This window comes from Onychomys torridus, chromosome 19, assembly GCF_903995425.1.
Source record: "Onychomys torridus chromosome 19, mOncTor1.1, whole genome shotgun sequence".
NCBI classification, from domain to species: domain Eukaryota; kingdom Metazoa; phylum Chordata; class Mammalia; order Rodentia; family Cricetidae; genus Onychomys; species Onychomys torridus.
Genome location: NC_050461.1, coordinates 33278884 through 33423062, shown reverse-complemented (window position 1 = coordinate 33423062; position 144179 = coordinate 33278884). Strand labels below are relative to the sequence as shown.

Below are 144179 nucleotides of genomic sequence, written 5' to 3'. Positions count from 1 at the left end.
TTCTGGGGCTGGGGCTTTCATCTCTAGAAGGTTCACTACACTACAAATATAGCCCTTTGTGGTCTCCATGGTGCCCAGGGTTGATCATACATATGAGTTCCCTGCCCTGTCACCTACCAGCTCCGTTCCCCACTCCATCCTGTCTGATGAGCAGACATACACAATGCTAGGTGCACAAACAGGATGGCATAGTCTGAACTGTGACAAGGGCAGGGCATCACACCTTTGCATTCTGCCTTTGACTAGAATAAGAAGTCAATACCCATTTTCCCATCGAGCGGATACATGACTGACCTTTGGGGCTGGTTTGCAGCCTCTTACTTATTGCATTTGAGAAAGCAAGGAACTGAATACAGCAAGGTTGTGAATGGGGACTTTTGAATGAGCGAATAACCATAACGTGTTCCCAAATACTTTACAATACATATAAAATATGTTCACATGGCTTATCTCATTTGCACCTCGCAGTGGCCTTGTTTAAGAGGTAGGCACTATTATGAGCGGCCAATAAAGGTCAGAGATGAGATGATAGCACTTTCCTTCAATATCTCAGCAACAGAGCCCCAGCCTGTAGGCGTGTCTGTCAAATGGATAGCATATCATTAGCTGTGGTCATTGTGGTGAGCAGCAAGCCAGTCCAAAGATTAGAATGACACCAGTTCAAGGAAGAAATAATTAATGCAACAAGCAGCCTTTATGTCCATGTGGACAGAGTGGCGGGGGCTGGATGGGATCGAAGCTTATAAATGACTATTATGTAAATAATAAACATTTAATGAGAACTTACTTCTTGCCAGGCCCTTTAGCCATCATCCCCTTCTCATACATTTTTTTTTCTACATTTTTACAAATGAGGAAATGGAAGTTCTCGGTTACTGAACGGCTTCTTCAAGGCCCCACAGCAACATAGGCAGAGAACTCCAATGCTCAAAACCTGGGTTGAAAAGTCTTATCTCAATGAACTTGAAATGTGAAGACGAAAAACCATGAATTATATAGGTCAAGTAGACTGAGGTAAAGCCCAGGAGAAGCTGTTCAGATTGTAAATTAGAGCAGTATATGCAGCATGGGGGAGAGTTCTTGGGAGAGTAGAGAGTTTGCACTGACCTTGAGAGGCCAGAAGTCCAAGGGTGAGTATGACGTCATCATAGAATAATATGAGCCAGGGAAGATTTTCACAGCCACTAAGAATGGCTGGCTGCTGTAGTTTAGGGAATCAAGCCATCTATAGATGTGAGAACATTTGGAGAGACATTACCATGGGCACAGTGGGCTAGAGATGCCCATCAAGGACTGGATTTGCTGATATATGAAAAGCCTAAAGCTTACACAGTCACTTCTAATGGACGATTGGAATTTAGGTATGTGTAGAGGAAGAAAGGTCAGCCAGGTAAAAACATTATGAGTTAACGGTGCGCTTTAGCAGTCAACGGCATGGACATGGAGCATGGATGTGGAGCATGCAGACCAAGCTAAAAGATTTTCAAATTTTAGTAAAATGTGCTAATGATTAAAAGGTTAGGGAAATGGGCCGATGAGATTGCTCAGTGGTAAAGGCATCTGGCATCAAGACTTAAAACCAGAGTTTGATACCCAGGACCCACGAGTGGAAGGGAAGATTTCTTTGAATACTTGGGAAGTAGTGGTTCAATAGAAAGAATGCAGAGACTTTATAAGAGTGAACCAGCTGGGTGGCGGTGGCGCACACCTTTAATCCCAGCACTCGGGAGGCAGAGGCAGGTGAATCTCTGTGAACTGGAGGCCGGCCTGGGCTACAAAGTGAGTTCCAGGACAGGCTCCAAAAGCTACATAGAGAAACCCTGTCTCCAAAAACCAAACAAAAACAAAACAGACAAAAAGAAAAAGAGTGAACCAGCTGAGCGGTGGTAGCACTTGCATTTAATCCCAGCACTTGGGAAGCAGAGGCAGGTGGATCTCTGTGAGTTCAAGGTCAGCCTGGTCTACAGTGTGAGTTCCAGGACAGCCAGGACAACACAGAGAAACTCTGTCTCTAAAAACAAAAACAAACAAAACAAAACAAAAAAGCCAAATGCATGCTGTTTACAGGACCAAGGGAAGAAGAAAAACAACAGCCAGGGTTGGAATAAACAGACAATTAAAATAAAAGGTTTAAAATGTAAATTTGGCACAGGAAGCAAACTGGGTCCCTGGAGAGCTTCAGAACCTACTGAACACAGGTAGAAGGAGAGACCAAAGACTTAGGAGGTGCCAAGACACCAATGATGAAGCTGTGGGATGATGTTCTTTTGTCTACAAAAGAAGAAGCCCACTGGTTAAGTCAGGGGACCTAAAGTAAAGCCATTGAGCACAGGAAGTAGAAGGGAGTGCCTCATGGAAGTGGACATGGAGAACCTAATGTCTATCTTCCACTTGCCATAGAGTCTGTTTGTTCATATCTTAAGATTTCTAAAACTGGAGTGCATCTTATAATCCAAAATGAAGTAGCAATCATAACACACTTGTCACTACTTGAGTAAACGTTAACTGGTCATAGCTGCTTAGATTGTGGCCGATTACATTTCTTTTCTATGGCTTGCATAACAGATTTATACAATTTTATGGATTAAGCTGACATATGTTTATTATCATACATTTTTTTAGGCTTCACCAGGCTAAAACTTAAGATATTGATAAGGCAGTGTACAACTTCTCAAAGCCCTGAGAAGAGTCTGTTTCTTTGTCTTTTGCTGCTTCTAGGGTCTGTCCACATTCTTTGGTCACGATCCCTTCCTCCTTCTTTAAACCCCACAGTAGCAGACTGAATCCTTAAGTCACATCTTCCTAACCCTTATGATGTCTACTGTTTACACATCTTCTTCTGATTCTGACATTAGCTTGGGAAGGTTCTCTGCTTTTAAGAACCCATGTGATTGTAGCCCATGTGATTAGATTAAGAACCCATGACATGATCTAACAAAAACCAAAGAACAAAGCCAAAACCAACCAATCAACTAACCAACCAACCAACTAACCAACCAACCAACCGCCCAACCAACTAACCAACCAACCAACCGCCCAACCAACTAACCAACCAACCAACCAACTAACCAACCAACCAATAAACCAACCAACTAACCAACCAATCAACCAACCAACAAAAACCAGGACAATCTCTGTATCTTCAAGTTTTTAATCTTAACCACATGGGCAAAGTTCCCTTCTCCAAATAAACAAATGTCTTCTATTCAGAAGTCAGGAACTAGACACCCAGGGAAGCTGTTACTTTGTTCAGTGTGTTGTAAATCAAAGTTCTTCTGAGGATGAGCAGTCCTATGTTTTCTTTCAAAGCAATGACCAACACTTTATGGGACCTCAGAAATAGTTTATCACAAAGTCCATGCACATGAATTACATTTTATTAGAGATGTATACAGGAGATTTTATTGCAAACCAAGCAGTACAATAAGGCGAAGCAGGAATGGCATCATCATCCTTGAGAAAGAAGATGAGCTGGTGAAAATTCAGGAGGCTCTTCTCTTAGGCCACAGCCTATCATACGGCTGACAGCTTTCGGAGCTGTATATCTTGTCAACTGGGGTCTGAATTTGTCCATTGTGGCCACCTCAATGTTAATATTTCGCTTTCATAAAACTCTTTGCCTCCTGACCTCTTTCTATTATAAGAGTCAAACAACAAGACAAACTTTACAAGTCTGGGTATGTGTTATTCCTGGGCCAGAGAACGTTAGTGACAATTTCCAGTGTGGGTGGATCTGAGGTTCTGAAGGATGAATGAATCTTTCCAGTTTGCCTTTCTATCAACATCAAAGACTCTCTTGTCACATCTGCCCCACTTGCTTTAGTCTCATGCCTGTTATATAAGAAGTTTTCAACCCTAAGATCTTTTACAGAGGTCTTCTTTTATACATTTATGTCTGCAGTTAATTAAAGGAAGGCTTTTCTACTAACTACCCATGTCAGATCTGCACAAGAGGCTTCAATGTGTGTTGACACACTGCATTTAATCCTCAGAGTACATCCTGGGGCCTCAGATCCCAGTCCTAGGAGCTGAGCCTCATTTGTACCAGCCATACCCTCCAGGGAATCACTCACCCATGCTACAGATGAGACTTGCTTTCCAAATTGAGAGCTATTGAGAGTGTAATACTGGCCATACTTAGCAATATCAAACCCTCCTCAATTGTGAAAGATATGTCCAGATGAAGTTGCCTAGGCTGAGGTAGTAGTAAGCAATATTACAATGCTTGCAGAGCGTCCCCTAAATGATAGTCATTTATACAATTGGTTTCTTACTTTTGCTAGTTAAAAAAAAAGTTACTTTTTAATTATATTCCATAAAAATCACAGCTAAAGCTAACAATTCTTTCTATCTAATTCTCTAGCCCCTTTTCATTTTCTCAATAAATCCAAGTGCTCTGTAAAGGTTAATATAAGCATATGACTAAAAATAAAGTATTAGGCATTAGAAAAATATGAATTAGCTTAAATTGGACATAGATAAATAAAATATTGTAAAACAGATAACTTGTTTATACACATTTCCAATTCTTCTCTCAGAATATCTGCTCCCATCTCCTGTTTTCCTGTTTGAACTAGCCCTTTCATTACATACAGGGGAGGCATTGGCTGATAATCAATTAAAAGACATGGTGTTGGGATGCCAATCTTTATGGAGGCTCTAAAGTTCGACTAAGGTTTCAAAACAAATCAAAGAATTGAACTTCTACCAACAGGTAGATTATCAGGACTAGAGACCCGAGCGGACATTTCCTGCTCAAGGGCTAGGGGTGTGTGGTTGGGCACTTAACAGGCATGTGTGATGCCCTGGGTTCCCAGGAACACAACAACCAACCAATAGAAAAGAAAAACAATTCCTAATTGAAGTCCTCTAAGTCTTCATTTTGATACTACTCCTCAAACCAATTGTTAGCTATTTATTATGCTAGACAATAGGAGAAAACTTCATACTTTAAAATTTATTTTTATTTTATATGCATGGGTTCTCTCTCTCTCTCTCTCTCTCTCTCTCTCTCTCTCTCTGTGTGTGTGTGTGTGTGTGTGTGTGTGTGTTTCTCATGCTTTTTCTTTTTTCTCTCTGTTTTGTTTTAGTCTGGTTGTTTGATTTTTTTATTAACCTGTTTGTTTTCTAAAGAGAGAGAGAAAGAAGGCATGGAGTTAGGTAGATGGAGTTGGATAGACAGGGAGGCAAGGAGGATCTGGGAAAAGGCAAGGGAGGGGAGACAGCCACCAGAATATACTGCATAAAAATTATTTTGCTGGCCGGTGGTGGCCCACACCTTTAATCCCAGCACTCGGGAGGCAGAGACAACCAGATCTCTGTGAGTTCAAGATCAGTGTGGTCTACAGATCAAGTTCCAGGACAGGCTCCAAACCTAAATAGAGATACTTAATCTCAAAAAACCAAAACAAAACAAAAAATATTTCAATAAAAAAACCTAACATTCCATTACTAGTGATGTCAGCTTCTCCTGGAGAACCATTTGTGTAAGACTTTATTCCATGGGGGTCTCTGATGACATGCAACCTTGGGCTAAGAAGTGCTCCTCTGTGCCTACTGGAATGATAGGCAGAAGTGATGACGAATTATTTAAGGGAATGTGTGGGTGTGAAGCCCTGGTATGCTACTACCTACCAGTCCAGACTAGTCTCTGAGATCTGATGGGAACCCTTCTTCCCAGTTCAGAATCAGGGACTTGATGTTGGTAGCTCAAGCTGGATATGGTGATATGTTTACTCCATGAAATTTGGAAAACAAGAGCAATCAGGATGGATTATGTACTAAATTTTTATCTCCCAAAGGAATAAATACATACTTTATTAACGTTAAGTTGTTATCTCAGTAGGCTCTAAGCTAGATTGGCTGTGCTAAAATCTCTAGAACACGTTAAGGATTAGGCACAAAATAAAGATCTGAATAAATATCTGAGTGCATTACAGGAAGGAAGGAAATGCCTTTCTAAGAAAGTGATCATTGTCTGAGGTTTAAAGGGACAGCAAGATTTTAAAGAGAGAAGGGTGTGAGGGGTTCACTGGCATGGCACATAGTAGGTGTTCAGGAAAAACAAATGGGGGGTGGGTGGGTAAATTGTGTCCTGCTTCTATGCTGGGGTCCCCATCAAGCTTTGATAGCAACATCCTGGATAACCCGGGGTTCTTAGGTTTCAAAAGCACGTTCATCTGGGATGACAGCTTGAGGTGTCTGTTTGCCTCCTCTAAGTTCTCTTTTAAAAGCTGGTTTCAGGGACCGTTAGTACCTGCTCACTGAAAGCGCTCCAGCTCTATGTGAAATCACGTGGCAGTAGAGCCGAGGCCCGTAGCTACACACCAACCACACAAGTCACTGTGGTTTGCCTAGGTGAGGGGGGGGGGGGGGGGGGGGTGGGGGTGATTCTACTTTAACAGCCCAGAAATTGGCAGGCTGTGGAGCTGTGACACTGTCTACACTTTCAGGTCTGGAGGTTGTGCCCATGTGTACTTGTGACTCATGTTCCTCCAATCTGTCCCTTTGCTATACAGTTTTCAAAGGTAAATTTTTATCAGTGAATAAAGAACACAGGCATATGATCATATTTAAAGAAGTAGGACTTGGGGATGGCTCAGTGGTTACCAGCGCTGGCTGCTCTTCTGGGGGACCTGAATTCTATTCCCACCATCCACATGTTCATAATCATGTTTAACTTCAGTTCCAAGGGATCTAATTCCCTCTTCTGGCTTCCTTGGGCACCAGGCATGCAAATGATGCACAAACATATATGTAGGCAAAACACCCATACCCATAAATTAAAATAATAAAGATATAGAAATAATAATTTTAAAAAATCTAAAGTAGTAGAACTTGGTCTTTGAATGCAACATCAGCACATTTTGCTTTGAGCAATACAGACTAACTCATATTACGTATTAAAGGTGCTTCTTAGAGTTGCTGATGTGGAAGAGGCAAGGCAGAGGAGGCAGGACACAAATGTACTTCTGTGAGGTCTGTTGTGGAAACACCAGCTGGGACCTGTTGTTGGAAATCCTAGTGGTCTCAAGCAAAAGGCACAAAGTCCACACTAGGGGGCACATGGGAGCAGGATCTCTCAGTTGGAAAAGGATGGAGGAAAGTTGTCCTCACCCATCTGGTACCCTGTGACCCAGCTGTGCTAATCTAGCCATCTTGGTCCTCTTAGCTCTCAGCTTCTATAGCTCTTCCTTTTTAATTGAGTTTCACAAAGGGATACAAATTTCCCACGTTAGCACGGTGTAGTGTCACATGCCTTTAATCCCAGTAGAGACAGGCAGCTCTCAGGAAGTTTGAGGCCAGTCTGGTCTACATAGTGAGTCCCAGGACAGCCAGAGTTTCATAGTGAGACCCTATCTCAAAAGAAATAAAAAGTGTTGCTGAAATAGAAACTTCTTCTTCTTCTTCTTCTTCTCCTTCTCCTCCTCCTCCTCCTCCTCCTCCTCCTCCTCCTTTTTAAGAAATTGGTATTTGTTTTCTATCAGTCTTCTCTTCATTTTACCGAATGGCTTAACACTGGAAGGAAGCAACAGACCGTCTTTGGTGGCAAACTGGGCACTGCAGTCTTCATTAAGAACCTACTGCACAGGCAAACAGAGTTCCTATCCACCTTCAGATCAGTCTGTGAGCTCAGGTAAAAGGTAGCTGGGCATAGAGGAGTCCACTCGCCTTGACACTCCTCCTTGGTATAGCCTACTCTTCCTTTCCAATCTCTCTAGAATCTTTATAACAGAGATCAGGCATGACCTCTCTGGGTGCCCACAGGAGATGATGCCATGAATGTGCAGAACTTCCCAGGCTTCATCCACCATGTCAGACCTGAGGAGGGCGCTTCCTGGCTATTATCTGGGATGGTGATGTGCACGTAGTGTGGGGGGAGACTCTGTGTTGCATAGAACAATGGTAAATATGTTGCCTTAGGACCCCATAGTGAAAGATCACGAGGGATTGGTCATCACCAGGGCTATGGTTCCAGGAACATTACCCAGATCTCATCAGTGGGGACTCCAAGATGAAGAAGGCAGCAGTAAGGGTGGTTCTGCTGACAGCAGTCAAGTTGGGCACAGCGGCCTGCCAGGATGCCTGTGTGATGACACACTGATGGCAGAGCTTCTCCAGGTCTTCTTCGGGCTTATGGCATAGATGTTACCGCCTGTTCTCTCATAGATGTACAGTTGCAACTGAAATTCAAAGCTGTTCTGCCCAAGTAGATTTCTGATGTAAGCACAGTCTTCATTTACAGGACACTAAGGACTCTGATCATTGTGGAAGTTTCTTTTTAAGTTATAAGAAGAATCCAGAATTCCCGCATGGGCCCCTTTTTAAATTGCCTGGCATAGTCAAGTCTAAGTTATCCTTGTTGAGTTCTTCTTTATGAGATATTTAAGCAGAGTCTCCTATAACTGATTCTGACTACTTTGGGGACTTTATAATGTGGAATGTTTAGTCACAACAGTAGTAACTGTTGTATGGTGTGTAATGTAGAACCATGAAGTTCAGAGACTTTATTAAATTTGTGGTTAATTTAGAACCAAGTCCATCTGGGGAAACTTACTACATCAAGAAAAATAGGAAGTGTGGAAGAGAACTCTGTGTGAAATCGAAGGAAAGCTTTTGAATGTCTTTCTATAGTATGCCTGGAACACAGGGACTACTCAAAGCAATGCTTAAGCTGACTGATGTTGATTGGTTCATTCCTAGAGTCAGTCTGCAGTATTAGTTCATCTGCCCATCCACAATCATGGATAATTCAGTAGGGAGTTTGCTGGGCACATGGCATTGTCTACTCTAGCACCAAGGAGGGGTAAAGTAGATCTGAAATTGGCCAGAGACCCTTTGGCCAAAACAAAGAGTTTAGTTTTGAAAGTATTCAAGAGGTCAACAATAAACATAATCTATCATTATTGCTATTTTTAATATTTAAGAATTTGAACAAATATGCTGATTTTTATAGAGACTGGTTTTGATATGTGCAGATTCCCTACCAAGAAAATTCCTCTAGGGGCTAACATTGAAAAGCAATCTAAGGGGCTGGAGAGATGGCTTAGTAGTTTTAAGAGGACTTGCTGCAAGAGGATATGTATGAGTTCGAGGCCAGCCTACATGGTCTACACAGCAAATTCCAGACCAGCCAGGGCTACATAGTGAGACCCCATTTCATTAGGGCCAAGAGGTGTAGCTCATTGTCAGAGTGTAGACAAGTGGTCTCAACCTTGAGTCATCCCTCCAGCTTCCTGAGCTACATCTTTTACTATTTTTCCCAAGGATTGTAAATAATATAATTTATTTATATTAGTTTAAAACAATCTCTTAGTACTAGTGACTTAATTTAAATAATATACAAATAACTTGCTCCAATGTGACTCTATTTCTACTCTGTACTAGTGTAGTACTTTGTATAGATGTGACCAAATATCTGAGAGAAATACCCTAAGGGGGTGAGGACTTCTTTATTTTATTTTGTTATTTATTTATTTTGGCTCACATTTTCAGAAGTTTCAGTCCTGAGTCCTTGGCTCTGTTGACTTGTGGTCCACAATGAGATAAAATAACATGGTGGCTGGAACTCGTGAAGAAAGCTGTTCACGACACTGCAGGTAGGAAGCAGAGTGAGAGGTAAAAAGGCCTATGACAAAATAATTTCCAAGAAGATACCACCTGTGTCCTATTTCTTCCAACTAGGACCCAACTCTTTAAGTTTCCAGAACCTTCCAAACTAGTTGAAGACCAAGTCAACATAGGAGCTTGTTGGAGGCATTTCATATTCCATACACCTATATTCTTCCATTGTGACATTATTGCTGTGCATCCTTATAGATTAGAAGCCCATCAACACAGTATATATTGGTACAATTGGTACAGGTTAGTTAGACCCTCCTTCCCTCCCTCCCTCCCTCCCTCCCTCCCTCCCTCCCTCCCTCTCTCCTTCCCTTCTTTCCTTCCTTCTTATCTTCCTTCTTCCCTCCCACATGCCTCCATCCTTCCTCTCTTTCATCTGGACAGGGAGTATGTGAGTATGTGAGACAGGTCTCACTCGGTAGCCCTGGTTGGCCAGGAACTCACTATGTAGATCATGCTCTCCTTGTATTTACTATGATACTCATGCCTCTGCCTCATGAATGATGGACTGCTCTTTTAATTTCTGTTCATCATCTAGATTGTCTCAAGTTAGTAAATTCTCTCTTCTGCCAGTTCAAATTTGCTCTTGAGCACCTACTGTGAAAATGACATGATTGTCCTCCTCATCTTTAGAGTTTAGAGCTTCTAGTTAGGGTTTCATGGCACTTGTTTGTTTCGCTGCCCGTTTGTTTCTTTTTAGCTGGAGACACATGATGCTGTCCAATCTGGCCTTAAACTCATGGACTCAGGAGGACCTTCTAGCTCACTCTTTGAGCAACTGGGACTATGGGTATCTGCCACTGTGATGTCTATTTAGATCTTTGTGAATCCATTTTAACCTGGATGTGGTGGTACATGCCCATAATCCTAGAACTCGGGAGACTGGGGCAGGGGGATCATGATTTTGAGGATAGTCTGGGCTAGCTGGAAATTGGTGGCATATTATTCTTGTATTTTCCCATTTTATGTTATATTATTTCTTTATTTTTAGAGAAATCACTTGTCTCTGTACTGCTCAGGGTGAAATTTTCTCAAGCATTCTTCCTGACGTACCTCCTAGGTTGCTGGGACTTCAGACATACACCATCAAACCTTGCTTTTTTTCCTCTTTACCCGTGGTTTAGTTCTTTGAATGTACTTTTAATATAGCTGATTTCAAGTTTTTTAAAAACTTATTTTATATGTAAATGTATTTTTGCCTGCATGCACATCTATGTATTGCATGTGAACCTGGTGTCTTTGGAGGTTGGAAGAGGGCATCAGAACTTCTGAAACTGGAGTTACTGATGGTTGTGGGCTGCCATGTGGATACTGGGAACCAAACTCAGATCTTCTGGAAGAACAGCCAGTGCTCTTAACTGCTGAGCCATCTCTCCAGCCGTGAATATTGCTTTTGTTTTTAAACAAAGTTCAAAGTCTGTTGTTTTTTTTCAGGGACAATTTTAATTGACAACTGCCTTCCTGTAATATTCATATGTCCTTATTTCTTTGTGTCCATAGTACTTTTTGTTTTGTTATTGAAAATTGGTTATTATTAACTACTAGCTCTACAATTTGATGGGAACAAAGAGATATTACCCATCACAGGACCTTTGGCCTGTCTGCTTTCTGCTATTTACTGTTGGCTTTTATATCATTGATACAATAACTAAATGATAATTCCTATTGGGTATTATTATACAATAACTAAATGATAATTCCTATCTGGGTATTATTATACAATAACTAAATGATAATTCCTATCTGGGTATTATTATACAATAACTAAATGATAATTCCTATCTGGGTATTATTATACAATAACTAAATGATAATTCCTATCTGGGTATTATTATACTGATGGTTATTAGATCCAAATATAAACCAGTAACCATCATAGAGTTAAGGATTTAACCCAGGACACAACTTCATGGGGGGGAATGTTAGACCCTAAGTTAACCTTTAAGTCCCCCACCTGCCCAAGGGCCAGATAACTTCCTGGGGTTCTGGGAGCTGTAGTTCTCGAAAATAACAATAAAGCCTCATAAGAAAGTTTGGTGGCCTGTGGGTTTTGTTCATGTAAGTCTGACAATGGTGCCTTGGGGCCACTCTCCTGGAAAGTTTCCCGGTGATAGTCCTGACCAAATTCCATCTTGTTCACTATTTAACATTTTAATAAAAGTTTGCTTTAATTTGCACCCCCCGCAAAAAATAAAATAAAATAAAATTGGTTTTTGTAAATATTAGAAGAACTCTGGGGATCAAATTCTTCTTGTTGGCCAGAGTTTTTTGTTATGGCTGCCTTTAGCATGCTTAGTAACTTTTCCAGATCACTCTGTAAAGTCTACAGGTTCTTGCTACATGCAACTCAGCTTGTTTAGCCTAGTGGTCAGCTAATTAATGGCCAGTGATTTCCTTAATGCCTTGAACAGCATGCATTCTACCCTTTGCTGAATGGATGTGTGTGTGTGTGTATGTGTGTGTGTGTGTGTGTGTGTGTGTGTGTGTCCCTGAGCCTCAGTTTCAACTCCCTGTCTTTTTTTCCTTCATGTGAATTTCATGCCATAAATCTTCCATGTCTCAAATTAATAACATTTTTTTAAAATCCTCAAAACAATTTTAAACAACGAAACTCAGTAATTTTTTTCTCTAGATTTTGCAGACTTTGCTTTCCAATTAAAAAACAACAACCACCTTCTTACTGTGTACAGACATCATGAGGATCATGTAGCAATGTTTATAAATACCTTTCCACAGAAACACATTGCTGTTTATGGCAGATGTATCAGGCTAACATTAGACTTAAAGTGTAAATAATTGAACAGATGGGTCACTTAAATATTGTTCTTGATATAAAACATGTTGCTGTGAGCCATACTTGCAAGAATATATTACAGTATTACAGGGTGCCCTCCAACATATGGAGTGGCAGTTTTTCAAAGCATTTAAAAATACTCTGCTGTGTTTGACGTCATTTTTGTGTATACCTGGAGGCATGATTAGAGAATTAATGTTCTTTAATATCAATAAAACTTCTAAAGACTCTAACTATGAGGTGTATCCATAAAGGGGTATTTAATCTAATTTAAGATAAAAGGTTTTAAATTAAATTTATGGCTAGAATTTGATGACCCAACTTTTGTACTTATTTTAGACATTTCACTTTTTTTTTAGGTGGGGGAGGGGGGTTGGTTTTGTTTTGTTTTGTTTTGAGACAAAGTTCCTCTGTGTAGCCCTGCCCATCTTGTAGCTCACTTTGTAGATCAGGCTGGCCTCGAACTCAGAGATCCATCTACCTCTGCCTACCAAGTGCTAGGATTAAAGGTGTGCTCCACCACTGCCTGGCAACATTTTTTTAAAGTAGCAAAACACAAGCTGAATTGCTGATTTTCGTAGTCCCCTACTCAAGAAGTTGAGAGAGAATGATCTTTTAAAAAAGGTGATTCTGTGATTATATGTGTCATATTAAATTCGTTTCCATATTTGTGTCTTGTGCTTCCCATATGTCACACAACTAGCAATACCTAGTAAAATAAGCACATAGTTTAACAGAACTGAATTTTTCTCTCAGGGATATGTATTATTAGTGAATCCCTACAGAATTTTCTGAATCACACTAAGAGTTTGTATTATAATCTGGAAAAATCAATAGCTAGTTAGTTAATGAACAGCCGCATGAAAACAAAATGTAACCTCTATGGCTAGGAGTACAACTCAATGTTAAAGTGCTTGCCTTGTATGTACAAAGGCCTGAGGTTCAAACCCTAGTCCAACAACAGTAACAACAGCAACAACGTGTCGCGCGTGCGCACACACAGACACACACACACACACACACACACACACACACACACACACACAGAGTAACTTTAGACCATTTGTCTCGTAAAGAACAGTGAGGGAAGGCTTAGTATTTGTGGAATAATATGTCTTCTAAGCTTTGTCTTTAATCCTGACACACTGGCTTTATCTCACTGAGTATGAACCACCAGCATTTGCCACAACTTTTCATCATAATGTCTCAGTGATAGCAGGGCATAATCTAGTCTACAGTTTGTGAGCCACCTTGACTTATGGGATCTAAAAAATACCCACAGAGCAGCCCTCTCCCCACACCCCCCACCTCGCACTCTACAACCACCTCATGGAGATGATGCCTTAACCCTGTTTCTAGCTTCTGTCCTTTCTTAGGCTCAGAATGAACTATCACGGGTGGCTTTTCTTCTCTTCAGTCTTTATGAATTGGTACTTGCTCACCTGTTTCCTCTGTTTTGATCAGAGAGGGAGACAGACAGACACAGGCAGAGACTGAGGAAGAGGGGGAGAAGAGTGGAAAGAAGGGGGAGGGGAAAAGAGGAGAGGGGAGAGGGAGGAAGGAGAGAGAAAGGAGGAGAGGGAGGAAGGAATCCAATAAATAGACCAGAAAGGGAAGCATTGAGACAATGACTGTATCCACCTATAAACACCAGTTATCTCTGGTCATCTCACAGGCTCAGGAAACATACTTTCTACTTATTTCTGAGCCCCAGCAATAAGCATGGTCCAAGATGAAATTCTTCGTGTACATGCCTACTGGCCAGGTAGTACTTCTGCCTTAAGGTCTGAGTCCCAGTTTCATGAGCCCTTGAGCTCTCAGGATCTGTACTAGCCAGGCAGGACCTCTTTGCTGAGACCTGAGTTCCAGCCATGCTAGGCTTCAAGGTTCTGACAAGTCAGGTATCTTACTGGCTTTTAGGGGGAGCTTCTGGGGGATAATCTTCTCTGTGTGGCTTCTGTGCTCTATTTTGATTTTTTAAAAAACACATCTTTCATATCTGATCAGTTTCTTATCCATTTTATTAATGGTCTTCATTGACTGACACCCTGGTTTTCTTGACTGAACACTCATGGTGCCAATGTAGAGCCACCAAGGAACTGACTCCAGGAGGGCTTGAAAAGGCAGGAAAAATCACCCTGCTAGGGTGAGGACTTGGTGGATACAGAAAATAATCAAGAAGTAGTGTGCTCTTTAATTGTAAGCCTTTAAACCCAGCACTCAGGAGGCAGAGATGGACAGATCTCTGTGAGTTTACATAGAAAGTATCAAGCCAACCAGAGATACATAGTGTGACTCTGTCAAAGAAAGAGAAAGAAAAGGAAGGAAGGAAGGAAGGAAGGAAGGAAGGAAGGAAGGAAGGAAGGAAGGAAGGAAGGAAGAGAGGTCCTTTTTTCAACCCTAGTTTTCTGTGTCCTTCTAGCATCTTCTATTAGTTGAGCCTTACCAGGGAGTCAGATGGCAAAGGTGTAATAATATGCTTCAGAGTTTCCATCACAGCATCCCAAAGGGCCATTTTGGAGCTGAACCCTGATAGTGTCTATGGACTTTAAATGGGGGGCAGCCAAGTTCCATCACCACAGTCAAGGTGCTACCATATCCCAAGCTTTGTTTCAATATATTCAGCTAAAAAGTACTTGTGGGGTACCTGCTAAAGCCTTGGCTTTATATGGAAGCAATTAAAAATCAAGATGTTTCCTGCTTTAAAATCCCCTAGGATAAGAAGCAAGCAAGTACTACAAAAAGACCCTTGGGTGTTTTTATACAGATACATAGCCGGGTCATAGTTAATGTATTAATACAAGCAACTGGGGTTAGAAAAGGTATTCCTGGGCTAGCCCACCACAGCTCCAAAGTGACCAATCCAATAGAGATTAGTTTAGTCTCCATCCAACTCTTGACATAACACCTGCAAGGAACTATTAGACAGGACAACACAATGACATTCCTCCATTGGAGTCTCTCCTACTACCGAGTGTTTGGTTCTCTGTTTTCCTTAGCAAACCTACATTTGCTTTGCCTGCTCCTTGTACCCATTCTCTGGTTCTTGGTAGTGAGACAATGACTTTGAAAGCCATTGATTTAAAGTGGCCTTGATGACCATCATTGTCCACATTCTAGCCCACCAAGTTAAGCCCACCAAGAGCTGAGAAAGAGCCTGTTATACGCAAAGAACACAAATCACTAGAGGCCAAAATAAAGCCAAGTTTAATCTTTAAACCAAGTTGTTATGATTTTTGCCTTCTACACTAAAGGAAGGGAGGGAAAGTAATTCTGTTTCAGTAGCTTAATCAAATACAAGTGTGAAAAGTAAGATAAAGAGAAATTGGTGGACAATTTATATGAAGAATAAAGATGTTCAATGAGCTTCTTCTCTTCTACGATGTGGGCCCCATTGAGATTATCACTATCCTGATCCTCTTTGTTTCCTGAGGTGCCATTCTCAAGATGCATTCTGTGGAAGGGAGGAGCAAAGGGTTCTCTACACGTGGAGCTCACCTGACTGGGGTGGGTTCATCTATCACGGAGCCATCATCTTCATGTATGAGAGTCCCAGTTCCAGCTGTGCCTTGGAGCGTGACCTGATGGGCTCACATTTTACACTGCTGCTGTTCCCATGCTCAAGCTCATCACCTATAGTCTGAGGGACAAAGACATAAAAGGTGCAATGAAAAGTTCTCTGAGAGAAATTGGTTTATGAAAAAATTACATTTTTAATATTGAGTAACACTAAAAATAAGGCTTATTGTAAGTCAATATGTTTATGGTCAGAAATTAGAGGAGAGCACTCCTCATTTTAGTTAATAATACCTTTTCAAAAAACGTATTTCAACAAGGCATAAGTAGATTCTCTGGTAATGAATGTTGAAATTGTCAGTATACAATGTCATTATTATAACTATAAATATGTCCAAACAGGTTCTAAAGTAATTGTATACATATTGAGTATTTGAATATATATTGTTTTATTGCTTGGTTTTCAGTTGTGATCATATACACAATATCACATGCCTTGGAATATCATATTCAATCAATGTAATAAAGATTTTTCATTCACTATAAAAAAAGAATATAGATGTTAACTTAGTCTATATAATTTAAGACAGATTCAGGTTCCAGGAAAAATAAAAACCCATGAGCAATCTGTCAGATAATTGAATACTACTTTGACTCTCTGTGCTTTCTAATGTAAGCAGCAGCACTTGGTAGATTTAGCCATGTGGTTCTGGTTTTAGAGTCAAGGATATAATAAAGGGGTTGTGGAATCTCCCTCTATGGCTAAAAAAAGGTTTAGAAGCCATGCATGTGTCAGGGGTGTCCCTGCATGGAGGCCCACATAGGCCATTGCCTGAAACTGTAAAGGTGAATACTGGATTGCCTTGGAGAACCCAAGACATTGGAAATGCTAGAGTCATGGGATACCTGACAAAGACATCTGCTAACAAAGCATGGAACTAGATCAAGGAAGAGAAGTGTGTTGTTGTCAGCAGAGCTGAAAGGAGTTGGAGATCTGAAAAGTCCTTTATGTTAGACATGGAGATCTAAAATTCAGAGTTCGCCCTGCTGGTTTTAAGTCTCTATTTGGTCCAGTATTTCCTCACTATGCTCCCTTTCCTCCTGTTTGTAATGGAAATGTGTATTCTTTGCCATTGTATGTTGGAAGTATGTGATCTGTTTTTTTTTTTTTTTTATTTTTTTTATTTTCATGGGATTACAATGAAGAGATTGCCTTAAATCTCAAAAGAGACTTTGGACTTGTAAACAGTGTTGAGATTTTGACAGACTATGGGACTTTTGAAGTTGACTGAATGAAAATTTGCATTATGATATGGCTACAAGCCTATGGGTGTCAGGGAATTTGGTGGTTTAAATGGAAATGGCCCTGATAGTCTTATATTTTTGAATGCTTGATTACCAGGGAGTGGAACCGTTTGAAAGAATTACAAAGATTAGGAGGTGTGGCCTTGTGGGAGTAGATATGTCCTTGTTGGAGGAAGAGTGTCACTGGGGGTGGACTTTGATGTTTCAAAAGCCCATGGCAGATGTAGTCTCCCTCTCTCTCTCTCTCTTTCTGTCTGTCTGTCTCTCTCTGTCTGTCTCTCTCTGTCTGTCTCTGTCTCTCTCTCTCTGTCTCTGTCTTCTCTCTCTCTCCTTACAGACCTGAAAACAGCTATGGCACCAGTGCTTTCCCTCATGCTCCCATGCTCCCCACCATAAAGATAATAAACTGAACCTCTGAAAGTGTAAGCAAGCTTCCAACCAAATGCTTTCTTCTTTAAGAGTTGCCTTGGTCACAGTGTCTGTTCCCAGCAGTAGAACACTGACTAAGACAGAGGTATTAGTTAAATTGTTTAAATGAAATTTCATTTTTAAGATGTGCTTAAAACTCACTACATAGACCAGGTTGGCCAAGACCTTGAGTTCATCTGCTTCAGCTTCCTAAGTGCTAGGACTACAGATCTGTGTATCACTCTGCCCAGCTGAGGGACTAGATAAATCAAGAGAATATAGTTTCCTAAGGGAAGGACTTAGTAAATCTTTCCAAATATTCCTATCTCAGCATTATTTGATTAGATTTCAAAGGAAGCTTCTCAAATGGAAATCCAAATCATCTTAACAAATTATTAAAGAATGTAGAAATAGTAGCCTTCACCTTCAGTTAGAGTCTACTATACTTGGACAGTAATTTATAGAAGTGAAATAATATCACCTACAAATTGTACTCACAAATAATGAAAGTGTCTGGGACAAGAAAATAAGAAGAATCTTGGGAAAGTGAGGAGGCAAACTAGAATTTCTGAAGGTACATTTAAGAACTAGCCATCAGCTGACTGTAGGCGCCATGTCAGACCATGATGGTGGCAAAAAGAAGCCCCTGAAACAGCCCAAGAAGCAGACCAAGGAGATGGACAAGGAAGATGAGACTTTCAAGCAGAAACAGAAAGAGGAGCAGAAGAAACTCGAGGAGCTAAAACCAAGGCCGCGGACAAGGGACCCCTGGCCACAGGTGGAATTAAGACATCTGGCAAAAAGTAAGCTGTTCCTCGTATCTGAGATGACGGTGACCCTCTTCCATTCCTATTTAAACATCTGGATTCCTTGCCATAACATCTTTGCCACCTACAGCTAGAATGAGGTGTTACTCTGGAGCCTGTTAAACATCTGGATTCCCTACTATAACATCTTTGCCACCTATAGTTAGAATGAAGTGTTATCCTGGAGACTGTTGTACATTGTAATAAACTTTTGTAGAAAAAATTATAATAATCAATAATACATGGTCTCTAGTGTTCAGCAGTTCCTACCTCAGCTGTGAATTTAAAGTAAACTCAGTCCGAAATCCTACCAGAGCTGTTACATCTTTGTTGTACTCTGAATTCTGTATCACTTTGAATTAATTAAACCAACTCATTAAAAGGCAAAAAAAAAAAAAAAAAGAACCCTCACTCCCTAGCATTATATAAATGAAATACAATGCTTGAGGCGTGGGAGAGGTATAGTCCCAGTTTAAAAAATAATTCTTCCAGCTGCAATTTTGGAATGCAGCAGAACAAACTGTGTAGCCTCAATTTAAAAATCATGATCACAGCAAGAGCAAGAGAAAGATTTCTTAAGATTAAATTTATCTAATTTTTCAGGCCAGCTAATAGCTCATCTTCCCGTGCACATGCCACAAAAACTAAAAAACTCACAAAACAACGTTTTGTGTGGACTTTTAGAAAAGTTCCCTTTTTTCATTTTTTTTGCTGATGTTTTCTTATTATCAAGACTGTGCATGCTTTTAACACCCATCTGCCCCATCACATTTATTTTCTTGGTTGAGGTCTGAGTGACAAGTCCATTGATACAACTGAATCATCCCTCCACAGGCATGGCTTTGTTATCAGGTTGGTTCTCAAGTAGATTTGGGGCATTTTAAAGGAGCATCCGTTGAACATGATTAGCCTTTGTTTGATATGACATCCATCCTAGCCATGGCTGGTAGGATTTTACATTTTCGACATGTGAAGCCAGCTAGATAGCGAGCTGACACGCCGCTAAGCAGTTCCTTTCTTTCTGGTTATCAGGTTAAGCCGCCAGAACGGAGCTGAAAGAGTATGACCATGAAAGTTTGTTGAACCAGGGCCAAAGTCCTACCTTCTCATGATGCCAGGATTTTCTAACAAGGGGGCTGAGTTAGGTCTTGTCTCAATAGAAAGAGAAGTCAGAAAAAAAACTGACACCCGAAAGGTGAAGTGAAGGAACATGACAGGGCGGACATTTCTTCTCGTTTTTCCACCCTCTCTTCCTCCCTCCCTTCTCCCCTCTCTTTCCTTCTTTCCTCCTTTGACTTTTCTTCCTTTGTTTGTTCATCTGTATTTATTTATCTAATCTCTTGGTGCTGACAGATTTTGAACTCAGGGCTTCACACATGTTAGACAAATGCTCTGCTACTGAGTTGTATATCCTAGCCCTCTTTTGATTTTTGAGATGAAGTTTCATTACATTGCCCAGTCTGACCTTGAACTCAGCCTCTCAAGTCCTAGGATTGTAAGCACGTGTCACTAACTCCACAATGCTGCTACTGTGAACCTAAATAATATTCCACAGAAAACCACGTGAAATATGAGGAAATTTGAAAAGATGTTTCACCAATCTAACTTTAGAAAACACAATGCTATATAAAAATAATGAAGATACTTACCTGGCAGGGGAGATGCCATGATCACGAAGGTGGTTTTCCCAGGGCGAGGCTTATCCATTGCACTCCAGATGTGCTGACACCTCCGATTTCCCCAAGTGTGGGAAACTCGACTGCATAATTTGTGGTAGTGGGGGACTGCGTTCGCGCTCTCCCCTAAAATAAAAAAAAAAGTAATTAGGACATATTATACCCCAAGTCATGATAGTTCATGAATACGTAACAGTAACAAAATAGATATCCAAAATATTATTGCTGTGGAAAAGGCAAGCAGACACAATTTAAAGAGACTTTATTTCAGAGATGCATGGAGTTTTGTAGCCATATTTTAAAAATTTAAGAATCATACTCTACTCTATAGTGTCATTACATAAACAACTCTAGACATGTTTTATTAGCTTTTAAGGAAGTGAAATAAGACAGTAGAGGACTTAGGAAGGTAGAATGTAGTTGTTTGAGTTGGAATTTAACTAAGATGTGAGGGTATTATTAGCACACTGTCTTCTTGAAATAGATAGCAATTGTTAACATGTGTATGATGTGTATGTGCGTGCCAGTTTTACACACTTTGCAGAAAGGGATTCCTTTGGGTTGGTGACTAGGAATACTGTGTGAAAACCTCAAGTGTAAATGCTACAGGCTGTTTGGAGAGTTAGCATCCTCATCTCCCGATAACCCACACATCACCTTTCCTGCTCGCATCTCCAACTTCTCAGCTGCTTCTTCCTTCTCTACCACACCTCCCATTGGCATAAATCACAGAATACATAGAAGACAAATGGCTGGCGATTTAACCCATATCCTAGTCTTCCTGCATCTAAATTCCTATAACTTTGAAGTCACTAAAAGGCTTTCTTCACTCCTTCCCTCCAGTGCTGAGGATCGAGCACATGGAGTCTCCTGTGTACTGGCCATTAGCTCTGCCTCTGAGCTACATCCCCAACCCTGACATGTTTGAAGGACCAATAGTCACACTCCCCTGCCAGGATAGCTTCCCGATTTATCTGCTTTCTATTCTAGTTAAACTGCTCATTTCTAGTCGTGCTTTGGATTAAGACACTGATTCTCAAAGTAAAGGTCAAAGAGCACCTTTTTTTTCTGGCTAAATGACCTTACTGATCCTATCTTTTCCTATGATGTGTTTTCTGCTTATTCTCCGGGACGCTCTATTTAATTTCTTTCACTCTTGTTTTATACTTTAAATGTCTTCCTGTCTTCGATTATTATTTTTAAAGATTTAATTTAGTTATTTATTTACTGTGGGTGTGTGTCTGAAGACCAGAGAAGAGCTGTGGATTCCCTGGAGCTGGAGTTGTAGGTGGTTGTGAGCCACCTAGTGCGAGCGCTGAGCACTGAACTAGGATCCTCTGGGAGAGCAGGAAGTAGTGACTGATGCCCTCTCTCCAGCCCCTAGCTTGCCGTCTGGAGATAGAACTAAAAATAGCTACTCTCGAAAGGACAGCTAGTTCAACCATGACCCTAAATCCCAAATGCTTACATTTTCAATGGGAAGTTTTTCATAATAGGAAATTCACTGTTTCCTAAGACTATTTCATTTTTGGAAAACCTTGTTTACATCGTTGGCATGTTCAAATGAGACTATGCCCCAACAAAGCTTACTCTTCTGCAATAACACAAAATAAAGTGATCCATTAACTACAGGGCAGTCCTTAAAGTACTGGATCACTGTGTTCTTACCTGCTTTTGGCTTTCTCCTCTCTTGGTGAATTAGTTTCAAGGTGTTCATTTTTTTTTTCTTTCTACAGCATGATGCTCATTATCTCATACTTAGTTCCCTACTCAGCCTTAGCGAGTCTGTGTATAATTACACAATTCCCATGGCTTCTTGCTTTGGTTTATTTGGGCTATAACAGCAAACAATGATTCAGTGTCTAGTGAGAAACTATCTCCTAGTTTGTAGATTCCATCTTTTTTCCTGAGTCCTCATAGGGATAAATGAGAGCTCCAGAGATCCTGGGTCTCTTTTATATGGGCCCTTTCATTATTAATTATCTTTTGAAGTCTTTACCTCCTAATACCATCATGCCTGAGACTAGACTTAAGGCACACCAATTTGAAGGACACTTAAGCATTCCATGGAACGTTTTCTTTCATGGTCTTCTAGTAATTGAGGGTTAACATTTATCTGGTTATTTAACTTTTAAATGTTTTAAAGTGTCCAAATTTGTATACACATTGCTTATGAACAATTTTGGAGCTGAGATTCCATTGTCCCATATGTTTCTCTCTTGTATGTGTATACGTGTGTATGTGTTCATGTATGTTTCTTTTCATGTATGTTGCATGTGTTCTGGCTACTTTGGTGTCAACTTGACACAAGCTAGAGTCATCTGAGAAAGGAGCCCCATTTAAGGAAATACCTTCATAAGATCAGGCTGCAATCAAATGTGTAGGGCATATCCTTAGTGATTGGTGTGGGAGGGCCCAACCCTTTGTGGGTGGTTCCATCCCTAGGCTGATGGTCCTGGGTTCTATAAGAAGGCAAGCTGAGCAAGCCAAGGGGAGCAAACCAGTAAGCAGCACCCCTCCACGGCCCCCGTATCAGCTCCTGCCTCCAGGTTCCTGGCCTGTTTGAGTTCCTGTCCTGGCTTCCTTCAATAGTGAACAGCAATATGTAAGTGTAAGCCAAATAAACCCTTTCCTCCTCAACTTGCTTTTTGGTCATGATGTTTCACTGCAGCAGTAGATACCCCAACTAAGACAGAGGCCAGAGTTCAACCTCAAGGGTCATTTCTTAGGCACGATCCCTGTTGTTTTTTGAGACAGGGTCCACAGTCTTACTGATTTGCTTGGCTGAATAGCCCCTGAGCCTCAGGATCTGCCTGGATTCCCCTCCTCAGTACTGCAGTTACAAGCAGACACTGTTGGGCCAGCTTTTTATGTGAGTGCTGGCACTCACACTCAGGTCCACATTCTCAGTCAAGGAACATTTTACCTACTGGGCCATTTTCCCAGGGCCCCAGCCCCTATAGTTCACAAATTAACATATTAAAAGATGGAGAAAATTGCAAAAGTATTTACTTCTAAAATGATAATCAAGATAGATATCGAGATGAGACATTTTAAACAACTTTCTACATGGTAAATTAACATCTGTAATTGTCTATATTTTATCATTTGTTGTAATCTATAATGATTTTTGTATAGATGCTATGAGATCCTTTTAAACAGGGAAACTAGAAATGTATTTGTATTTTCAGAGCTAGTGAAGAACTCTATGTATGCCTGTGCTATTTCGGCTCCACTAGTGTGGCAAAGTTAGAAGAGGAGACCAGTGGTGGTCTTGGCGCTTGCCTTTAACCTTTACCTTAACCCCAGCACTCTGTGAGTTTGAGGTCAGCCTGGTCTACAGATCAAGGCTACACAAAGAAACCCTGTCTCAAAAAACAAACGGACAAATAAACAAGAGGAATCAACTTAAAGAGGAGAGGTTAGGTTTGGATCGTGGCTCTATCGCCAGCTGCCTTTGGGACTGAGTCAAGGCACAGGTGGTAGGAAAGATGATGATGCCGAGGGGCTCACCTCATGGCGGAGGTTGGGAGGGGCATGATACCCATTTCAGGGCCATGCACAAGGGATCTACTTCCTTTAAAAAAGGTCAAACCTCCTCATTGTTAATTCAGCTATGAATTTATGGATGGATTCATCAATTGGTGAAATCAAAGCCCTCATGATTCTGTCCCTGAACACTTTTGAAGGACCACATTTGCTTGGGGGGGGGCACTTTATGTTTTTTTGTTTTTTGTTTTTTTGAGACAGGGTTTCTCTGTGTAGCTTTGCACCTTTCCTGGAACTCACTTGGTAGCCCAGGCTGGCCTCGAACTCACAGAGATCTGCCTGGCTCTGCCTCCCCAGTGCTGGGATTAAAGGCGTGTACCACCACTGCCCGGCCCAAGGGGACACTTTATATACAGATTACAATGGTCTACTTTCTGCTTTTACATTTGAAGATAGTAGATGCTAGTATCGCTGCGATTCCAGCATCACATACATGTTAAACTTAGAAGAAACTTAGAGACTGTGGAATAAAATTGTTTGACCACAAAGAACCAAGCAAAGGTAAGCAAGAGAGAGTCACTATGGATTAGCAACCAGAGAAAGACCAGAGTCCCCAAATTATAGTTAGGTATACCCATATTTACATTAAATTGATCTTAAAAGGAGGCAAAAATGAAGAATTCTTTCTGATTTTTTTATCCTTATAAAGAAATCTCCAGCCACTGTTTCTACTGGTAAGTGATACATAAGCTTTAGGTTCTCTAAAACACACATTAGGGACACACATTAAGTACCACACACTTGTCATGACTTTGAAGGATTCCATAGGTTCACAACAATGGATTCTTTCTAAATCTCTTGTCGACTTATCACCACAGACTGCCTCCAATGGCATCCAAGGGACATGCCCAGGTTTCCTCTTCTGGGTCACTTCCTTTCTAAACATTAGCACACCCCTCAAAGTTTCTTTTGCCAGAGAGGAATGAGCCAGTCAGAGGGTACATATTTTTGATATAAACCATTCAGATTTTATGAATCCAACACTCCTGAATTCAGGGTTCAGAATAATGGAGACCAAAATAAAGGCCATCAATGGTAGGCTCTTTCTGTAGGTCTTGTCAGTCATGTTGCCCACTATCATTATGCCTAATATCATTTTCCTGATAATCACTTTGCTGATTTTTCATTGAATGGCAATAGGCTATGGTTAGTGGATAAGGAAATTCTTACCTGTACATTTAAGCACATCTGTGTATACTAGTATGTTCTGAGCATGGAAACAAAATCACCTCAGTCTTTGCTTGTTCTAAAATACCTGGAAGGGAATAATTAATTCTTTGGAATTTTCCAGAACATTTGAAAACATTCTCATGGAGACTTGCTGTGTTTATTAAATTTGATCAGAGCTGCCCTTGTGACATGATGAGTCACCTGTTATTTAATTTCCTGCTCTTTCTCAATCACTAATCAAAAGGTAGCCTAAGGAACAGGCAGCCCTTGAGGCAGATTGGAATCAATTATCATCAGCACAATCGAAATGAAGAAACCCTATAGTAATTTAGAAAATCATAAACAACCCCCTTCCCCATCACTTGGGAATGAGACACTTTATCAACAGTTTCATTGTTGAACTGTGGCTTTTTTTTTTTTTTTCAAGCATAAAGCCATTTCTTGAAACTTTCAGGTAGCTGACGTGTTGGGTAACGTGAAAGAGCAGTGACTACTGAACTTCATAATGTAAGTTTTCTGGTCAGAAAACCAAGTCCTTTTGCATATCCACCTTCCTGGGTCATGTTAGTATTGCATTTCAACAGGCTGGAATAAAAAGTTCTTTTGTGAGTTTCCACAGCATACCCAGGAGGCAGCTTTGAAAACTGTGGCTTGTGACTGAAGCCAAGCTCATGGAAAGCACACTTCCTACACTTTCAATCTTGCCCCACAAATGGTTACAGTCTGTTGTGTTGATTAACCATTTAATCAACTGACATCTTTATAAATTATGACTATGCAGGCATGAATCTTTTCATTAACACGTATAGGTGCTCATCATCTATGAATTTTTTGTATTAACAATTATTCAAGATATATATTACTACATAACAAATCACCATAGAAGCCAGTGTTTTAAAATAAAGAGCACAATTGTACTTGTTCCTAAGGCTTTGGGATGGGTGAGGACTGGCTGTCTCTCTTGAGCTGAGCATCAGCTGGAAGGCTGGGAGCTGTGACATCTAAGGCCTTGCCATGGGTGCATCTGGTTGTAGATGTTGATTGTCATCTAGACCCTCAGCTGAGACACTGCTGAAACACTACACATAATCTTTCCAGGAAGTTGCTTGGTTTCCTCCTAATATGGTGACCAGTTTTCTAGAATAAGTTTTCCCACAATGCGCAGGTGGAAAATATATCATCTTTTGTAGCTTAGCCTTAGTGTGTGCATGATATTGCTGCCACTGCAGTCACAGGTTGACCCAGCTTTCACAGAAGGAGGAGTGTAGTTGGAGAGCTTCTCTCCAGGTTCCACCAAGCCCCCGCGGTCCCACAACCCACATATAAAATAATCATACAGACATTTATATTATTCAAACTGCTTGGCCATTAGCTCAGGCCTACCATTGTCTAGCTCTTACTCTTATATTTAGCCCATTTCTCTTAGTCTATACTTTGCCACATGGCTTGTGGCTTACCGGTGTCTTTACATGTTGCTTCTCATGGCAGCGGCTGGCAGTGTCTCCTTCCAGCCTTCCTGTTCCCAGCCTTCTCCTCTTCCTTGTCCCACCTACCCTATCCTTCCTGCCTGGCTACTAGCCAATCAGCACTTTATTTATACAGAGTGATATCCACAACAGAGGAGTCTCTCAGTAGAGGAGTGGTCCCATCTTTCAATGCAGGAGCATTTGCTTCGCATGGTAGGAACATTCAGGATGGGATATACTGAATGGTCATCTCAGAAAAAGATAATCTACCACAAGGGTGCCAGGAAATCAGAAGACTAATTAGTACCCAGTGTTCTGCCACAGAACGACTAGTGCCTTTCCTATTTATTTATATTCCAGTGTAGCATCTTAAAAGGTTTTATTAATAAAAACAAACATGGGAGCCAGGTATTGGGGTGAATGCTGGAAAATCAGAGAGACAGAACAAGCCACTCACCTTATCAGCTCCTCAGCTGATTTTGTTTGCTCAGACTGAAAGCCTCTGAGTCCTCACCCGAATGGATCTCAGCTGAACTGCTGCTAAAAGCTAAAAGCTTAATTAGGCCTGGTTTCTGGTCCTCACGCCTTATATACCTTTTTGCTTCCTGCCATCACTTCCTGGGATTAAAGCATGTGTCACCATGCCTGGCTGTTTCCAGTGTGGCCTTGAACTCACAGAGATCCATCTGGAATGATAGGATTAAAGGCATCAATGCCACCATTTTCTGGCCTCTCTATCTAGTGGCTGTTCTGTTCTCTGACCCCAGATAAGTTTATTAGGGTGCACAATAATTTGGGGAACACAGTACCACCACATTTCAGCATGGATATACACCTTTTGGTTACATCAGTTTAGTGACATATCTCCTAACGAGGGTCAGAAATAGTCCTTCCCTGGTTAACTGCAGAATCAAAAGTTGTAAAATCAGAAGAATCTTTTTTTTATAAAAAGGAATTGAAAAACTTTATGTAATCACATCGAAAACTTTCTTGAGAGAAATAGAAATTAGAAGCAAATGAGCCCTGTCTCATACATCAGTATCACACACATCAGTGTCCAGGAGCCTCTTTTCACTGTGACTGTTTGGGGGGAGTTTGCAAAATCTATGGCTAGTACACAGGCTACATTGCTGTGTGAATGACCTATGTCCTGTTTTCAAGATGAGCAATGCCTTCAACTCGACACACATTTTCCATTTTGCTCCTCTTAAGAAAATCTAGAAAGAGCCACCTCCAGAGGCTGAGGTGATTTTGACTGATACAGTCCTTTTCTCACCTCTTCGGAGTTTCTCTAGATTTGAGCTCCCAAACAATGCAGTGACATTATATGTCATCTGCTTTTCAAAGACACAGAGCAAGACAGGGCAAGGACGGGAAATTCCTCCAACAGCTCACTATTCGAAGTGACTTCTAACGAGAGTGGAGACTCTTTTACCCTATCTTGTTTTGCTTTAAATTTGATTCACAATTTTCATTTGCTTTGTATTTTTCCCTTGGGATTTAAAAATGCTTTTCCCTTTGATCCTGTTGATGCCTTGAAACATTTTGCCCTGTGGATATAACTCTTTCTCATTGTTAAAGGACCATGTGGGCCCCTCAGTGATGCACACACAGAAAGTATTCACAACAACACCCACAAATGGACAGATTAGACACCCTAGAAGTTGTGTATACACTACCAAGAGGTGTGTAACAAATGTGAGCAAGATAGCCACCAGGTTTATGTATTTACATTTCAGCTTTCACTGAAGTATTCTTTTTTTGAAAGAATATTACATTCATAAAGAACAGTTCTTTCTAACCCAAGTAGTAGTTGTTAAGATTTCCAGGTGCAACAGGCCACTGTGGTGGATATCCGTAGATCTGTAGTGTAGTCCCAACTACACACAAGGTTGTATCAAGAGATGACTTGTGCCTAGAAGTTTGAGACTAGCCAAGGCCACACAGCAAGATCTCAGAGAGGAGAGAGAGAGAGAAAGAGAGAGAGAGAGAGAGAGAGAGAGAGAGAAATTGAGTTTGGGATTTCCAATGCTTTGGATACATCCTAGAGTATTTAAAAAGTGTTCTTGATTGCCTAACCTCCTTTGTACAGCCTGAAGGTTCCCCACCAAAGCCCCCACTTACCATAGTGCAGAGGGAATGTTGAGAGTTAGAAAGGAGAATGTATGATCACTGGCTGGGGAGTCTTATCAGTGAGGAATGACAGATTCACTAAGTGTCACATGCTGCCTCAGAGAGCTGAGAAAGCAATGGAGAACCATCATTAGTCCTACGAAGGTAGTATATAGTTCAAGGGCTCAGAGATGACTCCAGCACCAAGCAGCATCCCAGAACTAACAGGGTCTGTCTTACTGATCTGAAAATCAGGGGGCTAGGAATAGGGAACATGCACATGGCTGGGATACTCATGATTGGAGCTCCTCCACATGTTTCCATGACTCAAGCCTTCTAAATCCTCATTACCAATAAAGGCATCTCAATTTCTACACTTTCATCAGGGTGAGGGGTGGTGATAATAAAGGCAACTGATTGGGAAGCAATCGGCTCAAGGCTATCTGGCTGGCAAATGTCAGAATGGAGTGTGTGACTTAGATGGCCTATAAGCACTTCAGTCAATGGCCATTGTGCGGGACATGTCCCCTCTGCCTCCATGTTACAGAAGATAATTCATTTCACTCGTGCAGGTAGCAGAGACTCTACCTTCCAGCAGCCTGAGCATTCATTCAGCTTTGTTGAGAAGGAATTTTTTATTTTATTTTATTTTTATAAAAGATAACAACACTATTGCTAAATAACCAGTACACCCAAGTTACCCAGTTAGTAAATAGTTTTAGAAGTAGTTCTTGTGTGGTTAGTGCGGTGTGACCCCCACCACAACTGCGTTCAGAATGTTTGGGTCAGCCCCAAAGCGAGTTCCACTCACGAGCTGTCATTCTCTGCTCTCTTCGGTACCCAAGAGCTCCACCCTTTCATAACCTCTTCAGCCCTGCACAGTGCCAGGGTACTTTCTGTCTCCACAGTTTTGCTCATGTTGGATATTCCTTCTCAATGGAATCATGCCATATGTAGTCTTTGTTAACTGGCTTCCTTCTCTTAATGTATTGTTTTTGAGGTTTATCCATATTATAATTTATCATCATAACATCACCACTTTTCACTGCCAAATGCTATATTCTGTTGTATGAATATCCAACCTTTTACTGATTTAGTTATCAGTTAGTAGAGGTTTCAAACCTACTTTTTGACTATTGTGAGTAAATGATTCTATGAAAATCCACATACAACTTTTACATTGACTTACATCTTCATTTTTCGAGGATATGCACATTAAACTCTTTAAGCATTTGTAGTCAGCTTTTATTCACCCTCCCCAAGTCCAGCCGGACATATTGAAAACTTCCGCAAGTCACAAATCTATATGAAAACATCCATTTGGAATGTCTTTGTTAGTGCCAACCTGGAATTCAGGAGTGTCACTGTGAGATACCAACAGTGGAATGGCCTCTATCCCTGTGTTATTCACTTTCTTATTCTTTGTAAATAGTTTCCTTTTCCAGACCTATCAATATTAATGTTTATAGGTTGTAATTTTTTAGACCTTACAAAGCACACTTGTTTATGCATTCAAGAGTCACTCGGCACATTTTAGTTTATTTAGTCCGGTTTTGTACCAGTCACTGTAGTGGCTGCCAGAGTGACCATGAGCTAATGGCCATCCCTGCCTTTGAGGAATCACATCCAGCTAGGAGGCTGACTGGGGCAGAAGCAGAGTTAGAATAATTCTCATACATGCTCTAGCAGAGACAAACAGAGGTCACAGAAGAGATGTTCTTATTCTCAAGGAATGTGTCACAGTACAGTATGTGTTACACTGATGGCTAGCTTGAGCGATAAAGAGGACATGGAAGGTGTAGGCTGAAGAACCATGTCCTCATGCCCTGGGACAGAACACATAGCCAGACTTGAAACCTTAAAGGTCGGATCTGTGACCTGGAGTGCCACTTGCTGGGTAATAGAGGTGAGGTGGGAAACCAGGCTGTGATGGAGTCATCATGGAAATCCTATCTTTCTAGAGGTTTGGACTTGAAATGTTCCTATCCAAAGATTTTAATCTGGAGGATTAATCTTACTAGGGCATTTAGGACAACATGAACTTTTGAAAAGTCAGTCTTATAGAGAACTTGTGAAGTAGCTTTACTAGTACAGTGCAAGATATCATGATTGGCAGCTAGATAGCATGGTGTTGGGACTTGAAAGAGCAGCCTGCAGAAGGTGGTACGCAGGTGTTACCGCTCTTCGGGCATTCCCCCTGTAAATTCGTGTCTCTCTATGGAACTCGGAGTTCTGTTTTGTTCTTGCGGGGATCACTCTGCTTGATACGTTCATGACTCACTGGTCCCTTTCCCCCACTCTCAATAACATTCCACATTCACTCCATAAAACCACACAGCAATGAAAAAGTACCACGGAGCCTTCTTTGAAGATCTCGTTCAGCTTCCTTGAGCCCCCCCCCCCAGCCCCCCGTGTTTGTTTAGGTATGCTGTCAACACTTCTGTCAAATACAAATCCTTCGGGTAGTCCTTTGGAAGAAGAACTTTGCCTTGCCATAAGGATCTAGTTCCCAACGAGTGCCCCTTTTTACTCAGCTATGTTTCTGCCTTTCAGAGAATGAAAGGCAAAGAGAGAAACGTTAGAAAAAGAAAAATGAGTATATAAGGAAAGTTAGAAAAAAAATTCCACGGGAGATAAGAATATCATTAGCTCTTACAGAAGGTTGAGGGAATAATTCAGAAGCTCAGTAAGAAAAGTTACTTGTTTAATAGATTTTACAGATATTTGCCAACAATAGTAAAGATGAATGGATTTTAGTTGTTGTATAATTACAAGTCCTAAAATAATCTACAAAGAACTATAAAAGACTCCGAAGACTTAGGACATTATGTGTGTGTGTGTGTGTGTGTGTGTGTGTGTGTGTGTGTGTCTGTGGTGTATGTGTATGTACGTGTTTGAGTATGTTTGGGTGTAGGTATGTGTATGTGCCTGTTCACACTGGGAGGTCAGAGGCTGAATTTGATGTCTTTCTTAATCGCTCTCCACCTTGTTTTTAAGACAGGACTCCCATGGAACCGGGACCTCACCTATTTAGTTAGATTAGCTGGCCAGGCCACTCCAAGGGTTCTTGTCCTCACCTCCCCAGTGTTGTGGTCGCAGACACCTGTTGCACCAGACTTTTAATGTAGGTGCTGGGGATCCGAACTCAGGTTCTCATGCCTGCACAGCAAATTCTTTACCGACTATGTTATCTCCCTAGGCTTAAGACTCAGGACATTTCATAGTTTGTAATGTGGGCTAAACATCCCCACATGTTTAATTATAAAACTCTAGGACTTTTGGGACCTGTCATGTCTAATGTCATAATTATTAACTATCATCCCACTCACTTCCTTTCTAATGATAAAGATCATTTCCTTCACTTCATTTTAATAATTATAGAGTACAGAAATCACTATAATTTATGAAAAAGCATGTGGGTATTTAGGTACCTACCTGCCAAGAGTTTCAGCCATACTAAAGTTGTTTTAATTCAAATCCCATGGATCAATACTGTTCACAGTAGAAAACAGAAACAGAGAATAGGCTGCAATGAGAATAGACGGTTAAGTGATTTAAAGTTTATTGGTGTATCTAAAATAGTATGCTGGGAGTCATAAGCAAAACATTAAAACAGATACATGACTGAAATAGGTAAGACAGCTGGGAATGATGGCACACGCCTTTAATCCCAGCACTCAAGAGGTGGATCTCTGTGAGTTTTAGGCTAGCCTGGTCTACAAATCAAGTTCCAGGACAGCCAAGGCTGTTACACAGAGAACCCCTGTTTGGAAAAACCATGCGCACACACAAGAAATAGATAAAACATATATATGATAGGACAATTTTACTTATTTTTTTTACATTTTTCTTTAGTTTTTATACTTTACACTGGGGCATAACTTACATACTACAAGCTTTATAAACCTTCAGTGTATGGTGTAATACAATTTACATGCCTGTAAGACCATTTAACTCACTCATATCAATGTATAGAGCATGTCCAGCATCCCATCTAACTGTATGTTTATGTATTGATTGTTGAGAGCATGGTTGTTATGTAGCTCAGGTTGGCTTCCAACTCGTGACTCTGGTGCCTTGTGAGTGCTGGGGTTACAGGGGTGCATGGCCACACTTGACCTCATGGAGCTCTGTTTAGTGCTTTCTCATCAACCTTATTAACACTTATCTAAAAAAGATCTCCAAAATTATGTTTTCTGTCTCTATAGAATAGTTTAGCTTGTTCTACAAGCATCTACAAGAATCCAGTGCTCAGATCCTTGCTTATGATATGTCTCTGAGATGTGTTTCATGCTGCCTCATTTGTAGATCTGTAGTATCTAGCTGGACAATGTAATTCATCCAGCTCTGTTCTTTGTTCTGAATATCTTGGTTATTTCAGAACTTTACATCTAAATTATATTTTTGAGGTGTGTGCGTGTGTGCGTGTGTGTGTGTGTGTGTGTGTGTGTGTGTGTGTGTGTGTGTGTGTATAGGCCAGAGATCAAAGTTGAATGTATTCTTCAGTTACTCTCCATTCTTTTTTTTTGTTTTTTGTTTTATCGAGACAGGGTTTCTCTGTGTAGTTTTGGCACCTTTCCTGGAACTCACTCTGGAGCCCAGGTGGGCCTCAAACTCAGAGATACCGCTGCCTCTGCCTCCTGAGTGCTGGAGTGCTGGGATTAAAGGCATGAGCCACCACCGCCCGACTTCCATTCTATTTTTTTTGAGACAGGGTCTCTCACTGACCCTGGGGCTTACCCATTGGGCTGGCTGGCCAGTGAGCATCAGGGATCCTCTGGCCTTGCCTTCTCAGCATTGAGATTACAGATGCCCATTGTAGTTCTTGTCTGGATTTTTATGTGTGTTCTGGGGATCCAAATACTGGCCTGGCAAGTACTTTACTTATTGGATCAGCTTCCAAGCCCCCTAAATTACATTTAAATTATAAAATGAAGTCACAGATCTGATCGTTAACTTGGGAATGTAGCTTAATGGTAGAGTACTTAGCTAAAGAGAACAAGGCCCTGAGTTCAATCCCCAATACTGACACAAACAGGTGCAGAATCTGATTAGTAATTTCCACCAAAAACTTGATTTTATTTTGGATAACATTGAATAGGGATCAATTTGGGGGGGAACTAAGATTTTTCTCATTTAACAAAATAATACTTTCAAGTCATCAACATGGTTTATTTCTTTATTTGTTTCATTATTATCTATTACTTTATTATTATTACTATTATTATTATTTACTTTATGTGTATGTGTGGTGGGGAGTGTTTGCAGAGGCCGGATGAAGGGATGGGATCACATGAACTGGAGTTCCAGGAGGGTGGGAGCCACACAACATGGGTGCTGGGAAGCCTACTGGTCCTCCGAATAACAGCAAGTGCTCTATGATAGAACCACCTTTCCAGTCCCCCTCTCTTCATTTAACGTGATTTTCATCTTTCTTGGTGATGCTTTCTAGTTTTAGTTTAAATCTTCTACATCTTTTCTTATATTTATCTTGCTAATGTGGCATATTTGGAAATGATAAAGGTCTAACTTAGCTAAGAGAACTTTGAAAAAGTAGAACAAAGTTGGAATATTTCAGTTGCATGTGACGGTTCACACCTTAACCCCAGCACCCAGAGAGGCAGAGGCAAGCAGATCTCTGTGAGTTCAAGGCCAGCCTGGTCTACATAGCAAATTCTAGGCCAGCCAGTGCTACACAGTGAGATGCTGTCTAAAAACAAGAGAAAGAGAAAGAGATGATTTTGTTTCAAGATGTATTAGGCTGCAGTATTTCTGCTAAGCTTGGGCAACACTGGTGCATCAACAGAATACAATGGAGGGTGGAGAATGACATCCTCCCACAGAACTACCGCTATGATGACAAGGCAGATGTGAGTCAGTGGCGAATTCATTCGATAAATGGTGCCAGAATAAGAAAGAGCCATTTTTCCAGAAACGGACCATGATCTAAGCCTATGCCATTCACAACACTCAATTTTAAATGTATCCTAAACCTAAACAGAAAGCCTCAAACTGTCAACCATAAAAAATAGGAGAAAATTTATGTGACCTTTGTACTGGTGAAGATTTCTTAGAAGGAAAATCAATAGTATAATCCATGAAAGCCAAAAAATAAATAAACTGGAACCTCCCACATCAATCATCAAGCAAGGCAATGCCTCACTGGACAATCTGATGAAGCAATTTCCAGGCGAGTGAGTCTCAGTTATGTCAAATTGACAATGAAACTAACAAGCACAAGTAGTTTGCTATTTTCATTTATACTTTTCACAAATCAATGCAAAACGAACTGGTCCACAGAACCAGATTATGTATCATCTCTTTGGCAGAAGGACTGTTTACCTTGTTCACTGCCCTGTACTATTGATGTGGTCAGTTCATAACTCATTTACTCCAAGAGTTGCCTCAGGGAGTTGTAGTTAGCAGCGTTGATGATTACAGTGGGACAGAAGTTGTCACTTGTGTTTAGTTTTACATATGTGTATTTGAGAGAGAGGGTCTCAAAGAGTGCTGGTTGGCCTGGAAGCCCCTGCGTAGCCGAGGATGACCTTGAACTCCTGATCCTCTTGCTTCCACCTACCAAGTACTGAGATTAAAGGAATGAACTACCATGTCTAGCACATTTAATATTTTTCAGCACTTTAATGTTCTGTGCTAAGTTCTCTTATATGAGCAAATATCTTTTTACAACTTTATGAGTTAGATAATGTATGAGTAAGATATTATCTTCACTTACAAAGAGATAGGTTGCAATGTAGAAATTATTTAAAGGTGTAAAATAAAACACTTAAAAACCATATAAAATTAGCATCTGCTTTTTTTTTTCCGTAAAACTTTGCCTTGGAGCCATATTAAACAATGATAGTTAAGAATAATCATTCGGTAGTGAGACCCAAACCTGAGCCATTTACAAATATGAATTTAATTTGCTTTTTCTCATTATTGTGGATAAGAAAAGCTGAGTAAGGCAGAAGCTGACATTTGCCTTTGATACAAGGTCTTGGCTTTGCAAAAACAAGCTACAACAAAGCGGCCTGTTCTGTACCATAATGAGGTTGATGTTTTTACACAGCACTATTAGCCTTATGTTTTACGAAATGAGGATGTTTAATAACAGGTTATAGATTTATGCATTATGTATTACATCATAAGCATCCAAGGCTACCGCTGTGTCTGAAAAGCTGTACTAGGCGCTCTCAGCAAGTTCACATGTTTGTGTATTCAATCAACACCTAAGGCATCTTTCTTAATTAATCCGTGTTAATGAAAATAGTTTACTTAGCTAAGGCCAGACAGTTGTTTAGTAGAGTTGTTAATGGAAGATGGAGCCCATATCTGAAACCATGAGTTACCCACAAAGCATAGTCACCCAGTGTTGTTATATTTTAATTACTCGTTCAAAGTCTTGCTCCCTCCACAGCTTGGACTAATTATTATGCCATATTTACACAAGTTTGTTGTCTGCCAGTTGAGTTTACCTAAAATCTAAAAGCTGAAACAGAGTCCTTGCTCCTTTTCTTTTCTTTTTTTTTCGAGACAGGGTTTCTCTGTGTAGCCTTGCCCCTTTCCTGGATCTCGCTCTGTAGCCCAGGCTGGCCTCGAACTCACAAACATCCGCCTGCCTCTGTCTCCCGAGTACTGGGATTAAAGGCGTGCGCCACCACCTTCCGGCTGAGTCCTTGCTCTTATTGAGAAAATGAGGCAGCCTTCCAGATAATCAAAAACCACATCTGGAAAATAATCCTGAACGCTGGTGGAGGTCGGAGACCCCCGCTTACACAGTTCACTGCAAATCCAGAGCGGGGAGGTAGCTGAAAGAATTTCCGGTGTGGCCAATCCACGTCAGTCGACTTGCTGGTGGGCGGGGCCTCGCACCACCCCGCCGGCTCGCGAGTGCGCATGCGTTCTCGGGAGGCCCGCTGTGACCCTGAGAGCTTGCCGTCGCGTCGTGCGCGGGTATGACGTCGCGTCTGCGCAGACGCTCGGCGCAGAGGCCTGGCGGAAGCCAAGATGGCGCGGAAGAGGGCTCCAGCCCGCCGTTGGCGCCTTCTCCGTGTCTGAGCCGAGTTCTTTGGAAGGGACTGTGGCTGACGCCCTGTGTGCCGCGATGGCCCGGCATCGGAACGTCCGAGGCTACAACTACGATGAAGGTGGGTGGCAGGGCCGCGCCGGGCCGTCATCTTAGCCGTTCCAGCTGGGACCCTGGCCTCTTGACATCCGCCTGGATTGGCGTGCGGACCCCCGGAGCCGTACTAGAACTGGTGTTTGTGGTGAGGAGGGCAGAAGGAGCGGGAAAGGGTAGGCCGTCAGAGCCCCCGGGAAGGAAGATAGCGTGATTTCTGCCCCCTGGCTTGACCTTATTTACGGACGGGGGACAGTGTAGCATCTCTCCAGGGCCTACAGATGTTTGGCGACGTTGGCGTCCGAGGCTGTGTGGTATCTAAGCGTTACCTCTTATTGTTTCATTTGGGGACTCACGTGCCAGTTGTCTCACAAGCCCTCCTTCAGACGTGCGCCCCCCCCCCCCAAAACTGTTAGATTTATATAATGTTTTTGCCTGTGTTCGTGCGCCTTGACTGCAGAACCTCGCTTGACCCGAATGTCCCACGAACTTCAAAATTGGGGACGTAAGAAACAGAAAGGATTCAGGTTTAAAAGGCTCAAGGGATTAAGTCGATTTGCTGATCTTCTAGTGTATACTCAATTGTTGACTGATAACACTTAATATAAATATATTTCAAAATGGAAATGAAAATCAACACTAGGGAGGTCGTGGAAAAGGACTCACTGATTTTTTTTCTATGAAAAAACATATGTATATTAATGGTCTCAAGGAGTTAAGCTAAAAGTGGTTTTAGGAAGGCTACCTCAAGCCATGAGTGTATAATAATAGCTATTACCAAGCATCATAGAAGCTAAAAACAAAACAAATTGAACTAATGCAGCCGGAGTAAAGACCTACTGCTTTGTAAAATGGAAAACATATTATGTGGAAGAAGTCGGTTGTCATTGGCACCCCTGGGAGATTGTGAGCATCAGTGTACTCAGACAGGGTTGGACAACTACTGCTGCATTTGGAGACTGCGGCCCAGTCTGGAGTGTCTTACTTTGCAGATATTCACTGTCAGAATATTGTAGTAAATGTATAAAATGCCTTGCAGTCCACCACCACTGAGAAATGACATTAGACTGGGAGGGATTTTGTAGATATGAAATAAAGGACACCCATTTTTTAGTAATTTATTTTCCCACTCAGTGATAACTGAGTGCTTAGAGTACTGCTTAAGCTGTTCAGGAGTGTCTAAAAGGAGCAGCTGCTTAAAACGAGAGATTCCACACCGTGTAATGACAGTGCTGTGGGAGCATTGTAGAAGAGAACCTTTAGATCAGAAAGGATCAGGATTTCTGGGTGAAGTATTTGAGTAGAGTCCTGTGTCCTCTGAGAGTCAGTGCTAAATACCTTCTTAGCTTGGCTCCCTGAGATCAGGTTCTATTTCTTTGTAACAGTTGGTGACATCATAACCAAGCCTGTCCTGTCCTGTCATGGGTGTTTCTCCCTTCCTGCTTACGAAAGTGTAATTTATTTTCAATGTCTGGTCTTCTTCCCAGTTAGGCTTCCATTTGGACTTTCAGTAATTAAGAATTCATAAAAGTATTTCAATTTTATTAGGTATATTCAATTTTGAGGTCTAAAACCTGTTGGTTCCTCTTTGTAACACCTATTTTGTTTTTCTGTGTGATTTGGAGTATTTTTCTTAACTGCTAGTTTTTGTTATTTTTTTTTTCTTGTTTTTGTTTTGAGACAGAGTTTCATGTAGCCTGTGTTGCACTCAAGTTCACTATATAGCCAAGGATGATGAATTCCTAATGCTCCTGCTGCTGATTCTGGCTCCCAAGACATAGATGATAGTCATGGACTGGCAGGCTTGGTTTATGTAGTACCAGCAATTGCAACCTAGGGCTTTGTGCATAATGGGCAAGCAAACATTTTACATTTGCAGCCTGTCTCAGCGAGTTTAAAAGCCCTACTTTAATTTTGTGTCTAGTCCAGTAGCTGGTGTGATACCTTAGGTGTCTCACGCCAATATTTTGAAGAAATGGACCACGTTAGGAAGATTTCAGAGAATTTTCTTCATATGTTTAATACTGTAGCACTTTAGGTCATCTGAACTAGTAAAAGTGATTTGTTAAAAGTGATTGATCACTTTTTTAGGGGGAGGGGGTTGTGAATGACATCTTTAAATTTGGGATTACAGTTTGGTTTTATTTAGTTTATTTACATAGTTTTATCTGGCAGTAGCAGTCATACAAATTTCCATTGCCATGACATTTGGTCTTAACCTTTAATTTATGCTGTTCCTGCTGTATAAATGCCCTAGAAAGATGGCTAACTCTCTTCTTTGGAATTGGTTTGAATGTTCTATTCTTGGGGGAAATTCTAGTTTTCACATATGTGTTCCCAGATTGCTCTGTATTTCTCGTGTTGAACATTCATCATACAGTTTTGTAATCATCCTCTTCTGGGCTGTTAGACTTTGGGCGTTGACAGAGCTGGAAATGTGCACACTTTGTACTGCAAATGTCTCTCTAATGGTCTCTAGTATAAGTTCATGTTCCTTCAGGTCATCAACTTGGGAACACATCAATTTATTGCCTCATGTATGCCAGGCACTTAGCTAAACTAAGTTTTTCCTGGAAGGAGCTGTAACTTCTCATGCATTGAAACATGGGTTATACTTTGAAGATAAGAAATTAGAGGAGGCTGCTGAAGGTAAAGGTGGCAGGGAAGCCTTCTGGAGCCCTACCCAGAGAGAGAAGCAACCTTGGAAAATCTCAACCAAGAATATACTCCGTTAAGAATGACTTACTCCACTTGCATACTCCACTTGAAGACTTAATGGTCATGGGAATTGGGCTTCCTGTTCTCCATGAGGAGTGACTTTATGGTTGGAGTGTATACCCTACACCCCCCCAGTTTTGTAAAGATGTTTGCCTAGAGAGAAGAGGGTGGCTTACCTCAGGTTCTGTGAACTATTAGACAATTCACATATTTTATCTATAGGATTATTACTGGTTTTTGATCACATGAAATGTGTGAGAAAATCAAATAAAGCCCAATTAGCTTAAAACAGAAGGCCTATGTATGTGTGTGGTTTTTTTTTTTAAAGTATAGATTGTCAGTAATTTAGATTGTTCGTAAATATCTACTTTGTGGGTAGAATTCTTGGAATTTGTGGGAAAATAGACATTCAGGTTCCTTGAAAGTTGATATTTTAATATATTTTGTAGATAATTCAGGTGTTTGCTCAAAAATATAGAAGACTGACTGAACTTGTAAATGAATCTTTTTTTGTTTTAGATTTTGAAGAAGATGATTTGTATGGCCAGTCTGTGGAAGATGACTATTGTATTTCACCATCAACAGGTAAATTGTAAAAAAAGAAAAAAGATTTCTTTGATTTGGTTGTTTAAAAGGTCAAGTAAGTATGATTGTCATCCTGGACTAGAGTCATAAGACTATATAATATGTAATTTTTAAAAAGATATGTAGCTGGGCAGTGGTGGAGCATGCCTTTAATCCCAGCACTCAGGAGGCAGAGGCAGGGGGAATCTCTGAGTTTGAGACCAGCCAGGGCAACACAGAGAAACCCTATCTTGAAACAAAACAAAACAACAACAACAAAAAGGTATGTGCATGTGTATATGTACTTACATACTCACATTCAAAATTTAAAGTTTTTATAATGGTTTATTTGGAAACAAAAAATAGACTTTATATAGTCCAGGGTGGCCTTGAATTCCTGGTGGTCTTCCAGCTTTGGCCATGCTTAGGTGAGTTTGTAAGTATGCCCCACCAAGTTCACCTATAAGAATTTCTTTACCCATTGATAAATTTTTTTGTGCATTTGTGTGTGTGTTTGTGTGTTGTATATGTTTGTGTAGGTGCATACATACATGTGGAGCGTGGAGGAAACCTCAGGTATCACCCTTCACTTTAGTCCTTTGAGACAAGATCTTGTAGGCTGACGGCCAGCAGGCCTCAGAGATCCTGCTGTTCCTGCCACCCAAAGCAGTGGGTTGACAGACATGTACCTGGTTTTTCATGGGTACTAGGGATTTGAACTCAGACCCTCATCCTTGTGTAGTAAGAGCTCTTGCTCACTGATCCATTTTAAACAAAAATTAAGCAGTTTAAGGAAACCTTTGAAGACTTCTTTTCTAATAGTCTCTGTATCATGCAGTTAATATAAATCCATTGAAATGTTAATTGATCATTAGTGAAATTTTAAGACCTCTGAAGGCATATAGTAGTAATTATATCGGGAATATTAGACTGGCCTTTGGGAACTATTTATTGAGGGTAAGAATAGTAATACTTAGGTGAGGATTTGAGAGGCTTATAAGAGTCGAAGTCTGCTAGGTGTGGTGGCACATGTCTTTAATCCTAGCACTCAGGAGTCAGAGATAGGCTGAACTCTGAGTTTGAAGCCAGCCTGGTGTATATAGCAAGTTCTAGGCCAGCCAGGGCTACAAAGAGAGATCATGTCTCAAAAACACGTTAAGATCTACAGGGTTTATTGAGTTTGTTTTGTTTGAAAATGGATTCTTCATACAGTAGTGATTGCTCACATTTAGTCTACTGACATCACTGAATAGTAGATAAATAGTTTTGCTTCTTTGATAAACTCACTTTTAACAGAAGCATGTGAATATGAATTTTCCAGAACATTTACAGGTTGGGAATGTAGATTAGTAGGCATGCATGTAGTTTAGTAGGCATGTGTGAAATCCTGGGTGTGACCCCCAATACCACCCCTGTAGGAAGACAGCAGTAACAAAACCACCACCACCACCACCACCACCACCACCACCACCACCACCACCGCCACCACCACCACCACCAAAAACAGTTAAGAAAAGGAAAATGTGTGGCATGACAGTAGTGTTAGACTAGAACACATCTAGCCTGTACTTCTTGGAACATAGCCTGTGTCACAGGCTACCGTGCAGTCTGGGAGTCCCTGTTTCAGAGCCCCAGAAGTTGGGATCACAGGCCTAAGCACCATGTACTGGGCCTCAGTCATCTTTCAGTGTGTGTTTTCAGGTGATTTCCGAAGAGAAATGAACAGTTTTTTAGAATCATTCCTGTTATTTAGAGCAGCCGCCTGCCGTGGCAGAGCCATAGGCTTTGCCGTCATGTTCTTTGCTGGCTGCTCTGTGAAGCAGACTCCCTCTTCATCACTGCTGTCATTGTTGGTGTCTGTCTGAGTTTGCTCCTTTGTGGCTGGACTAACAGGGTTTATACAACGAAAATGCCCCCAAAGACATGCTTACAGGCCGTCCTGATGGTGGCAATTCCTTAACTGAGGCTCCTTCTTCCACAACCAAGATCAGCCATCACCATAACTGAATACCCTTTAGAAGAGCACTTCTCATAGGGGATTAAGGAACAAATGAACGAATTCCTGAGTAGCTCAGAGAATAAAAATCTACCGTTTGCTCCTTCAAGAGGTGAACACCCTGTACTCATGGTCTACTGAAGCTGTAATTGAGTTGCTTTGCCAATTCATAGAGACTTCTAAACTTTAGTCACAAATGGATGTATTTTTGATTTCTAAGCATACTTGATAAAGGGTGTTTTTTAAATGTTTTAAATGTAGCTTTTTATAATTTCTTTTAGAAAGATTTTTCATACTGATTATTGAATGAATGTCAGGGCAGTAATAACAAAAGAACCAGGAAAAGCAATTTGAATAGTGTATTTTGTTTCAATTAATGTAAGTTGGAAGTAGCCCCTTGCTGTATTTTAGTTCAGAACCGTTACTCAGTATCAGTCTGTGTGAGAAGAACCCGCACACACCTGTTTTGGTCTTTGTACAGCAGAGTGTTCACTCAGGGCACTGCTGCGGTCTGATGGGTGGAGAGTGAGTTGGTGAAGTGGGGAGGGTGTGGGTAGAGTGCTGGCTACTGAGTGGTGGTGTTTGGAGAGCACAGATTGGGAAGGGGCTTCTTCCTTCTGTGAGTGTGTCACCTTTGATAGGAGGCATTTGGACAGGGAGGGAGTTAGCAGGTGACTTTGGTGATGTACAAAGCAGACGAGTGGACTGCACATGGGCAGACTGGCGGTGTGGCGTCTAGGACAGTTTCTTTCCTTTTCCTGCTTTGTGTGTGTGTGTTTGTTACTTTGGCCTTTTCAAAACGTGGTCTCACTGTGTTGCTCTGGCTGTCCTGGAACTCACTGTGCAGACCAGGCTGGCCTTGAACTCAGAGACCCGCCTGCCTCTGCCTCCCAGGTGCTGGGATTGAAGACATTTGCAGGGCAGTGCTTCTTAAGCTTCTGGGCTCGTATGAAAGAGCAGAGAGTAATTGTTAGATGCCGTTTTCCTGCTTCTTTCCAGCACCACTATATCAGATGCTCCAGGAAGGATGTGAGAACTGTGTCTTTACTGTGCACACAAATGTTTAGGAAATGCTTGTAGGCAGTTCCAGGACTTAGAATTGGAATTCCTTGAACTTTCATGTATGCCAAAATAGCTTAAATTTTAAAATTACTATGACTAACTTTCAGAAAATGCAGTGAACTTAAGATTTAAAATTTTAAAGAAAAACATTTTACATTTATTATTTTCTCACCCTTGCCTTAATTTTTATTTGTACTAGTTGCCTTTTGGGCTTTGATTTCAACTTCAAGGTTTAGACTGACCCCTGCCCCTTCCCCTCCCCCGTGTCCGTGCTCCCTGCCCCTTCCCCTCCCCCGTGTCCGTGCTCCCTGCCCCTTCCCCTCCCCCGTGTCCGTGCTCCCTGCCCCTTCCCCCCCCCCCGTGTCTGTGCTCCCCGCCACCTTCACCTCCCCTGTGTCTGTGCTCCCTGCCCCTTCCCCTTCCCCCGTGTCTGTGCTCCCTGCCCCTTCCCCTCCCCTGTGTCTGTGCTCCCTGCCCCTTCCCCCGTGTCCGTGCTCCCTGCCCCTTCCCCTCCCCCGTGTCCGTGCTCCCTGCCCCTTCCCCTCCCCTGTGTCTGTGCTCCCCGCCTCCTTCCCCTCCCCTGTGTCTGTGCTCCTTGCCCCCTTCCCCCCCCCCGTGTCTGTGCTCCCCGCCACCTTCCCCTCCCCTGTGTCTGTGCTCCCTGCCCCTTGTCCCCTGCTTCCTCTGTCTCCTTCCTTCCTGGCCTCAGCCTCTATGGTTCCTTATTCTGTTGGCCTCTGTGGCAGTCCCGACCACTAGCGAGGACTTCTAGAATAATGGCTGTAGAACGAGTTTGGAAGTTGGGATTTTTGTTTGGGAAAGTGTGACAGTAAGGAGTACCCCAGAAACAGAAGCTTCTAGCGGGTGGCGAAGTTCTTCTTGTAAGTAAGAACTTCCGCTTTGCTATGGAAATCTCTAGAATGAAACTTGCTGAGGGATATATTTGGTTTCTCATCTCAGTCAGCATTGGACCTGTCTTAGGGTTCTGGGGTCACAGTGGTATGAGACATAGTTGCATTGTTAATGTTGGACTAAGCAAAAAAAAAAAAAAGTCTAGAAAAGCCTGGGAAACAACTGGTAAGTCTCTAGGCAGAAAGTGATACCATTTACCTTTTTAGTATAGTTGCTAGAGTAAGTCTAAAGTGCCACGGATTTTAAGGATTTACTTTAGAGCGGTAGAAATAAAAGACTCACTCTAAGATTACATGATGTTAAGGTGCCTTCTGGTTATAAGACTCATCTCTAATCTGAGACTTGAACAATGGAAAAGGTATTACAGAATCTGAAACAGAATGTTTCTCCAGTCTTTCATCTGTAATACTAATTTATCTCCTTGAATAAGATGGAGAAGGACACACATATATGTAAATCATATAATGTGTGTCTTTGTGGAATACTTGGGGTGTTCACAAGTGAGACTAAAAATAGTTACAGGGGAATAAGATTGGGACAGGCCATTCAACCAAGAAAACTGACACAAACCAGTAGCCGTCTTAGTGAACATGCACGCACGTCTGGAGAGAGGCATTAGCTTCCTCATGACCACAGATGCAGGACTCTGTAGTTGACAAGGCAAAAGCTTGAAGAGTGAGGTGTAAAGACCCTAACTAGTGAGTAATGTTGCAAATATTAAGCAGTCCTGGAACAAGGGCGGCTGGGAGGGAGTGTGGGGGTTGGTCACAGCGGAGTTACAGTTGCAGTAGAAACCAGACTTTCCAAAGAACCCTGACATGACCTGACATGTTGGAGTGGTGTGTTTTAGACTGAAGCCTCTTTCATGGGCCACCCTCTTCATGTCTTTATTTATCCATTTCGATGACCTAATCTGAGAAAAGGAAACATGCATTTTAGTCCTCAGTTTCTCTGTATGTGTGGAATTCTCCTTTTGTTCAGTCTTCAGTTTTTCTGTTCTTAACCTCCTTTATTGGAACTGCTCCAGTCTCCAGTGATTAATTTGTTTCTCCATTTCTTGTCAACTGTCTTAATCATTTGGATCTTAAACTGTGACATTGCAATTTTCTTTTTCTTCCCTGCTAACCTATACGGTCATTGGCTTGTGGACTTCTGATTTCTAATTATAAATATTACATATGGGCTGTAATTTTATTTATATTTTCTGCATTATCTATAAATTTTGGAGGTAGTTTCTTTTTCAGCATTAATACCTCACTGGAACCATGCTCTAAAGTCCAATGTAGGAATTTTGTGCAGTGGGCTTATTATGTTCTTATGGGAAGGAAAATTATGTCAAGGCTCCCATAATGTCTTGCTTTATAGAACTACTTTTGTTAGTAGACTGTTAAGTTCAGTGGGTGTCCAGTTGAAGTGGATGCGTCCATACGTTGGGCTTGCATTTTTCCCTTTTTGTTTATGCCACTGAGGCATATATTGGCATTTTTACAGATTCTTTCTTTCTTTTAATGAAATACTTAGTACCCTGTTACATTCCATATTGAATGATGACACAGCCAGTATGCTAGAGAGACACAGACCAGTATCTGCAAGTCAGAGTTTTATATATATGTCACCGGTTAACGGTGTTACTGTATGATTGAAAATGAGTTCTTCAAAACTTAGACCTCTTGAGGGCTGGAGAGCAGTTAAGCACACACTTGTTTTTCTTGCAGAGGACCATTCATATCCTCAGTTCCAGAGGATCTAATGCCCTCTCTGATCTTCAAGGGTACATAGCATGCATGTGGTATACAGACATACACTGGGGCAAAATATTTACACATTACATAAGTAGAGAAACCTGGAGCCTGGAAGACAACACATAAGCAGGCTGGGGCAGCAAGTGCCACTACGTTGAATACATACATAATGGAGAGGTGGGAAAGAAGCGGAGGGGTTTATGCACTCTGGAGTGACGTGGAACTGGAGATGCAATGGTGGTGAGGAACAGGCCTGTATGAGGAGCCTGCGCTGCCACCTGAAGCCATGTTGATGTCCTATGGCCGTGCTGCCACTGGGGGCCAAACTCATTTGAGTGTCCTGTGCTGCCACTGAGGGCCATACCTGGGTCTGAGGCCCTGCTGCAGCCAGGGTCTGTGTTGGTGGCCATGGCCATGTTACCATCAAAGGCCAAGTGGATGTTGGTGGTCTGGGCTGCTGCCTGAATTATGGCTGAGCATCATACTTAGTGGCCCTGCCCCTCGCTGTTGGCAGGAGTGCTCACCCCAGAGAACTGTCTCCACCCCTTGCTGGCTGCACAGGAGAGCAGGTCTGCACCTCTCCTGGGCAGCATAGTAGAGCTGGTGGTGTGGGTGTGGGAGAGCCTTTAGGGTGGAGCGCAGGAGAGCTGGCCACACCTCTTACTGGCCTTGTAGTGGGACCAGCACAGGGTAGCTGGCCTTGTCTCTTGCTGGCTGCAGCACTCTGGTGAGTTGGCCCCACATCTTGTCAGGGCAGTGCTGGAGAGCTGGCCCCGGTAGCATGAGTGCAAGAGATCCGGTCCTGCCCTTGCCAGCTGCCACAGCCTCGAGAGCCAGGCCCCCCACCCCAGCAAAGTGGGAGAGCAAGTGAGTGGGGTGACCAGCTCAACTTCCACTCAGGCCCAGATCCAGGCGAGCGAGTGGGGTGACCAACTCAGCCTCCACTCAGGCCCAGATCCACGGGAACAAGTGGGGTGACCAGCTCAGCCTCCACTCAGGCCCAGATCCAGGGCTTTTGAGTTGGCTCACCCCAACATCGACCCCACCCATGAGCTGCTGGAGCTTGTGAAGGGGCCAGTCCTGTATAACCAAAGCTGCAGGATCTCCATGACAGGGTACTGTAGAGGATCCAGTGTCGCTAGTGTAGCAGAAGCCTGAGGCCTGGAACTACACCAGTGTTTCATTGCAATAAACGTTTGCAAGTAAAACTTGTTGGGCAAAGGGCAAAAGAGTAGACTGTGTGATGCACTGTGACACATGGTAGCACACTGCAGCTTCCTCAGCGAGATTTTTGTTTTTGTTTTCTTTTCGGTGGTGGGGGAGTTTTCAACGCAGAAGGCTGATATGGAGATGAGTGGGATTGAGCTGTGTGATGTGAAGTTCACAAAGGATCAATTTAAAAAGTTAAAATCTAAAAAGTATATTTTTAAACTTAGAGCTTATGCTTTTGGTAACCTTTTGTATTCTGGCAAAATTAGTGTTTCTTGAATAGCAAAATTTAATGTAATGTTGGCTTCACTCTGCAAATACATCTTGAGTGCTTTCTTAAGCAAATCAGTAAGTTTGCTCTGTGCTTTAAAATTTCAGTACCAAGAGGAATAAGGGAGCATAATAGTGGGCAAGGATGAAATGAGTGGTGTGGTCTTGGAGATTGGGGGAAGCAGGAAGATGACATTGGAAAGGTGTTCGTCTCGGGACTTAGCTAGAACTTGGGTAGGATTGATACAGTCATGGAGTAGTTCCAATTTCATCACTTGTCAGACTGGCTGTAAGTGATGATCAAATGTTTGTGTGTAATCATGCCTGTGAATTGGCATGCCCAGCCCTGTGTGTGTGTGTTTAAAATGCATGCATATGAATATGCAGATGCCTGCCCTCTGTGAATGAGCATACAGAGGCCAGAGCAGGACATCCTGACATTTTCCGCTCTTTCTTTCTGCTTTAGTGCCTTCAGATACGATTGCTCAATTTCAGTGTTGAGAATCAAACTCAGGACCGTATGCGTATTAGGGCAGCACTTCACCAGTGAACTATAGCCCCATCTCCTTTATTTTAACTTGTGTTAAAGAAGAAGAAAAATTTGAGAACTGGCTCTGTTACAGCATTCTTCATTTTGTATTCTAGCTGCTCAGTTTATTTACTCACGACGTGACAACCCTGAAGAAGAATATGGTTATGAAGATCTGAAAGAGTCTTCTAATTCTCTTTTGAATCACCAGTTAAGTGAAATTGATCAAGGTATGGCTTTTTAAAAATAGCATATCTTCATTAGCTGAAAATGATTAATCACCAAGTAAGAACTTGTGAATTTTATTGAGATTATTCATAATAATGATTATGAACAATAATGGTACAAACATATCTTATACTTTGAAGGAAAATTTACATCTTATTTTAGTGTGTTTATTGAGAAGTCTGTTCAGTTGTGTGATTGAGAAATTGATTCCATTAAGCATATCAGCTATTTAGTAACTGGGGGTCTTTGATTGTGAGTTTTCTCATCCTCTCATTGTTTACATGGAAGAAAATTCCAGGGATTTGTTAGAAGAACTTTGAAAGACTGGTGGTTCATGAGCTCTTGTGGAGCTGATGATTAAATGGCAGGGGCTGCTTTATTGACAAGAATGATAGCTGCCAGGAAGTTTAAAGAAGAAAGCATTGAAGACCAGAGGAACACCTCACAGCTGTTCTGGGTGTCATGTCTGTGTGAGTCAAGTTTCAAGATGGGAGTAACAGCATTAGTTGTTTGCTTATTTTTAACCCTTTTAAACATTGGGAAAGGATAACTATTTTTTGGCTTCCTTTTACAAATCAATTTCATTTGCCCCTTTTCTCAAACCATAGACTGATGGAGAGCTGAGCTGGCCAGGTTCATGAGTAATGCTGTCTGTGGAGAATGAGTGAGGCCGAGGTGCCTGCTCTTCCTCTGCACTTCGACCTTTGTCTATATATGTTTTTAATTGAAAGTTTAGAATTCATTTGGAAACAGAAAGAAATGGAGGGTCTGGTCTGTAAGCTGATCTTTGAATATGTTAGTAAAACATCAACTCCTAGGGCTGGAGAGAAGGCACAGGGGTTAAGAGTACTTGCTGCTCTTCTGGAAGACCTGGGTTCAGTTCGCAGCCACTACATGGTAGTTCACAAGCAACCATTACTCCAGTTCCATGAGATCAGATCTCTCTTCTGACCTCTGGGACCCCAGGCTTGGAATGATGCACATACATACATGAAGGCAAAACACTCATACATAAAATAAATATTTTTTTAAATGCCAGGGACTAACAAAATCAGAATAAATGGAAAGAAGGCATAAATATACAAAATTAGAAAGTAGGGGAAACTGAATTTTGTCAACTCTGTAGATTCACTTGAATATCTGGTGGATTACAGAGATAGTGCATATGCCCTGTAGTGTTTCTTTGTGTTAACACAGTCTCCAGGATGAGAAAGTGGGGCAGAGTAGGAGTCCTTGTGTTAGCACAGTCTCCAGGATAAGAAGGTGGACAGAAGAGAAGTCATTTTTCTGCTATGTGATGTAGCATGAATTGTTAGAAGGTCTTATTAATAAAATCAAACCTGAGGCCAGTTATTGGGGTCAGTGCTGGAAGATCAGAGACACAGAACAAGCCACAGTTTCCTCACCTCGCCAGTTCCTCAGCTGATGCTGTTTCCTCAGACTGGCAGCATCTCAGTCCTCACCCGAATGAATCTCAGCTGAACTGTTTCTCAAAGCCTAAAATCTTAACCAGCCAAATGCTTCTAGTTTCTGGTCTTCATGCCTTATGTATCTTTCTTCTTTCTACTATCACTCCCTGGGATTAAAGGCTCACTTTCTGGAATTAAAGGTGTGTGTCACCATGCCTGGCTATATCCTTGAACAGATGGATTTCTGCCTCTGGAATGCTAGGATTAAAGGCGTATGCTACCACTGCCTATCTTCTATGTTTAATATTGTGGCTGTTCTGTTCTCTGACCCCAGATAAGTTTATTAGGGTCCACAATATGTTGGAGAACCTGATACCACCACAATGTGTGCTTCTGTGGTCAGTGATTAGGACCTACAAAAGTCAAGTTATTTGTGGAAAAAGAGACTAACTTTCTGTCCTGACAAGCAACTACTTACATGACAGTAATACTTGTGACCCACGTTAACTATGTGCTTGCAGGCATTCTTTTAACATACTGGATCTGACCGGCTTTATTGGTACGTGTTATTTTATAGGCACACGAATAGGCTGTAAATAGGCACACATCGCCTGACTGTGCAGTCTCCACTTTTCACCTCCTAGTACTTTTCCTCTTTACAAATATGTAGGCAATAGATCCTATGATTATTAGATGTTCTGATGCTAGCTCTGCTAAGTGTTGCCTTCCCATTTCAGTGATTGATGTATTAATTCAATACATAATACTTTCCTAGTAACAGGGAAATCCTGTTAAATCTTACATAGAGGCAAAGCAGAATTGTCCTGGTATTTAAGGAATTTATTTTTGCAATTAAGCAGTTAAGCATGCAGTATAGCTTTTACTAAGAAAGTCTTGATAATAGATGCCTCATAATAGATGGCCAGCCCAGAAGCTTATGAGGTACACTTCAGTTACTTTCTGTGACATGTCTGGCATCCAGAGTTTCTGTGAGGATTAGACATAGTCAGAATGAAAATTGCCAAGTGCTGTAATATGCAAATGAGTATTTGTTTTTATTCTTTAGCCTCTAGGTACCTGGTCCTGTTTTAGCTCTTAAGGATATGAAGACTCTGATGAGTGTTATAGGGACTTTTTATAATAGCTTAGTTATAAGAAAAATGAAAATCTTTAAGCAATACAATCCCAGAGTTAAATATTGTTTTTAAAATGAATGTTCATTTCCTTCTTTGCACTTGATTATTTTTATGCTAAATTGTTTTGATAACCATAAAGGATGATATTTGTTGGCTATGGAGAGCTTGTCAGTTTGAAAAAAAAAAACTTGAAGTAGCTATTTATGACATGTCAGAAATACTATGTTTTTAAACTGATAATTTTGAAATAGTCTCACACAGTCCCTTTCCCTTTCTATGCATGCTACAAGTGGTTGGTAGAAATTTCACCATCACTGTCTAAAAATATTAGAATGTGCCATTTGTATTTTTTGAAAGATGTATTTTTATTAATTTTAACTATGTGTATATGTGTATGTCTGTGTGTTGGCTTATGCACATGAGTGAAGATGCCTGTAGACCTTCAAAAGAGGGTATTGGATCATCTGGAGCTGGAGTTACAGGCTGATCTGACCCGCCCAATGTGGGTGCTTGGGAACCAAATTTGGGTCCTCTGTCAGAATAGTGCCGGCTCTTGCCCTCTGAGCCATCTCTCCAGCTCCATCCATTTGTATTTTTTAAGCAATTGGAAAGTTGTAACCTCATCTTATACTGAGAATGTGTATTACTGTATACAGTTTATATGTAGTCTTTTCAAGTGTAATTCAGAAACATCCATTGCATTGATTGTTTCATTAATGAGATGTGAGAAGACAGGTACATAATAGATAAAATATAACCATTATAAGTAATTTCTACCAAAGAGAAGGAAAGTTTGAGTGTTCCAGTATAATTTAAAATTCTCTGGTCAAATGTAAAGATCGTAACCTCTTTCGAGACGTTGTGTAGTACAGCTTTTCATCTCCATCTTGTGTTCTAGCTCGTCTCTATTCATGCCTTGATCACATGAGGGAGGTACTGGGAGATGCTGTGCCCGATGACATACTGATGGAAGCAATTCTGAAGAACAACTTTGATGTCCAGAAGGCTTTGTCAGTGGTTCTGGAACAAGATCATGTGCAGGATTTGAAGGGGAAGAGCGAAAGAGCAGTACCTGCAGGAAAGATGTCCAAAGGTATGCTTTCACACCTCCTGTAGCTCTTTCGGGCTGCTTAAAGACTAATGTTCATCTCAGTTATCGTCAGGCGGCTCTCTAGTTTGCAGTTTTGTTAAGATATTTTTATTTTATGTATATGAGTGTTTTGCCTGCATTTATATCTGTGCACCACATGTATGCAGTGTCTTAGGAGGTCAGAAGAAGGTGTTGGGTCCCCTGAACTGGAGTTAAGGATGGCTGTGAGCCATTGTGTGTGCGCTGGGAACCAAACCTTGGTCCTCAGCAGGGGAAGAACGACAGTGCTCTTAACCATTGAACCAACTCTAGCCCCCTAGTTTGGGGGTTTTTAATTTGAGTATTGTGTTCACTTCCTGTTACATCATACATGTGTATTTGCATATCAGCACAAAGGAAATAAAATCAGATAAAAGAAGACATTTGCCTTCTTGTTAGTTTCTTATTGGACTTTTAAAATCCTAATGAGATGACAGAAATGAGTATCCAACCATTACTATTAAAAAATTCCTCTACTTATATCATGGATAATTATAACTTCATGTTATTGAAGTACCATTAAATAATATAACATTAAAATTATATTCCTCATGTTTCGTTTTTAGCTAATGTATAAGAAAACAAGAATAGATTTTTAAATTTGGTTTGGGGTTTAGAAGTTTGTGGACATGAAAACTGAGGTACAGTTGTATTAATTGGCATGATTCTGTTAGTGTATGGTCATTTGTTAACTGGATTGATATGTCCTTTAATCTTTGGGTTAGACCTCTGCAAAATTGCACACAGGCTACCACTGTGAAATCAGTGTGTTTCTGTGTGTGTCGGGGGTGGGGGGGAGCTCATATATGTACTTTTAATTGATCATGATGATAATGTCTTCTGTATTGATAATGTGTCCCTAGAACACAGGAAATCACAGGAGCTGTGTGCTTCTTGTTCTTAATGTATTAAAATACAGAAAAAAAGAACTCAGTTTTTCATTTTTTAAAAGAAATTTTTAAAGTTGTGATAATCATGACAACCTCACTGTAATGGAGCTTGACATTCATGAAATCCACGATTCAGTAAATTCATGGAAATTAGAACATTTACTTATCATTACATACATCAGTGAACACAGTGTGAAGGTCATCTTAGGTTGTTAGAGGTGATATTCCTCGTTTCCTCATGGTCCCTATTGCTAAACAGTGAACAGAGTCGCTTTAGTTACGTCAGGATCAGGGGAGCACTTAGTAATTAAATGCCTCATCTCATGTCTCTTTTTGGTTGCTGTGACTGCCTTCTGCAAATGTCAACTTGCTCATCTGAACATCGATGGCTTTTGTAAGGTAAGGAGTCTTAATTTCTTCTTCTGAAGTTTCAGCCGAAAATGTTCAGAATTCTTATCCTCAATCAGAAAATCATTTGGATAGCAGTAGCAAATCTTTTGATTGTTCTAGCTCAATAGCAAAATATGGATCACATAATTCTCCACTTGTGCCAAGTCACTATTTACTTCATAGAAAAAAGAAACTTGACAGACCCCAAAGTGAAAAGGAACTAGAATCATGTAAGTTAACAAAGGAGCTGTCCCTAGCTCACCTCATTGATGATATGCCAAGAGATTCTTGTGCAAGTCAGCCATCAGTCAGACTGTCCCCCACAGACACTCTGCAGGGTCTGCTTGCTAAGACTCCAGATGCTGATGTGGTAAGGCCTCCTACAGGCGAGTGTGCTTCCGAAGAAGATGGTGCTTTCAAAGGAATACCAGACTTAAAGTCCTTAATGGGAGGGAACACAGCAGCTAGTGGTTCTTTGGGTGTTCAAAGCAGTTTGCTACCTGATTTTCAAAGCATTCCATTGCAGAACATCTTGGGAAGCTTATATAGCCCGTTGCACTTACCTGTCTCATTGGAAAATAATTTTAATCCCAGTATAAACACTGAAGTTGGACAAAGTGCCAAGAATGATATTGTAAAGAATAACAGTTTACCGTTTTCCCAGTGTGGAAGTCCATCCCTAGCTGAGCTGTTGGAGGAACACAGAGAGAACAGTCGCAGGCAGTGCTTCACGTTGTCCGACCTGTGTGAGCAGTCAGCTGCCAGCTTGGGGTCCCTCCCCCTGTCGCAGCTGGCAACCCGCTCTCAGGCTTCTACTGGAGTGTCGGAGCTCACAGGATCTCTGTCATCTTTGGCCTTGTCTCAAACTTCTCCCACGAGAGACCTGGAGAATTTGTCCCTTTCTGATTTGATTGCCAAAACGATCGACCTAGACAACTCTCAGATTAAGAGAGATTCCTTTGAGCTCAGTTTATCTGAATTGAGAAGCCCTGGAATTGATTCAAATATTGATCTTAGTGTCCTGATAAAAACTCCAGAGTTTGTTTCAAAGCCTGTAGTTGACCCATCAGTTGCTCCAACCCCAGACACTAAAGTTCTAACTCTAAAGGTAGAGGAAAATTCCAGTTCTACTAAGGATGGTAAGAAAAACAAAAAAGGCCCCCTTGCTAGGAAAGCACCTTTGTCTGTGTCCTGGACCAAGGCTCTTGCTGCTAGGCCTTCAGCCTTTGCTTCAACGCTGTGTCTTCGTTACCCGCTGAAGAGCTGCAAGAGGCGCTCTCTTGACCTCTACAAGACTTTCCTTTATAGCAGACAAGTTCAAGATGTCTCGGACAAAGAAATGAGCCCACTTGTAGCAATAACGCCATTTGACTTCAAATCAGCATCCCCGGATGACATTGTAAAAGCTAATCAGAAGAAAGCATTTACTAGAGAATAGTCACAGAGGAAAACTCGGTTACTCTTGCAACCTTTTTAATCGTAATGTAAAGTCTTTGTAGGATCATTTATATTATGGGATTCAAATTGTGATTTTTTATTAAAATTGTCTTAAGTCCATTATAACAACTTTAGTTGGTAAGGATTTTTGCACTGAGAATTTTTTTTTATGATGTCTTCTTGGAGTAATGACTGGTTTCATTTGAGTTGCTAGCTCATTAGTAGAGTGTATGTTTACAATGTGCATATGGAAACGTGATATTGTCAATTGAGCCTCAGATATTTCATTTGACATCCAACTTTCTTAAGTTTTATGAGGAGATATTTTCTTCAATGAAATATTTTTGTGCTTTTTTTCTTAAATGAATGTGCAACTGCTTGGGCTTATCATAGTGTGAAAATTATTCTTAGGCTACATGACATACCTGAGATATGCTTATATTTTCAAGTATTATTGGCATCATTCCTAGTTTTATTATTTTACTTAGATGACTACTAAAACTTTCCTAGTAGAAACTTTTGAAATTCTGGATTTTTGAAAGTACTATGAAATATACGGTTGAGGTGCATTTTTAATGACAAAATGAAAATCTTTTAAGGGACCATGTATATATTGGAGTTGAAATAATACATAAATTATTTTTCTATGTTATATATTTTATAGATTTCTAAGGCATCCTCTTCAAAATAAACATATAGAAACTGTCTGGAAGTATGCTTGCATGTTATTTAAATGGTCTTACCCGATTTCTTTAGCAGTTTCCTTACAGTAAATGATGAGATCTGGAGCCCTCCTTTTTGCTCCTGATGGCTGTGCCCGGCAGTGACAAAGTTCTGCAGTGGCAGATCCCATGAGAGTGTAGTCAGTAGGATAAAGATATGTCTTCTACAGTGCTGGTCCTCAGCTACAATTTGGAATCACCCGGAAAACTTTCTGAACACAGCCACTACTGCTGCTTTTCAGATGGCTGAGTTGGTTTCTGAGGGAGGCCCTTGGGAATGTGTTCATTGATGGTCTCTAGGTGATAACTTATGTCTGCTTTCCCTGGAGAATTGTGGAGTAAAACTTTAATGCCAAATATAGCCGACCAACTTAATTTCTAATAATCAGGGATATCAAGGAAAAAGTACTTATCAGGGATAATAGTCTTTTGCCTAGAATGATAAAACGTAGAGTTAGTGTTTCTTGCATAATGTTATTTCTTAGTGAAAATTGAATAGCCCTTTAAGTAGGAATTGTTTTTATGGCAGCTACTTCACTATTCCTTGGTTTTGTGTAAGTGTGTGTGTGTGTTTTTGTGTGTGTGTATATTCAGATTTTTTCCAGTAGGTTTATGATACTGCCATATCCAGTATTTTACTGAGCTACAGCACAAGTTCCAAATTGTATTTGTAGCTGAGTTTTCATTGTTTATAATATCTAGGAGATTATAAAGACCAGAGCATGCATTTCAGGATTAGCATTGAAATCTGGGTTCCCCCCGCTACTCTGGTTATCTAGTGGTCTTTTACCTCTATCACTTTAGTGACTGACCTATGCATATGACTTACCAACTAGAGCTCTGTGGAGGCATTGTCCGCTTTAGAGTTGGATTGTATTCTGACAGTTTGTAACTCGTTATTACTCCCATAGATTAAGTTCCATGCAAGTGCTTCTCTTTGCACGAAAGCCACAAATTCTTTCTTAATCCACGCTGAAGAGTGTGGTAGTATTATGTTATTTTTTTTATGATAGTAATTTTAAGAAGAAAAACAATACTTTGTGAGCTATACTTTGTTAGTTGAACTGTGTGTCCTTTTGTTGGCTGATTAGGATTGAAACCACCACTTAAGAGATTTCTCTTGTGCAGAAAGTTTATTATATATTATGTATATATTATTTCTTTTTAAAGATAACTTGCTAGTGTTCCCATTTTCCTTGTCTTGGCTACTGGCCTGTTGGCATGTGCTTGACAAGGTCTTGCCCCTTTTGATATGGGAATGTCACAGTTTCTGAGACTCAGAAGGTGAAACCGAGAAGCCTCTTTGCTCCTTCCACCCATGGCTGTGGTCCGTGGCAAAGAGAGGTGTGTGCTGATTGGTGGATAGACTGTTTGTAAAGATGTTTACACCAAAAGTCACCAGCTGCTGCTCATTGACCAATTGCTGACTTGGTAGCTCAGGGATGTTGAGTGTGGTAGGTTTTACTTTATTTTCTCTTTCAAATATCTGTGTTGACACACTTTCTGTTTGTGTTATGATCATATACCCTCAGTTTACATAGGAATACAATAAAATTAGTTCTAAAGGATGTAAAAGGTGTTCAAAATGATTTTTGAGTTTTGCTCTCTTTGTTCTTTAAAGGCTCTGTTGTGTCCATGGGTGTTTTGTCATTTTCATTGTAAGAGATGCAGTTCTTAAAATTGAGTGTCCAGAACCAGGAACTCATTCTGTACAGAAGACTTAAGTTTGTGTTTGAACATTGCTTCTTTCTACTTGCCTTCTCAGCTGTTTGCTCCCTTTGCTTCCAGCCTTTCTTTCCTACAATTTCCCCTTTCTTTCTCATGGAAATAGTAGTAGCTATTCTGTTGAATTTTGGTATGTAGGCTCTCCTGCATCTGCTTGTCACCCTGGTGATAAAGTCAGGAAGGGGCTTTGACCGGAAAGGAAGCACTAATGATAATAGTGCAGAGAAAAGGAGCGTGTTTGTAATGGCTGCTGTCTTTTACGTTGGCCTTGAGCCTCTATCTGGATCATTAAATACTGAAAAGATTATTTATCGTCAACTTTCTCTTTTGTGTTCACAAATATATATATATTTGTTTATAAAACGAGTTCTATAGTAGCGTAGAAATTGTTCTCTGTTATTTTAGTAATGGACTGTGTATAAACAAAGATGATGTTGGCCAGAAAGGGAAGAATCAGTAGGAATTTCTATGATAGTTTTTGCATTTGTACTTCTGATTATATAAAACTTTGTAATTGTGTAAGTGATTCCCAGGCTGTAGAAATCTGTCACATTTTGAGTGTATAATACATTTTTATAAAAGCTATATTTACCCTGGAAAAGTTTCTGTAGAAATTTGGTACTTCAGAATGGTATTTTATAATTAATGCAGAGAGTACTACTGCTTCATGTCTCTATAAATGAACTAAAAACAATCCATCATTGTGTGAAGAATTTTTTCTAATATAGTCATCATTTATAGTTCTTGTTTTCCATGGTGTGTGTGTGTGTGTGTGTGTGTGTGTATTATTTGATATTTTGTGACTCATAAAAACATAACGTACAAGTTATGGGGGTAGGGTGAATTGCTTTCTGGGGTTATGGTGGAAGGAGAAAGAATTGAGTGCATATTTCCTGTCTTGTCAGGCTTGAGTTATATTGTACTATTTAAAGCAGAACATTGGAGATGCAAGTGACATGCCAAGGTGAATGATGTGAGGATTCTCACTTCAAAGAGGAGGGTAGATGGAGACATGTATTTAGCATCTTGTAGCATATGTAACCCGAAAGTGATGTCTTTCTTTTTTCCTATCTTGGTCAGTACCATCCTCAGTTGCTCAGATCAGAAACCTAGCATCATCTTTGATTCCTCTCTCCCTCATCTGCTACTTGCAATTGATTACCACACTTGTGTCTAACGTGTGAGTAAGCATTTATGTGTACATACGTGCATGCAGATAGTGTCAGTTCTTCTTATTTGGGGTAGTCAATTCTCCAAGTGACTGCAAATACTGAATTAGGATATACTGAGACATTCTTTCTTTACGACATATATGACTACTATGTCCTGTAACTGATAAGCCACTGGTTGCATGCCCATCAACCACTCAGCATATAACTTTGTTTTACATGTGCCTCTACTAAAGAGACATTATTTAGTATGTATTATTAATCTCATTAATACATTGACATTGAGCACATAGATGATGGTTCATAGCATCTCATAGTTTTCTTATGCTTAGAGATTTTAGACATGTCAGTGTTCTGCTTCCAAGAAGGTAAAAATAGAAAACTATGACACCAGACCCACCCTGAAAATCACATGTTTACAGTATGAGAGCTGAAACAAGAAAGTAGTGTCGCTGGGTTTGCCCTCACTTGGGAACTTATCTGTTGATGACTCAAATTGTTCTGTGCTCCACAAAGGTCTGAAAGTGATGTCTACAGTGCCCTGAGCATTGATTTGGGGGTTTCATTTGAATACCCAAATTTGGGGTCCATGAATCTAAGGGGTCTACATACATTCTCTGATTCACTCTTCCCCATCTTTAGTGCTTTCTTCAGAGACCTTTAGTTTAGAAGAACTGCAGACCATCAAAGTAGTTTATTGATTCTCAAGATAGTTCAGACACTAGACCTAGCGTAAGTTTTCTGAAATGGTCATGTATCTTTCTTTTTCTGCTTTTATTTCTTAAGCCCCTCTACTAACTGCTCTGTTTAGTTTACCCTCTCATGGGCATACTATTGGTGAAATTATTAAGGCCACTCCACGCAGTTAAAAGGGAGGTTTATTTTGTGGGGTAACTTATGAATTAAGGGATAGGTTACAGGGTCTGGGAAAGGTGTAGCTCAGTCTGGCAGTGTTCTCTGGAGAACTCTGCTCAGTCTACCTCCAGCGTCCAGGATCCAGCAACCAAGAGAGCCGGTGCATCCACATCTCGGGTCTTCAGGGTCCTCTCTCAGCCCCACCTTGTAGGCGTGATCGATACCGAAGCCTCACTGGGGGTTGGAACTTCCAGACCCACTACAGCATACCTCCTTGACCTTCCTCTTCTCCCTTCCCCTCTCCTCTTGTGCCTGGCTACGTTCTCTTCAGGCTGGAGTTCAGAGAGAGTTTCAGAATGTCCTGGCTCATGGTATCTTCATGTGCACTGTGTCTCACTGTGCTCTTCTTCCTACCCTGGAGGGAATTGTTACCTCACCTGCAGACATAGACTTCTTCCATTGCTTTCCCACGTTTTTAAGTTATCTGTATTCTTTTTAAAACTGTTAGTTCTTATTTCTGTCTACCTTTCCCCTGCTTCCACTTCAGTAAGTTTTAGGGATGTGTGTGTGTGTGTGTGTGTGTGTGTGTGTGTGTGTGTGTGTGTGTGTATGTCTGTAAACACAATTATATATGTTCATAGGCTACATAAAATGTTACTTCTGATTCCGATTTTGCCATGTCTTAACTTTTGGCTTTGTTTAGACAGTTTTTATTCTGTCGTCCATGTTGGCCTAGAGTTCACTGTGGAGCCCATGCTGCCTCTAGTTCATAACATTCCTGCCTCATTCTCCCAGGTGCTGGGATGGCGAGGCATGTACCACTATGCTCAGCTCTTAGGTTATGGTTTAGAAGATAAATTCTTTTCAGTTTTTAAATCAAATGTGTCACTCTTTTTTCTTAGACATTTTGTTTGAAAGTTCTGATTCGTTATTTAATCAGTATGAAACAAACAATTCATTATTCTAATACCTTTGACATATTCTTTTATTTTTAACTTTTGTGTCTTTGATTCAGTGACATTAGGGGCTAACATAAGAAATTTGGTTTCCTTACAAACGTTTTTCCTCTTTACAGAAAGGTAGGTTTAATATTACACCTGTTGTGACCTATACTAAAGTTTTCTCTAGCTTGGGGCTCTACTAATACATTTTAAGGTACTGTAGCTTTGAGTTTCTGTTAGGTTTTAATATTTTTGTAGACTTTTATTTTTCTGAGTTATTTTCAAATAGCTTCCTTCTCCTGTTTTAAGTTTTAGAACAAGGGTGTTTAATGGTTATAAAATGTCCTTGGAGACAGAAAACACTCTCTCCGTGGATGCAGAAGGCTTTCAGTAGTATTAAGTATTACATTGTTAGTGTTCTAACAGATTGTCTAGTACCACTGTAGGCTGATAGTGCAGCACCTTGATAATCTCGACTGCACTAGATCATAAAATTAGTTTACAGTTGTTGGTTTAGAACTTGCTGTGTAGCTGGGCATGGCTCGCTCATACTCATAACTCCCCTGCCTCATAGCCTTCTCAGTGGTGGAATTACAGGTCTCCATACCCAGCTATCCGTTTTGTTTTGTTTTAAATGGATTGACCTCTCAGGATCAGACCCTCTTTGTCTTTTTTACTTTGAATCTTTTTTTTTTTTTATTCTTCCTTTGAGAATATCACAAAATATTTTTTGAGTCACTAGTATATGAACATGATTTTTGTGGCTTATATTTCCATGACAAATAGTCGCTGGAGCCCTCGTTTGCCCGGGGGCCTCTCGGATGTTCTGTTATTGTGTGTTACTAGTGTATTAGTTACTGTTTTTGTTGTTGTGATGAACCTACTAAAGCAACTGAAGGGAGTATTTAGGTTCATGGTTTGGGGGTAAAATCCATGAGGCTAGACGCACAGGGCCAGATTATAAAACGCTGTTCTGTCCACTAGTGACCCACTTTCAGCGAGGCTCCACCTCCTACAAGTTTCGGAACCTTCTAGAGCACTGTCACCAGCTGGGGACTGCTCTTGAGTGGATGAGTCTGTGGGAACGTTTCACATTTGCACAGCTCGCTAGTCCGAGTCTGCTGTGGCTTTTCTGTCTGTAGCATGTTCTGCCTTTCTTTCCTCTCTCCCCTGAGCTCTCTTTCAGATCCTGTCCTCCGTCTCTTTGATTTTACTTCCTTCTCTATGCTTGAGTACTTTGGTTGGACTGAATGTGTTGGTGCCTGGTGCCTGCTGAGGACAGGAGAAGGCATCAGAACCCCTGGCATGCGTTGCAGACAGTTGTATGCCACCATGTGGATGCTGGGAACCAGACCCAGGTCTTCCGCAAGAACAAGAAGTGCTCATTAGCTGCTGAGACTTTTCTCCAGCCTCCTTTCTCTTGTTTTAAAAATTTTTTTCTTTCACTTTTAAGCTCTTCTGAGCTGTAGTAATTTTACTATATTACATATGCTAGAATATAAAAACATTTTCTCTCATTCATATTCTGTATTTGTCTGCTTTTAAGTTGATTTTTAAAAATTTTTTCAAGTGTCTTCATATATATATATAACCTATATAACCTCTCTCTTGGCCTGATTGAAAATTTTTCATTTGAGAAAGAGGGAGTTCTGTTTACTTATTTTTGCTTTAAAATATATTTACTTCATATTTTAAATTATGTGTATGTGGTGGAGTTGTGTGTGCATATGAATGCAGGTGCCCATGGGGACTAGAAGATGGCGTCAGATTCCCCTGGAGCTAAAGTTACAGTGGTTTATCCAGCATGGGTGTTCAGAACAGAACTTGAGTTCATGCAAGAGCAAGACATATTCTTAATTGCTGAGCCATCTGCCCAGCTGCTGGAATTTCACTTTTCAACAGCATCGTTGAAGAATAATGGAGAGTGTGTAGGGCTGAACTGGGGCCATCTTGGAATCTTGACCTCGCTATTCTGTTCTTGGCTTATGTCTAGCACAGTTTTGTAAATATTTCATTTCTTCCTTGGAGGCAGAGCATAAAACCCTTACTTTTTATAGTAATAGGTGTAGTTTCTAAAATAGTATACTAAATATTAACATCTTTCTTAATTTTGATAATTGTGTTAACATGTATATTAAAACATACTGGTAGCAAATATACATATCCTAAGAATGGGTTAGCCGTACAGTTCTGTCATCATTCATATGAGTGAGCTGCTAAAGGCGTGTATGTGGAAGGAGGCATTAAATCATGGGATAATCTTTTAGTTTTCCGATGTATTTTCCTTGTCACATTTGTGATGGCTCACACCATTAATCCCAGCACTCTGGAGGCAGAGTAAGGCAGATCTCTCTGAGTTCTAAGCCAGCCTGGTCTACATGGTGAGTTTGAGGTATAGCCAGGGCTAATGTAGTGCGGCCCTGCCTTAAGATAAGTAAGTAAGTAAAGAAATCCCTGCTTTGGTAGTAGCTCTGTTTACTAAGCAGACGTCATGTACCATATCTGTAGTCCATGCTGTGACTGCATACACCGTGTTCTTGCAAACATACTTAGATCATAGCTGTCAGCGTTTTCCTTTGAGGAGTTGAGAACTTGAAAGAGAAAGCAGAGCTGGAGCACATGTGCTAAGATCCTTTGTCCTTGTGCTTTCCTCCCTTGGACGGCAGGGTGATGGGAGTGTTAGGGCATGCAGTCTCTCCCCTCCTTTCTCACCTCCTCCTGTGATTGACAGGAAACCTGCTATAATGAAGGGTTAATCTGACAGTCTATGACCTGTCAGGAACACACTTAAATATCCATTTTCTTTTACTCTAGTCCTTGTTTTGTGATCGTTCAAATAGGCATGTGTAAGGAACTTCTAGTTTTCTATTAGAAATGTATTTTCTTGGAAAACTTTCACTGATTTATCCATTACTGAGTATTTTTATTCAAACAATAATAAGAATTTTATACATCTTGTAAGATAAGAATGACTTTGAGCTTACTATTATGTAGGAGTTTTTTGAGAGGAAGTGGTTGAATTCGGTGAGGAAACTTTAGTTTGTAATGTTCTCTTTATATACACACCTACACTGGAAAAATTGAAACATGATTGCCTAATTTCAAAATTATTTACCTTAGACTCTTAAAGATTTTCACTTAATGATTATGTAGTGCAGTGTATGAGTTGCTTAAATATTATGTAGAATTTTCTCCTAATCCTAATTAACCTTGCTTTTAAAAATTACCAAGATTATACTTAGATCATATATTTACATATACTTATTTCATTCTTTGGCAATTGTAAGTTTTAATTGATTAACTTTTGAAAACTTGTTGCATCTACTTCTTACTGAGTACTTTAGTGAGGATGCAAGGGAAGGAAGACAAATCAGGTTCAGTAAAGCGAGCATTTCATTATCTTATATTCCTTTCATAGAAAAAATCAGGAAAATGTGCTAGCATTAGGAATATATAAAAGTTATGGCACAGGCTCTTTTCCTTAAGTTTTGAGAGCCTTATGGGAAGCCTGGGCTGGCTTCTCAGTACCCTGTCTCTGCCTTGCAAATGCTGCAATTATAGGTGTGGAGCGTTTTATCTAGCTTCCTTAGAATTACTTTTCTAAGGTGTTATTTTTATTTGTGTGTTTGCATGTGCACACATGTGAAGGCAACACTTAGGGGGGCCAAAAGAGGGCATTGGAGCCTCTGTAATTGGAGTTATTAGCAGTTGTGAGCGACCTCAAGTGGGTGCTGGGACCTGAACTCATGTCCTCTGAGAGGGCTGTATGTGCTCTTAACCCTGAGCCATCTCTCCAGCCCCCTTAGGAGTTTTATAGTATTCTGTTGCTGAAGTGGCTGATGATTTAACTCATTGCCACATGAATCCAAGTTGCTTATTTATTTACAACTATAAACTATATTTGGGCAGTCTCAATTACTTCCTGAAAGGTATGATTCTGTAGTGAAACTGCTGGATTAAAAGGTTGGTTGTTGGGTTGGGGATTTAGCTCAAGGCCCTCAGCTCGATCCTTAGCTCAAAAAAAAAGATTGGTTGTTGTGAGGTGTTTAGGACATACTGAGATACTGAGGCTACCCTTTGGAAATATTGTATTCATTTACTCCTTATATTTAATTTTGAATCCGCATAGCATCTATAAAACTATTTGTTAAAGGATTTCATGTTACACTGATTGGAATTTTTTACCAGTGACTGAGTTGCCAGGTGTTATGAACAGTTGTGTGGTGCTTCTTGGGCTGTTGTGATGCCAGCTGTGAATGTGCTCCTGAGTGCCTGTGGTACCCGGAGCTGTTTGTTAGGGAAGAGCATTGCTGAAGTACCGTTTCTCTGAGAAGTAAGCTTCTGTGGGAATCTGCAAGCACAGCATCTTGCAAGTGGAAAATGCCTGAGAGGAGGCAACTGAACTTGGTTCTCAGAACCCAGTCCAGTGAACTGAGCATTGATGTTACTCAACAGTTTTGGAGATTGTTTTGTTTTGTTTTGTTTAGTTGAATTATCTGTAGACTTGCCACTTGGCCATTTTTTAGCATTCTAATATGCATTCTTAAAAATATACAGGGATTTTTTTTTTCTAAGTTAGACTCAGTTTCCTTCTTTTTGTAATATATTTTTAGTAGAGTGATTATTTTTTTAAAAATTGGGTCATATAATCCATGATTTGGGTGTACTGTGGCTCATTTAAATCTTTCACGTAGAAGCTCATTCATTTATTTCATATACTTGTTTCCAGCTTTACCTCTGTTCATAGAATATCCTTGAACATATCTTTACCAAATAGGTCTTATATTTCTATGAGATAATTCCTTAGAGAAGCTCTAGACTGAAGGTATATTGCATTCAGTATGTGTAGCCTATGGCTTTGATCACTTTGAGCACTGTGGAAAAAAGTGAAGTTGAGTTTGTGAAAGTGTGTGTGTGTGTGTGTGTGTGTGTGTGTGTGTGTGTGTGTGTGAGAGAGAGAGATATGTCAGGAAAACTAAATGGCATCTAAATAGAATGTTAATGAAATTAACACCTTGCAAATGTTATTAAAACAGTTTATTTGCTATCTCTTGCTGGTTTGTACTCCTACAAACCTTTTTGCTGGTTTCCAGCTTTGTGTACCTTGAGATTTTCATTTCTCCTCATCTGGATGGTCTGTGTTCCTGAATTTGTGACTAGAAGTTGTTGATTCTCACTTGGTTTGCACAGTAATTGAGAAAAGCATGGGCACCTAGGTCCATTCTAGCAGATTACTTAGCACTGCCATAGTTCCCTTTATTTATTTTTAATTTCAATATTATCTTATGTGTATGGGTATATTGTCTAATATCTATACACTCCTTGTAGGCCTGGTACCTGTGGAGACTAGAAGACGATGTTATATCCTATTACTGGACTTACAGATGGCTGTGAGCCACCATGTGGGTGCTGGGCATTGAACCCAGATCCTGTAGGTCAGTGCTGTTACCCACTAAGTCATTTCTCCAGCTCCAAGTTCACTTTAATTTTAAAAGCAGGCTACTAACAGTTCTTAGGGTAGTTGTGATGTTTAGTGACGTCATATCTATTCAGTCATCACAGCATTTCTTAACACACAAAAGGAGCTTGTTAACTTGATTGTGTATTGATAGGTATTTCTCAATATGCCCTAATGTTGTTCATACCTCTTATGCCTGAGCATCATACTGAAGATGGGGTGAATTGTTAGGGAGAGGCTCGTAATGGGTAATTCCTGGGACATGCAAGGAATCTGCCAGAGTTTAGAAGGAAGGAAACGGAAGAAGCCTGTGGTAGAATGCCCAAGGGCAGCAATGGACTCGTCTAGAGGGTTCTTCTGGGGCGTGGGGGGTTGGGGTAAGGATTTAAACTGTTTTATTCTGTAATGTAAATTTTTAGGTTTATTTTTTAGGCTGTTGTGTTTTTGGCATAACAAGCAAAATTTTTAGTTACAGCAATAATGTGTATAAATAAAATGTAATTTTTGTGCATATGTGTGTATGTGTGTTTGTGTATGCATGTGCACATGTGGAGGCCAAACGTCAGTCTTGGGTGTTATTCCTCAGGAGCTGCCTCCCTTCTGCTTTGAAACAGTCTCTCACTAAGAACCAGGGGCTCGCCCGTTAGGCTGGGCTGACTGACAGGTGAGCCCCTGAAGTCTACTCCTGCCTCCCTGCCTTTGCTTTTCTGTGAATTCTGAGGACTCAAGTCAGATCTCCCTGCTGGTGCAGTATGTACTTTACCCACTTCCATTTCCCCAGACCCAAAGGTTTCTTTAAAGGATAATTGTTAGTGCACAGTATCAAAGTTATTCCCCAAATGATCAGTAGAAGTTGTTATTGCTCTAATGGTTATAACTTTTATTTTGTGTACTGGATTTTGTATCAAGGTTTATGATGAAATCTATCACAGATTGGAATTTACTTATTGTATGTGTATGAATAAATGTGAGTGCAACATGCATGTGTGCATGCATGATTTTATGTGAGTGTATATATAAGTGGATGCACATGCACCTATGTGCTGTGCATGTGGATGCACAAGGGTGCTGTAAGGAATCACCATCATTTCTCCCCCTATTCATTGAGCCACGGTCTTAGTCAAACCAGAACTACCCATATTGTTGGTCTGGTTAGCCAGCTTGTTCTAGGACTCCCCTGGGCCAGCTCTCTAACACTGTAATTACAGGTGGGCTGTCATACCCTCTGAGCGTTTAGATGGGTTTCTAGGGATCTGAACTCTGGTCCCCAGGCTTTTGAAGCACACACTTAAACCTTGGAGCCTTGAAGCCCCAGGCCTTGAAGTTTCTGTTTCCACCACTCAGTGGACTCTGATATTTCCATAAAACTGAAATCTGGCTCCAGTGATTTGTTTTGTTTTTTTCTCTTCTCATGATTGGAGATGGTGCTGAGTGATGGATGTGATGGGGATTTGTGCTGTAAAGTTCTGTTGAAATGATTCAGCCAGAGTGCAGCTGTACTGTTGAAGGAAGTGGTCTAGTCTCTAGCTCGTTAGTGTACTTTCTCAGTGTACCTCTGGTAACTAGAATTTTAATGTTTGGTTAGATTCAGTGAAATGATTTATTTGAAGTAGTTTTTCTTTTGAAAATTGGCACCAATTTCTTGAAATTTTGAACATCTTAACGTGTGTGTGAATTCGCATGGACTCTGGTGTGTTGAAATGCAATTACAGGAAAATAGTTGGTGACAAAAAAAAAAATCTACTTACCTGGGAAACCCTATTATTGTTTTTAATCTTAAATGTTTTTAGACTTACAGTGTTTTGATATGAAAAATTTGAAGTTGAGAATTTGTTTCACATGAAAGGAGTTTACTTTGGATTTAGTTTGAATGTTTCTAAAGCGTAGAAATAAGAAAAAAGCATTCATCCTTTTGAATCACCCTTCTGTGATGTGAAAGCAGAGTATTTTTAATGTAGACAGACATGGGTACTCGGCACACCTGTTTTCCCAGGAGTCTGGAACAGAAGCAGGAAGACCTTGAACTCTCAGCCAGCCTGGTCTGCATCAGTGAGACCTTGTCTCAAATTAAGAAGGGGACAGGTTGGATGGGGGAAGAGCTGTCACTTAGGGTTTTCTTTTCCAAAGAGAGCAGTCGTAGTCTGTGCTGTGTGTGTTCTTTCAGGTTTAAGGCCATACTAACCATACAGTTTTTCATCCTGTTTTCTCTTTTTCACATGTGTTTTAAAATAAGGAATCAACTTTCAGAGCCTAGTTACTCTACTTCCAAAATGTGAAGCAGTAGAAAGGCATTTTGACCCCTGTCGGGGTTTACTGGTTGGGGCTGGGCATGCATGCACGGAAGAGGACAACTGCAGGAGCCCTTCTCTTCTCCTGTGCCGCCTCTCAGGGGTCGCCTCATGCCTAGCAGCAGGGCCCTTGCTGGCCAAGTCATTTCACTGGCCCACATTTTTAATTTAAGCTGTCCTTATATTTCTTGCATTTTAGTTGTGGGTTTTATGTAGGGGGTGGGGGAAGCTCCTTAGTTGTTTTGATTGGGCTTAAGAAGATTTTTTTCCCTAGATAAGTTTTTATTGTGTAGAACTTCATGGTAATAGTGGATGTTCTAGCATTTTGCAGTCATGTGAAGATTAATGTCTGAGCGGAGGAGATTCTTACTGAGTAGGCTAAGTAGTTATTTAAAAAATGAAACTCTAAAGGCAGAAACCTTAAAAGGTCATCTAGCTGGGTGGTGGCAGTGTCTCACGCCTCTAATTCCAGTATTCAGGAGGCAGAGGCAGGCAAATCTCTGGGAGTTCTAGGTCAGCCTGATCTACAGAGTGAGTTCCAGGGCAGCCAGGGCTACATAACACAGTGAAACCCTGCCTTGAAAAACCAAAAGAAAAGAAAAAAGAGTCTCCAGAACCGGTTTACTGGTGAACCTGAAACCACTCAGTGGGAGGGTAGGTGCTTATACTTGGCATAGGTTATTAAATCAGCCTAGCAGATTAATTCTTCTAAGCCTCTTTTCTGTCTGTGGAAGTTTTACCCTACGTGACGAGATGAAGTGTTCTCAATGATTTCTTTCTTTCCTGAGAAAATGGTGCTGGTGAGTACCAACATCTCTGCTCATCAGTGAGAGTGGTTTTCAGAGTAGAGGGAGCAGGGGGTGTGCGCCCGTGCGTGTGATATGTGTATGTGCACAGAGATAGACAACAAAGGCCTTTCAAATTTCTCATGAGTTATTCGGATAGTCACTTTGAAGCTTTTGTTTTTGCCTGAGACCTCAAATTGACAGCATGTCAATGGATCGTATGCCTTGGACCTGGATGCCTCTTTTCCAGTTCCTGAAACTCAGGATGAACAGAAGACTGTCCAGGTATTTCTTAGAGGAACAATGGCCTATGCATCCAGTTTCCCAGTAGAAATTAAAATTGTTTTACATTATTTGTTGGGCAGGGAGCAAGCTAGCTGCTAGATTAACCCCATCCAGTATATTCTTAAGAGACTTTGAAATTTAAACATTAAACCTAATGATATAGTTAAATAAATAATGAATTTTAAGGCAAAATCTTTTTGTGTAGCCCTGAATGTCCTTGAACTTGCTATGTAAACCAGGCTGGCCTAGAACTCACTCCTCTGCCTCCCAAGTGCTGGATTTAAAGGCCACTATGCCTGGCAGAAAGATTGGTTGTCGTATTACCTTTTCATTCCATATTCTCAGTAATTTATGATCTGACTGAATAAATTTACAGGATCAAGATGTGGACAACACATTTCTGTTTCCTCTAGGTTCTTGACTCAAGGCTGTCTTGTGAATATTTTACTTTAAAATGACCCCGATTTAGCTTGGGAATACATGCCCCTCATTCTGAGGAGACACAATCCGAAGAGACTGGAACGAGGGACGATGCCTTGGGGAAAGAAAGCTGGGGGAAATGAACAAGTTCCATCACCCATCTGTGTGATCTTGAATAGTCATTTAATATTTGCCCATAAAGTGATGGATTGGACCAAAGCAATGTGAACAGATATGGCACAAGTTCATACCGTGTGAACCTTGGCTCCACTGAAGAAGTCAGTCCTCCGGCTGGTCTACAAGGAAAGTGAATACCTGCTCTGCTGCCCTCTCTTCTGAGCATTCATGTTTCCACTTGGCCGCTTTCTTGCCCTTCATGTTATTGTTCGCTGTGTAGGTCTTGAGTGACTTCAAGTGTTTTAATGACTGTTCACCAGTTCTGTTCTGTAGCCTTATAATCTGGGTGTTTTCTGTGGATTTCCATTCAGGTCTTAAAGGAATCGCAGCCCCATGCATCTTCATTCATTAACAGCACTTTGGTTAGTCTTAGCAGTCACTGGGGGTTCCTGTTTGTTTTCCCTTTAACTCATCACCATATTCTGTTAATGTATTTGATTAGGATCTTAGCAGTCACAGGTTCCTGTTGTTATTTCCCCTCTCACTGAATTCATCCCATATTCTAGTAGTGCATTTGATTAGAGTCTCAGCTGTCACTTAAGTCCCTATGTTTTCTTGTATGCCATAGTACTTGCCCATCTGGAGTCATTGTTTTGATCTCTCAAAAATCTCTTAATTGCCTCATTTCTTTCCATCTTGTTTATCTCTTAGAATGAATGCTGTCTGCAAACAGACTGTTTGTGTTCCCAGTGTCCCAGGGATGCTATTGTAATTTAACCTTCAGAGCTCTGAAAGACTCAGGATGTAAACAGTGTCTAGTAAGATAAACTCTGGTGGCTTCACCACCCGTTTAGGTGGGCATCCCCTGTGGACTTCTGTCAAGCTCCCTGACCCCCCTTTTATTATTTTTGTTTTCCTCCAAGATTGGGTAGAATCTCAAAACCCACCTCCACTACTTTTTTCATGTACTGTTTTCAGGCTGCATCACTGCAGCTCCCAGTGTGACAGGGAACCAGCCTGTGGCTGCCCTGTTGGTCTCCTGGGTTCCTTTTGCATTAGAATCATGTCTTACTCTTTGATCTAGTTAGTTATCCAGTACCTGCCACCATGTCCCACAGTTGGTGTTTTTCATTCTTTCCATCCTGGATGACTTATTGCTAGAGTGTCTGTAATTCTGTTGCTATCAGGTTGTGTTTTAAAGCACTGCGTGTGTATGGATTCGTTCTGTTCCTTAGAAATCCCTCCTACGTAGGTATTACTGTTTTACTGAGACCTTGTAGTAACAAGGCCTGGCTTCAGACTTGGGGTAGGTAGTAGCGGAACCCCTATTTTATTGTTACTGACCTCCAAATGACTGGTAACTTGGAGTCTTTGACATGGGGTAGACTTATTGGACTCACACAGGATAACAAAAGTGTGCATAAACTTACATACTGTGTTTTATTGCCTGTTACCTACGGGAGACAATTATGTGGTCTTTACTTAAGAGGTTCAGCAAATCTATAGAGTGAACCCAAAGATGTTTGCTCATACAGTACAGAAGTTGGTCTCTGTTAAGAAGGATTGGCTTCCTTGATTTCAAATTTTGAATCTTTAATTTGAAATCAAGGAAGCCAATGCTTAGCAGTGCACGAATCATATGAGCATTAAAACTACAGTTTTTTCAAAGTTAAAATATTTGCATAGAACATAGGGTATATCCATTGCCATGTATATGAGGAAACGAATTGCTGGTGTCAAGGAACTAGTCTGCATACAGGATTATTAAGGTAAAGGTGGGTTCCGAAAGATAAATGGAGGCCATGTTGCAGAGAACCATAGTCCTTTTCCTGTACAGAGACACTGAATATATTTGAGTGTGTAAATGAAGGTAAAAGACCTTGGTGAAAGGAAAGAGATGGTTTGTTGAACAAGGGATACAAGGTAGAACACTGTAGGCATCTGGTCCTAAGGATCTGATCTCAGTAGTTAAGGATGTAAGGAACAAATCTGAGCAATATTCATGAGAAGAAAAGTAAAGGAGTCTTGTTAATTGGATAGAAAAATTTTCAAGAAAGGAGTTCACAATAATTGACAAGTTTCATGGTGGGAAGATAGGAAAAGATTGCTAAGGACTGCTGGTTTGTGGGGAAGTGGTTTTATGTAATGGATATGCTGTACACTTACTTTAAGGAATTCTGCTCCACTGTCTAGAGAGATTTGGGCAGTGTTGCCAAATAGCTGATAGTGCCGAGGACAGTCCCTTCACAGCAACCAATGACCACGTTCAAAATGTCAGCATTGAAGAATTCTACTTCTAGAGAATTTGATGAGTACTGGATGAATTTTACTCTGAAATATTTATAAGAGAAGTCACACTTAAAATTCCCTTCATTCCTTCAGCTGTTTATCAGAACATTGAAAGCTGGCAGGAAATGATTTGTGTGTTTCTGGTCCTGTGTATTTTCTATGCTCACTTATTACTGGTTCCTGAATATAACATATATGAGAGCATCCCTACTGATTGGTGTAGTTCAGGTTCTCTAATTTTTTTTTTTTTTTTTTTTTTAGCTGAGGATCGAACCCAGGGCCTTGAGCTTGCTAGGCAAGTGCTCTACCACTGAGCTAAATCCCCAACCCCAGGTTCTCTAATTTATTGAGCTATTCTTGTGACATTCCCTGTTTTTAACTTACTCCAGCTATTTTATAGAAAGTCTTGATAGCTGTGAGTTCAGGTCTCAAATTATCCTTCCCAATTTTGAAGTGTTACTGCTCATTCTCTCACATTCACTTTACAAATGAACTTCAACAAATCTTGTTTTTTTCCAAACATAGTTTCATTGGATTTATACTACCAGGCTTATACTGTTTTTGTTTTTTTATTCTAGAAACTTACCTGCATAATACTTAAGTAAAAATTAAAAAAAAAAAAAAAATGGTTCAAGACAAGGTTGATAGTGTTCTGCATTACTATCTGTTTTTGGAGTCACAGGGTTGCACAAAGCTACATCATGGCTCAGAATTCCCAGATTTACGAAACTGGGCTTTTTCTAAATGAGGAATTTTTAGGGTATAGAGAAAATACTCACACGAATTCTGATGGTCACTTTTCTTTATAATCTCTCATATTGCTTTCCTCTCTGTTTTCTCATGTTGGTTCCTCTGGTGCTGTTACACTCATGTTGTTCTTTCTTGTCGCTCCAACCTTTTCGTGCCTTTTTATAGCTTATATATCCCAACCAATTATTTCAGGCAATATAAGAGATCTAATTATCTGGGAACACCTGCAGCCCTCACTAGGGGCTACAGAGTCAAGTTATGTTCTGTAGTCTTGACTAGTCAGAATTTATTTTCACAATTTGAGGTCAAGAATGGGTGCAAGGAATTAATCATTTGCCAAATAGCAGTAATTGGCCTGTCATTGTATTTACAACATAGCCATATAGTGCAGTTGTGTGTCCTTGCTTGGACGAAATTGCCATTAGCAAGACACCTGGTCTAATCTAAAGCTCTTTTGAAGGTTTGTCTCACCTACTGATGTACAAGAAAACTGTAACTGCAATTCTCAGCATAAAGATTAAAGAAATTTGAGCTAGTCTGGCTCCTGAATTCAAATGTTTTCTTAAATCATAAATCTAAGCTGTAATTAAAGCAGCTTTTTAGTGGAACTCAATAGGCCCTTACTGTCAAAAATTACACAGCATCTTCCTGGCAATCCACAGATATAAATGCACAGTAGATGAGGTATATTCATAAGATAAACACACTACAATAAGGCATTGGGAGACTCTCCATACCATATACATAATATCAGATACCAAAGGTACAGCAGAAGCAAAAGACATTCTGGAGTGTGTATTCTCGTAAGCTTTGCTTGAACAAGACAGATCCGTCAGAGAGAGATTCTTCTGGTGGACCATGGTGGACCGACGTCTGACCTTCAGTTGCCATCTGCTGCACCTCTGATACGGTCGTTGGCTACCAGCAGTCTGTGACATGGTTCGTGTTTATTCTAGCATTCTTGATCTCATCATTGCAGTTATTTAAAAACTGAGGAAGCTAAGTGAGCTTAGAAATGTACAAACTGAGTATTATAAAGATGAACCTGACTGACCACAAACTTCAATAATTATTTCCTAATTAAACTTTTTCTTGTAAGATATCACTTAATGATAAAGTAACTCTATAATGAAAGTCTGATTTGGGAATTTTGTTTTTTGTGCTTTTGCAAATATATACATTTAAACTTCATCCTGAAGTAGATATTCATTTTGTGGGTATAACAAACAAACAAATGTTCCCTATGTATTTTCTAATAGCAAATCCTTAGATTTCTATCCATATAAGACTTGTTTAAATTGACAGCTACTGGATAGAAGCCATGTATCTATGGGATATAAATGGGATCCTTTTCAAGTAAGGCAGAAACTTGAAAATTCTTTTATAATGGTGTAGAAAAAGGAAAGGAATTATAGAATGTCAAGCTTTTTCATATGTAAATCACCATTATCACATGTGGTTTCTGTCTTTTTTCTCTTACCTAGTCTAAAACAGTGTTTGTAATTGTCCTAAGAATTTTTAGTTCTACTTATTTTACTTTATACTTAACTAAAAGGAAAAGGAGTCCTTTAATGTAAATCTGCAAAAGATCCTTAAAAGAAGTCCTTTTGAAGCTGTTGGGGGGGGCAGGGGGGCGGGGAGAGCATACACACACGCACACACACACACACACACATACACACACACACACACACACACACACACACACACACACACACACACACACACACAATTTCTTAAAAGTTTATTGATCCGTTTGATCAGTGTCTTTTTTCCTCAGTCTTGGGCTAGTTGGAAACTGAAGCCTTATGTACTCAGGCACATACTTTTTTTTTATCTTATGCATTGTGTCTGTCTCAGATTTTTATAGTTTGTGTCTGAGTGGTTTACCAGCCTTTGAAAACAACCACCATTAAATCTAGCAGGAGTCAGTAGCACTCTGATACCACAGTGGTCTGCCTTTGCATCCTTACATGAGTACACATTGACAAGAACCTTCTGGATCAGAGTCCCACATTTCAGCTAGCAGGAGAGCAGGGGAACCAAACCATGGAGGACGCATCAACCAAAGAGATAGGAGGTGCAGTTGTCTAAGAATGCTTTAATGCAGAGGGAATTAAAGCATGGAGAAGGTGAACTGGGCAGGCAGGCAGGTGATTTGGTTTAGGACGTAGACCCTGCCATTATATTGAAATCATTTAACTTGGATGTCCCTTAATTTATAAAATGGGAAAATGGCTTGATGAATTGAATAACTTATGTTTTTATGAAGGATGGAACACAAGCATACTAGGGACAGAACAGTGATCATTAAATATGTGAATCTTCTTAATGCATACCTTTGGATGGCCGTCATTTGGTGGGTGGGTGGATCTCACATGGTTTGGGCGAGGGTATTGATAATCCTTTAGAATGGTACATTTTACTTTCACCTCTTAGTGGCCTGTGGTATGAAAGAGCTTCTTAGTGTTTGAAAGTCATGTATACTCGCAGAGCTGAGGGTCGTTTCTTTCACCTCTGTGTGTGCACATGTGGGGAACTTGGCATAACTCCCTATCAGACTGCAGAGAAGGGCCAGCTGGATGGCACCACATAAGAGGCATGGTAAGACCGTGCTCACCGAGAACAATTTCAGAGGAAAGGAGTCAGTGAGGGCGTAAGGGCATGGCTAGTTAGCAGAGGGCAGGGCTGAAAAGTCAAGACTTCCTCCCAGTAGTCAGTTCCTGCTGCTGCAGTTTGAAATTTACTCAAAGTGTACTGCTCAGTTTCTTGAGATTGTCACACAGTGAATGGATTCCCATTAGGTTGGGAAGGATATGATAGATTGTGTGTGTGTGTGTGTGTGTGTGTGTGTGTGTGTGTGTGTGTGTGTGTATCTATCTTGATTTGAATGTATCTCCTGTTGATCCATGACTGTCTCTTTTAGTTGGTAATATGTTTTTGACCTCAGTAGAATTTGTTTCCCATGCAGCCTGGTACTAGGAATGGGGATGGCCTTGTATGTGAACTCTCTGAAGTAGCATGCAAAATCTTATGTGTATTTACATTTTTTAGTTAAGAATGGCCTCTAGTTTTGCTGGCTTTCTAAAGGAATGACTTAAAAAGGAGGGAGAGGGGGAGGGAGGGAGGGAGAAGGAAAGAAGGAGGGAGGGAGGGAGGGAGGGAGGTAAGGAAGACAGGCAAGCAGGCTGGCTGGCTGGCTAATAAAGTGCTTTGATGAGTTAGGTATTGTTATCTACAGTACTGGTGGCTTTTTGTTTATAATAAAGAAATTTTAAATGTTGTATCTTGACTCTTACAGGTAAAAACACACCAAAGTAATATTTATTGCATCCCTACAAATAGTGTAAGAGCACACTGACTTTTCTCTATGCTTACAAGGCCTTTAAAAGTAAAAATCACAATATTTCAATATACTCACTGTGTAAGTGAATCAAAGTTTTGACATGAAGTTGTGGGAGATACTAAAAATTAACCTGAAAAAGAAGTTAGAATTATTCTTGTAGGCCTTATATTGAGGCTTTCATCCTGTATTTTTTCTTGTTCTTAGAATAGAAGTCAAAGTCTATCTTGTCTCCTTTCGGTTTACTCAGATGACTCCTCCCAGTTTTTGCACCTACAAATACCACTACTGCTAAATGTATCATCACCATCACTATCACCATCATTACCACCATTATCACCTTTAGCACCATCACCACCTCCATCACCATCCCTGTCACAATGCTGGAAGTATCTCCCTCCTCCGACACTTGCTTTTCTCACAGAGAGCCAGCCTCTCTAGTTTTGCAGTCACTGGTCCTTCCTGCACTTTATCCACTGCCTTGTTTCACTTTATTTGTGGCCAGTAAGCCCTAGGGCTTAGGAGTTAACTTTATTCATTTCCCACTCTTCCAGCATCATGGTGCCTGTGCCTTTTCCCCTTGTCTCTGCTGTTGGAGGGTCTTGTCTTTTGCCTGCTTAAGCCTCTCCTAGTTCTTATACAGTCATTGCTTGGAGCCTCATTAAAGACTTTGGCCTTCAGCTGTCTTCTCATCGGGTCTTCATGGTCATGTCCCGCTAGTGCATCACTAAGGACTTCCATCTGATTATTATTTTTGGTGATGTTCATTTGGTAGCAGCAATTCAGTCTAATTTTTCCCCCACAAAATAACTAATTCACATCCTGTTTTGACTGCCATCTCTACCATGACCTTTTGACCTGCAGACCCTTCTCTTCAGTATTCTCCTTTTCTCATTCGATGTGCCCAGGTTAGACCTCTTGCTCAATTCAGTGTTTAGAGAGCTGTATCTTAACTTAGGTTTACTTTCTCCTGGCACCTGTTGGGTAGAACCTTGCCCTTGCATACAACAGTCGGTACCTTTTCTGTTAGTGACTCATTCATTACCACAGAGCCTACAAGGAGTCTAAATACGGTGAGCACTTAATTTTTGTTGTTTTCAGAGTTCATTTGAAATGTTTGTAATTGAAACAGAATCACATCACTTTGCCAGTTTCTCCCAGTTACTGTTCCTTGAGCCCCTCCCATGGCCCCTCCCCCAGGTTGAAAGCTCCTTTCTCTTTATTATTGTTATAAACATGTATCTGTATGTGCGTGCACAAATATATATAAATACAACCTACTGAGTCTGCTTTTTTGAGTTGTTTGTGTGTATATGGTTTTCAGGCTGACTACACTGGGCAACCCAAAAGGAGGCTCATTCCTGGGAGAGGCTGATTATCATTTTCTCAGCAGTCATTGGCTGCCTGTAGATCTTCATTTAGGGGTGGAACCCCCAAGACATTTTCCCCCTTTCACATCAAAACTGTCATTCTGGTCTTGTTCATGCAGCCATTTCTAGGAGACTGTTTCCCAGTAGGTTTCCTGGTATTTTGACTCTCACACTCTTTCCACCCTCGTCCACAAAGTTCCCTGAACCGTAGCTGCAGGAGCTATGACGTAGAAGTATTTGTTGGGGCTAGGCTCCACTTCATCCATTGATCTTTGTATTGTGTCCATTTGTGATTTTTTGTGATGGTCTCCATTTGCCGTAAAAAGAGGCTTCTGTGATGAGGGCTAGTAGCTACACTTATTTGTGGGCATACGGATAAGATTTAGGATGTGGTAAGGAAGGAAATAAGCTAGTCTGAGCCCTGGGGAGCTGACTAGGTTTTCAGTACCAGACATGATTTCTCGCCTGTTGAATGGGCTTTTTAAGTCTTTTAGATATTGATTGCAACCAACATGTGGGTGCTGCTTTTTGTGCCTTTATGCATATCTTGCCATGCTGGTCATTGTTGTGGTCCATAGGTATTTGAAGCTGGGTAGGACTGTTTTAATTGTTTCCCTCAGCTTACATAGAATTTTCTGGAACCATGAAGCTAGACCACAGGAAAGAGACTTTCAGGTCAGATCTAGCTCCAATCAACTGAGTTCTGTGTCCAAAGTGTGTGATGTCTTCAGCAAGAGGGGCCCACCTTCAATCCACCAAGGGCTATATTTATAATCTATATTGCTTTAGGAGTCAGTTGGATTGCCCTGACCAACCATTTGAAAGGTTTCTTGTCCTGATACTGGTTTTAGTTGGTCTGTGGTTCTTGGGAGGAGCAGAGTCCAAGTGGTTTAACTTTCTTTAGGTTGTGTGTGTGTCTGTCCATATACATGGACATGTTATAGTGTTAAGTGAGCACACAATATGATCCCAACAGCTTTGGTGTACCTTTGTCCCTCATCCCTCCTTCTGTACTGACCTCCACCCTCCCTGTTACTCTGTTTCCTACTTCATATCACCTGTGCCCTGTTGCCCCCCCCCCCACCCCTACGGTCCCTTTATAATTGATTGGTTTCTATGGTTACTGCATGTTATATGCTGACATTTGAGGATATGGAGCTACAAGGCTCCTGTACAGCTAAGGAAGCAATAAGTGAATTAAGAAACCTAAAGATTATTGGAGAGAATCTTCACCTGATTTAGTGAATTAATATCTAGAATATGCAAAGAATTAAAAAACAAAATTCAACGGACACAAATGATTCCATTTAAAACTGGGCTAGAAATCTAAATAGAGTACTTGATAGAGGAGATAAAGTTGGCTAATAAATATCCAAAAACTTTACATGAAATTAGAACAGTTTGGCGATTTCATCTCTCCCAGTCAGAATAGCTAAGATGAACCAAACTGGACAACTGCTGGTGAGGTTGTGGAGAAAGAGAAAGCCCTGGCTCACCATTGTTGGGCATGGAAATTGGTGTCGTCACTCTAGAAGCCAGTATGGGGAATCTTCAAAAAACTAGAAATAAATATGCCACGTGACCCAAATGGCATATGCCCAAAGGACTCACATCCCATTCCACACACACTTGCTCAGCAATGCCCATAGCCATTCTGTTCACAGTCGTCAGGAAATGGAAACAACTTAAATGTCCTTCAACAGATGAATGGGAATGCCTTAACATATTCCCAATGGAATACTATTCAGCTGTTAAAAAAAAAAAATCACAGCATTTGCATGGATGCAATGGATAGACCTAGAAAAGATTATACTGAGTGAGGTAAGGCAAACCCAGAAAGGCAAGGACTACGTGTTCTCTTTCTGCCGTTCTCAGGACCTGATTTTTGTAGACAGGTTCTGTCTACATAGCTCTAGTTCTCCTGGAACTCACCATGTAAACTAGGCTGGCCTCATTCACAGAGCTCCTCCTGTTTCTGCTGGGATTAAAATTAAGTGCCACCATGTCCAGCTGCACCTAATTTCTCTTTAAGTCTATTCTTTGGTTATTAAAAAACTTTTTCAATTACTCATTCAGAATTTTTTTGGTCCAGTCTGAGGAAGGAAGTTATTAATGTGCAAGTTTCATCTTTTAGTTCCAAGACACCAGAACCTGCCTTCTGTCCCTTTTGGGCTCCAGCCCAGTGTCTGCTGTGCTTTGGTTCCTGATCTCCCTGCCTTCTTAGATGTGCAATATTGGCAGCTGGTCCAGTGAGCCCTCTGTTTCCTCTTTAGTGGGATCCTAGACCCACCTACAGCATTCTACCAGTTCTTCCCCTTCCTGCCAGGCGTTCTTAGTCACTCTACACACCCATAATGTTCATCTGAAGTCCTGACGGCCAGATAGGCTTCTGGACAGCAGAAACTCTTAGATTTACAGAAGCATTTTCATGTAGACACACGTGTCTGCTAGCCTGGTGGTTCAGTAACCAACAGACTCTGTAGTCAAGCACGTTGCTACTCCCGTCCTGAAATGGAGCTGTCTAGCTAAGGGCTGTAGATAAATAGTCTCATGTTAGTGGTTCATGTCAGATTTGCTTCCAAATGAGCTATTCAAACTTGACAAATGTCAGTGATGGTGACTTTGCAGTTACATATGAAAAGATGGGTACTTCTGCTTTCTCACCTTCCTGCTGCTTTTAAACTCACTCTGGCTTCGCTTCCTTCACTTCTTGTCAACTACCAGTGACCTTTATCTAAAGTTAGCAGAGTGCTCCACTGAGTTTTCAGCCTCTTAGCATCCGATTGGTCAGCAGCCTCAGCTCCTGTGGATGCCAGCTCTGCAGCAGGCCCTTCTGTTGCTGTCCTTGGTGTCACCTTTTGCTGGGTCCCCATCTCTGGAAAGTGCATCCTCTGGCAGTAGTAAGTACTTCCAGGTTTGTTCCCTCTCTGGCAATTGTGTGTCTTTGTTTTCAGCTTTCCAGTTCTCTTCCAAACGTGTACTGAATCACAAATGCATACTCTAGTTAAAGCCTTGTGTGAGTTTGCTGATATGCCCACTGGCCATTTGAAGCTCTCAGAGGTCTGGTTTCTGAATGCATCTTCCTGTCATGGATGTCTTGTCCTGAGAAGGATTGTTCTCACACCTTCTTCCTTCGCCTCGTCTCCTTTTCTCCTTCCTGCTATTCAGTCACTTTTGTGGCGGTGTCCACTTGTGTAGGACAGGCATGGGGGTCTAGTGTCCGGCCCTCTTCAGCTTCAGGGGGCCTGCTTTGTTAACTCACAAAAACTCCTACAACATGGTCACTATACAGACTGTCTTCTGGAATGTGCTTTGGTTTAATGTTAGTAGGTTCCTACTATCTATCGATCTTTCTTCCTTTCTTTCTTTATCTGTCTATCTATCTGTCTATCTTCTTCTTCTTATTTATTTATTTCATCTAGCTAATTCCCTTTTACCTAGAGAGGCTCTCTAATTCACGTGTGCTCTCATCAGATCTTATGAACTCTACACTAACAACAGTTTAATTTTACATTGAAAATATCATTTTATGTTCCCTTTCTACACTCTGAGCACTAACATTTTCTTCTTGTTCACCTTTTCATTTCTAACAAGGCTGGCCCAGAGTGGGCAAATAGTGAGCATTTTTAGCGAACTTTGTACATCAGTCGACCTTTCCGTGTGCGTTTACTACTGTGGCATACTTAGTCTCCTGGTCTTGGGAACCCAGTCCTGCTGGCTCTCCTTGAAGATTAAGACAATGCATTTTAAAACTAGAGGATTAACTAAGAAGAGTCACATCATAACTCTGCATAAAGTCTTCCTTTGCTCTGGTGCATAACTTCTCCTTCCTGCTTTCAGGTTTTTCTACTTTGTCCTGGCTCCTGTGTTTATGGATATCTTAGATCTCACAGATTCTAGTACTATATGCAAGTAAAACACATGAACTGTGCCAGCAAAATTCCTCAGACTTTCAACTTGTTCACCAGTTGATAAATCTTAGAGGATCAAAATAGTTTAGCCATCTGCTAACTGACCAGACAATTTTAGTATTGTGAAAGGGTGTGGTCAGAGAGGTAGGTAGAGGATCTAGGTAAAATGTCAGAATAAGGCTCAGTGCAGAAACCACCTTAACTCTTAATACTGAAACTCAACAGTCAGCTCAAAATTAGGAAGAGATTTGGTGAGGTTAAACTTGGGTGTCCAGACAGTCGGGGATTTCCCACAAGAAGCAATCCTCTTTTGGCATCTTCAACTCCCCGTTTAAAGAAAAGATGTATTTTCAGGGACATGAATTCTCTGTAAGTTCGTCATGATCTCTAATTTATAATATACCACATATTTCTGGAAATTAATTCTCCTTTTATATTTTACTCCTTAATTAGGAAAATCAGTTGGATCTCGTTCATCTCAGAGTGAGTCTGAAATTGTGCCCAAAGTTGCTAAGATGACTGTATCTGGGAAGAAGCAAACAATGGGATTTGAAGTGCCTGGGTAAGACTCGGTCCCTCACCTCTGTAAAGCATCCATTGTCTCCTAGGAATTGATGAGAACATCTTTTTCAGTTTTGTATTCTACACCACTAGCCCTTTGTGTATTGCAAAGGACAGAGAGAGAGTGAGAACTTGGTTTTGATTCTAGCTTTATCATTGTATGACTCACTGTGCGTTTCCTGCTGTCAGTGATTGATAGTTACTGTAACATTAAAGTAAACAAAACTAAACAATTGTAGACTCTAGTTCTGTGAGACAGGGCATGCTAGTACCTCCGGGTGTGTAGACAGGCAGCACTTGGGAGTCAGTGAGTCTGACTCACTGACTCCTAATAACTAAATATTACTATTACTACTGTCACGGGCTGCAGAGATGGCTCAGTGGTAAGTAGTACTGGCTGTTTTTCCAGAGTACTCAGGTCAATTCCCACTGCCCACATGGCAGCTCACAACCATTAAGTAGTGCCAATTCCAAGGGATCTGGCTCCCTCTGCTGACCTTTGCAGGCATTGCACACACTGGAGCACATAAATGCAGGCAAAAATTAAAGGAAAAAATTGAAAATAAAACAAAAATATTGCCTTGAAGTTCTTTTCAACTCTTGTGTGTTTGTATATAGTTTGTGTGTGTGTGTGTGTGTGTGTATTTGCACATTTGTGTATGTGGATGTAGCGAGTGTATGTGTGTGTGCTTGCATATTTGTGTGGATGCAGTAGTATCTATGTGTGTTTGTGTATTTGTATGTGGATGTAGTGTGTGTGTGTAGTTGTTTGTGTGCATATTTACGTGTGTGGATGTAGAGTGTGAATGTGTGTATTTGTGTGTGTGCTTGCATATTTATGTGTGTGGATGTAGAGTGTGAATGTGTGTGTATGCATGCACCCATGCAAACATGCAGAGGCCAGAGATTAGTGGGCATTGTTCTTGCTTGCTCTCCACCTTACATTTTTATTTTTAAATATTTACATGTTTTTAATTATGTGTAAATGTGTCTGTGGGTTATGTGCACATGAATGTAGGTACCTGTAGATGCCAGAAGAGGAAGTTTGAGTAAGCCACCCATGGTTGCTGCTGGGAACTGGACTTGCGTCCTCTGAAGAGCATTATGTACTGTTAACCATTGTCTCACCATTTGGACTAGACAGCTAGCTAGGGCGCCATGGATCTGCATGTTTGCACCCCCTGGCATTGAGATTACAAATATGTGTCACCATGTCTGGCTTTAATATGGGTGCTGGGAATCGTAACTGAGATTATCATGTTTGTACAGCAAGCTCTTGTACACCAGTAAGCTATCTCTCTAACCCCTCTTAATTTTTATGCTGAATAAGATGGTTCATACTATCAAAAACACATGCAGTTACAAAGTTCTCGAATTTGAAATATCTAAAAAAAAAAAGAGAACCAAAAAAGAAAAAAAAAAAACCCCGACTAAGTCAGCTTTGATAGTACTTGCTATTTTAAAGTCAGTCTCTAGAATTTAGGAGTTTTCCTAGAGAAGAAAGAGAGTTATATGTGTCTCAAATGAATTGTAAAATGTCAATATTTCACATCTTTAAGATTGTTCAGAATTTTTATTGTCTAAATAACACTTTTGCTGGGCGTGGTGGCAAACACTTTCTGTCTTAACAGGAGAGAGGTGGTGGAGACTGGAAAGTCAGGAGTTCAGGGTAATCCTCAGCTACATAGAGTTCTGGACCAGCCTAGGCTCCATGAGTCTCTGTCTTATAAAAAACAAAACGTATTATTTATAAGTTATGTATACATCACTTACCAAAGCATAAAAGGGGGAAAGTCATCAAATATTAACAAAGATGACTTCTCCTTTCAGCATTTTGAAATAGAGTCTCAGGAGCCTTATTGCATCTCTTATTATAAAAATCTGTGGTAATGGGAATGTATGTCCCCATGTTAGGTGGGGAAGAACTTTAATAGTCTCCCACTAAAGTGTTGGGATTTAAAAGCAAGATTTTTATTCACTCAGTTTCAGGTTCAGTGTGGGAAAGAACTCGCCTAGGAAGCAGGATTCCTCCAGTGTGTATTAGTTCAGTGATGGGTGAGATGGAACTCACATTATCATGTAACTTTAACCTGTTCAGGTCTTTTTGAGTTGTGGTTCAGTTCTTAAAGTTTGCTAATATCCTTTCTCTCTTAATTATGGTTAAATTGATGCAGATAACCTTTTTATTCTTATGTGTTGAGTTATATTTAACTCTGTTATAGGAACCTCTTATTTTGTTTTGTTTGAGACAGGATCTCTACTGTGTAGCCCTGGCTGGCCCAGAACTCACTATGTAGACCAGGCAGGCCATGAACTCACAAAGATCCACCTGCCTCTGCCTCCTGAGTGCTGGAATTAAAGGCATTTGCCACTATGTCCAGCTAGGGAGACTTTGATTAAACAAAATAAATAAAATACACAACTCTTACAATTAAGAATGTCACAGTCTTGATGTGGAATGTTTCAGAGGTCTTAGCAGCCAGCACCTAAGCTTAAAGTACTATATTGTACTGGAGATACACACAGAGCTCCTAAACCAGTAACTGAAATACTGGGTAAAGTGACAAAGAAAGAGAAATGTTGTGTACACGAGTAACTGGTGAAGGTCAATGTCAATAAAGTATTGCTTTTATAAGTCCAAACACTGAGCTAGGTTATCACACAGTGGCTAATATACCATCGCAAATATACTCAATCCTGATCATCTCATTGCAAATACACCTGGTTCTGTACTTAACAAGGTCAGTACTTAGATGAGAGAATGTAAAATATACACTGACAGTTCATTTCTCCATATATTTGCACACAAGTATTCATTGTTTGGAAGGCACTCTGTTTTATTAACATTGAGAAGTATAACAATACCTCTAGAACATAGGTAAGTAGAACTGATTCAAAGATCACATGTAAGACAGATACTCTATACTTAAAATCGTTAGTATAAATTAGTGTCCAAGTGCCCAACTCAAGAAGAAAAATTAATCCTTTAGATTTATAAATTAATGGTCCTACTTTTGGAAAGTTTGTTTAGAAATAAGAAATCACATTAATTAGTTAAGATCATAAAATGATATGAGAAAGTATCTGAAAAGATTGTTCCCCAACTTATTCTTTCAGTCATAACAATCGCTGTAGGCCTTGGCCCAGAATGATTATTTTCCGATCTTCGAGGCATTTGAAAGTTTCACACAGCATCCTGTACCTCATAGGATGCAGAAGTTGCTGACTGTAGCCTGACTGAGCAACACCATACCTGGCTGCATCTAGTATTTGGTAGACAGCTCTCCCAGAATTCCAAGTCTGCGTTTGTGTGCATTGGCTCTGGTCACCTTTCATGTCCACCTTAACAGATGTGAATCACTTAGCTGAGATCCAAATTGTAAGGGATTACAAAGAGGCATCTCTGCTCTTTGACACAATAGGACAGCAGTTAAAATGGCTTCCTGACCTTGCTTTCTGTAGCTTAACCTCTGAGGAAAATGGAGACAGTCTGCCTGCTCTTCACAGAGGACCTCCTGGTGATGATGGCAGCATTACTTCTAATGTTCCTGGGACCAGCACTCCTAAATCTGCCCTCCTACCTCCCTCCATTCAAGCATCAGAAGAGCTGAGTTCAACTCCACCAGCAGTGAAAAAGTCTGGCAGGCTGAGGCAGCAGATCGACGTGAAGGCAGAACTGGAGAAGCGGCAGGGCGGGAAGCAGCTCCTCAACTTGGTGGTCATTGGTATGCCGTGCTCTGCAGTGTCTGGAGGAGCTGCTCTGGGCTCTCAACCTCTGGGGGCAGCAGAGACTTAAGGCAAAGAGGCATTGCATCATAATGCATCCTAGCCACCCTGGGTGCAGTGGTACCATGTTACCAAGGAGGGCATCAGACCTGGCTTGTGGCATTTGCAATTGGTGAACACTTTGAAAATGGGATATATATTTTTTAAAAATGGGAAAAATATCCTCTTTAAAATAATATGCTCAACACCCTCCACTCACACACCCTGTTTGGGCACTTTAACCTTGATAAAAATCGGTATTTGTTACTCCCAATACTGCCCTGAGCTATTGAATTACAGTCATGCAATGCCTCAGTGTGAACAACATCTGAAAATGTACCTAGTATTAATCCTGAATCAATTTTCCTTAGGTCATGTTGATGCTGGGAAAAGTACTCTGATGGGCCATATGCTTTATCTGCTGGGTAATGTAAACAAAAGAACTATGCATAAATATGAACAAGAATCTAAAAAGGCTGGCAAGGCTTCATTTGCATATGCATGGGTCTTGGATGAGACTGGAGAAGAAAGGGAAAGGTAGTCACTATATTTCAAAATTTTCAGTTTAAAATAATACAGTCCTTTTAAAATAAGTGTGCAATGTGTGTTGAATATGTAAAACATAAAATGCCTTAGAGAAAACTTAAAACATCTTTTTGTTTTGTACATTGTTTATGCTTTTATTCTGCGGGAGTAGGTTAAGCATATTTATCTAGAACTGAACAGCAAAGCCCGACCCACCTCCCGAAGCAGCAGATCCCCTAAGTTGATTTGGCAGCAAGAAGAGCTGGCAGTTGTCACTCCCTCGGCCTGTCACGCTGTCTTGACTTGGAGTTAAAGTTGAATTTGACTCAGTCTTGCACCAGGTTATGAATGAAAGGGAAAGAGCAAAACTGTCTTCTGCTTACATTCAGAATGCCCAGCAGGTCCAGAATAGAGGCCTCCACTGTTTTCTAATTCGTGGTCTATGTTCTCGTGAGACATCCAAAAAGAAGCAGTGGAATCTGTCTAGTCAGTTAGTCCTTCTGTCTGTCTCAGGACTTAGTGCTCATTTGGGTGGATTCTAACAGAAGGAGGAAGATAATCACCAATTTCTGTCCAGAATATGAGAGTATTTCTTTTGAAGTGTTTTAAAGCATAAGTGTATATCATACTTAAGGCTATCAGAGATGGAGAAGCAGAGGCCATATACATAAATGAAAATGACAGACACAGACCAGCTATGTCAAAAGAATGAGACCCTGTACAAGCTCTTCAAGTGAACAGTTGGCAATGTGTCTGATGGCTTTAACCTGAGTATGATTAGAGAGTGTATCTGGATTTGCAGGCTTTTCTGAGTGTGTTCATTTTCTGCAGTCCTCTCTACATTATAAAGTTTAAGTAAGTCAGTTCTCAGTAAAGCAGGCTATATCAATCTTTAGTGTTTCTCATAACTGGGTGTTTGTATCATCATGGTCTTTCTCCCTAGAGTGGGTATCTTTTTCTCTGTATATTATTGCAAAGCTGCTTTCTACCCTTTAACCTGTTACTTGCCATATTTAAAAAAACAGTAGCACTATGTGTGACGGCAGTTCAGAAGCCCAAGTAATTCCCACCGGCTTAACAGACAGATTGTCAAAGATTGTGGCTTTGTTTTCTTTGCACAACCTGACCATGTGGACTAGTGGACTGAGAAGCGTGTAATTGAAGCTGGAAGGACTTAGTAAACTTACTTCATTATGGGTCAGTGTTGAGCGCAAGTGCGCTACTATGCACGGATTCCTACAATGGCGAGCGTTTGAGCCTTCCGGCTGTGACATCTGCTTACTGCAGTAACACTGTGGTTGCTACCCTTCTATCTCCCACCATGTTATAATTTAGACCGTTCCTCCATTCTGTAGATAGCAGAAGTTGCTGAGTACATATCAGAAGTGCTTTTAGCTCATCCCACTGTATAGTGCTGAATGGCCTTTTGAAAACTGGTATGTTCTTTATTCCACCATGTGAAATTGGTGTGGAAGAATGGAAATTAATAAGCTGGGGGACATTTTCATATCTTTGTGAAAGGATATAAATCCCTAGGTGTTGGAGACCATTCAGCAGGATTAGGCATCACTCTGGCAAGCTCAAATGGCTTCACTAAGGAGACCGGCTCCCCTTTGCCATGGCAGGTCTCTATTTTATTATTGTAGTTTTGGGACTCCTGTTATTAAAGGAAGGCTAACTTGATTTAGTTTGAATGGTCTAGAGCAGTGATTCTCAACCTTCCTAATGCTGAGACCCTTTAATACAGTTCCTCATTTGTGGTGACCCCCAACCATAGAATTACTTTGTTGTTACTTCATAACTGTAATTTTGCTAGTGTTATGAATTGTAATGCAAATATCTGATCCCTGTGGAGGTCGTGACTCATAGATCGAGAACCACTGATCTAGAGCAAACCTAGTTTATTGCCCAACTGATTTCTCCTCTCACGTTTCCGAGGTCCCATGACTCAGGGCTCTTGTAGCCGTTTCTAAGGATTTCTTATAATTGGAATCTTCGTTTTGTGTCTGAAAAGAGTTCCTGGTTTGATCTCTAAGAGGGCTGAAATGGAATATGAAGCAAACTGCCATTTATCTCTCTTAGTTTTGTTAAAAATTGGGCATCTGATAACTCTTGTATTCAAATTGTATCTATTGGCTAACTTTGCAAGTGAAAGTTGTCTGTGTATATTTCTATAATTAGTGACATATAAACACTAGAACGTTAGAGAAGCTAATTCCTCAAAGTATCATTTGTCATGTTATCGTTTCTTCATGTGTATTTATTTTTCTCTCATCTAGAGATGTGTATATATAGCTTTCTTTGTTCGTATTTATAGTTTCTTGACAAACATCAAAGAAATGGGAACCTATCATTTTGACTGAGTTTGCTATATATACAATCTTGGTTTCAAAACATACAGGGTTAGTGGTTATAGCTGATATCTCAGTCCTTTGCTTCATTATACAAAATGAATAGGTAAAAGAGTTCTCATTATGAAGAATTTAGGTTGTCATTAAGCCTATTTATTATTAAGAGGTTTAGCTCACATCACTATATAGTAGCTTTTAACCATTTTATGTTTTATTTAAGGGGAGTAACAATGGATGTTGGCATGACGAAGTTTGAAACCACAACCAAAGTTATTACATTAATGGATGCTCCAGGCCATAAGGATTTCATTCCAAACATGATCACCGGAGCAGCCCAGGTACCTATATCTTAACTGAGTAATTCATACTGATTGTATCTTCAGTTTTTGACATCCACCAAGCTTGCAATTATGGTGTTTTAACTCATAAAATATTTTCAAATTGAAAGTTTTACTTTTAAGAGGCTAGAAAAAAATTGAGATATATTGTATTTTTCATGACCTGTACATTTGTGCTATCTAAGCTTCCTGCCATGTTACACTGTGGAAGTATCAGAGATAGAGACTTTGCTGTGAAAATTATGGTATGCAAGTGTAGATTTCTTGACACACACCCCACTTATTGCTAAAATTAAAGTCTGACATGGTAATGAACACTTTAAAGTAGAATTAAGCTGGAGTCATCCCACTGGACAGAGTACCCGAATCCTACTTTTGTTGTTGTTTGGTGTTTTTGAGACTGGAACTTGCTGTGAGTTCTGACTAACCTGGAATGTAACTCTGGGCTCTGTTTCCACCTTCCACATGCTGGGGTCATAGGTGTGTGCTACCATGCCGAGCGGATGGGTGCTGAGTGTAATTTACATGAGAAGTTCTGTAAAGAATGTGGTATTATGTGTAGATTCTAGACTTACTTTATGACTATTTCATCTCCCATTATGCATGGGAAGGATTATATGGTAATCATTGTGAAATTCTTGTAAACCAGACAGTACAGAAAACAACAATAAAGCCTGTCAAACAACTAAAAGCTATGTGGACTGTACTAAGAGGTGAGAGCACTTAATGCTGTGACTGGAAATCAGCAGACCCTTGAGAAACTGTATTGCCAGTCTCATGGTTCAAAAGGGTAATGAATATAAGGCATTTAAGTCATCCTGGCCTGAGTGTCTCTGAAACCTACCCAGACAAGACCTTGGCAGAAATGATTGGTAAGAGTGGACCTGGAAGAAGAAAAATGGGGCATAGGGTTTTGCAAAATTTTGTAAACCACTTCCCCAAGATGGAAGTAGAATTGCACAAAGAATGGTTAACCTAAGAGTCATGGGGACCAGAAGGCGGACAGGGAATATGAACTTTTTCTTTCTTTCTGTTTTGTAGATTTGAGTATGAAAGGAGAAATGTTTGTGATGCAAGGTTCTGTAGAAAGCTTTTTCGTTGGCCACCAGCTCACAAATAATGGCACGGAAACTTATTATGAAAGCTTGGCCTTAAGCTTAGACTTGTCCCAACTAGCTCTTATAACTTCAATAAACCGGTTTATATTAATGTATGTTCTGCCCAGTGGCATTACTCTTCTTCCTCTTGCACTTCCTGTTTCTTCTCCATGTCTGGCTGGCAACTCCATCTTTCTTCTCAAGGTCTCTGTATGCCCGGAAGTCCCGCCTGTACCTCCTGCCTAGCTATTGGCTGTTGAGCTTCTTATTACACTAGTCACAGCAGTACAAGTTCACACAGTGTACAGATGTCCCACTACAAGGGTCTATTTTAGTAGCTGCAGAAGATGAACGTGTGACCTTTGGTAATTTGTGCCATGATTTTTTCTCATTATAGGTTATCTTCTCATAGCTGAATATCTTTGTAGCCATAATTGTTTTTGTAAGATAAATTCCCAAATGTGGAAGTAATGGGAAGTAAAATGTGCACAGTTTTGAGGCTTTTGATATTTACTTTTAAAATGCCCTTTGGGAAGTTGTATAGTCCCATAACAAATGTGTACAAGAGCACACCCCTGCTGCCTCCAGTGAATTACTTTGTCTTTTAAATGACAAACCTTGTGACATCTAAAAATAGGATCTGGGAATATGTAGTTTTGATTTCTTTTTAAATGGGGGACTTTTTAAATTTAAACTTTTTGGCTATTTGTACTTCTTGAGCAAATTCCTGGCTTATATCTTACCTAATTTTCTAAAGAACTCTATTCTTTTTTTTTTTTTTTTTTTTGGTAAAGATGACACTCCAGATTATTTGCCATCTTTATGTTTTAATTTTATGTTCCCCTCCCCCTCTGGCTAGGCATTTTAATTTTTTTGTAATCAAGGATAGACTTTCTTGTTGCTCTTTTTTATTCTTATGTATTTGTGTGTGTGTGTGTGTGTGTGTGTGTGTGTGTGTGTGTGTGTGTGTGTCTGTGCTTAAGACACATTATTCATATGGTGGTCAGAGAACAGCTCGTGGAAATCAGTTCTCTCATGCCAGCATATGGATTGAGGACATTGAACTCATCTAGTCAGGCTTGGCAGCAAGTAGCTTTACCTGCTGAGCCATCTTGCTGACCTCTTCCTGTTCTTTATTTTGTTATTATTGGTGTCACACGAGTATATAATCATAGTGAAAAATTTTAAGCTGTCTGTGGTAATCTCCCATTTGCTTTGGTGTTTGGTTTCGGGTTGGGGTCGTGTTTCAGCCTGCCTTTAAATCTGACCAAATGGTTAATTGAGTAACCTGTCCTTTGCATGAAAGGAGTGTGGCGTTCTTTCTAGCTTTGATTCTCTCTCCTTGCTCAGGCTGATGTAGCTGTTTTAGTTGTTGACGCCAGCAGGGGAGAGTTTGAAGCTGGATTTGAGACCGGAGGACAGACGCGGGAACATGGCCTTTTGGTCCGATCTCTTGGAGTGACCCAGCTTGCTGTGGCTGTCAATAAAATGGATCAGGTATCTAAAGGGCTCTGTGGGACTTCGTCTCTGTTGTCAAGATGATATTCTGGTGGCTAGAGAGATGGCTCTGGGGTTAAGAGCATCTGTTGCTTTTTCAGAGGACCTGGGGTTGTCTCCAGCACCCTCATGGTAACTCACAACCGTCTGTAACTCCAGTCCCTGGAGTCCATCACTGTCTCCTGGCTTCTGTAGGTACTCCACACTCGTGTGGTACAGATACATACATGAGGCAAAACACTCGTGCACATAAAATAAACAAATTAAAATTTAGATGGGACTGTCCTGTCCATGTAGATGCCCATAGATGGAACTGGTGTATATTTTATTAGTCTAGCTGCCATATTAAGTAAAAACAAATTTGCTATCCTTTAATTAGCCGAACATGGTATTATTAATCTTTAAGCAAGAATATCTTAATTTCAAAATGACGTTTGGAACTTAAAACTTTTCAATTACACTGTAAAATGAAAGTGTAAAACCATTTTATTGTATATCCACCAATTTTATTTTTCTGGATAAGAGTTTTCATTTTTTTTCTCTCCATCACAACCATTGGGTTATAATATATGATTATGTCCTTTGTAAAAAGTTGACAATATTCTGATGCATGTTTTCCTGGATAAAGAAGTTTTATGGCTTTATTGTAGGCTATGTTAAGGATATGATTCATTCCAACAGTCTAATTTTGAAGATTTCTAGTTGTTCTGGTTGTGGGTATATGTAAGTGTATATTTTGAAATGGCTTGTTCTCTGGGCCTCAGGCCATATAACTTTTGAAACTTGCTAAATATGATATGAGTGCCTTTGAGAAATGTACTGATTATTTACTCTTGGCACATGTGGTGTATTTATGACCATAAACGGGCAAATCAACTTTGATGAAAAAAAATTTTCTAATTTGATATACAAAGCATACTTCATTTGTTAATAACTTCATTGTTTTATGAATAGCAATAATATTTAAGTATATTTTTCCTTTGTACATTGTTTGTACTTCATTTTCCATCTTGGTTATTTGGACATATACAATATGTATTTTGCTTATTTTTGTGTTTAGGTATTTTCTTCACCCTAACTTCCGTATTCATCAATATTCTCTGTTAGTTCTTCTATAGTTTATTATTGTGTGTAGTATTAGTTTTTCTCTAGCATTTTTGTATGAAAAATTTCAAATGTAGAGAAAACTAGAAAGCTTTTTAGTAAATACTCATATTGTAGCCACTACATAGGATTCTAGACTTTATTGTTCACGTTCCTCTTATCATATGTATTTCCACATAATTATAGACACTGGTATACATACACCTAAATTCTGCATATGACCTAGAGTTGACATTACATACTTACTTGTCTAGTGTGCTTGGCTGAGGTGGATGTCAGTACTTTTATTTTAATCTAATGTTTGGTTAAAGCATGATTTAATAAATTACTTTTATCTCCAAATATGAAATCACTTGTAGCATAACTATTAGATTCTAACTGTTAGAGATTGTTGGCTTCCTGTTTTAGCAAAAGTTAACCTTAGGTCATATTAATGGTAAGATTTTTTTTCTGTGTTTTAATTTTAATTTATATTTTATATATTTGGCTATGTACATTTTATTATAAAAATTCTGATTTTATTTGTCTATTCTCATGCATAACTCTAATTATAAATTGGATCTTTATCAGGTAAATTGGCAACAAGAACGATTTCAAGAGATTACTGGAAAACTTGGACATTTTCTTAAGCAAGCAGGTTTTAAGGTATGATGATTTTAAATTAAACTAGTTTGTTAATTTCTCTAAGTCATCTTACTGACATAAGAAAATAAGCTAACATATTAATATTCTTTTCGGGTCTTTTTGGTTTTGAATTTTTACTTGACACCATTTCCCTCCCCTTCCACTCCCTCCAGCCCCTCCGATACCCACCCTCCCTGTTCACTCTCAAATCATGGCCTCCTTTTCTCTAGTTCTGCTTTTATATGTGTGTAAGTACAACCTGCTGAGTCCATTTAGTGTTGCTTGTATGCATATGACTTCAGGGCTAACACTTTGGTACTAGTTAATCAATTGGCTCATCCTTGGGGAAGACTACTTTTCTGTCTCTCAGCATTCCTTGCTTGACAAAGGATGGAGCCTTAGACAAAACTTACCCCTTCTGTGTTAGCCTGTCTGCTGCTTCTGTCATTGGTTTTACTCCAGCATACATATTATTGAGGTGTCACAGATGTAATTTCCCATCATTTCTAGGAGACAGTCTTGCAGCAGACTGGCCCTCTGGCTCTTTCTTACAGTCTTTCTGTCTCTTCTTCCACCATGTCTCTTGAGCCTTAGGTGTGTGGGATTATGTTGTAGGTGTATCAGTTGGAGCTGGGCACCCCACAGTCATTTCTTCTCTTCATTTGATCATTTGTCACTTTTGTAATGGTCCATCTGCAGCAATGAGACGCTTCATTCATGAGGTTGAGAAGCTACTGTTATCTATGGGTAAAAGAATAGGTATTTAGAATGCACTTGGGGAATGTACTAGTTTAGTAAAGTGGCAAAGTAGGTTCTCCTCTAGGATCCATACCTCACTAGCCATGGGTGGTGGCACAGATTTCCCGGATCAGGCGTGATTTCTCTCCTGTTAAGCAGGCCTTGAATCCAGTTTTACAGCTGTTGGTTACTGCCAAGGCCTAAGTACCACTGTTGCACCTCCAGGGTTCTCGTGCCATGCTACTCATTGTTGCAGTGCAGAGGCGTCTCAGCTGAGCAGGACTGTTGATTCCTCCCTCCCTTGGTAGCTTGCTAATCCGCAGGGAGGCGGCTTTAAGGACAAATCCAGTTCAATTCCCCCGTGTGGTGTCTTCAGCACCGGCGTCTTCCCTGCAACTTCTGGAGACAACCAGAAATACCCTGTATTGTTTGGGGAATCTCTTGACTCCCCTCACCAACAACTTGAAAGGTTTCTTATGCCTAGTACTGGAGTTTTTGTTAGATAGTCTATGGCTCTTAGGGTAGTCTTGTCACCCAAGTGGCATAGCTTCATTAAAACTATATATATACACACACTTACATGTATTATATGTGATTTTAAAGAAATATAAAATATATGATACCTTATGGCTTCTCCATAATGTATAATAGTCTTATTTATACCTATCCTTCCCTTTCCTTCTTTATTAATATTATCTTGTTGAGTATGTTTAATTCTATTTTTCTTTCTCTTCTGGTATGTGTATATAATATATTCTTTTAAATATATTAATACTGACTTTTAAAATGTTCATATATTGAGTATTTGGCCTGGATTTTATGTGATAAGAGATTTTCTCCCACCTACCACTTTAGATAGTAAAGCTTAAGGAGGTCACGGAGGCATGTTGGCAGAAAAGAATTTATCCAGCAAAAATCTGTAATATGCCTACGTCAGCGAGTAAATATGCTTTAATGGTTAGAAGGAATTTTCCAGATCTCCCCCAAATTCCAAACTACTGGCTCAGGTAACCTCAGGGCTACACTTCGCTGATGCCAGTTACCATTTGGAAAGTCTGTTGCTGTTCGGTTTGCAAACTTGATCTGGTTGTAGTAATGATGAGTCTCTGCATTTTTTGCTTATAGTATTCTATAAGTAAGTGTCTGTCTTCCATCTTGTTAATAGGAGAGTGACGTAGCTTTTATCCCTACAAGTGGTCTCAGTGGTGAAAATCTAACCACAAGGTCACAGTCAAGTGAGCTCACGAAGTGGTATAAGGGACCATGTTTATTAGAACAAATTGGTACGTATACTGCTGCCATTGTTTTGATGCGCTATAAACTTGATATCGATTATTTGGAGTTCTTTATGAGAGACAATGCATATGAAAAGCATAGAATTTGTAATCAGAGAAATGGGGCTCTTAGTTTTGAAATCATGTGTACTAGTTAAAGTCGTAGCGCGTTGAAGCTACGTTATGAGGTTAGAACTGGTTATGAGGTTATGGTTATGAGGTTAGAACTGTCTTACAGACTAGTTAGAATTCAATGAAGTGATATGTGGGAAATACAGTTTATAGTTGTAAAGTATTTGAATGACAGTCATTTCCTGTTAGCATTTACAGAATAAGTTCTTTCTCTAGAAGAAGAGAGGCAATGATGGGCACACTTGAGGTAGTGGAAAAATAATTCCTTTTTTGGGTTTGAGGGTGCTGGGAATCAAAACCAGGCCCCTGAGCAGACTGTGCTCTTCCCCTGAGCAATGTCCACAGTCCTGTCATTTAAATTGAACTGTTTGCCATTTTCCTACCAGATTCCTTCAAGCCCCCTCAACGATCTATTGAGAAACCTTTTAGGTTATGTGTGTCGGATGTCTTCAAAGGTGAGTGCTGCTCTTTAGACCTGCTTTGTCACGCTGCCCGTCTACTCTTTGTGCTTCATTTTCTCCAGCTGTCGTGGTGTCTTTGGGTTCATCCTGTCCACATGAACGTAGGATGAGCACCAGGCTTTCACTATTACTTCACAGGGCCCAGACCCAGAGCCCCCGAACACTCTTCAGTTTACACACCACTTCCCCTTTACAGTCACCTGTCAGGGGCAAAGCGGCCTAAGCTCTATCTTCCTGACCTTAAACACATTGGATAATTCATCTTTTTTAACCTCCAGAGTAAGGGGCTGATGAGATGGCTCACTGTGTAAAGGCACATGCCACCAAGCCTGACAGCCCGAGTCTGATCCCTTGGTCCCACATGGCAGAAAGAGACAGTCAACTCCTAAAGGTTTTCTTCTGTGGTGACTGAACACACACACGCAGAGACACTAAATAAGTATACTTTTAAAGTTAATAATATGCGCGCGCGCGCGCGCGCGCGCGCACACACACACACACACACACACACACACACACACACACACACACACTGTGTCCCTCCATGTTTTCATGCTTTAGTGTTCCTTCCTCTCTTTGCCTGTTTCCTACCCACCTGTGTTGGTTTGAGTAAGACATAGTATCACATAGACAAAGGGGGAAATTAATATGAGAAATCAGAACCATTAACTATGATAAAAGACTAGTGGTTAAGATACCAGGAAACCCTGCACCCTGGAGCTGAGGGAGGCAAAGGTTCAGACTGATGGAGAAGGTGCTATACTAAGTACCTAAGAATGTGCCTAACTTAAACATAGGTAGAAGGCCCTGTCTAGAAAACTACAGAACGGTAGTAGAATAAAAGCTATGAGCTAAAGTATATAATATTGATAGAGTGGGATAATTGATATTATAAAGATGTCAGTTGTCTCCTATTATCACACAGAAAATAAAGAGTGCCTTTTTACAGTGGTTGCTCTGGGCCTGCCCATACAGGCCCCCCACTGTGTTCCTTGCCCCCAGCCCTGCACTGGTAATCATTATTGCAGTGGTTTCTCTGCTGTTTATTTTATGAACCCTTGAAAGGCATCTGCAAGATGTAGTCTAGTACCTGACACAACATGCATTTAGTAAATGAGTAAGAAATGAATGTAAGCAGAGGGATGGGATGGAATTGAACTGTATCATCATCACAATTAGTCTCCAGAGAAGTGGTGGGAGAGGGCTGTGGAAATGCTTGAGATGGTCCTTTATCTGCTAGGACCCCGGAGCAGTTGCTGTCCTCCAGCTGGTGTCTGATGAGCTGCTGTCTCTCTGGGCAGCTCCCCAGCTCCCGCCTTGCGTGTCCTTGAGTGTGCCCCCTGAGCTAACACACGCTCTAGTTCTGACTCCTCCTGTACTTACATTTGCATTCTTTTTGATGATGGCTGTTGTCATAGCCATCATGAGACTTTCTTCCTTCCTGGTTTTCTTTGACTCACTTTCTCCTGCCACCTCCTTTTTGTGACCTGTCTCCTGGCTGTGCAGGCTTCTTTTCAGATTCTGAAATAGTGATTTCACTAAATGCTTTTCATGAAGTAATGTCCATGACTTCCCCTACTGCCCACATCTGGATGCTTCCCACATTTATGTCTCCACCCTGAGTCACCTCAGCCAGTCACCTCAGCCTCAGAATAGATAGAGACTCTAGGTATGCCACCTGAATCTCCCAAAGCTGTTAGCATCTTACCCTTAGTTCTCGGCCCCCACCTTCTCTCCCCCAGAGCCTTGCATGTGCTGGGCCAGTGAGCTGCACCCCAGTGCACCACCGTGGATTCTTAGGGGCACAAGTTTTCCTTTTCCTTTAAATCACATTGTGGTCCTCAGGTTCACTCACTCTTGTCTTTCTCTTGTACTGGGCTAGGTTTCTTATGGAAAATGGCCTCTGCTTCCTTCTCTTACCCCGGAGCTTAGATTGCCTGGTCTATTAGTCATTCAGTAAACATTTGGAAAGGAAGGAACCTTCACTTTTTGTTATATGAATAATTTTATTTGCAAGAAAAACTGGAAGTGAGTGTGACTATTTAGTAGAGGTCCTAAGATTTCTAACCTGACCAGGGCTTGGTGTTGATTTAACTCCTGCCTTTTGTAGTGATGGAGGGAAGAACTGTCACAGTGGGCGCTTACCAGATAACAGTAGTATGTGCTTCATGGGGTGTTGGTATGTTTTGCAGATCAAGGATCTGGCTTTTGTGTGACTGGTAAAATTGAAGCTGGTTATATCCAGACTGGTGACCGACTGTTAGCAATGCCACCCAATGAAACCTGTACTGCGAAAGGTATGACCAGTGTGCAGCATGCTTTTGCTAACAGGTCTTGAGACAGCAGATTTCTTCTTCAGTAGTCTAGTTATAACTCTGGAGTCAATATCCTCTTACTGAAATTGTAACTAACTGTCAAAATGATACTGACTGTTGAACACTGAAATGTGAAAACAAACGATTTTTTTTTTTTTTTCTGTTGTGGCACATGGCTGTGTGTACATAGAACATTCTAACCCTGGTAACATTCTGTTTTGGGTACTGAGTCATAAAATCTGGTAGAAGACTGAGCCAACTGCATACATACCTGACAGATACTTAAAAACTTATAATTTGTAGAAGAAATTAAAGAATCCAGTCAGTGGCAGGTAACTTGTCCCCATGGAGTCTATTTCAGAATCAACAGCTTTGATCATGTTTATGCCTATACATGATACCTGTGATTACCCCCCTCTCTCTGTGTTTAAGGTAAATATAGGAACACATAAGTGGAGCTAACTTAAGTTGCCATCTCCACTGCTTTTTCAGAGGTATACTGTGTGTGTTGATGATCATTGATAACTCTTTCCGCCTAAGGGTTAGCCTTCCGTGTGTATATGTTCTTATCTAAATTTATCTTAGAAAATGCTCAGTTCTACGTAACCTTAATCTGACTTCTAGCCAATTCTGTGACTTCTGGGTAAAATGGAAGATGTTTTATAGTAGAATGATATTATTTGTAAAGTATAAGCTGAAGTCTAACCCGGTGGAAACGTTAACATTTTAGCACACCCTCTACCGCTCGTCTTTGGTCTGTGTTCATAGTTGTACTTGGCAGGGCTGTAAATTTGAATGTACAGTTTTCAAACTTTGAGTTTTCAAACTCTCCTGCCACTGTCTGCCCTTCTCCTCCTACCCCCCTCCCTCAGGGGGTAGAGATTGACTCTAGATACCTGCTAGGCAGAAATACCACTGAGTCACATCCTCAGCCCTTGGTATTTGGATATAAGTCTTAACTCTGCAGCTCAGGAGAGCTTTGAACTCAGTCTGTAGCCTAGGCTGGCCTTACCTCTGTGCTCTCCTGCCATAGCCTCACAAGTGCTGAGAGTCCATGTGTGAGCTACCACAGGTAGTGAGTGTAAGGAGTTGATAAATACCTAGGTAGGTAGTATGTGGAACCTATAGTTGAAGGTTACATGGGAGTGACAAATTCTATTTCCGGTTGACCCTACTCTTCTTGCCTGCCACAGACCGTGGCATTTCTGGTTCGATGAAAAATAATGTGTATTTTAAGAAGATCCACTTTCCATAGCTCTGTTGTTGCAAGTGTAGCTCTGTGCTTCTGCTTCTAAGGTGGTTAAGACCTGCAACACTGGGTGCAGAGGTGGCCCAGCTGAAGTGTTCACCATGCCAGCAGGAAGAGTTGAGTGCATTCCTGGAACCCACGGCAGGCTGGCATTAGTGCAGTCTTAGAACCCACATGACAGCCTGGCATTAGTGCAGTCCTAGAACCCACATGATAGCCTGGCATTGGTGTAGTCCTAGAACCCACATGATAGCCTGGCATTGGTGCAGTCCTAGAACCCACATGATAGCCTGGCATTGGTGTAGTCCTAGAACCCACATGATAGCCTGGCATTGGTGCAGTCCCAGAACCCACATGACAGCCTGGCATCAGTGCAGTCCTAGAACCCATGTGACAGCCTGGCATTAGTATAGTCCCAGAATCCATGTGACAGCCTGGCATTAGTGCAGTCCTTGAACCCATATGACAGGCTGGCATTAGTGCAGTCCTAGAACCCACGTGACAGGCTGGCATTAGTGTGCAGTCCTAGAACCCACGTGACAGGGATCCCAGCACTGGAGAGGCTGGCAGGCTGGTCCCTGGGTTTCACTGGCAGCCAAACTACTTGGCAAAGTCCTGCCTTCAACAATAAGAACAGAACAAACTGAGATTGTTGGTGCCTGAGGAACATCACCTGAGCTTGACCTCCGTCCACCATGTGCATGTACTTGTGTGCATGCATGTGTGCACGCACACACTCACTCACACTCACACACACATCAAAGAACTAAAACACTTAGGAAATACTAATTTCTGTCTGCTAATGCACTTTTTTTTTTTTTTTTGAAAGAATAAACTAAAAAAAAAAAAAAGATTTTAAATAACCAGCAGTTGAGAATTGAGAACCTGGTCCTAAAATTACCACAGGCCTTGCACTTGTGTCCCTGTGGACACCTGTAAGGGAGAGCCCCACACTCCTTGCCGCCGTGTGCTGCTCTGCTCCACGGGGAGACGGCCAGTCCCTCTGGTGAGCAGCTGTTCCCAGAAGCTGGAGCGGTGGGAGAAGCTTCTACTCTGAGTCTTGCCTGGCTGTCTGGACAGACTCTGCCCACTGCCAAGAATATTGTCCAAGAAGAGAATGTCACAGAAGGGAGAAAAGCATAGTGCTATAAAGAAATGAAGGATTATAACTTATTAAAAATGTCAGTCCAGAACAGTCCTGCCATGGCTAGCCTGCACACTGTCTTCATTGGAAGACACAGCTTTCAGCGAAAAGTAATTTAACCTGTACATCTAACCCATCAAATGAAATAGCACAAGATTTGTTTCAGAAGCCCTGGAATAAGGAAGCTACATAAAGCCCTAAGAAATTGCTCTTCAGGCCTGTTTTGAGGTGACTAGGTATGGTGATTTTTAAGTTAAATTTTATTGCTGTTTGCCTAATCTCCCCTGTAATACTCACGGTGTGCAGACTCTCTGGGAAGAACCTGTCTTTGAGCAGGGTTAGATGAGTGGACACTCAGACTCTGAACAGTTTTGTTCCATAGCTCCCCCAGAGAACACAGGGCTTCGTTTAGGTCATTCTCTAATTGAAAACAAAGTTTACCCAGTATGAGGGGACACTTCTAGAATCCCAGAATATGGGAGTTAAAGGCAGGGAGATCAGAGAGTTCAAGGCCAGCCTAGGCTATGTCTTGGAACTTTCTTGGGGCGGGGAGGAATTGAAAGGAAAGGCAGAAGAGCTCCAGGGAATAAGATATTCCCAGCCACCTTCCTTTGCCAGTCCTGTCTTTATGGCACGAAGAGTCATTTAAGAATCTGGACTATTTAACTGTGACTGCACCCATTAATGCAGTAGCAGTGTTTGAATGAAGTCTGCTGGGAGGCTATTGCTTCATCGGGTAAGTGAGTTTGAAATATTTGACTAAATGGCAAGAAAGCGGCTTCCTGTGGGCAGACACCAGCCACCGTGTTTAGGGTGGTGCCCTAGAGCGTCAGGTCTGAAGGAACTACTTCCTCCACGCTTGGTTCTGCTTCTCACTCCTAACCCATTCAAATTGAAACAATGAGTACAGCGATGAAGCTCACCCCACCAGACTCCCTGGGTTGCTCTGGCTCTGTGCAGAGGTGTTTCACTGATGGCTTTGGTTTTTACTCATTTCCAGGAATCACTCTGCACGATGAGCCTGTTGATTGGGCAGCAGCAGGAGATCACGTTAGCCTTACTTTGGTTGGGATGGATATCATCAAAATCAAGTGAGTAAGAAAACAAGTTTGAACAGCCTTTGTATCAGATAGAGGACATCAGGGTACATGAGTTTTGCAATCCACTAGTTCTGTCTTAGCCAGAATTTTATTTGGCCAAATTTAATTGTTGCAAATGCCATCTAAAATGGAGTTGATTGGTGTTGACACACAAGCTCACCATGTTCTTGAGATGGAAGCTATAATTCATGAAGCTGTGCTTTTAGTTCAGGAGGGGACTCCTTAGAAAACATTCTAATTGGCTTAATTGTTTGAGTTTCTGTACAAGTGGATCTTTTTCGTGCTTATTCATTCACTTTCTCCCTCTCCGTTACAGTGTTGGCTGCATATTTTGTGGCCCCAAAGAACCTATCAAAGCTTGCACTCGCTTCAGAGCCCGGATCCTCATCTTCAATATTGAAGTTCCTATCACTAAAGGATTTCCTGTGAGTTTCCTTTGCATTGGCCTTGCTTCTGTGAACTCAGGGAAGTCCCAACTCACCTTAAAATGTACCAATTGTTTCAAAGGAACATCTTTTCTAAGTTAGAAAAATAAGTTAGAATTTGAAAATACTTCGTTTCTTATTTTGATTCTTTTACAAAATATACTCTAATATTTATTTTCTGTGTGTGGGTGTTGGTTCACATATATGTCTGCATACCACGTGTGTGCCCACAGAAGCCAGAAAAGCATCAGATCCCCTGGTATTGAGTTACAGGTGGATTTCAGGAATCAAACCCCAGGTCCTCTGAAGAGCAGCCATGTTTTTAACCCCCAAGGCACCTCTCCAGCCCTTATTTTGATTCTTGAGTCTGAGAACGTTTTTTTAAGAGAATATATTTCATAATGAGTTGATTCAAACTGATGATAATATGGTTTTTCTGGGGGAAATGATAGACTTTTTACTGGGTAGAAAAGCTTACCTAGCATTTTTTATTTAGGTGCTTCTGTTTTGCTTAAGATACTTATTTTCAGTATTTCTGAGTGTAAAGTATAGATTAGTTTTACAGGTTAGAAAGCCACACAAATAGAGAAAATAAGAATATTCTGTTTGCACAATCCATCGAGAGCTAGTGTTTTGACTTCCTCAGGTTTCCATGCCCACAGACTATGCACCTGGCACGTGTGCACACCGAGATTTCAGGTGTGTCCTGAGCTCTCGTCACATTTGTTGAACTCTGACGTGTCCAAGCCACTCATTCTGATCCTGCATGATGTGATCGCTCTGCAGGGTGTCACTGACCAGCTCACATCTGCTTCACTGTGGGATGAGGTGTTTTTCACAGTGTTTCTTATTCCAGAAAGATGTTACTTGTGGGTTTGTTACTTCATGTGTAGTTTTCTTCTCATAGACTTAAGACCACACTCTCGTGTGGTTCCCTGTGTTTGTAACTTAGCAGTCAGACAATTCCTTCCCCATCAGATCATGTAGTACAGACAAAAGTGTGTCTCAGTAGACTTAAATAGTTATCCCTTGAAGGTAAAAGTCACTTTCACCATGCAGTGTTCCTATTTTTATAAATGCAGAAAAGCCCTTACTTACATAAATATGCACCATTTATTTCAAATTAACGGCTTATTCTCATCTAGAAAGATGCACAGCCAAAATTTAACCATCATTTTGATTTTGATTTTGCTTCTTGACCCTAGGAACTTTTTCAAGAGAAAAAGAAATGAAGTAAAACAGGAATAGTAATTGATCTTTCAACTTTTTAAAGTCCATGATAGTGTTTGAGGAGCCCAGAAGAAATTACTTAGGACATTCAAGTTTATCCTATGTATGATTATATATCTGTGAGATAATCATTCGCTTTGCTTGTGATTCTTATTTCTATATAAGTGTAGTCACCATTTGATATTTAAATGCTTTAGTAATCATATTGTATTTTTATTCTCTTTTAAAAAGGTGTTTCACCAAAAGAGTTGTTATAATTGAAATATTTTGTTATTAACCACTTAGGATTAGCAAATAGTCCCTAGTCAGTTGCTGTAGAATGAGTGGAACTAGTTCCTGGGAAGCAGGAAGGTTGTTGTAGCCTATGTTTACATGCACAGTAATTGATTTTTGCCAAGAGAGAGAGTGGTCAAGAGGCAGTACTTACTTTGAATAGTAGCACTATCACTTGCCCAGAGTAGTTTCTTAAGAATAAGCATCAAGTGAAAGCTTTTCAGCTGCTTCAAGAGACTCTCCTGCATATCAGGATAAAATGTGATCAGGAAAAGTGGTCATATCTACCTGCTCTGGTAGAAAAAGGCTAAGAAAGGCTGTCTTAAACAATTAAAATTTTACTAGTTAGCACTTAATTCTGCCAATACTACATACGAGGTATATGTAAATTTCCCTTAGTTGTTATGACAACTGTACACAGCTGTATGACAACAAAAGAAAGTGTAAGATTAATTCCATTTAAGTTCATATTTTATCTTTATTGTAATTAGTATATCTAAGAAAGTTTACTGATATTTTTAATAGGCTACTTAAGAAAAATTATTTTGTCGCCTAACATTATAGCTTAATGAAATACTGGGTGATTTGGTTCTCCTAACCCCATGAAGCCAAGTTCAATCCCTAACACCCTTAGACCAGTGTATTTCAGATTTCAGAGATGTTACAGATTTGATTAGAAAGCTGGCTACACACATGCTACACGGAACTTCTGATAGTAAGAGATTTCTGACACGTGCTATCTCTTACCATAACTTGTTAATGTTCATAGAACATGAAATACACAGGACTGAATTGCCTCCCATCAAGTCTCTCTGTTTAGATGGGTCTATAACGGAGTTTGGAGAAATGCTTTGAGTTGTCTGAATTGTGAGTGGAGACTCTTGTGAGGTTGTGACTAGGTAAATAGCAACAGTTGAGCCAGGACCCAGTTTTTCCTGTTGACACAGGGCTGCAGATGGTTTTAGATTATGAGTGAGTTTGACTTCATATATAATATTAAGACATCAAGATATTATACACTAAATTCTCTTGATTGTAAATAGATTGTTTCACTCATGTCCAACAGGTTTTTTGTTTTAGTTAATAAATGACGCTGTGGAAAGAGAAGGAAAAATCAAATGTAACCCCATATTTCTACAACCCATTTGTTAGCCCTGATGTTACAGCTCAGCAAATAGTAGAAGGAACTGAGTGGGGTTTATGTGCCTCTTTTCTTTGGTATTTGGTAGGCCATGAAGACCTAGTCACGTGTGAGATGATCTAGTCCTAAAGAGATGTTTCTTATATACTCAGTCTCACATTTGTATTGCAACGTGCGGTTTAAGACCTGCAGCCAATGAGTGTGGAGGGGACCCATGACCTAGTGCATGCTGTGCAAGCACCCTCCCTCAGAGCTGCATCCCTGATTTGCTTTTCTCTCTTCTACAAGTGCAAACTATTTTGGCTAGGAATTCCAGATAGGAAATGTCTGTTTCTACAACTCAACGGCTCAAAATGATGTTTACAAACCATTTAAAGTAGGAGAGCTTTACTGCTTCCTGGGAATGCGGTCTGCTGCTGTTGACGCACTGTGGACATACTGGTAGCATACTCAAAGCCTATTATTTGAATAAGAACAGCCAGTCTGCATTCTGACCTTGATTGGAATCCACCAAAGCTTCCCCCTTTTCCTTCAAAAAAGCTTCTCTTAGAAAACAGAAGGTTGTGTCCATGTGATTTCCACAGGTCTCAGTAGCCGACATGGGAAGAGCCAGCAATTTGTAGCTTCAACTGATTCAGTGTGCAATTTAAGCTTCCATGAAGCTCCATGGCCACATTACATGCCAGAACTTTCTGCTATTTCTCTTTCATGTGAAAACATAGTCAACAGTACTTAGTTTATGATCTAATGATCTAATGGCAGGCGAGAGCAGGCATGTTCAGGCTGGGATGGCCACAGACGATGTGATGGATCAAATCATCGTGTTATCTGGATGTTTCCCATGTGCTGGATACTGTTAATACTAGGTGACGTCTGAGCATCCTCATTTTAGTGTATGGAACCTCAGTCAGGGACTTTGCAGGTAGACAAGTTAAAGAGCATGGCCCAGGTGAAGGTGATTTGCACCTATGCTCTGTCACACAGTGCTTGGTACTTGGGGATTCTTACCAGTGTTGCTCTCCTCCTTTGTCTCTGTATATGGAAGCTTTTCTTTTTGCCCAAGAATGGCTGTAGTGATCACCTGTGAATATGTCAGATCCCCCTCCCTCGTCATTCCTGATGAAACAGTTCACTTGTTGAACATTTGTGCTTCCGAGTACTTTATCCCAGCCTGTTTCTTTGTCCTCACAATTCTGGGACACTGACCTACAGACAAATGCAAGTGAAAAGCTTGGAATTCAGGCTTAGATTCTTTCCCTACTACTTCTTACGATGCCACCATGGCGGCGAGTGTTGTAAATAAACAGTAGCTGCTTTTAACCTTTACAGCAATCCCAAGCTACTGTTCTCTTCACCGTCACAGAGGAAAAGGGAACAGCAAGGCTCTGCAGCCTGCTGAAGTTCACGCTGAGTGCAGGGTAGAAATGCGAAGGAACACCCTACTAGTGTGGGCCTGGAGGCGGGGCTGCTGGAGAGTCATTAGAAAGTGACTCTGGCCACGGTGATGGCTTGCGTGTAGTTGATCATGCGCGTAGTTGATCGTGCGTGTAGTTGATCGTGCGCCAAAAGGAAGGCCGGAAGTGCTGGAGTGAATAGTTTCAGTGTTGCCTTCTTTGATCTGCTTTAGGTGCTGTTACACCACCAAACCGTCAGTGAGCCTGCTACTGTGAAGCGATTGATTAGTATCCTAAACAAAAGTACCGGCGAAGTCACCAAGAAAAAACCTAAGTGAGTGTTTTAACGCAGAAATCATAAACACTAGCCATGTAAGCAAATTCCTTACAGATAAGCTTGTGTGTGTACTGAGGTAAGTAGAGTCCAGTGTACTTTTTCTACCAATTACTTGTCAATGATTACATTAAAATATAGATAAACATTTAAGGGATGGGGAGATAGCTCAGTTGATAAAGGGTGTGCTTGCTGCGCAAGGATCCTCAGAGCCCATGGAAAAAGCTAGGTGCCTGGAACCCACTGGAACGGCAGCATCCGGGAGGCGGAGCCAAGTGGGTCCCTGCAGCTCACGGGCCTGCCAGCCTAGAATAATCGGCAAATTCACTGAGAGCTCGTGTCACAGAATAAGATGAAAAGTGCCTGAGGAATGTCATCCAAGGCTGGCCTTCGCCTTCCCATGCACGCACACCCGTGTGTACATACATGTGCAGTCATACAAATACCTACATAAACATTTAAGTTCTAATTTAGGAGCATATGTTAGCTATGATTAAAGTTATGTATGGTGGTGATGGGAATTATAAATAAAAACATAAGTATAAATAGATATGTATGCATCAGGCCACAGATGTTGATGGACAAAGCCATTTAGAAGCTAGTCCTGTGTTCTTAGAGATGAATTTAACTTGTCTGCCACTTGTTCCTGATCTCAGGCTCGTGCTTTCCTTAACTCTGTCACTTGCTCAGTGAGCTGGTCCCCTAGCCTAAGGAAGGTCTCTGCGTGTTCTCTAGCACTTGACTCTTTCCAGCCTGGGACGTAATTGTGTCCTGTCCGCATGGTCTTACACCGAGGTGATCACTACCGTGTTGGTTTTCTCATTATACTTCGCATCCAGGCTGAGGTCTGCACAGCCCTTCTTTGCCTGACACAGGAAGTACTGTCTGAGAAACTAAGCATACTCTAAATAAAATAAAATAATGCAAGTGCATATTGCAAAGTGCAGACCACTCTTACTCGGTACGAGTTAAAGGCATCCTAGTTTGGGTTGGGCGCCTGCACTTTGGGGTTTCCCTCCTCTTGAGCCCTATGGGGAATCCCACTCAAAATCCCCGTCTTTGCGGTTGAGTATGTCTCACCTTTGCACCTGTGTAAGAGGCCCCGGTGGTGCCTAATGGGTTAATGGGCTGCCGGCCAGCAGAAAGACCTGAAGGCAGCCTGCTCCTCAGAGGGAAGGGCTGCCTGCATGTCTCATGAAGGAGGTGCCTAGCTGGAGCCCTTGGCGTCTCACATCAGTGTGTGCTGTGATGCCCTGGCAAATACCACAGAACTATAAGATGACATTCTCAAGATCCATGGTTTCTAGGCTCTCTCGGGAGTGTTTCCCGTGACTTACACCTCAGCAATTGTGCACAGGAAGCAGTAAAGTGATAGAAAGCTTAACAAGCGCCAGAGGCAGGGTTCCAACCGACTCGGTGGCTTACACGAATGCTCCTCTGTGCGGGGTTGTTTGTGTCTGAGTTGGATGACAGTCATTTGGAGAACTTTTCAATTGAATTTTCCCTCCCTGTGGCACTCCAGAATCCTAGTGTAACACACCTAGTGTGAAGTCTAAGGTTGAATCATCAGAACTGTGAAAATAAATACATTTTAAAAGAGAATTAAGAGTTGGTATCCTGATAATATTAAGCTTTAGTATCATTTACTTTACTAGATAACTGAAGTTCTAGATTTCTTCAGGGAATGATAGAGAAGCACTGATCATGATGGGTGTTGAATATTTAGGGATAGGATACAGTGGACCTGAAGGGAAAGAGGTGTGTTTTAAGATTGGTGTGTACACACACACACACACACACATACACACACACACACACACCCCTCTGACATCCACCTAATGGTTCTTAAATCTGGAATTACCCTCATTCCTTTTAGCCTGGAAAAATTCAAAGGCGTATGCTCGAATTTAAAACATACACACATGCAACTTTTCTCCTGGATTTTGGAAGATGAGTTGATTTGCTGATTGGGTGCTAACTGCTCACTTCCCAGGTGCTCACTTCTCTGTTTTGCATATCCATTTGTTCCTTGTTTCCCTCACTCTTGCCAGGCTGCTGACCAAGGGCCAGAACGCTTTGGTGGAGCTGCAGACGCAAAGACCAGTGGCCCTTGAGCTCTACAAAGACTTCAAGGAACTGGGGAGGTTTATGCTGCGCTACGGTGGCTCCACAATAGCTGCTGGTGTTGTCACGGAGGTATGGTGATGTTCTAGCTCACCGTGCCCTTTCCACCTTTCCAGGGGCTCACAGGGGTTTGATGGCTTATGGAAACACACCACATTGGAACAAGAAGTGAAAATTGATATTAAAATAGTTTCTAAGTGAAAAGTATATGTGGGGTCAAATAAATTGGGAGTTCTGGTTTTGTTTAGTAGAAGAAGCTGTATTATTCTTCTTTAAATTACTGGCTTTCAGTGTATTTCAAATAATTCATCCAAAATCGAATTAATGTAGTTGTAACACTTTTTTAAACATAACTTTTATATATGATGAAGTACAGTGACATTTTGAAGGAAATAGCTAGAACCGAACCAGGAAATTTCAGTAGTTTGAATTTTCTTCTGCATTCCCATAGCTAATATGAATATTTTATCTTAAAAAACAAGTAAGCAGCATGATGGGAAGGGAAAATAGTGAAGGAACAGGAAAGTCTGTTCCCTGTCCCGGCTTTTGTTGTTGTTCTTGTAAAGGGTTGAAATGACGGTGCCACCTTTCGTTTTCTCTTGCAGATCAAAGAGTGATGGGTCCACTGTGACCCCACCACGTTTCCAAATGCCCAAATGCCGTGAGACAGGCAGCCACGGAGGCATCCAGTGGTGCAGTCACAGAAAGAGTGTGCAGTTGGTGACGTGTTGTAGATGAGGGGAACGAAAGCTATAATTAGCTGCCCAGAAGTATTCATGATCACTCCTGCAGAAACGTCAAGTTGCCAACTGACAAAGAAAGGCCACTATTATACTTCCGTTTCCAAAGCAGTTTTCCCTTTGGGGTGGTAGTGAAATGCGTCTGTTGTCCTGAGACTTGTGGGATTATCCGAAGACACTTAAGTCATCATGACATGGACTCAACTTCCAGCCAAACCAGAACAGTCTTCATTTTCTCTTTTCATTCTCCTGTTCCATGCACGTTTTAAGGAAGGGTGTCTAACTGGGGGCTTGGATGTAGTCAGTCTTTGACCTGGTGCTTTTTTTAGTTAACACTAAGAAAAGATTTCCTGATGGTAATAGTAAAGCTGTCCCCTCGTGTTCAACAAGTCTACCTTCAGAAGTGTGATTGAAGTGACTGAAAGGTGTTCTTAGGTCACTAAGGTTATTTAAGTTGAAGAGCCAGCTAATAAAATGCCTTAGTTTGAACATGTTGCAAAATGTGTTTTATTCCTTAAACATTTATGAGGGAGGCTGTCCCATCACCAGATGAGACCCAGGCACTGTGTGGGGTCCAGATTTTTGCTTCTTATGCTAATGGCGAATCAAGGTTAGTCTTTGCCACTTTAACTGTACCTTGGGTTTCCTGGTCTTTGGAGTTGATTATTGACCGTATCTGATCTCTGCTGCCGGGCTCTGCTCCCTGTGAAACTTCTTTCCTCTCATCACTTAGGGGCTCTCCTTCAATAGTCCAGCGACACACGTGAAGGCTTATTGACTTAACAAGGATTTGTTGACCATTTCCTAAGTCCCACAAAATTTAGGTTAGCTCTTGTCCTTAGCTGTGCCTGGGACTGAAGGACTCTTTATTATAGATTCAGAAATTAGAAGAGGCATGATACTGATAGATTTCCAAATCCAGTAGTCCCTCTGTTTCTTGCTTTCTTTTTTATTTATTTTCTTGGATTTTGCTAGATTTTCTTTTCTTTTTTTTTTTTTTTATCTGCTAGATTTTTGCTAGAAAAATAGTTTTGCTATGATTTTTTAGGGAATAGCCTCGGTTGTCCTTGAACTTGCTACGTAGCCCAAGCAGTTCTAAAATTTGGTCTTCCAGCCATAGTTCTCCAGGTCCTGGAATTCCAGGTGCACACCACTCCACCTGGCCCCTGCTGCGTTACTGCAGATTAGCATCCACATGGTGAGGTGCGAAGATCCTAAGTGTGCTGTGATCCTAGGTGACTGCACTCATACCATAATGCCTTAAAGAAAAGCATTGGTGTAGCTGTCAGTTGAGATGAGACTTGCTCAGAGAGAATGTTATTCTCATGCTATTCAGAAACTGTATAAAAACGTATGGTAGAAAACAACCTCAAATTGTCTTGAGTAACAAACCATCTGGACTCTTAACTGGAGCAGAGGTAATCCTCGCTTTGAGTCAGTCCAGGAGGGACAGTTCTCATGACCTGTACCAGGTCAGCCCTACTTGCCCTGCTTTGGTGTTTGTTGGCCCCCGAGACCCATCGACCACGACTGGAATTTTTCCTGGGACATGTTCCCAACAGTGTGAAGTGAATATAACTCACAACAGAGCTGGGAATTGTGAGGTGTTGGAATTGAGGGTGCTGCTAAGAAGTGGTTTGATGTACATCCCATACATGCATGATACAGAAGCATGATAAAATGAACACCCCAAGAGTTAGCTTAAATAACTAATAATCAAATGAAGGGGCTTAAAGGCTGTCTTCTTTTGAAAACTGTAAGTGTTCAGCAGAGCTCCATGGCCCATCGGTAAGCCCCATGCCAGCCTTTACCATCTGAAGCTGCATCCTCTCCACAATGAAACCACCTTCAAATGTAAACATAGTTGTAAAATAGAATTTAAAAGAACATATTGGTATAAGTGAACTGATTCCAACTGTGGAGACATGTTGTGACTACATTCTTTTGTTATTCCAACAACCATAACAAGTTTTAAGACTATTTTGGGTAGTCTCTAATTGAATTATTAATCAAAAAGCAAAAAAGAATTCAAGACAGGCTTAAACTATATAGTCCGGTCTTTACTCTCTCCCCAAAAAAATGCATAATGAAAATGTATTAAATGATATAATTACAGATGTTTGAATTCTCATACTGCTTTGCAGATCATGTGAACAAAGTTTGTAGAGGAATCCCATACAGAAGTAGAAAGAACGGATGTATATGCAGAGAGCACACTGTTAGAAGTAAATACCTGATGAGTAGATACCAACATCACTGAAGAGTTAAGTGGTGCAGAATCAACTGTGGGCCAGTAGACAGGGAAGTAAACTTTTGCTTTAAAATGCCTTCAATAGTGTTTAGCTTCTCTCCTTAAACTGCAGATATGGATGTATTGGCTGAAGAATTTAAATAGCTAGTGAAACTATCTTAAGCCTACATTTATTTAAAATGTAAGGATGCAACAAGAAGGCAGACGTTTTACAAAGTTGTCTTGTAGAGGGCAAAGTTATAAAATTCAAACTGCACTCGGGGCGCAACACAAATATAACGACTTGAAACCAAGATCAGAGAACTTACCCAGGTGGGTCGGAGAATGAGAGGAAATTCATGGTCAATAAGAAATTGAAGGCGAAGGTTGGTTTGCATTTTAAAAGTTCTAGAAAGTGGAAATACATGGATCGAAGGTACAGCAATGTACCGAGTTACTGCAGCCACAAAGTTCCCAGAACTGGTGACAGACAGGAGGTGATATAGATCCTTACCTGAATGCACTGTAGTGAATCGGGGACACCAAAGACAACCACTCCAGCTGACCAGAGACAAAGCATGATGAAGAGATGGGATGTAACAGTCAATATGGAAAACAAGGAGCAGGATGTCTTCAGAAGGTTACTAAAACCAAAACCAAAACCCATGATGCACAGAAGAGTTTGGTCATCCATGGAGCCTCAATAGAGTGCACTGTGGCTCGTGCTGTCCACTGAAAATCCATGAACAGGTCTGTTCTTCTGTAACAAAATACCTGAAATGCCTGGGTCATTTACAAGAGAAACTTAATTCTTACTGTTGTAGAAATAGGAGATGAAGATGAGTGTGCCAATAGGTTTGGTGTATGGGAAAAATTCCCTGCTCCCAGGTGCCCCTTACATCCTCCTCACCAGTCAGAGCAACAGAAGACACAAAGGGTGTCCATTACGAGGGTGCTGATGGGGCCATGAGCACAGTCTTAACTGCAGGAGTTCCCTCCTAAACACTGTTTGGAGAGTTAAACTTGACCTGGGTTTTGAAGGGGTGCAAGCATTCAAACTGTAACACCTGAGGTTGGAAAGGCAGACTCCTGGCTTCTGTGGCTAGTCCCTGCAAGGACGTGGATGTGTCATAAGATAGACTCGGATACTCTCAGGTATTAATTAGCTAGTCTCTCATTCCGTGCCAGCACCTCAGTGTTTTTTTCTACATCAGCTTCCTAAGTTGCTTTGCTGAAAGAGATACTGGAAGTGCCGATATGTGAACTTTGCGTATGTAGTTTCCAGGGTTGATGGAATTACAATTTGCTCAGATAAAGGAATGCTCCAGGAATGACTCATGGATGTGGGTTTTCTAATTTTCATACTTCATAAACAAATAGGTAAATGAATGCTAAAACTGCAGCCTCACAAGTTTGTTAAATAGGCTTGTTGGTGCACTGCCAACATCAGACCTCAGAGCACATAAGCCAGAACATTTCAACAGAATGTATAATCCTATGGCTGCCCTGTGGGTGACCACATACCGGCATCTTCATTGAAGTCATTGTTCCTATGGTTAGGTGTATCTTCTGAAGCACCTTATAAACATCTATCTATAAAAGAGCAATATATTCTTAATGATAAAGGAAACTGGGTTGTTGACAGCTTCATCTCCACAAGTTCTATGTAACAAGAGAATAGAGTCAATTACCTTAATAATAGTTACCTTAATAAAATAACAGCACTGTGGGCCGAATGGGGGCTTTAGAGGAAGGGGGATGCAGATTGTAAAGGAGCACACCACCAGGGCACTGTTCCCTTCTCCAGTTCCGGTCAGCTCCTGCATTGGGGGTCTAATCCAGCCAGTGCCTGCCTCCTGCCTCTAGACAGCCTGCAGCAACTCCACTCTCCAGGTGGCCAGACAGAAGTTCCAGACCAGTTCCCCACCAGCCAAATTTACAGGAGCTGGGGCCTCCACAGTGGGCGTGACCACATCAGGGCCTGGCATCAGAATCCTGTTTGGCAGCTTGATTATTGACTATGCCAGGAACCCACCTGCCGCTACAGCCCTGTGTAAGGCCCTAGGGCTCTTCTCTCTGATGGCCTTCCTCATCCCCTTTTCCATAGGGTCAACCGGCCAGCCCCACTGTTTTGACCGCCAGTCCCAGTGCTGGGGTGAGCTAAGCTTTACCGTTAGAACATTTCTTTACACAATAGCAATATGGCATTTAGGCATAAACAAGGTGGCTCCCATAGTACCGACTATGGCTGATGGCTTCTTGGGCTGCTAGGAGTCTCACACCAAACATCTCTTTGTCAACTTTGAGAAGCCTACCATGGCTTCTGAGGTCCAGAATGGACCCTGACTGAGTCTAGTACTGTGTTCATTTAACTGTGGATGTTTATACTTATAAATGACCAATGTAATATCTTTAAAAAAAAAAATCTCAGCAGCATGTCAGCAAAAGGACGGCAATATTACCAAAAGCCATTAGCATGAGATGAAAGAAAAAAAGACAACTGGAAAAGGAAGTGTAAGGTTTGTAAACTGAGAACACAAACAAACCAACTATCTTATTCTGCTTTGTTGTTTTTGTGAATGGGGAAGCCTTTCTAGAGAATATGATTATATTAAAGAAAATGAGTCCTGCTTCCAAAGCTGCCACAGGAAGCGGCTGGAGGTTGGTTCTTCACAGACTGAGACCTGCAGCTCCTAAGCACAGGCAAGTGAGAGTGGAATTCCACAGAACATCTAGAAAGAGATCAATTAAAATGGAAGCAGAAAGAGACTGGGGAGTGCACGGCCACCAGTGCTGATCTACAAACTTCGGAATATTGATTTCTGTCATCCCCCCACGTAATAGGCTGAGCACGCGCCTATCACAAATATTAGATCCATTTGAAGAATGTGGAGTAAAAAGAAGAAACTTGGGCTCTCCTACCTCATTCCCTTAACAGTACAGCCACACACATTACTCAGTAGTTTTCTCCCACCAACACATGCCCTCACAGGTTTATTTTGGATAGGTAGGGTCTTGCAATGGTTCCCAGGCTGGCCTCAACTTCTCGGGCTTAAGGGAGCCTTCTGAAGAAGCCTGGACTATGTGCAACACTAAGCGTGGCAGCAGCACATCCTTCTAATGGCTAAATAATATTCTTTATTCCAATGAATTGTTACATTAATCAAGTCATGACCATTTTTATTTTGCTCTCAGCTTCCCAATTATCATAAAAGTAGAATGTCTTGGGACTTATTGTCCATGAGCAAATTTTTTTTTTTCAAGACAGAGTTTCTCTGTGTAGCTTTGTGCCTTTCCTGGAACTCGCTTTGGAGACCAGGGTGGCTTCGAACTCACAGAGATCTGCCTGCCTCTGCCTCCCAAGTGCTGGGATTAAAGGCGTGCACCGCCGCCACCACCTGGTGAGCAAATATTTTTAAAGGAGAAATTTGTTGAAGAGAAATCAATAGACCCAAAGTAGGTATATTGACATGGGGACACTGGCAAGTTGATCCAAGAAGTGTTCCATGCACCCGGCCAGCATGGGAGAGGAAATGTATGCTTTTCCCATCTCCAGACAGATATTAAGTACTGAATAGTCAACTATCCAATGGGGAGCCTGTAGCTGGGGTTTTCTCCAGTCTGCTGTGGGATGTCTTTCTGTGTGCTGTGAATATGTGTTGCTCTGAGTTTTTGATAAATAAAGCTGTATTGGCCTGTATATAGCAAAGGCAGCTTACAGGCAGGCAGGAAATACAAGCAGATAGACAGCAGATAAACCTCTGTGTATTTAATTGGGTCCAAGAGGCTGCCAGACTGGGACACAGGAAAACTTCGACTACACCCACCTGGGGCCTGCAGCCATTCAGACCCAAATAAACACACAGAGCCTTATATTAATTACAAATTGTATGGCCTAATGGCTCAGGTTTCTTGCTAGCTAGCTCTTACATCTTAAATTAACCCATTTCTATAAATCTATACTTTGCCACATGGCTTGTGGCTTACTGTTAATTTTACATCTTGCTTCTTCTGGTGGTGCCTAGCAGTGTCTCCAGGCTCTGCCTTTCTCCTTCCTCTCTCTCCAGTTGGAATGTCCCACCTAACCTTATTCTGCTTCACCATTGGCAAACAGCTTTATTTATCAACCAATCAGAACAACACACACTCACAGCATACAGAATGACATTCCACAGCAGGAGTCTTTCTGTGTGCCCCAATTCTTGATTAACAATGAGTCCATCTATTAATACATGCGTGGCCAACTCTTCTCTCAGATATAGATTGCTTTTATTACAGACTTTACCTGTCTTTTCTGCTGGCTTTATCTTACCAATTTTTAGAACTAGACAAGAGTCTCTGGTTTGCTGTGTATGCTCTATACATTTTTGGCCTGTATCTTCATGGCATGTCTAGGATATATGATCTGTCACTGGTTGGGGTTGGAGGACACATCTGAGGGAGAAGGCAGCCAAGATGAAGACAGATCAAGATGAGCAGTGGACATGGGTATTCTGTCCTCCATCTGTCTGCAAGGTCAAGGTCATGGTGAGGCAGTAGTCACAGAGAAGACAAAAGGTGTATCCCGTGCTCATGAGTGACCCTGGACACTGTAAGCTCTCAGAGGTTCCATTTCTTCTCCAAAAAGGGGGAAATAATGAGAACCACTTCATAGATAATGATTCTGTGGAACCGACTTCCTTTGTGATTTGCACTTAATGTTTAAACAGTGGCCACTTCCAGTGTGACTCTGATGGAATCATCTACATAGGCACCGTTGATTTGAGCTGATCTGGAGAGACTGTGAATATATAACGATGTCAGTTTAACACATTATCCACTTCTCAGAATGGGCCAACGGTTGCCCTCAAGAACTCTCCTGAGTTTGGAATCTGGAATGTTCTAGAGAGCCGTGGGACTCCTGGTCCATGATATGCAAATGAGGACACAGGGGGCTGGGCGAGGGTGTCAGAACAAAGTCCCGAGGACAGTCACAGTGAGCTACTATAGAGGGTGAAGAGCATTCTCCTTAACATGGCTGCTGGAAAAAAAGAACTTTTGACGTTGGAAAACTTCATAGGTGGACAGTTTTTACCCTGTAACTCATATATAGATTCGTATGATCCGTCAACAGGAGAAGTCTACTGCAAAGTACCAAATAGTGGGAAAGAAGAGGTGAGTATATTCACTTAGAAAACTGAAATGCATGTACTGTGTTGACAGATTGTGGGAAACTGTTTTCTAAAAGAAAAGAGGGAGTGAAGGAAAATGTAGAATTTCATAAGGTAAATTATTTTACGACTGGACAGGTATGAGCCAGAACGGCTATCGGTTTACTGTGAACAGAAGAAAGTTAGTTGTCGTTTGCCAACTTAACAGCTCTGGGCACAGTTGGTTTTAATTTTTGTAGTTCTCAGATAGGCTGTAATAGGTGTCTAGTGAAAAGTATTATTCATAGGAACTATCACCATATTCAATGCGTCCTTTTCTCTACCAAGTGTCTACTAGCTCCATGGATTTATAAAAATAAGTTTTTAAAAACTTCAGTTGAGAACAACACAAAAAGCCAGGACTTCATTTTAGACCACCATCTAATGATTCCTCCTAGCTCCAAAAACACCCAATGAAACCAAACAAGCCGGTTGAATAATGAGCTGAAAGTTAAAGTCTAGTGGTTTTTTTCATTATACTTTACAGTTTTTTAAACAATATGTAATGGATCATATTCCTTTCTCTTCCTCTCCTTTCTCTTTCCCTTTCTTTTGTAGTTATGAAGAATTCAGTTCTCTTGGCAAATTTGGTAAAATACCTGAAAAACATTTGATTAGTTATGAATTATAGCACCAAGAATAAAAATATCTAGTGTGATAAGTGTGGCTGATATATGTGTAGTTATCAAGTGAATACTGTTTATTCTTTTAAGGCACAAGGATCCAGATTATAATATAATTTCAACCTTCCTATATGCAAAGTTTTTTTTCTTCAAAGATTCAGCTTTTTTCTTCATTGTTAAACCTTAAATCTGTCTTCTGGAGGAAAAATACAACTTTAGACTTCTGTGCTAAAGTTTACATATATTGGATAACTTGTTAGTTAAATTGTAACTGACAATTTTGTTTGCTTCCCGTGACAGCCACATAAGAAATCTAGCCTTGTCTTCTCCCCTCTTCCTAGTCTCATGGTCTTTCCAAAGTGATGCTAAAAATAGCAAATCTACCAAATGCAGGTGGAGTATGGTAATGGCTCACACTTTTTCAGGAAGAAGAATAAAACAGATATTTCACTTCCTACTACCGTAATGCATATAGCAAACCAGTTTACAAATATTCTGTGTTCCACAAATGCTGTGTCTTTGGTGACTTCATGAGATATGTGCAAAGTGTGTGTGTGTGTGTGTGTGTGTGTGTGTGTGTGTGTGTGTGTGTGTGTGTGTGTGTGTGTGCGTGTGTTTGTGTGTTCATTCATGTGTGTGAGAAAAGAGCAAATGAGATATTATATCCTGGGGACTTCATCTGAAAACAGGAGCAGTCAGAAAAGCACTCCCAGATGCCTTCTGTGTACCTCACGTTTTGACCACAAGAGGGCGTGCCTGTTCTCATGTATTTATCCTTCAGAGCTCCACGCTGTTGCCTTTCCAACACAGGCCTCTTCTGTGGGGCGGGGCACCGACACTTGCTAAGCCACAGAAATGGTTCTCATCCTGGGGGAGTTGAACACAGGGCTCTCATATCAGATATCCTGCCTATCAGATATTTACATTACGATTCATAACAGTAGCCAAATTACAGTTATGAAGTAGCAACAACAACAAAAAAATACATTTATGCAGCATTAGGAAGGCTGAGAACCACAGTGCTATTGCGTGTCAGTTAACGGTCTTGGGCCCCACAGAGATTGGGTTTGACCCGACACTACGACTTAGTAACTGTAACCTCTGGCAAGCGACCTGATCTTTCTGTGTCTCAGCCCTCTTCCTACAGAACAGCGCACAGTACTCCTGTGTAGAGTTTTAAGAAGGATTAAGTGCTTTGTGCTTTGGTTATATCCCTTCAGATATACAAACTAGTCAGTGAGTGTTTGATGCAGTTAGTCACTGCAAGTACCAGTAACAGCCCTAGGGTTCGATCACATGGAGAATGGTAGACTCCACAAACTGTTAGCACTGAATTAAGAGCTTTAGGGATTCGACACATCTAGACAAATTTCCTTTCCCACACCAGATCCCAAACAGATTCTTTGGGATTCTTTGGGAAATGATTGGAAATCCTCATCTTTTAAAATTAAAATCGCTTCTTCCCAGTGACTCGATGGCTGAATTTTAGATACCTTGGGATAGATGGCTCATGTTCTTCTCCTCGCCCCCGGCTCCCGTCTATGCATTTAACTCTGCATTGGAAGCTTGAGCACCTGAACTACCTTCGATCTGCATGCCCTGGGAGACAGTGGCTGCCGCCCAGTCCCTTTGTGACACAGCCTTAACCTCTCCTAGATCCCCATTCTTCTGGCTGGTTTAGGCCTCTGGGCTGTTATGGCTTTACCTGTAAAATGAAAAGCTGCCTTGGTGAAGGCGGCGAGTCTCCCTTCTGCTGTTCAGCTCAGCTCTGCAGACCCCTCAGGGACGTTGCGTGAAGCAGCAGCTTGCTCCTTTTAATGCAGAGAAGTATGCAGCCGGCATGGATGTGTCACAGTTATTCACCCACCAAAGGAGAGCTGGTCGCTTGCAGTTTAGGGCTACTATGACTATCACTGCTATAAATAATCCTGCACACTTTTTTTTTTTTTTTTTTTGCATGAAAATAAACATTCATTTCCCTGGGATAAATGCCCAGGAGGGTGTTCCTGACTTGCGAGGTGGCTACCTGACTAAGAGTTTGGGCGCTGACTGTCCTCTTCTTCCTGAGTGCCTGTCTTTTCTCATTCCCACCAGCAGTGGATGACAGGACTCTTTTTTCAGCTTCCTCCCCAGCATTTGATACTGCCACTGTTTTGTTTTGTTCCCTGCCCCCCTCCTTTTCGTGGTTTTTTTTTGGGTGGGGGGTCAAACCGAGAGCATTGGGTATGATAGGAAAATGCTGTTATCACTGAGCCACACTCACAGTCCAGAATCTTTTGATCTTTGAAGTTGACTTCATGCACAGTTCCCTATGGCCACCGACTGGACATATTTTCATGTCCTTATTTATCTTGGGCATACATCTTTTGTGATGTATTTGCTTACATCCTTTGTCCATTTCCCAATTAAATTGCTGGTGCCTTTGCCGTTGACTGTCATAGTTTCTTCATATGGGGCAGGTCAGAGTCATGTGCCAGCTCTGTAATGAGCAGGTATCTTCCCTAGGTCCGCGGTCATTCTGCCTGCTCACCATCAGAGAAGTCAGGTGAACAGCTGTTCAGACACTCCTGAGGTCCTCCATCCCATCCCTGGTACCACCTGGGCTGCCTTGTTCACAGGAGCTGGGGGCACCCTTGGGCTTGTCTTCAGGCTTCTAGAAGTTCATGCTAGATTCTGTTGCAGTCCCTGTACCAGGGCGTGTGAGTCGGCCTGCTGCTGGCTCTGAGACTCCCTAAGGAGTCAGCAGACAGGAGAGGCTTTGGCACACGGTTCCACATGGTCAGCTGCTGATCACCGTGAGCCCATGGCGGCAATGACTCAGAACTCAGATAGTTAGATTAGCCTGAGGATAGGGAGAGAGCAAATGACGCTTCCTTTGTTTTTGATGCCGTGCTTTGGTCACATCAACACCTGTGTTGTCCGAGTGTCGTTTAGCACCAGGATATGTTGAATAACTGAAATTGGGCAGAATGACTATCCGGTGTGAAGGGAGCCATGGATGCTGGATGTGGCCAGCCCCTCGGGAGCAGTAGTGCTAAGTAACCATCTTTGGCTTGCCCCTCAAAGATTGAAGCTGCCGTGGAGGCTGCCAGAGAGGCCTTCCCTGCCTGGGCATCCCGGACCCCCCAGGAGCGTTCCCTGGTCCTGAACCGACTGGCTGATTTAGTGGAGCAGTCTCTGGAGGAGTTAGCCCAGGCTGAATCTAAAGACCAAGGTGAGGGGGGCCCTGGCAAGACTGGTCTGCCTTCCAGGCTCTTTGACCAATAGTGATTGGGCTTGAGAACAGGCGTGTCTTACTAAATGCTTATGAAAACTGCAGTATGTCCGTTACGTAGACACTGGCAGCTAGTACCCCCATTCTAGTTTGTCAGCTAATCTCATGCCTTTTGGTAAAGTGGATTACACTCAGGCCAAGTTAGTCAGACCATCCTGGCTGAGGTATCAAGCTGGCTTGCACCCTTGCTTATCAAGATGACAGTAGAGACAGAGACGAAAATGAGCAGGATGCAGAAGGCTGAGTTTTGTGGCCGTCACGCTTGGCCCCATTGAAACAAGTCAGTGACTGAACCCAAAGCTAAATGATGTGGGAGCGCATGCTGCCAATTTAGTAGGAGGAGCTGCGAGGATCCACAGCAGAGTCTGGCTATGGAGAGACAGGAGGAGCTAGGGGTGGCCATGCCATCTCTCTGTCCTGTTCGGAGGCTCTCCAAGTAAAGACAATTTGAAGAGTGGCTAGTTTTCTGGTGGACTGTCATTATTCTATGCCCAGTGTTCACTCCTTCCCAAAGGGCATGGGGATGGAGTGAATATATAAATGTCATAATGTCTTTTAGGGAGAGCCATGGGGTGTTAGAATGTATCTGCCATAAACCAACCTTAAGTTAGAAAGCAGCTGACAGGCCCTTGGAAAGAGCATGCTTCTTCCAGGTTAGTGTGGTGGTGCACAGTCGTGATCACGGCCCTTGGGAGGCTGAGGCTGAGGCAGGGGGATTTTGAGTTCCTGGCCCCCGGGGCTATATAGTGATAACTGGACTACACACACACACACACACACACACACACACACACACACACACACACACACGGAAAAAGTTTCTTTTGCTCCTGTTCTGGGGTCAGTCCATCTCATTTCGCCACTAAAGGGCACCCGAGAGAAGGGCAAGAAGATGCCCCCTGCCCGGTCCAGAAAGCAGCATCCTGTGTTGAGGTTCTCACTATCCCTTTTGATAACTCCTCTGTGTGTTCGGAGGATGTTTATGACACCTCACCCGTTTCGATGTGATGTGCACACTCAGCTATTTGAACCCTGACTATGTCAACCCCATCGTTTCGAAGCTGCTAACACACCAGAGCCTGTGTGGGTGACGTGGTGGCATCTGGTAGCTTCGTGATGAAGGCTAGGAGACGTTCACAGAGCAAAGATGTTCTGGCTCTATTTTAGGCCCTCCCCACTTCATCCTAAAACCTCACACCTAAATTTTCAATCACTTGATCCAACCAACATTAACTCTGTGTGGTAAAGAAGTGCCTCCCGTGGGCTGGGAACGAGTGTGGTGACAGATAACACACAACAGAGGCCAGTACTAATTCAATGGGAAACACACAACACTAAGTCCATGGGAAACACACAACACTAAGTCCATGGGAAACACACAACACTAAGTCCATGGGAAACACACAATGCTAACTCCATGGGAAACACAAGGGCAGCATTTTCTGTTGTTCACTTCCTACAGGGAAAACCCTCACACTGGCCAGGACCATGGACATTCCTCGGGCTGCTCAGAACTTCCGGTTCTTTGCTTCCTCCATTCTGCACCATGTGACGGAGTGCACACAAATGGACCACCTGAGCTGCATGCACTACACTGTTCGCACCCCCGTGGGAATCGGTAGGTGGTGTCCCAGGAAAACCTGTATCAGAACGCCCAGAAAATTCTGGACAAGTGCTTACTAGGGACAGGGTGTTGACTTTTCTCCTTTTGTTGAAAATTTATTGCCTTTAAAAATGATTTCCAGGCTGGGCGGTTGTGGCGCATGCCTTTAATCCCAGCACTCGGGAGGCAGAGGCAGGCGGATCTCTGTGACTTCGAGGCCAGCCTGGTCTACAGAGTGAGTTCCAGGAAAGGCGCAAAGCTACACAGAGAAACCCTGTCTCGAAAAACAAAACAAAACAAAACAAAAATTATTTCTAGTTCATTCCCATTGTATCAGATTCTCTGACTTTTCCAGAAACTTTGTCTTGGAAGATCACAGGGGAAGGGGATGCTGTGAGGAGCGCTTTGTTGCTTATAATTAAAATAAGAAAACAACAAATCCAGACAGTGCCTGCTTTGACTTCAGGATTTCGACTTCTTCACGCTTCAGCATTCTGAAAAGCCGGGACAATAGTTCACTTTTCTTTTTATAGGATTCAATAATATAAGAAATTTGAGTAAATTAATAAGTATGTAGTTCAGCTGGATGTGTTGGCTCGTTCTTAGCACTTGGACAGGGCAGGCAGGGGGATCAGAATTACAAGGTTATCTTTGGCTGCACAGTTTGGGGTTAGCCTGGGCAAGACCCTGTCTTAAAAATAACAACAACAACACAATAAATAAACGAGTATGTGCTCTAAGTAATACCAGTTGTCTGGCAAATAAGAATTTTTTTGCCCTTTGGATGTAAATGTCTGAAGTGACCAAGTATAATCAGCAGATGTCACTGTTTCCCGAGAAGAAACTCCGTGTTTAACTAGCTACAAATACCAGAACAACAAAAAGGGAAACACTTCATTGTCTTGAGTCCCTAGACCCTCTAGAAATCATTTCCCAAGGCATTGTGGGAAGCTTTAATCTCCCACTAAGAAGCATATGAGTGCATGTTATTGCAAATACATTCTGTTACTCTTAAAGAACAGAATTTTCTATGAGAAGTTTAGTAATATTAAATATACTTACTTATAAAGGATAAAGTATAATATAAACTGATTTTGTCTTTTGTTTTTCAAGACAGGGTTTCTCTGTATTGCTGGTTGTCCTGAAACTCAATCAGGCTAGCTTCAAACTCACAGCATTTTTAATCCATAAGGGAGACCTTATATCCGTGCAGGACGTGGAAGGAAACTGGACAGTTTAAGAACAGTGCATAGAGATACATTCAGTCACGTTCGACCTGGGGCTGGAGAAAGTTGTGAATGGGACCTAATGCACGAGATTATAGATCATTTAAATTATCTTGGGAGTCTTTGGACCATTTTTAAAGTTAACTGAGTGCATGGTTCTTGAGCATGAACTTGATAGACGACAACATTGTCACAAAGTCAGAAGACTGGACATACCTGCTAGAAGTTGGGTGTGTCATCCAGCAAACCCACACGGTCAGAATGTAGTTGAGAATATAGACGGAATTTGATTTTAAGACCTTCTCTGCTGCCAGGGTGAGTTTCACAGTTTGTATGTCAGAGTCCATTAGCATAATCATTCCCTACAGGGACATTCAGAATGATTTTGTACCTGTTGCACACATAATTCAGCAACGCCTGAACTTTAATGTCTCAGGGACAGCAGGTTAGTGACAGAGGTGGGGAAGCCCATCAAGAAACACCAGCCTAGCCTCTTAATATTGCACTGGGAGAGGGCTTTCTTTAAAGAGTAAAGATCAGTCTATAGATTTCAATATGCATCCTATTCAGAACATATTGGCAAATTGTCAACAGCCTTTAGCCTTTAGCTGTGGTTCCTAATTATAATTGTGGCTCACTAAGAGGATGGTCAGCGTATTGACTTTGCTGTTATAAGGAATGAATTGCTTGTAAGTATTCTAGAACAACTTCTCTGAAGCCGGCTACCAATAAGTGATGTTTGGGTTTTCCATGAGGCAGAGAATTTTGCTAAAAATGCCACTCAGGCGGTCTGTCTCTGAGGACATGTCACCATGGCCCTGCTTCTCTTCTTGTCCCTTAGCTGGTTTGATCAGCCCTTGGAATTTGCCACTTTACCTGCTGACCTGGAAGATCGCTCCGGCCATCGCTGCTGGGAATACTGTGATAGCCAAGCCCAGCGAACTGACGTCTGTGACTGCGTGGATGTTGTGTAAACTCTTGGATAAAGCAGGTAACAGGGTGTGGGGATAGGGGGGAGGCACAGAGATAGAAGTAACCTTCACTCAGCATTGATTCCAGTGCTGTCTTTTTATTTTGTAAGCCTGATCCTTTCTGGTCATGCCTTCATCCACAGCAGGGTTTTTCTTCTGTTCCTTCCTTTCCTCTTTGATTCCAGCAGGGTGCCATTGGAGAATAGCAGCACCCCATGGGGTGAAGGCTGTGCAGTAAATATTGCAGGCTTAGAGAGACCTAAAAACATCAAAGTTATTGTCATCAACCACCACTGTAAATTTAACTTTGAGCTACTGGTTGATCTTGGAAGTTGGGTATTGCTAGAGTTTCTGTAGCTGAACAATTCATAGTCCATTCAGCCATTTTCAAGGGATTTAATATACATCTTCCAGCTTCCCCATATTTGGGGCAGAAGTGGATAAACCATGGCCTCTTATCAGCATCCACCCATTTGCTGCTCTTTCAGTTTAATGTCTACACTTAGGCTGCCTTCCTGCTTTCATTTGGGATATAATTCTGCGTGGGGAAGCCTGACACTGTCCTGGTATTTAGATCCCAGCAAGTAATCTTTGAAAAGCCTCTTTCTGTTAGGATCCTCATCTTGTGAACCCTTCAGCTAGGATGGGAGTGATGCCTGGGTGGTGGGGACAGTTATCACCCTTCTGTCTGTGTTAACACGTGATGTGCTTAATTGCCTTTTGGCATGGAGAAGCCACAGTTGGGCTCTCCTTACTCCATAGAATGGGCAGCAGGTAGAAGCCTATTACTCCCTCCCTCCTCCCTCCCTCTTTCCCTCCCCATTTGCTCCTTCTGGGTACTTCAGAAGCAAAAGCATGCACATTAGCTTCCAGTGAAGTTTAGCTAGCTCTTTAGGATTTGGATGATAGGTTAAATCTGGGCTTGTTTTGGAAAATGGCACTGGTCCTTGTAGCCCTAGGGATGAGGCTTCCTAACCAGTCTTTGGGATGATCTATACAGATGCTCTAGGCCCCTAGAAGATGGAGACCATGCCCACCTCTCCCATTTCCCAGAATGTACCCACATTTCCTTATAAACAGACCACTTTCTAATTCTACTCTTTGCAAAACCAAGCCTTTGGTGTGCACAAGGGCACACAATGTGTCCTGCCAGCCTGGTGACTACAGGTTCTTAGAGTGGGTCAGGAGAGGGGCTGTGCCTCTTTGCTAAGCCTTAACCCTTGAAAGACTTCATTCTTGTGTGTTCATGTGTTCCTGACTTATCCTCTAGCCACTTCCTCCAGTCTTTATTTTGCAATTTCTGTTGGTCAACTAAATTATTTTTCTTCTCTGGCAACCAGAATCACTTAAGAGTTTAGAGGGCAGATACCTGCACAAAAATCGTGTTACTGTCTGGCTCAAAGGGCAAATGTCACTGAGAAATCATACAAGCTGCTGCCTCTTACTACATCAGACTACAGCAGACCTCAGGCAAACAATCAGAATGCTAATGTGTGTGGAACTCAGTCAGCCTGTGGAATGAGCTCATTGTCCCATGGCGAAATATACATGGTGTTCCTGTGTTTTCTCTCAGCCTCTGCTAAAACATCATAGTAAACATTAGACATGACTCAGTTCATTTTTGCCTTTGAGGGTTTATTAACAGCCTCCCTTATAAACTTACTCTCCCATCTACCCAAAGGTAGTCCTCTATTTGGAGCTGCAGGGCCTCATCCACAGATGGGAAACTCCTCCTTGTTTTGTCCTAAATCAATGACTCTTCTTTGCTCTTCCACACGGTACACAGCACTGCTCTAGTTATGACCTATGAACCAAGGTTGATCTAAACACAGAGCACTTAGAAGTAAGATTCTGACAGATACATCACAGCATTGACTTCCTACCTGTCTCCTTAAAGGGTCTGCTGTGTGTGAGGTGGGTGGGTGGGTGGGTGGGTGGGTGTCTTCACTGTCTCCTCGAAGTGACCAGGCTTATGCTGTGGCTCTGTGGATAATCTTAGATCATTAATGTGAAAGTATTATTTATTCTTGAAGATCATTTTTTTTTTTTTTTTTGTTTTGAGCTGAGGATTGAACCCAGGGCCTTGCGCTTGCAAGTGCTCTACCACTGCGCTGAGCTAAATCCCCAATCCGAAGATCGCATTCTTGAAGACTGGCTTTGAACTAAAAAAGATACCTGGGAAGGCATCTTGAAGATGTGAGCTGAGAAGGGAATTGCCTAATGTGGGGCAAGCAGAGGAGACAGGAGCTTCCAGGCTGTCCCCTAAGTGTCTCATGCAGGATTTCCACACCTGCTATAGTCACCTGAGGAAAGAGAGGGACTGTATCCAGCCACCTCATGCAAAGCCTAAGAAGCCCCTAGATACCAACACAACTTGAATATGTACAGCTTCTCCAATTCGTAATCTGTTTCCAATTGGATACTGAATACCGAACACTGGTTGGCTCAAGCCTATTCACTAGCATTTGTTAATCTGCTCTAACCAGATTTACTAATTACTGATTATTGCTTAACTTTACTTTGCCAAACTTTTCACCAGTAAAGCAAGATAATAATAGTAAACACCTGGGGCTGGAGAGATGGCTCAGAGGTTAAGAGCACTGCTTGCTCTTCCAGAGGTCCTGAGTTCAATTCCCAGCAACCACATGGTGGCTCACAACCATCTGTAATGAGATCTGGTGCCCTCTTCTGGTCTGCAAGCATGCATGTAGGCAGAACACTGTGTACATAATAAATAAATACATCTTTTTTTAAAAAAAAAGTCAACACCTTAGAGGGTTGTGAGGTCAAAAAGCAGCCCATAGTCTTCTGTTATAAGTGAGAGATGTGTTTTCAGATCATGAGTGGATGCCTGAAACTGTGGATGGCATTGGTCTCTCTATGCATCTTGTTTTTATATACATATAGAGCTATAGTAAAGTTTAATTTATATATTAGGCACAATGAGAAATTAACAGTAAAGCAGAAAAAGTTAACAACACACTGAAACAAAATCGATGTGAGAGTGCTTTTTCTCTAAATGTAAAGACAAATATTTCAGACCATAAGTGATTTTGGATTATAACTGAAACCATAGAAAACAAGTCCATAGATAATAGAGGATGACTCCAGATTACTAATAACAATAGCTGACATTACTAAGCAGCTGATAAATGTCATCATTTACTGGTGGCCCAGGAGACACAATGGAGAACAAAATTCAGATAGTGTTCTGCCCTTAGCCAGCAACTTGGTGGAGGCCAGGCATAAGGAAGTGAGGAAATTCATGGGTGAGGAGATGGCTTAGGCATTCTAGTGCCTATGGCACAGCATGGGAATCTGAATTCAGCCTACAGAACCCATGGGGAAAAGCCAGGTGTGGCGGAACACACTTGGGATCCGGTGCTGGGGATGCAGACAAGCCGGTCCCAGATGGTCACTAGGCAACCACTCTAGCCTACGCTGGAAGCTCCAAGCTAAGGAGAGACTGTCTCTAAAAGGATGGCTTCTGGCCTTCACACACACACACACACACACACACACACACACACACACACACACACATCCTCATGAATACACACTCAGGCACATGCCCAGCACCCCCCCCCCCCCCCCCCAAAATTTAATCCCGAAAAGATGTAAATGAATGCATGTAAATTTAAGTCTAAAGGGTCTTGCGGTAGAAAATAGTGAGGCACCTGTCTTTGGATGTTCTTGGTATTTGTTGCATGATTTTAGGTCATGGTGAAGCTGGAGGTAATCCTGGGCACAGGACCTCAAGTCAAAAATTACCCCCTCTGGGATGCCTCCTCCTGCCTCTCTGGGCCAAGATGGTTGATCTCTTCACATCTCTGCGGGTCCACACATCTGTTTACTTAACACTGCCACCCTGCTTCACAAGTTCTGGGTGTCAAGTTGGAGCAATTGCCTGCTCCACACGAGGCTGAGATTGTTTGGTAGTGCTTGTGCACCAGCACGCAAAAGCTTAGCCAGTATTATACAGTGAGTTTCTCAGAAGGTCCTTTACCCTGCATCTTTCCAGACCCAGAGAAACCCCAGCAGGTGGATTCTATAAGCAGAAGTGACTCTGTAGCATTGGCTTTGCTATTAAACTGGAGCTAATCGTAAAATCTCCAGGTGCTGTCAAACCCACCATCCCCACCTTCTCCCCACAGGCCAGCTCTTGGTTTCCCAAAGGAGAGCCTCCATGTCGCTTCAGGAATCCTCAATAAACCTAGGAGAATTACTGTTTTATTTCCCACCCAGGTGTTCCACCAGGTGTGATCAATATTGTGTTTGGAACCGGGCCCAGGGTTGGTGAGGCCCTGGTGTCCCACCCAGAGGTACCCCTGATTTCCTTCACTGGGAGCCAGCCCACAGCCGAGCGGATTACTCAGCTAAGTGCCCCCCACTGCAAGAAGCTCTCCCTGGAGCTGGGGGGCAAGAATCCTGCTATCATCTTTGAGGATGCCAATCTGGAGGAGTGTATCCCAGCAACTGTCAGGTCCAGCTTTGCTAACCAGGTATGAGTCCTGCTTACTAAGGCCCTGTCAGATTGGATCTATTTCAACACAATGCAAAGTCCAGGGGGGTTGGCGATGATCCTGTTATTTTGTGTTTTCTGAAATTAGGATCAGTTCTAGTGTTATTCTAACACCCAGGAATGGCCTAGTACACTCACGGCTTCTTTTTGTCAAGTTCCTCGTCTTGAGTCACATAACTTTTATCAAGTACCAGCCACAGGTAGAATGACCCATTTTCCTGCTCTAAGCCTCTCCCATTTCTTTATTCACACAGCCAGCTGCCTGTGTCTTCTTTGCAGCCCCATGTCCTATTACCAGTAGATTTTCATCCCTCCCCAAAGTATCCCTGATGCCTTTACACTCCGAGTTCCTATTCCCTGTGACATCCTAAAGCAAGTTTCTGAGCTTGGAGTGGCAGAGGACTTCAGGCCATCTTTTCAACTTTTAGTATTACATCACAGATATTTCTGAGGGCTCTGTTTTATTTTTATCAGGTTCTTCAAAGTTGCAGCCTCCCAGAGGAGTAAGAACACTAGACCAGATTAATTGGACAGCAGCTTCCCCCAGTTGGAAAAACGAGGCCTCCATTTCTTTACCTTTACAATAATTTGAATCATGCTACCCTCCAAAGGGATTCTAGGAATGCTCAGTGAAAAACATGACTTTCAATTAATATTTTCATAATAATTGTAATGACAGTCTATTGGTGAAATTATTAAGGCCACTCCACGTAGTGAAAAGGGAGGTTTATTTTGTGGGGTAACTTACAAGTGAAGGGATAGGTAACAGGGTCTGGGAAAGGTGTAGCACAGTTCGGTGGTGTTCTCTGGAGAACTGTGCTCAGTCTGCCTCCAGCGTCCAGGGTCCAGCAACCAAGAGAGCTGGCCCATCTGGATCTCGGGTCTTCAGGGTCCTCTCAAGGTGTGACAGTTACCAAAGCTTCAATGGGGGTTGGAACTTCCAGATCAAAGCTGGAATGGCTACCTACTATAATAGTTATTTCCTTTACCACAATTTCCAAAGAAGATGGCTAGAAATACAGTGTTTGGTTATTGGTAGACAGTTCGATGCTATAACACAAATGGTTTGGCCATTAAAATTAGCGGATGTCAAGTAAACACTTAGACTAGTGGATCCAGGGTTTCAAGACAATGAGAAAGGGACAAACTCCAAGAACAGAGATGGGGGAAAACAAGTTGACACGATGTATAAGGGAGCTAAGCAAGGACACATAGACTGAGGCTACTCATCCACTAGGATCCTCTTAGGATTCAGGATGGCCCACCGAACCTTTCTTTGAGTGAGAGGGGTGTTTTAAGGCATCAGTGAGAAAAAAAGATACGGTCAACTCAAGGCAACAGCAGATGGATTTTAAGCAAACTATAATAGCTTGCTTTATTTGCTTTAGCTGATTGACAAGTTCCAGGCAGAGCATATTTCTCCCTTAATTGAAGATAATTGGCTTCAGGGGAGGGAGGGGTAAACTCTCAATGTGACCTTGGGTATATTTTAATTCAAAACACTGTTTCCTAACTGTGAACTGAGAATACTAACACACTGCAGAGCTTTTATGGAGAAAGTATCCAAATCAGTGCCCGGCATGGTGTAGAGATTCAGGGAACGAGTTTTTTCCTTGCTCTTTCCCTTTGGAGAGGTCCTCTCTGGGATCTCATGCAACCTACATTTCCCTAGCACTAAATGATAGGAAACTTGGTAAAACTCACATCTCCCCACCATGCCCACCTTTTGCATAGGGAATTTATGCAAATGAATCCAAGATGTGTTTGACCATCTTCCAAGCCACGTAGGCAGATGGTTCTGATAGTGGCCCTGTTAGAAAAAGAATTCGTTATTTCAGAACATTCGCTGCTTCGTTTGGACAATAAACCTTTGTGCAAATACCAAGATAATTAGAAGCATTCTGTTCCCTATAATTGTTGTGAACGCCAAATATAAACGTGATGAAAAAAATGTTATTAGTATTTATGCATTCATATACTTTCATACATTTTGCTTTGAAATGTTCAGGTGTGGTTTGTAAACCATTTCATGTTATGTTTAAATGACAGGATTGTTTTTCTCTCACAAACCTACCAGGACCTTTCCTGTAAACACTCAGCATCTCTATTTAGATGTCTAGTGGGCATCAGAACTTAACATGCCCACAGAAGAACTCTTGATCTCTCTCCACCCACTGGAAAAATGACTCTTCTCTTTGCCTCCTGTTTGCCTTTCCACAGGAAAGCAGAGCCCAAAGCTTGGACAGCCCTGTTCTTTAGCCTTGTACCTATGTCTCATCTATGAATGGATTTTCTTAGCTCTATGTTTAACACGTATTCCAAAACATTACCTTTCTGGTGTATCCATGCAGGTCTCCTACACTTTTGGGGTCCCACATCCCTTTAAGAATCTTGAATTCGCCGGGCGGTGGTGATGCACGCCTTTAATCCCAGCACTCGGGAGGCAGAGCCAGGCGGATCTCTGTGAGTTTGAGGCCAGCGTGGTCTCCAAAGCAAGTTCCAGCAAAGGTGCAAAGCTACACAGAGAAACCCTGTCTCGAAAAAAAAAACCAAAACAACAAAAAAAAAAAGAATCTTGAATTCAGTGAAATCATATTTCCTCTTCCATTGATACCTCCCAGTACAAGTTACGTACATTTATTTGAGCTTTTGGAACATTTTTCCTCACTCCTCACTCTAATTTTTTGCCATTTTTGTTTTCCACACAGTTTTGTGAGTGATCATCTAGAAATGTAAATCTCTGGGTTCAGGGAGATAGTTCAGCTGGCAAAGTGCTTACCATGCAAGTTTGGGAGCCTGAGTTCAGGCCCTAGAACCCACACACTGTAGTCGTAGGACTGAGGAGATGAAGATGGATGCATCCTCTAGCTCAGAGGCCAGTCAGCCTGGCCTACTCAGAGAGCTCTAGGCCACTAAGAAAACCCTGTTACCAAAAAACAAACAAACAAAAAAACAACAACAACAAAAAAAAACCAAACCAAACCAACCAACCAAACATACAAAAAAACAAGCAACAACACATAGAAAACTCAAGGTGAACTGCTCTAGAGTAATGACAGCTGAGGTTGTTCTCTGGCTTCCACATGTACACACACACACCACACATACTCTCACACACATGCATGCACACATGTACACACATACTCACGCCACATACACACCACACAAACACATGCACACACATATACATACACCCATATGCACACACACATTCACAACACATGCACATGCATGCACACACATGCATTCACATATCACACACACACACATACCACACATACACACACACACACACACACACACACTACACATACACACACACACACACACACACACACCCCAACACAATCTAAATCTGATAATATCACTCTGTTGCTTTCTTTCCAAGATGCTGAGAGTGAAGCAAAGTCCTTCTGAGCCTTTGAGTGTCAACCTGCAACCCCCTCAATCCCACCTTCTTTCCGTCACTGCCTGTCGCCACCTTGGCTCATGTCCTCAGCCCACCACTCCCCACTTGTCTTGTCACCTACGCCAGCCTCAGTCCCATAGCAGGTTCCCGCTCTTACAGCCGGAACCTCTCTCCTCCCAGCCCTTCCTATCTAACCCCTTCCTAGCAACCAAGAGTCCCTTCAAATATCCGCTCTGTAAGGGCCGCTCACCGAGATTCCTCATTTTATCATTTGCCGAATGTTTTTCTATTGCTTTGATGAGTCTCTGAAGTCAGATCACGTAGTGGGTGTTTATTTGAGCCTTTGTCTGTCTTCCTGTGAGATTATGTGTTCCATGTGGTAGGGACTAGTCCTGCCAACAGCTGGATCTTATTGTCTGGACCACTGCCTGATACATGGCAGGTGATCAAAAACATGGGGCATCTATCCATGAAGAAGAATGTCCCAGTTTATCACTGTCTTTCCTCTTGGCAGGGGGAGATCTGCCTCTGTACCAGCAGGATCTTTGTCCAGAGGAGCATTTATAGTGAATTTCTCAAGAGGTTTGTAGAAGCTTCCAGGAAGTGGAAAGTTGGAATACCTTCTGACCCGTCAGCCAACATGGGGGCTTTGATAAGTAAAGCACATTTGGAGAAAGTAAGTAATCTCTGCCATGTACATTCCAGAAAGTTCTTATTTAAAGAGAAACTCAGAGGCTGGGCAGTGGTGATGCACAACTTTAATCCCAACACTCGAGAGGCAGAGGCAGGTGGATCTCTGTGAGTTCCAATCCAGCCTGGTCTACAGAGTGAGTTCCAGGACAGCCAGGGCTACATAGTGAAACCCTGTCTCAAAAAACCAAGAGGGGGAGGGGGAAGGAGGAAGGGAGGAGATAGATAGATAGATAGATAGATAGACAGACAGACAGACTGAGACGTGGCTCTGTGGGATTTGGATTCTAGAAGTGGCTCAGGTCATCCACATTGGGAAGCTCCAAATGTCTGTGACTCCAGCTTCAAGGGATCTAGCACCCCCTTCTGGTATCCATGGGTACACACACACACACACACACACACACACACACACACACACACACGTAAATAGAATAAATCAAGTCTTAAAGATAAGCTTGCTGAGGACATATCAGGCTTTGAAATATTACTTCTGAGAAATTATCAACTATGGAAAATTGTTTCTCATGGACCAAGAGCAGAGGTCCATGACACTTGCTTGAATTTCTCTTCTCCATCCTTAGAGCAAATGGTGCCTACTGATGAGACCTTTGCAGTCCATTCATAAAACTACACTTCCTAGAATGCCCCTAATGTGTCAGTGTCTTATTTTCCCAAGTCTCTTTTTTAGGTTGGCTTTATGTGTGTGAGTATTTTGCCTGCATGGGGGTCTGTGCACTGTGTGCATGCCTGTCACCTGGCAAGTTCAGAAGTGGGGACTGGATACTAACAATATTTGTGAACCATCATGTGGGCGCTGGGAACTGAACCCAGGTCCTTGTCAAGATCATCAAGTGCTCTTAACCACTGAGCCATCTCTCCAGCGCTTTCCATGATTCTTCACACTGCCGACATATACTCTGTACTTCCTTTCATACTGTCTTCCCTTGAGCAGAAAGTGGTCAAGTTTATTCACTGTTGTGTCCCAAGTCTAGGAAATCTCAGGAAGCCCAGTAGTGCAACTGGGAGAGGGACTGTACCACTGTGTTGGGGGTTCCAGAACTTTATGCCACAAACACAACTATTTGCCTTGAAAATTTTCCTTTTGGTGCTTGGCTTAAAGTACTTGGGATTGGGTCTAAACCTGTGGGTTCTGGACATCTCTCTTGCTGGGATGAATCATCATGGACTCCAAATAGAAAATAAACTCAATTACCTGGTCTCTCTTCAAGAAAGCACTCACGTCATTATCTCTGAGTCACCAGGCTAACTTATGGCATAATTTATTTTACATTATAATCAGCTACATTGTATTACCTACATTTGTTTTTAGAGTATAATTAGTATAATAAGACTAGAAATTAGAGACCTTCAGTTTGTTTTTTGTTTTTGCTTTTCCTGGAGGCTCGGATACTGAAAGCATCTGGGCCTTTAAATCTTACATATCATTCACTTTCCAGTTTCTTTTAAAAATACTTTATATTGTGTCTTTGAGAAATTCATACATTGTACTTTGATTATATTCACCCCCCCCACCCCGATTCCTCCAAGTTCCATCCCCATTCCATCCCCACCTAAATTTCACCAAGTTCCATGTGCTGCCTATCTGTACTCCTGCCTGTGTGGTTAATCTACCAGGGACTGCACCCTTAAGAAGGCTCCCTCTGGGGTTGGGGATTTAGCTCAGCGGTAGAGCGCTTGCCTAGCAAGCACAAGGCCCTGGGTTCGGTCCTCACTTCATGCAGCAGGACTCAAAAAAAAAAAAAGGCTCCCTCTCCTGCTCCAAGCAGCTATCAATTACTCTGCGAGGGGGTGGGACTTCGTGCTCACTTCCTCCCTTCATGCTGGAATTTGACTGGCTAGAGCTAGCACAAGTTTTGTGTATGCTGTCACCGTCACTGGGAGTTCATGTGTGCAGTTGCCTTGTTGTGGCCGGGAAAACTCTGTTTCCACATAGTCATTCCCTGGCTCTGGCTTTCTTTCCTTCTCCTCCTCTGCACAGATCTCTGAGGAGGTGGCCGTGATATAGATGTCCTATGTATGGCTGGGTATTCTTCAGTCTCATATTCCCTGGACTATGACTATTTTGGATTGCTGTGTTAATTACCATCTTCTGGGGGGGGGAGTGCTTTTCTGATGAGGGTTGAGAGATGTACTAATCTATGGTATAGCAATAAATCCTTAAGAGTCAGTTTAATACTGTGTTAGGTTTCTTTAACAGAATGATAATAGTAGGTTCTCCATGGGGCCTATGTTCTTGGCCGATACTGGTACCAGGTAAGGAAGGATTCCTTTTTGTAGAGCAGACCTTAAAACCAACCAGAAGATGGTTGGCTACGCCCATGACATTTATGCCAATATTGCACAGTGGGCACATCTGTCAGGGTACACTGTTGTTATTGTAGCTTGCAGCTGGATAATAATGCTTATTTTTCTCCTCTTGAAGTGAGCAGAGCACTTTTTATGGCTATAAGAGCTAGCCAGGCGGGGTGGTGGTGGTATATACCTTTAATCCCAGCACTTGGGAGGCAGAGGCAGGTGGATCTCTGAGAGTTTGAGGCCAGCCTGGGCTACAGAGTGAGTTCCAGGAAAGGCACAAAACTACACAAAGGAACCCTGTCTCAAAAAACAAAACAAAACAAAACAAAACAAAAAAAAGCTAGCCAGTAGGGATGAAGCTTGCGCATCAAAACCAGCTTCATTTCTCCATGTTCTAGGGCTCAAGTATGGGATGTCTTCAGTAAGAGGGCCACATTCTAGACAGTAACCAAAAGCAAAGGCAATAGTCTGTAATATTTGGGGGTTTGTGAGACCTCACTGGCCAGTAACTCTAATAGAGGTAATCCATTCCTGGCACTAAACATTTTACTTGTTAGCTTGTGGTGTCTAGGAAGGGTATTGTTACCCCATTATAAGGCAATTTCCAACTTCTTACTACCCCCTGCAAAACACACACACACACACACACACACACACACACACACACACACACACACACACACACACACACACACACACACACACACACACACACACACACAATCTTGTACCTAATTATAGGATGTGCCTGAATGTGAATTAAGCTTTATTGTTTATTAGCTGCATGAACCCTATAAACTTTCTGAGGCACAGTGATATGGTGGGCAAATTGGAGATAAAAGTAGCTGATAGAGTATAGAAAGAATTAAGTGACAATACATAAAATCACTTATATTAGTGCCTTATACTTAGGCATGAAATAATCTCCCTGTCTTTTACCTGAGGGCTAAATATGCAAACTCTGGTGGTAGCTCCTCTGCCTTTTGGCTTTGCAGTTGGGTAGTTAGATAGCCCTAGATCCCTTAGCACTGACCTTATATTGCTTTTCAATCATTAAAAATACTGATTTTCCCTGCTGGTGTGTGTAAAATGTCAAATGGTAAGAGGTTTGTAATTACGGTTTTTAATCTCCTCAGGTCAGAAGTTATGTAATGAAAGCTCGTGCCGAGGGGGCCCAGATTCTGTGTGGTGAGGGTGTGGATCAGCTGAGTCTTCCCCTCAGGAACCAGGCAGGCTACTTCATGCTTCCCACGGTGATAACGGATATTAAGGATGAGTCCTGCTGCATGAAGGAAGAGATATTTGGCCCAGTGACGTGTGTTGTCCCTTTTGACAGCGAAGAGGAAGTGATTAAAAGAGCTAACAGTGTTAAGTATGGGCTGGCAGCCACAGTATGGTCAAACAATGTGGGACGCACTCACAGGGTAGCTAAGAAGCTTCAGTCTGGATTGGTCTGGACCAACTGCTGGCTCATCAGAGAGCTGAACCTGCCCTTTGGAGGGATGAAGAGCTCTGGAATAGGAAGAGAAGGAGCCAAGGACTCATACGACTTCTTCACTGAAATAAAAACCATCACCGTTAAGCACTGACTTTCCCCTGTGGAGAAGCTGCTGTGGCCAATTGGTGACAGCAGAGAATCATGGGTGCACTGCTGTGAACAGAAATCCCAGTCTGGACTTGCCAGGGGACTAGCTCTTGCTGACCTTCACTAGTTGGTATTTTTACCAGCTTGTGAAAAAGAAAATGCAGTTTTTAATGTGGAATGAGAACAAAACTTCTGAAGAGCAGACACAACAAAGCCAAGCAGCCAACAGTCTCCCTGGCCCTCATGTCACGCCTTCAGAGATGTCATCGTTTGATTGAATTCTTGAAAAGCTGCCCAAATCAGATAGTTTCATTTATAAATATATGGCAAAAACAAAAACAAAGGCCTACGAAGATAGAGAGAGGACAAGGGAGTTGGCTCAGTGGGTAAAGGGCCTGCTGTATAAATATGAGGACCTGAATCCAGATCCCCAGCAGGGTAAAAGCCTGACATGGTGGCACATACCACACACCACACACATGTGTGCATACACACACACACACACACACACACCACCACCACCACCACCACCACCACCAACAACAACAACAACAACAACAAACTTGAAGAGAATCAGCCTGCCATCATTTTCTACCTTGGCGAAGCTGTGGAGAGATGGTCTCCCTGACTCCCTAGCCACTAGCAAACTGACTGACGATTGGCTGACCCCATTAATATCAGGAAGTGATGGTGTCACACACACGATAGGTCTTACTAAATACATCTGATAAGAATAAAGGAAAACAAAGTAATGATTTCTTTTTAGAGGAAACTTGGAACACAAAAGACAGTTTGATCCATTTTCACTGTCAAATCCAACCAACTCTAAATCTTCAAAGGAGCAATACATTGTTCATCAGTATGACATATGCCTTGAGTTGTCCGTTACTCTCCTTATCCTCATTCTCTTTGAAGTATAGATTTTTTTTTTTTACTAATAAAAGTCTGTCTAATGCCCCTTTTCCTGTATCCTCTGATCGTTCTGAGGAAAACACTGAGGGTTACAGAAATTTAACAGCAGCCTCAGGGTCACACAGAAGGGGCAGAGGTGGGATTTGAACCCCAGACTTTGAAGCTCAGGACTTCTCATAGCCTCACTCTTGCTGTGGGTTGTGCTTCAGAAGCAGGGAAGCACTTGTGGTTCCAGCAGACAAGGTTGCCGACTCCAGGTTGTCCTGTGGTCCAGGTCTCCCTCCTTGCCTCTCCTCTCTCATTGGCTCCATTCCGCATGAGTGCGGGACCTCTACAGCACTTCAGATTCCACAGTTGGCTGGACTCCTGAAGGCCCCAGCTCAATTACTCCCCTTTCAATTCTGAGTTTCTTGCACAACGCGCGGTACACAGAAGGGGCTTGAACTGAGCTGGTAGACCGGAATGAGCTCATACTGGTGCTCTGGTTGCATAGCTCGAGGCAGGGGTTTGTGATGGTGGTGGTAAGATGAAGCTCCATGAGTTTTCCTGGGACTTCATGCACAAATTCTGAGAAATTTCAACGGACCTTTTAAAGAGCGAGTGATGACATTGGACCCTATTGGTTCCCAGCTTCTGCTTCCTCCTTCCTTTCTCAATTTTCTTGTCTAGCTGAGGCCCATAACCTGCATCAGCCTAGTCCAAGACCTATTCTGAGTGTTAGCAGAGGAGACTTCAGTAGCTCTAGTCATTAAGAATCTCTCTATCTTCATGGTAGATACTGATCAGCTGACTAGTAGAGAGGGGGAGGGAATGAAGACCGATTGAGGTTCATGACTATGTATCTTTCCTCATTTTATGGACTTTAAGTGGGTTGAGAATGGCAAACTCTGAGGAGTCAATTGAATGCTTAGTTACTTAGAGCTGTGCATCCAATTAGTAAACCTCTTAAAATAGTAATATAACCTACAAAATTGGAAGGCAAAATGCAGGTGTGGAAGGGCAGGGAACGTGTGTGGGATCATTCGTTGTAGGAAACTGTACTTGTTATATGGCGTTGATAAAGCCAGCAAGACATTGGTGTAAACATTGGTTAGTTCAATGGTATTGAAGGCCTAAAAAACAGAGCTACTGAAAGTTGATCACTCTCTGTTTGGTGACGCATGCCTATAATTCTAGCACTTGGGAAGCCGAGGCAGGAGGATTGTTATGAGTTCCAGACTGGTGAGAAAATAATCTCAAAAAGAGACTGGAAAGAAAATGTTTGGCTTCAGGGCTGGATCCTCTTACTTCAATTTGTGAACAATTTGAATTGCTCTTGTGCCTTTTTAACATGCTGTTACCCGCCTGCTCTGGAAAATGATACATGTATTTCCACACTCCTATGTGATGCTTTTTCAGAAAGTGGAGGTTGGCAACTGTGTTCTATGTTGTTGTGGGATACACTAGGCCTCAAGCTCTTAACTAAGCTGCTCTTAGGAGGCTAAGGTTGCCTAATGTCTTGGAAGGCTAGCGCAGGCTATTTGAAAGAGTCCTTTTCTCCACCGACTCGTGGGAAGCTTGCCTGGGTCAGGGCAAAGGAGGACAGTATCCTCCACTGGCTCAGAGCTGCCTTCACTCATTAGAAGACTTGGGAGGCAGACCTGGTCACTCCTGCCTGGCATGAGGTGGCAGGAAGCTGCTCTGGGATTGCAGATCTTCAAAACCAAATTCCAAACCCCTTAGTCTTTCTGGCTCCGCATCTGATTCTCTCCTGTGAGTTTCCATTACCCTTGTGTTAAAGGTCCCTGCAGCTGACTGTGACTATTTCCAGTGGGTGCATTTACTCCTCCAATGTTCTGGGGGCAAGTTCCTCAGTTCAGATCTAGTGAGGGTTTAGGAGGACTGTTTTAGGACGTTTTGTTTGTGGGTACGAATAAAGGGAGGCTTCTGGAATGTATTCTGGCATTCCTCGTCTCTCTGTTGAATGGTCTGAAACAGCCACATCATTGGACTTGGCTGCCAAGCTGAATTGCACCCAGGCGTTGATGATTCACCCCAAAGCCTATGCAATCCATCGCCATCACTACTCTGAGGCTTCTTCGGCTAAATGAATGGGAGGCAGTTCTCGTAAAAAACCCATTTCCAATTGCAGCTGGCTGTGCATCATGTGTTGATAGTTTGCCTAATCTTGCCTGTTGTCTGAAGATGTGCCATCTCCACGAGATTTGATTACGGCTTTCTCATCCCACACCCCCTCCCCTCCCTCCTCCACATGCCTCAGTCCAGCCTTACCCATGGAGATGTCATTATACTCCAATCTCATAATTGCATTTAATGCCAGTGTGAATCAACAGTCTCTCGAAAAGTTTTGGAAATTACTCACCAGAATATTAAGGACGTTCTATAAAAAGTGAATGAATCATAACCAATTAGATTGCCAGATATCTTGAGGACACTCTCCCTTCCTCTAGATGGACAACTGAGGCATAGATGACGTTTCCCTGCTTGCTAAAAATATTAACAGCAAAAGGGCTCTGTAGGAAGAACTGGATATAGAATGTACAGGACATCCCGAAATACACAAGCACTGAAGACCTAGAGGTCTTCTGAGGATGATGAAAAGGTAATTCTGAGAAGTATTTTAGCATTCTCACCTCCATATTGTAAGAAGCTGGCCTTTGTCTCCACTGAGGGTGAGTTATGGAGGCAAAATTATCCTTAATAATAGCTTCTGGAATTGAATTTGTGTATAAAACCAGAAATATTTCATTTTAATGCTTGCAGCTCAGAGGAAGGAATGGCAGGAGAGAACTAAGACCCCTTCCTCAGAGGACTCTAAGGTTGAGTGGTCCCCGTGTAGGGGTGGTTAGGCCGCCAGGTGGGAAGCAGCCTTGCTTCTCTGGAATTGTTGTGACAGCTGGTGTGCTGTGGGGCTCTGCAGCTCTAGGTGCTGGCTGCATGTGTGGGAGCAGGTCTTGCATGGGGCACCCAGTTCCCTTACTTTGTCATCACATTGTGGGTTCCCACATGAGATCCCAAGAGCTGCCATTGGGAAGGAAGAACGGGGATTCTCGAGAATTTCCGAGCAGGAGAGATCTCATTTTCATGCATCATTCTTGAGAAATCAAGAACTGTAAGAATCCCTAAGATAGGTAATAGTGTCAAGATCAGTGGAGTTTCCTCTTCGCAGGGATTTTTGGACTGTTTGACCCTAATAGCTCAGTAAAATCACATCCTTTGGAAGTCCCATTTTGCATTGATTTTTAGGTATTTGGCTTAATAGGGATAAGCACCAAGCACCAGTGCTGAAGTGCTATTTATAACTGGGTCTGTGGGGCCACTGGTAGGGACTTGGGCTGAGTTAATGGTTTGCGTTCAGGCCAAGCGCCGTCATCAAGGTGGAAGCGATACCGTCTCTACTGTCCCCATGGAAGCAACACTGAAATGCTTACTGGAGCTTTGAGTCAGAGCTGAGACCATTGACCTTCCTTCCCTCTCTGGCCCTCCTCTTCCTCTGCTGTCCCCCAAAAGGGAGAAAGTTCACATCTCCTGGACTGGGTTTGCCAACAGGGTACTGCACCCTTTCCTCAGGATATATTTAGTGCATTCTAATCTCGAGAAAGACCAACTCCCTGAACGTCAAGGTTAGACACGGATAAGAAAACCCCTTCTCTGGAGTTCATCCAACTGTCAAAATGATAAGGAACGGAAACACTGCCTCGGGACAGGCTTCCCACTCTCTCTGAACCTTTGAGCCGTGTTGTTTATAGACACACTGTAGAAGCTCCACGGCATGATAGAGTGAGCGTGGCTATGTCTGCCTTTGACTATACTGTTCACCACAAATTGCTATAAGAAGCAAAGACCTGGGCAGACGGCTTCAGACACCTGATTGGTGCAGTGATGGATGATGGGATTGGTCAGTCCGCTCACAATCTCAATCACCTCCATGTTGCTGCGGAAAATGCCGCTTCTGTCTCTGCACTTACAGTTTGGAAAGTGATTTGAGTATTAGCAGTAACTCGAGACTGTTTATATCCTGTTTTGGCTTGAGAGCCAGCCACATAGAGAGCAACATTTTTTTTTTTTTTTTGCCATATTTTAAAAATTGTTAAGGTGTTCCAAGTCTTTCCTTTCCTTTCCTTTTTTTTTTTTTTCTTAAATAATTTGGAACCTATTTAAACATCATTTCTGAGCTTCCTAAACAGTATCCTGAAATGAGTTTCACTCACCCATTCCCCAGCAGAGTGAAAATTCCCTGAAAAGGTGGGGAGTACTTTTCACATTAGATCTTTGTCAAGATTGCTTTTATAGCTACAAGACCCAAGTTCATTGTCTCAGGCAGAAGCAGAAACTGTAAAAATCTTTGTTATACTGAATTGCATTAAAAAACAAGCAACAACCCAGAGTCACCGTATGAGCCATTGTAGGTCCTAGAGATACAACACTGGTCATGATAAAGAGGCCGAGACCAAGTTTTAGTCGTGAACTCGTTTTCACTGATTTCTGAGGACATCCCAGACACCCAGCAAGTGAGAATACCGCAGCCAGGTGTCCTGGCTCATCAGACAATGCCAACTGGATGCTGGGTGCCAGATGTTTGGCAGAAGGAGATGGCCTGAATCCCGGGAGATGGAGCCATGTTCCTCAGAGGACTATTCAGAGAGATGTGAGTTGGCCCCACCTTTTGTGCAAGTACACTGTACTCAGATAGCTCTGCATTAAACCCCCTCTGGAGTTTAAAGAGGCTGTGATTTACGTCACTACTGTCTTATAACTCCTGCACGAGTCACAGTATTTCTGCCATGTGCAATGGGAATTAGATGAGGAAAAACAAATTCTTTATAGTTTCAGACATAAGATGGCGAGTGGGTGCCATTAAGCCAATGCAGTAAGAGAAAGACTACATTGAGCGAATATTAAAACCAACAAGCATTTTGTAAGAATTTCAAATCAGGAAAAGGACTTGTGTGTTTGGGGATTAAAGTCATTAAAACAATGAATTCCTTCCGTAAAATGAAGTCTTCTAGTAAGATGATCTGGTCACAGAAAAAGGAGATAACAGCCTGGGCCGGAAATGTTTCTGAGTCCCTGAGGTACATCACTCAAACGGCTACTCTGCATTTCTGAAAACCATGAAGCCATTTCCCCACTTCATTTATTTCTGTGATAGTCCTGCAAGGCCAGCAGTGAAGGGCTGAGTGTGATCTATAGGTAGAGAAACAAGGTTTTTCATCCTGTTTGTTTGCGGGAAGGAAAAGACTTCGCTCTGTCTTTTTAAGATTTTGTCTTCTTGAGATCTTCAGCTGAGCCTGGCAAATGAAACTGAGAGAGGACAGATTAAGAAGAAAAGATATTTTGAAATTTAATTTTATATGCATGGGGATTGTATAAAAAAGGAGAGAGAGGAAAGGAAGAAAAAGAGAGAGAGAGGAAGAAGGGAGGGAGGGAGGGAGAAAGGGAGGGAGGAAGGAAGGAAGGAAGGGAGGGAGGAAGGAAGGAAGGAAGGAAGGAAGGAAGGAAGGAAGGAAGGCAGGCCTAAAGAAGTATTTAGACTTAGGGGCTAACCATTTTAACAACAGGTGATAAATTGTGGAGAAATGGCCAAGTGAAGGAGAGAGGGTTGGTGGTAAATCGTGGGAAGGTGACTATGGGGAATAAGAGGTAGAGCGGTTATTCAGTGAGGTTTGTTTATGCAGGCTCACTGGACATTCCTGTCTGTCGATAAGCATCGCCCTCTTCCTGGTATGGGAGGTGAGACTGCTCTTCTCAAAGAGAATTAAGGTCTTTCTTTGCTGTCCACAGGGCAAGGCAGTCGGATTCTCCTGTGCTTGCTTGCCCTCAACGTAATTCCCATGTCAAAGTAATCTATTTGGGAGTGGCATATTCCGAGTTTCATTTTGTATTATCTCTTACTTCATAAAGAAGAAACCATATAGACAACAACGTCTATGTGGAGAAATATTTGGAATGCTAAGGTAATATATTCTGAGAACAAAACGGGCCTAGTTAGGGAGCTGGTGGCATGGGTGCTGTGGATAATCAGAGCTTCTTGGCCTCCACAGTAGAGGACATCACTTGAACGTGGATAAAGTGGAAATGTACTCCTAATTCTGCAATTCCTGATTCCAAACTTAGCCTGGAACTGAAAAAAAGAAAGAGGGCCATCGGGTAAAGCCATCCCTTGAGCAAAGTCTTTGAAAAAAAGGAGAGTTAACCCACTAGGGGGGTGTCCACCTATCAGGAGATGATTCGAGGAGAGTTTTGTGCAGTGTGGAGTGGAAAGAGGACATCTCACCATTTTATACATGGAAGGTACCTTTGAGTAATAACTTAGAGCAGAGATTTCATCCAGGATTTTATTTTTGAACGCATTATGGTGTCAAGATCTGAGCAGACTGTCTCGGGTGCCTGTTGCATACTTAAAGATTAGTCAATGGTGAGCAGAAGGAATGTAGATTTGACATCTCATTTCACAGAGCATTTTGTGTGAAAGGGAATGAAAAGATCACTGAAAAAAAATTGAAGAAAAATTAATACAGACATATAAATAAAGACAAAATATTAAACAGGCTGCTAATTACCATAAACTGACATTTGTATCCTAAAAAACAACATTAGGGAGCTCTGAAAACTCCAGGTTTAACAGACTTCTGGAAGAAAGCACATTGGAATTCTGGGGGGGGGGGGGGGAGATGCATTCCTGAAAGTTTTCACGTCTTAACACAGCGTGCGTTTCTAGAATGATGAGCCTCTTCTCCAGGAATCTGCCACTCAAGTGACCTTTGCAAAAGATTTCTGCAAGACAACGGCATCTGTCCTCTGACTCAGGGTAGAGCCTGTGCACTTTACAGGCTCATCCTTAAGGAGAGCCGGAAGTCACAGCTGTCCCATAGCTCCTGCCTCCGTCCCTGCTTTCTGGCCGTGACGTCCTCTCAGTGATGGACGATGATTGGGTTGTGTGAGACATGTGGGCCTTTTCCTCCCCGAGTTCATCCTATGAGTCTCTGGTTAACTTGCTGACCGACCTTTCATGTGGAACTGTTTGATTTACAATGTGTATTACCTTCCCACCCTCCCCTTCAGGGGTTTTGATCTCCTCTTAGCCTTGGCATGG

General features: G+C 41.6%; 2 protein-coding genes, 1 non-coding gene and 1 pseudogene across 5 annotated transcripts; all 4 read left to right on the top strand.

Moving 5' to 3' along the window:
- Positions 1-18257: 18257 nt before the first annotated feature.
- Positions 18258-18451, top strand: LOC118570387 (annotated as a pseudogene).
- A 1640-nt stretch (positions 18452-20091) lies between these two features.
- Positions 20092-20255, top strand: LOC118570727. The gene has a single exon (XR_004943224.1). It is a non-coding gene; the product is annotated as a U1 spliceosomal RNA (small nuclear RNA).
- A 16119-nt stretch (positions 20256-36374) lies between these two features.
- Hbs1l (HBS1 like translational GTPase) lies at positions 36375-109024 on the top strand. 3 transcript variants are annotated; one of them, XM_036168621.1, is made up of 18 exons: positions 36381-36573; positions 39783-39848; positions 47664-47777; positions 51219-51413; positions 81048-81156; positions 84618-84880; positions 85292-85457; positions 88017-88134; positions 90582-90728; positions 92403-92477; positions 94360-94477; positions 94987-95055; positions 97254-97358; positions 100770-100860; positions 101186-101294; positions 105566-105666; positions 107718-107862; positions 108396-109024. In XM_036168621.1, the coding sequence occupies exons 1-18, from the start codon at positions 36531-36533 to the stop codon at positions 108405-108407; spliced, it is 2046 nt and encodes a 681-aa protein (XP_036024514.1). In that variant the 5' UTR covers positions 36381-36530; the 3' UTR covers positions 108408-109024. The 3 variants fall into 3 exon arrangements, with proteins under 3 accessions (XP_036024515.1, XP_036024514.1, XP_036024516.1); XM_036168623.1 differs by lacking the exons at positions 36381-36573; positions 39783-39848; positions 47664-47777; positions 51219-51413 and adding an exon at positions 51667-52738; XM_036168622.1 differs by lacking the exons at positions 81048-81156; positions 84618-84880; positions 85292-85457; ... (9 more) ...; positions 107718-107862; positions 108396-109024 and adding an exon at positions 52744-57286 and having other exon boundaries at positions 36375-36573.
- Positions 109025-115773: 6749 nt separating this feature from the next.
- Positions 115774-136175, top strand: Aldh8a1 (aldehyde dehydrogenase 8 family member A1). Its single transcript, XM_036168688.1, has 7 exons — positions 115774-115914; positions 119639-119786; positions 121309-121464; positions 123517-123666; positions 127892-128148; positions 132092-132253; positions 135723-136175. The coding sequence occupies exons 1-7, from the start codon at positions 115774-115776 to the stop codon at positions 136173-136175; spliced, it is 1467 nt and encodes a 488-aa protein (XP_036024581.1).
- Positions 136176-144179: the final 8004 nt, after the last annotated feature.

What these genes read in the sequence shown, in the direction of transcription:
- Hbs1l (XM_036168621.1), top strand. Translation starts at nt 36,531, where the DNA reads ATGGCCCGGCATCGGAACGTCCGAGGCTACAACTACGATGAAG. An exon ending in TTGTATTTCACCATCAACAG is followed by an intron (nt 39,849 to 47,663) that starts GTAAATTGTAAA and finishes TTTGTATTCTAG; the next exon opens with CTGCTCAGTTTATTTACTCA. An exon ending in CTGTCAATAAAATGGATCAG is followed by an intron (nt 90,729 to 92,402) that starts GTATCTAAAGGG and finishes GATCTTTATCAG; the next exon opens with GTAAATTGGCAACAAGAACG.
- Aldh8a1 (XM_036168688.1), top strand. Translation starts at nt 115,774, where the DNA reads ATGGCTGCTGGAAAAAAAGAACTTTTGACGTTGGAAAACTTCATAGGT. An exon ending in TCGCACCCCCGTGGGAATCG is followed by an intron (nt 121,465 to 123,516) that starts GTAGGTGGTGTC and finishes CTTGTCCCTTAG; the next exon opens with CTGGTTTGATCAGCCCTTGG. An exon ending in TAAACTCTTGGATAAAGCAG is followed by an intron (nt 123,667 to 127,891) that starts GTAACAGGGTGT and finishes TTTCCCACCCAG; the next exon opens with GTGTTCCACCAGGTGTGATC.